The 144,179-nt window shown below is 36.7% G+C and overlaps 1 protein-coding gene across 2 annotated transcripts; it reads left to right on the plus strand.

Annotated features, from left to right (window-relative positions):
- Nucleotides 1-27,048: 27,048 nt before the first annotated feature.
- On the plus strand, nt 27,049-56,624 carry TMX3 (thioredoxin related transmembrane protein 3). Of its 2 annotated transcripts, XM_065628139.1 has the most exons (16): nt 27,049-27,113; nt 27,414-27,468; nt 31,903-31,942; nt 33,206-33,329; nt 36,250-36,295; nt 37,401-37,481; nt 38,865-38,964; nt 39,221-39,298; nt 41,031-41,097; nt 43,708-43,806; nt 45,791-45,848; nt 46,717-46,770; nt 47,113-47,169; nt 50,257-50,386; nt 52,605-52,673; nt 53,750-56,624. In XM_065628139.1, exons 1-16 carry the CDS (start codon nt 27,068-27,070, stop codon nt 54,014-54,016), a joined length of 1,371 nt encoding a protein of 456 aa, XP_065484211.1. In that variant the 5' UTR covers nt 27,049-27,067; the 3' UTR covers nt 54,017-56,624. The 2 variants fall into 2 exon arrangements, with proteins under 2 accessions (XP_065484211.1, XP_065484212.1); XM_065628140.1 differs by lacking the exons at nt 27,049-27,113; nt 27,414-27,468; nt 31,903-31,942 and adding an exon at nt 33,694-33,886 and having other exon boundaries at nt 33,301-33,329.
- Nucleotides 56,625-144,179: the final 87,555 nt, after the last annotated feature.

Consider the following 144,179-nt stretch of genomic DNA (forward strand, 5'->3'; position numbering starts at 1 on the left):
TGCTTTATTCAGTTGTACTGTTGTAGTGACTTCTTCATTTATTAGCAAATGGTATAAGTATTTGATATAGAATAAAAGCAAAAAAAGTAGAAAGCAGTATTTAAATAATACACACTTAATTGTAAGAATATTTTATAGGCTACAAAAATACAGCTAGCTAAATTAAAATTTGCGGTGGTAGTTTTTCTTGACAGAATATTCCTTTAAATGTCCATATGTTCTTGCCAATTATACTTCAGAGGAAAAGGGCAAAATAAAACTTCTTTGATAAAAGTGGTAGCAGACCTGTTTTTTTTATTCTGAATGCTTTGTGAAAAGTGATTTGGAACATAAAACGGTATTTTTCTGTTTGTTAAATTTAGCAGATTCTAATGGAATAATGGTTATCAATATGGAATTACTGTTTTAGGTAACATTTGCTCGTCTTAGAAGAGTCAACTAGTAGAATATCAAATTTGTACACTTTAAATGATTCCAAGATCTACTCCTCTTGGTGTTGAAGTCAATGACAGTGTTCTAAGTCTGTTCATTACCAACTGCTTTAGAGAATTCATTTTCTAACAATTTATTTCTCAGGTCTGCCTGATTTTAACAGCAATACTTTAAGGTGAAGGAGTGGCCTCAATTCAAAACTGATTACATACAAATACATAAAAATGACAGACGTCTACATTTTTCACTAGCCTCCCCTTCTCTGGGAGGTTTCACGACAAAGTGATATGACTAGTTTTATTAGTGATACCTAATATATCACAGAAATCCTTTTAATTTCATTATATTATGCAAAGACTTGCATTCAGAAACTCAAAAAAAAGTAAATTTACTAACATAGGTAATCTAAAACAAAAGCTAAGCTTCTAGCAGTAGGATTGTTTATAGCAGACTTTGCTTCACAGAATGGTTGTAAGTATCAGTGAGAACTAAGACAGAGAAAAAGCAGTTATCTGGATAGTCAGTAGGAAGTCTGTTAGTACTATTTTTCATATATACTTATTAAACTCATCAACATTATTTTTGAAATCTGACTCTTAATTCTCTTTGGCGATGGATCATCCATACAGTCTCATGCCATCTGGGGTATTTGCCTTTCAAATAATGACAAACTCTTTGTCCAGCATTGAGAAATCATAGTATGAATTAATTATATTTCATTGCATTAGAGTAATATCATATATTATGATATATCATAGAAGTATAAAACAGTATATCATAAAAGAACACACTTTTTTCTTATCCTAGGATCAGATATTTTCTGAAGTTAAGATTTTACAACCCATCGGTGGAGTTTATGAAACTAGAAACACTGAAAACACTGCTTGCTAACAGAACAAAGCAAGATGCACTGCTACCAACTCATAACAGTATTCTCATGACACTTATGTTCATAACACTGACACTGATTAAGTTACCAAAGCTTTACTGATTTATCCAATTGCAGATGCATTTCACATTATAGTGATTTTAAAAGGTTTGCAGTACTGAAAAAGTATAATCCTTGAACTTCCTGTATTTATACTAATTTCTAAATAAAAGATAAGAAATAACTATATAACAAACTGCCACTTTGAAAATTTTGAAAACTTACCTGGTTATGGTAAGTAAGGATCCTCCTACATCTGAAAACCAAGCTATGTTTAATGGGGTGTTAGAATCAATACTACCCGATAGCAGCAAAAAGGACAGAAGAGAAAAATTCAGCTGGATATAACTTAGCCACATACTTCAAATACTATGTGTTTTCTGATCCTCAATACTTTTGCTAGGTATTTCAGATTGTTTTCCTCCTTACCATCAGCATGATAGTAACCTATACTATGTCCCTGAAGAGAAATATAAAAATTAAACAGTAAACCCACAAGCTTAAGACCCCTTACCCTCTGGGTTTGCTGAGCTCCTCTTGCTTCTCAATGCTACAGACACATGTATAAACAACAGAATTTCCTGCATCCTTTTCTCATCTGCACTTCTCTGGGACTTGGCCAACAGGGTTATTTACAGCATTAAGGCCACTCCACAGTGACTTGAAAAAGTTTCTCATTGGTCAGGCTTCATCAAAAATAAAACTATATTTTTTTTAAAGTACAAGTCATTTATCCAAAATAAAACTTTTCTGCCACACTGTTCTTCACTAAGTATTGCTTTATTCAGTTTTTATTTCTCCCTCTCTTTCTAAACTGAACACTGTCATCCCAGTCCCCCAAATTTTATGTATAAGCTTAAATTAATTATTCTAATCACACTAGTTATGCACAGGCACTCATCTTTTCCAGGTTGTGTGGATTCTTATGCCACTACTTGCTCTTAGTATACTTCCAGATTTTCAAATATCCCATAATAAGACTAGTTTTTCCCTCTGCATGACTGTATATCATCTAGCTAATACATGCATTTTCATAATTGATTCAGTAATTACCCAGATGCTGTTGGACATTATTATGAATAGTGGTAGTATTTTAGATTTTCAGAAGTATGAAAAGAACATGGTGAAGAAAGGTAAAAAAAAATATGGATTTTGGAAAGAACATTTCTGAATTTTTGCATTAAAGTTTAAAGTTATTATATTAAAATAGTAAGTAAGAAATATTTCTTTAACTAATATAAGCTCAAACACTTTTTGTAAGTGACATGTGACAAAGCATGACACTCTTGTTCCAAGACTGATATCCCAGGCCACCGAACTGGTAGGTCCTTGAGACATAAAACTGATATAGTTAGATACAGCTGGAATGATTTGCCATAGCTCTGAAAAGCTGAAGAATTCTAATTAAAAAAACCTCATAATGTACAGAATACTGACAATTACTATGTCATGATCTCAGACTGAAAAGCCAGATTTCCTTACTCATAGCTTTAAGGAACATACCTCTACTTCCTCACTAGCATCGCACCAACCTTTATCAGCAGTATAGCAGGTAGTCTTTTCATCATGAATAGTAACTATGGCTGCAGGATTCTTCACTTAAATAAGGACATTGTCTGATACTAGGATTTTTTTTTTTTTAAATTTATTTTAAGGAAATGAACAAGCAGAAGCTTACACTCCCATCAATTACATGGGTATTACGTGACTTCCGTGACTCTCAAAACATATTGCAGTGCCAGGAGACAAAAGACATTCAGTAAAAAAGCTGAAAAAAACTCTAGACATTTCTATAAAAGAAAACAAACCTCACAAACAAAAAAACCACAACCAAAACAAAGAAAAAAACCTAAACAAACAAAAAAGAAAACCGAGCCACACAAAACAATTCCAAACTAAATTAAAAAACCAAACAAACATAAACAAATCCCAAGTTTATATTAAATTAAAAGCAACAAAAAATCCCAACAAACCCCAAATCTAAACAATAAAAGAATAAGCTACTTTATGCATCTTCCATGGTTTATTGAAAAACTATGTATATCTCATCTCCCACTAGAATACTATCTGGCTACATTCCATTATCCCTACTGTAGGAAATCAATTCATATTTTAAAAATCAAGTTATGTACATATCATAAGTTACATGGTATGGTATTGCTTTGTAACTAATCACATTTCATCTCATCATGAGATATATAACTCACTTTCTACCATTGTTTGCTCATTGCAGTCTCTCAATGCATCCAAGAAGCCTGTTCCCTTGCCCATACTCAAACAAATTCCTAGTTTCTAAAGAAACTGATGTACATTCATTTTATCTGATAGGCAGCTAAGTAAATTTGATCATAACTGAAAACATCTTCACAAGTGAAGGTCTGTAACAGAGAAGGTAACATTATTTTTTTTTTTTTTTAAAAAGTGTCAGTACACCATATGAAGGAAGTATTACTGTTGGAAGCACTGCTAAGTATATGTTGAATTCTTTGCCATGGGTATCTTAAAAATTCCCAAATCCTCTTTTTAAGTTCTTTTCTCCTGGACATTAATTTTTTTTAAAAAAGGACCACTGCTATTAACTACTTTTTGGGAAGGAAAACCATACTTTTCAGGGAAAAAGGCACAAAACAGAATTATGCATAAAAGACCAACAGTAAAGCTATAACCAAAACCCTATTTGGTTCTGTTCCGTTACGCTCCTTAGTAATGGTGAATTCTTGAAGGAATCTTAATTTTATACCATTAACAATGCATTCACATTTAATTAAAAAAATATATTGTAAATTTGGGAAGTTACCATGTAAAATTGTATGGTCCAAACTATGTGGACGACATGTTTTATAAACTTCTATGAAATATATCATCAACTATGATAAGAGAATCAAATCTAAAGCCAAAACAAGAAACCCCAAGAAAACCAAAAATGTTTTGTACTAAATGAGCTGGTGAATTGCAAGTCTTCATGATGTTAAGGAACTACGAGGGAAAGTACTACAAGTTACTGTTAGGGAAAGGTAGCAAGGAACCTGACAAGTCTATAGTGCTAGATATGATAAGCAACTTTAAATGTTTATTGAAATAAATAAGTGGAATTGTTAGGTATCTTTATATTTTTACTTGCAAATATAATCTTCCTTTTCAGTCTCATTTGACCTTGATGTTAGGCATAGCACTAACAGAACAGATGTTGCCAACATGCAAGCTTGCTAACATTCACATAAGGAACTAAATTGTCTTCCTGGAGATCTTCAGGTACATAAAGAATTCTTACTAAGTTCATACTAAGAACATTCATACGTTCATCAGGAAAATGATTTTTGTAAGAAAATTGTACTGAGAAAATATGATAAAGACTGTAGGCAGCATCAATAATCAAGAACGTATCTTTCAATACATGGTGTTAGCTGTCAACTGGACTTTGCAGCCCTGACTAGTGTGGGATAGATTCCCTTCACTTTGAGTACGTTTGAACTTTGGCAGCATGCCTGACCCACTTTTTCAAGATTCACAGAGAAGTATTAACAACATGAAAGCCAAATTTTGAATTTTTTAACGTCAAGACCTATCCCTTTGAGATCACAAAGGAAAAGACTCAATCTTTTCATGATTACTGAGCCAAAAAGGATTATTTAAATTTGGCTCAGAGGAGAAAGTCAGAGCAAGTCTTTTTTCAAAACACACAAGTTAACAATATTTACTGTATTGATGCAATTTCCTCAGCAGATATAAGAAATCATGTCAGATTACTGTTCAAGCCAAAAACAATAAAGCACTTCAAGCACAAATAACAATAAATCAGAACATCCCTATTAACTAAATTGGAAAATAGGGAGGGTACAAAGCACTGAAATTGTAACCTTTGAAATGGGGTTTCCTCAAGTATTCTCGAAAAACACATAAATATGCTAGATTGTATGTGTTGATGAAATTCATTTTTAATCATATTATCATTTCATATTACTCCACACAATTTCACAAAAGTAAAGTAATGAACATAACAATGCATTTGAAAATCTAAGGATAGAAGGTCATGCTTTATTGTAGCTTAAACCCAGACACACTCCCTTAAAAGATGAAAATAAATAGTAGATGATTGACAGCAGAAGGTACTTTCGAGGCATGAGGAGAAGATCATAGGGGTAAAAAGTCATATCATTTTTAATCTTGTCTCTGCAGCAGCAGCAAAGCCCAAACTTACATTAAAATAAAGCAAGCAAACCTGTGAAGGTATGGTAAGTCAGTAATCAAAACCACCAAAAATGAGACACCACCAAACCTTATACATAGACTAGTCAGCATGGAAAAACTTGGTGTAGTCCTGTTTCTTTAATACATAGACTAGGAAGAAGGCACAATTGGTGTAATTCTTTCCTAAAAATCACTCTCTAAAATTAGAAATTCAAAAGAGGAATAACATTTTCACCCTTATTTTCTTCTAAATTCTAGCATATACTAAACAAGCAATTGTAATAAAATTTTGTTTCTATAGCTTTTCAATTCAGTAGTATTAATTTGACATTATCCATTAACAATACTAACCTTTAAACTTAAGTAATGATCTCTGAAGAAAATAATAATCCCTTAAGACAGATATTTGACATAAAATAAGTTACACACAGGCATAACAGGATTACATGAAAAAAACCACTTACACATTTAACATCTGCCTCCTACCTGAGTAACTTTAAAACAGAATTCAAAACTTACAAGCAACATCAAACACCAATGTATTGAGAAAACTTCTTACTTTTGTTCTTTCACAGTCATAAAGTATAACAGGAATAAGTTTATCCAGAAAGAGATAATACTTTGCTCAGATTGTTAGTCCCATTCTGGTTACATCTCTGCAAGTTAAATTACAGTTACAGCAGATAAATGTAGACAATTTATCTTGTACAGGTCTGTGCTGCTGATTGAAGTTCCTTGCTTATCAGAAGTGAAACAGGAAAAAACTACGTATTACATTTGACTGATGTTGGGCTATTCAATATTTCACAGCACATCTAGAAAAGTTGTATTAAAGTTACTTTTGTTCTTAAAGATTCACTGTAAATATAAGCTTCACTCTCTGTTGTTCATTACACTTTTTAGTGCAAATTAACACATAACACCTGGAACTGGATTGCTCATTACGGATAAGTGTACTCAACAGGTCTCAGCTTGGTAGAGCTACCACTGTTTCCCAATAACCAGAAATCTAAACACAACAGGTTACAAAATAGTCTCTAAATCTGAAGATTCCTGTGCACTGTGACCTATTCCTACAGAGCAGTATAATATGAGTGTTTTAGAGGTTTTTTTTTTTGTTTTGTAGGGTTGTTTGTGTTTGTTGTTTTTTTGTTGTTGATTGGTTGGTTTTTTGTTTGTGGCATTTTTAATCACGAGAAGCAAGCTCAGTTATTTCAACTACTTCTCATTTTATTCCAGGGGTCTCCTGACTGGTTGATGCTTATTTTTAAAAGAAGTTATGGCATTTGCAAGAGGATAACACTACAGCAATTTTAATATGAGAAATAGAAGTAAAAATGCAGGAATTGTTTGCCTTTTATGGTATTCATATTATTTTCTACTGAATGACTACACAAACATTTCCCCTTTCCATACATTATAAATAAATCACCATAATAGTTTCCAAATGAAGTCTCAACAAAAATATCATTAAAATTTTCTGGTACATCTGATGCAGAAAATACTAATATAACTTCATAATTTATATTTGTGACTACAGTTTACTGTTGAAAGAATGTAATGTTGAAAAAGCAGCAACACACTTTACAAGAATTTTAAATGGAATCAAATTAAGAATATATTAAGCAGTTTCTTTTTATGAAGGAAAAAATATTGTTTCTAGCTTGATATCTCAATATGAAAAACTAAAAAGAGTTGAATCAAAAAGATATGGTTCTTTTTGCTCTTCAGTGTAACCAGAGTGTACAGAGAGGCCACCTTGCCAAACCTTGCATTCACTGCACACAGGTGTGATGCTGCTGTGAATTCTAGATTTGTTCACTAATGTGCTGATTGGAAAGATATACACATGTAGGTACAAAGAAGACAGAGACGTAGCAGAATTTTTCATTTCATGACCTTCAATCAAACACAAAAATCTGACTTAGAATGAATCAGTACTAATAAACACATTCCTATAAAAGAAATCAAGTAATCTCTATGTATATTCTCATGAAGAATGTGACATGTCCCACACTATAATAAAAATTATGAAGCCTCACATTTTTAGGGAAAATATATTTCTTCATGAATCATTCATATGCTCAGATATCTCAGTTTGTTTTCCTCAGATATCAGTTATAAAATAAATGTATTTTTTTCAAAAAAGATTGACAGATACTGTAATGAAGTGTACAGCAAATATGTGTATCTTCCAAGATCACACTGGGAAGACCACAGGATGAGATGCTACTTTGTATCCTTAGGATCTGACTCCTACTAAAAAGTGAAGCCTTAGAAAAAACCTTTTCTTTCTCCTGCTCCTATAACCTAAGAATAAGATAGTATCTTCCAAAAGAATACCTTTGTTCTATACGGAGGATTGTAACAGCAATGCAATGTGAATGGTGTTTCATCAGACCATACCTAAAGCAGGGGAGATGTCTAAATTCATATCATAAACACCACCTGTCCCATTCTGAAAAAAACCCCACATTTTTTCACAGTAAATGAAAACTCAATTTTTTCTTTTTGATCTAAAAGTAGTTATTTCTTTCACTAGGATAGCATTACTGCAGGTACTGCACATTCAAACAGCAACAGTGACTGCCACAAAAATTTTAATCACTGTAAATGCTGTTACCGAGTTAAAAAAGTTATGGTTTATTCACTTTTACAAACAACCGTGTCTGGCTGTAGATTTGCCATTCTCAACAATGAAAACATCTTGTGTCTTCAGCATTGTAAATGCAAAATTTGGCAAGATTGAAGGTTCTATGTTATTAATAAAAAGAATGTTTTCATTTAGGTTTCTTCATATTTGGAGACTTAATCCGTTACTATTTCGGAAAAGAAGCTATCATAATTAGGTCTTTAAATCAGCAGATCATAAATAACACCCAAGTGAAGATGCGTTCCTGACGTTTTCCTGTAGTCCAAAATGAAGATGAACATCAGCTGCATACAGACATAAGACAGGTAGTGTCTCAGCACTCCTTACAGGTCAACAGTAGTTAGAAACCATAAAAAGTATGAATGTATCTAAGAACTTGCTCCACACTCCTGTGATGACTTTGATTAGGTGAGTTCTCCTTAACCAGGACTACATAAAAATTAGAACCCAGATCACATTTATGTTTAGAAAGCCAAATATGAGTCTGTTTTTTTGGTTTTTGATAGGATCGATGTTTATTTTTTTTCTCATTTTTCATACATAAATAATAACTACAGCAATAGAATACTTTTATCCTTCCGCAGTTTTCTTTACTCAAGGCACCACCGAAGCATGACCAAAAATGTACTTCTTTTGGATAATTCAATAACCAATTTTAATTAATAAGTAACTTCTCAGCAGCCTAATGAGAAACACAGGAATCTTTTCTTGCAAGCCTTTACTCTATCGTTTGTTAACCTACCTGTTATTGTTGTAAAAATTAATCACAGCTTCAAAACAAACATTGTTAATCACCCATTATGTACAGCATAAGACAGTACCACAAAGAGATATGCAAACTACTTCCAAGAGTATTACTGGAGAGCATTAAAAACAAACAAAAAAAATGCATTGATCTGGGCAGAGTGTCAGACAAATGTCTTGAATTAAAGTTGTGGTGTAAATCACTTTTCAGTTACGACAGCAGAAACAGTATTTGTGGATGTACTTGTATGTTACTAATAAGCTGCAAAGTACTACACTGTACCATGTACTAGAAGTCGTTGTGAAACAGAGCTGGTATTAATCTAAACACATGAATCTTTATTGTAGCATAAAAATACTCTCTCATTAAAAGTACTAAGCACAATTTATCTGGCTCTTTCCATGTGGTCTCACAGCCATTTCTATTATAAACATTTCAAAGTTTACCTTTCAGCAATAGTCTGAACAGGTGAATACCCACTAAGACAGCATGACACACCTAGGGGTCAAGATTGTTGTGAATGTCTTGCATCTAAGATAAACCACAGCTCTTGATGCATGCCTTTTTTACAAAAACTCTTCCACATAATCCCTCAGGAATGAGGAGCCCTTAGTAAAATAAGCCATTCTAACTGGACACTTGAGAGTCCTGTAACAAATATGAAGGTGGCTGCTATGGATTAGCCTGAGAAGTACATCCATTTCCCACTATTGAGATTAGTACTGAGTTGACTGAATTTTATTTTGAATGCTGACGTTCAATGGGAGCATAGCAATAGGAATCCTAAATCCAGTTTAAAATTTATTTTCCGTATTCATGAGACTAGAGCTTTGGCCATCTTGTTTTATGACTTTTTTACGGAAGTGGAAAAGGACACTGCTTATTACCTGCATTCTGGTCTTGTCAGGGACTTAGGTGTCGTCGTTTCTAAAGGAGTACTGCAGACTCGTGTATACATTAAAAATATTTATTCTCTCATTTAACACGTCCATTTAGATTTTAACTTCTTCAACTTTTTAAATAGCAAACTGCTCAGCACAATCTTGTACAGTTTCAGAGTATCCTCTTACTAATATATTATGCTTAATCTAATTGTTTCTTTCTATTCTTAGTGGCTTTCCATCATACTTAAGTACAGGAATACCAAGCAGAAATGAAAGGATGAACCTTTCCAATATCCAAGATCCTATCAAAGATAAACAAAAGAAATACATTCTGGACTGTTTAACTTGACCCAAGTTGATGGCTAGTATTTCTTATGAACAAGAAGAAAAGGACAGGAAAGCAAGAGAGAAACAGAATAAAAATTGTTTTTCTGGGAACTTTGCTTATTAATGCAGCTACAAGGATCATTTTCAAAAATCTAAAGAGTTAGTAACTTATTCCTTCATTCTCATATTTGGGATAGTTAAGGTGGGAATAGCATATGGAAAGGTGGGGGGGAAGGAAAGAAAACCAACCAAATTTAAGTATAAGTAAGGATCCCTTCACCCTTGCAGCAGCATCTTTATTTGTATTCTAAAAAAAAAAATTGTTTCTACAGTGCAAGCATCCATTCAGAAAGTATTCTTTAGTGAGACTTTTCCAGTTCTTGTTCTGCTAAATCTCAACTCCATTCCTTGCCTAAAGAAAATCAGTGCTGCAATTGAGAGACATCACTTTCTAACACAAAAGGAGTCCTGTTCTCCAGCCCTCATAATTTAGCTATGAAGACTCAGCTTTAATAATCACTAAAAACTGTGCTGTTATAAATCAAAAACATGCTGTAAAAACATGGATTTGGAATGAGAAGAAATATGTGGGCAAATTCAAATATCAGAATTAGAAACAGAAACCATCAATAAACTAATTTAGTAACTGTCATGGTTTAACCCCAGCTGGCAACCAAGCCCCATACAACCTCTTTCTTACTCCTCACCCTGGTGGGATGGGGGAGAGAATCAAAAGAGTAGAAGTGAGAAAACTCGTGGGTTGAGGTAAATACAGTTTAATAAGTAAAGCAAAAGCCACACACCCAAGCAAAGCAAAACGAAGGATTCATTCACTATGTCCCACAGGAGGCAGGTGTTCAGCCATCTCCAAGACAGCAGGGCTCCGGTATGTGTAACACTTACCTGGGAAAACAAACATCGTAACTCCAAACATGCCTCCCTTCCTTTTTCTTCTACCAAAATATATACTGAGCATGCTATCATATGGTATTGAATATCCCTTTGGCCGGTTTGGGTCAGCTGTCCTGTCTGTGCTCCCTCCTAGGTTCCTGTGCACCTGGCAAGGCGTGAGAAGCTGAAAAGCCCTTGACTGCTTAGCAACAACTAAAATATCAGTGTATTATCAACACTATTCTCACTCTAAATCCAAAATACAGCACTGTACCAGCTACTAGGAAAAAACCTAACTCTATCCCAGCCAAAACCAGGACAGTAACTCAAGCATACTTAGATTACTGATAAATTTATATTTAATATGAGTGGTGGTTACCATAAGCTTGTCACAGTGATTAGCCTTAAATCTTTTAGTGCCTGATGAGTTCTACTGATCTGCAAGCAGGGACTGAGAACTCCTGTCCCTGCACATGACAACCCCACAGGTCACACCATGTGTCTGAGGATGTTGTCCAGTCTTGAACACTGTCAGGCTTGGGGCTGTGACACCTCCCTGGAGAGCATGTTCCAGTGCTCCACCACCCTCTGGGTGAAGAACCTTTTCCTAATGCCCAACCTAAACCTCCCCTGGCACATCTTCCTGACATTCCCTCAGGTTCTGTCATCGGTCTCTAAAGAGAAGAGTTCAGCGCCTGCCCCTCCTCCTCCCCTTGTGTAGTTGTAGCTGTAGCCATGATGAGGTCTCCTCTTAGTCTCCAGGCTGAACAAACCAAGTGACTTTAGCTGCTCCTCGTACAGCTTCCTCTCCAAACTCTTCACCAACTTCATAGCCCTCTTCTGGACACTCTCCAGTAGCTTAATATCTTTTTTATACTCTGGCACCCAGAACTGCACACAGTACTTCACTTTGGCTTTAGCAAAAGTTACATCCTAAGAGGACGCACATGACATCAGGTTATTTAACATCAACCACATTATTTTGGTTTTAAACTGGTCTTCTTTATGTGTACCAAGGTCTGGCTAATAATCCATGAATTCTGTTTTATGTATCTAAATGAGATTGTAATTTGACCTGTTAGTCCTTAGTTATTATTTTTTCCAGTTTCAAAATCACATCTAGTTAGAACATGTCTTACATGTGTACAGGTGGCTTGTGGCCTACAGTGCCAAGTTATACTATTTCTGCATTAAGGATGGGATATTAAAGATCGGATACCACTTTCAGAGCATGCTTACCTTACTTTATCTCATTTAAAAGATTATTATCTTCCAAAGTTTGAGCAAATTCTGAGCAATATGTGGAAATGCGTTTATGAGATTTAATTAGCAAGAAGAAGGATAGAGAAACTGGAAAAACTGCTTTCGGCAGATTATAATCTTGATATCTGATTTTCATGATGAATGACAACACCTGCTTTGGTATTTGCTTTTACTGCATTTCCTGCTGTGGTTGTCCCTGAGCAGCTGTGTGGGGACACAGGCAATGTCTGACACAAAATGTTAATCACCTGTGCAAATCTTGTCTTTAGTACTCAATGTTTATGCATTTATGTATTTTATAATTCTCCTAATATATCTATGTGTCAATTGTCATACTAACATAACTAAAATCACAAACAAATTGAGGTGGGTAAAAGTCAACAAAATACAGAATAGGTTATTTACTATTAGATGGGACAAGGTTACAGTCGGGCTTTCTCTGTGTGCTCCTTCAGGTGGACTACAACTAAATTTAGAAGTTATTCTGGTGTCTCATTTTTTTCCTTGTAAGCACCTAACCACAGTTATCTCCAAATTTTTTTCTGCTAATAATATTAATATAATAGAATAGGAGAAATGGAGAATTTTAATAGAAACAGCAAATAACGCAGTTTAAAGAGGATTTATGTTATCTATACAAAACCATGCTGAAATTAAGAAAATCTTTGCTTAAATAAAATCTGCATTTATTATGACACAAATAATTTGCAAGCTTGCAAAACTGAACTGTATTGAGTTATGGAAACAACTAGAATTTTTGAGAATATTTTTGTATTTATATTCTTTTATATAATATTTAAAATAACTATTTTCCCATCTAGTTACCTTTATTTGTTTGTTCTGATAGTGACCAAACTTTCTATAGGAAATACTTAATTTTGGCACAATAATTGTGCTGCAGAAGTCATTGTTTATAAATCTAATAAGGTATGAAACCACAGATACAGATTCTGACAAAGAAACCTTAGCTATAGTTACAGTAAAATGATGGCTCTTGTCACCATGGCAAAATACAAAGAGAAAAAATGTTGCAAATGGAAAATTTTTTAACTTCCCAATGAAACTGACTCAGCAGCAAAAATGTTCTGGGACAACACTCAGCACATGTGCTATCATTTCCAAACATGAAAACCATCAGTTCTGCCACCTTTTTAAGATTGGACATACATGTATCAGTATTTTCAGATGGTTTTTGCTCAATTATTTGTCTGCTTTCTGGGAGAGATACATGTTTCCAGGTAGTTAGAAAGATACCCTGTTTCGTCTTGACTCCATGCGGCTACTGCATAGGAAAAGATTAAATCAGCTCCTATATCAGTTTTATCAAAACTTTTTATGGCTTAGGTAAGAGAGACCTGATTGGAGCTGACTAGTGAAGCTGAGACAAAGGTACAGGCACTTGGGCTTAAGAATAACCTGTTTCAAATGGAGGGTATCAAGGAAATATTGATAAACATTTAAGAAACCTTGTAAATTATTTATCATAATGATGTCAACAAGACTTAAAAATTAGTAAGAATGTTTTGCTGTTCTGTGGAACACTATGTACTATGCACTGAGAGTCAGACTACAGTATGAAACCTCAGCATTACTATACGATCATACAAAACATTAGTACTGCCAAAATAAGCTTAAAAAATCAAATAACATATAACGAATAAGCCAGAATTCTTGCCTGGTTTGCAGAAATGAACAGCGTGGGCAGACACTGAAGACCAAAGATGAACAGTCTTAGCCATCAAATTCTACCCAGCCCAAACCTGCCATGAGACTGAGAGAATACAGAGGTATTTGAATAATAATTCAACCCATGTGTTGTAAAGCACAATAGTTATGGGAACTGTTTCAGCAGATTTTGGCTGAGGTGTATTATGCATGCTTAAGAAATAGTAGATCTTAGTTCTTTGTCCACAGGTCTTAGCAAGAAAACTCATATCTCTACAAAGCAGATTTCAACAAAAGCAAAAGTACCATTATTCTCATCTTTCCATAGAGAAAAAAGGTGGAAAGTGTTTGACTTTTTCATACTTAGTTAGCTAAAGTATGAAAGTTACTTGACTTTATCATATTTTAGCATCCGAGCCACAGAACCATGAAAAAAAAATGTCCTGAGCATCACTGCAGTAGCACTAATCAGTTTATATTACCTCCTCATGGTTAAATTTCACCTGCTCTTTGAACTGATACTAATTTTATTCATTATGAGACTGTAACATTTCTTTTGGACATCCTGTGCCTTGATGTGTGTAGGACTTTATACCACTAATCTTTGAATACAGTTTTGTGCAGGGCATCAGGACACCACAGGGGCCAGGAGGGTGGTGGGGGCTCCGCAGGGGTCCCATCAAGGCAGGGAGTGGCAGCCAGGGCCCTGTCCCAGCCAGGAGCAGGGCAGCAGGGGGCATGAGTGCAGCCCCAATCCCAGGCATGGGGCACCTCTCTGAGGATGGGCTGAGGCTGGGATGTGGACCTGGCTCTGGGGTCCCATGGCCAGGCAGAGCAGGGCTGTGGGGGGCTGGAGACTGGCCTGGCTGGGGTGTTACTGGGACACGGGCTGGTGGGCCCAGGGGGCTGCAGTGGTGTCCTGGGCTGTGGGCAGGGTGGGGGGGCCCTGGAGGTGGGCTGGGACAGGCAGGGCTGGTGGTGCCTGAGGGCTATAACACAGGGCATCCGATGATGTCTTTTTTCCCCGTTCAGTCAGTATTGGGTATTTTAAAACAAATCAATATAAAACAAAAATGTATTACAGAAGTCAACTCAATTACATCTATGAATCGGAAAGATACAATTAGCTTTGATAGTTATCTTTCATCATTGTACCTTGATTCTTTGCCGTGACTTCACACCTTCATTTAGGGACATAAAATTCAAAGCTAGACTTTGAATAGATCATACTCATACTGAATCCAGTATCTTAAAGCATTTACGCTATGCTCCTTTGCCCATTTTTCCCATACCTGACTTTGAGGGGTTTTTTTCCACTGCCTTCTTGGCTTCTGTACCAGCACTTTTCTCAGTAATTTCTTTCATTAATTGCTGTATGATCCTCTGCTGTGGGGTTCAGCCATCTGAGATCCACAGCCCTAGTTTGCACAGCCTTTCTACTCACCCTTGGCTCCAGTTCACTTAAAAACCCTCTTGTTTAGGTCTGAGAAAGCAGGCGAGCCAAAATTAGGCAAGATAAGGAAAGTAAAAACAGATGGAAGTGCAACCATTGAAGCGAGAACAGTTAACAGCTCCAGGACTCAGAGGGAAAAGTACTGACGTAAAACTGTGAGACCTTTCCCTCCTGCCAGCTCCAGGGAGCTGGAAGACAGTAACTCAGCAGCAGACCATGTCAGCCCGTTCGGAGGAGCCTGGCCCTTCCCCAGCCGACCAACAGCTTGTCTGGCCTGTGAGGACTCAGCCACTCGCAAAAGGGTGATGAGCACATTAATATCAAACCCAGGAGCTTGCTAGTCCTCGCCTGCTATCACATGTATTATCCCTCTGTACCCTTCAGTAGCATGTATCTTGCTACAGAGTCTCTGCTTGTGGTGAGAGCTGCCCAAACAAAGTGAAGGAAGAGGACAGTTTACAGGTTCTAAGAAAGGGCGCTGTGTCCATCGTACAGCTAGCAAAACATTTCCCTGTCCTATGAGAATTTAGAAAAAAAAATATTATCTAGAAATTTCTAACAATCAACTGGAAAAAACATAGAGGGAAAATTTAGAAAGGATAAAATGAGAGCACTTAGTGGCTTTATGCATTCATCTCAAAATTAAGAATTAGTGACTGAAAAATTAAAGCTATATATTTTCAAAGTAGTGCCATTTTTAGAATTTAAGCCCCCCTTTTCATGCACCTATGAGATGTTAATTGAAGACAACACTTTTGCATCAACAGTTTTGCTGTTGATAAGCATTTTCAGTGCAAAACATTCTGTGGAAAACTCCTACCTAGTCCTTTGTATTTGGATTTGCTGCGGGTCTTCCATTAAAATAAAGCAGGCTAAGGCAGCCAGGCAGGCTAAAGCAGGCTATGGTCTAGAAAACTGAAGTTTTTTAGAAACCATGTACTCATCTAACAACACTACGGAAGAATCCGTACAGAAACCAATTTTTCAGTTAATGGTACCCGTGTTCTCAACATAAGCAGCTAATAAAAGTACATCCAAACCTGCATGAAGTGACACAAACTATTTTGATGAAATTTTGTTAGTAAGTTTCTGCAGGTATCTAGAAACAAGATTCTCACTATATCTAAATTATTGCAAATATATGTTAGCACACAATTTACCTTCCTTGAAGCTAAGACACTGAGACACATTGATTGTGATTTCTCAGAAAGAAAGTCTCTGGCATAGCAGGTTATTCAATTCTGTCCTTTAAATCCTACATTGGATTTTACCTGTGCCTCCTGCCTCTCATATTTTCCTTGATGTTCACGGATATTTCAAATTCGCCCATATTGTATTGTGAAGTTTAATGATAAAACTATTCTTATAAAGACAGATGATACTACAAATACAAAAAATAATGTTAAACTATACTTTATAAGCAATTGTGTCAGGGGAAATTATCTGGGATAAAGGACTGACAGAAATTACAAAAGCTATAATATTTCATGTAATGTATCAGCTTCTCCCATGTTCTCTTTTCACTGTATAAAAACTTGAAACTACATAATACTTTTTTTTTTTTTCCCATATTGGTATTGGTATAACGCAGGGAATATCTATGAATCATAGGTAACATTGACTTATTTAACTTGAAGTCAAAGTAAATCTTCCTGTAGTGAAATTTTTAATCATATGTGTAGTTTAGATGTTTATGTTATTCAGAGCTAATATTCTGAACAATATGAATTTTCTCTCATGAGACTTCTGAATGGAAGTGATTAGAGTGTGCTTTACAAATATTAGATCCCACAACACCCTTATGATAATAATATTTTTATGCATCTTTGCAGATGAAGTAAATGCATACCATGTATGTCACACAGGAAGTAAATAACACAGATGACATGGAATTCAGACTCCTAGACTCTGTCAGATTAGAATCTTTAAAAAAAATGTGCACAAACTCAATTCTTAGATAAGGAGAAAAAGAGAGTGCCAAAACAAGCAAATAAATTTGAAAGAGTATAAATAAAAATGTGGGGAGTTATTTTTTTTTAAATTCAAATAAGATTGCAGATTGTCTACCAGAACATAATGTTTTCAGATCAATAAGAGCAGAATAATTTCTCACATGGATGGAGGAATCAGAATGGAATAACAGCAAACCCCCAAAATATTTTTACCAGGTATCTCAGTCCCTTATTATGTTAGCTCTTCCAGTTTCTGCTGCTGCTAATAATCACAGGATGCTGACATGTGTACAGCTAGTTCCTACCAGTCCCAGCAAACTGTAGTGAGCATGCTGTAATTTACAGTCCCAAGATGTTGACAGACTGGTTCACAAGCCAACAAAACATTACTTTCTTTTGCAGCTTCAGAGCCTGAAAGGAGGACATAGAGTTCTGTGAAAATCAGTGGGATGCTGGAAAGCTAAGGCACAAGCTTAGCTGTTTGTTACAAAGATGCTGGCCATCATTCCAAGGGAGATATCACAGATCTGACTTCAATGAAGCATCTGGCAACACAGTTGTTCTCTACACAGGCTGTAAAAAATAGGCTGAGAAAGTTTTCTTAGGGGCCTCAGCCTGGCATCCAGCTGTGTATCATTTTTGTGCACTAACAGTTATTTTAAAAAGTTACATTTTATTCATATTTGAATTAATATTGTATTATGTATCTAATTCTGTACCTTGTGCAGGTATTTTTCTGATGAGTGTGTCCTTTGGAAATTTTGGTATTTCGGGACAGCATTTAGAAAATTGGTCTGTCATTATACTTCTGTCAATTACATGAGGCTGGAATCCTGAAAATCTCTCTAGTTGCTGTTGAAACCCTTGTCTGGCAAATATTCAATTTTTGCATGTGCAATTGTGTTTCAAAATCAAAAAAGGAAGGATAATATGTTAATACTTTCAGATTAAAGAATAATAAATGTTACTTTTGAACCATGTGAAAATATTAGCCTTAGACAATAGGAGATGATAAAGTTAGGACAGAGCAAAGGTAATCACAGTGCAGCACTGGATGTCTAGTGATAGAAAATGTCTGGCTCTAAAAGAAAATTTGTAGCATTGTTATTTTCACTTGGATGTTTAAAATACCAAGAATGATCTTTGTAGGTTCTGCTGTATCCTTCTACTCAAACAGAACAATCCCACTTGCACTCTGCAGCTGTCAGCCTCTGCCCCAGTGACACCCCAGCAGGGCTGGTCTCCAGATCCCACAGCCCTGCCCCGGCCACCCATGGGCCCAGGGAGGTGCCCAATGCCTGAGGTTGCCGCCTACTCCCCGGCTACCCTGCTTCTGGCTGGGGGATGGGATGAGCTCTGGCTGCCAGACCCTGCCCTGAAAGACCCTCATGGGGAGTCCCTGCTGCCATCCCTGCCCCCCAGGGCCACCAGCCCTGGCAGCGGCCCTGAAGGTTTCTCCCTTCATGTTGTGCAGTCTCAGAGGCTCGGGATGCTGATGGACGCCCTGGTGGTGCCGTCTTCAGGTCTTCTGCAACCACCTACAGACATCCTGAACGAAAGATTGTGAAGTGTTACATTTACATTTAAGTTCTGCATAACATACTTCAGTGACTCTCTTCCAAAAGAAGACAACTTTTCTTATGCGGAAACTATACAGATACAATACGGAAATCGTAATAGTTACCGACTAGAGAGTTTGGTTTTCTTTAATATGGTGTCTGTTTTTAATCACAGCTATTACATTGGCACCACACAATCTGCTTGCATCCTGTTGGCTCTACAAATAGAGCTCTGCAGATGTTTGCTATTATCTATAATTTAGAAACTATTTCACCAAAGAAAAAAGCCCTGGGAATTAATCACCCTCTTTGTCAAAGGGCCCTTGAAGAAGCAAAAATGTCAGAATCATTGCAAACAAATAAAAATGTGCTTGCTTGTCCATTTAAAACAATATAACATTGTTCTTACTAACCAAAAGTTAAATTCTTTTTCTTTTTTTTTTTTTTTCTCCACAAATGCGTATTACAGCCCATGCTACACTACATCTATAAAAACCCTCCATTAGAAGGAGGAGAAAGAAAATCCTTAGGTGATATATGGACATGTGCAGACCAACAGTAACAAATTAACTTATTCAAATTCAAGGAGGGTAGTGGTCATCATATGCATAGTGACACATAACTTGCATAAACTAAATGGGATTATTCTTGCGTGGTTAATGAGATACTAAATTTACAGCGATTGGCATTAAGAAGTTATTTTACATTTATTCTGATATGGCGCCTTAACCTGAAATTGCAAAGTAATTTTCTATTTTAACTGTAGAAAATTTTAACCATGGAGTTTCCAGAGAAAGAATAAAGAAGCTACAGAACAATTTATAACTCTGTTTAGTCCCAATTCCTCCTGCAGATGTTACATAGTGTCTCGTTGACAATATATTTTCCACATATGTGAAATACGGCCTAGTGACAGGCAAAATCAGATTTTTCACAGTATCAGGGTAATAACTTATAGTACACCATTTAAATAAAATATTTTTTTTTCTTTTTTTGCTTTTGTGTACGATTGTTTCCTTCAAAGTATTTTAGCCCATTTATCCTTTACATAACTGGAAAATTATATCTACGCAATTTCTAGTCTGCATTCTGAGCATACAGTTAACTGTGAATAGTAACGGACTGCTTTAGCTGGTAAAGTAAAAGTAATTTCTTCAGATGAAAATGATGTAAAATAACATTATTGACTGGACATTTCACAAGTGAAATGTCCTTGTTACAGAGTAGTTGCAGTAAGAGTGAAGCCATATATAGCAAACTGTAGTATTTCAAACTAGAAAATGGAGTCTTTGTGCTTCAAATGTGTTTGTCACTAGCCATAGCTCTTGGGAACATCTCTATGGGTTCCACAGACTTAGTGTCTGGTGTGCCAGCTACTGGAAGGACCAGTCAAGGCAGGCAGGGCCACCAACTGGAGTCAGACTGAGGGTGCAGGCACCTCTGGCATGTGGTGTCAGCAGTTGGAATGAATGGGGGTCTCTGCTCAAGCCACTGGGACTGGTGGGTGTGTCAGGTGCAGCTACTGGGGTGACTGCAGAGACCAAAGCAAGTGAGAAGCTCAGTGACAAAAGCTGGAGCAGAATTGTGGGTCACAGTTTGTGTACCTGTTGGTGGCTGCTGGGGGTTGCTGGAGTATTTTGTACCTAACCCAAACCCGATGTGCATGGGAGTGTGCCTGGGTAATTCACTGGCAAACCTCTAGCTGGACCGGCCAGTGAGTAGGAGGCCCCAGGTTTGGACAGAGGGTCTGTGTTGGTATTTGGAGAGGACCCACAAGTGTGGAGTGTCTGTGAGATGCCTCTGTGAGTGCATGCATGTTTGCTAGTAAGCGTAGAGCTGGACTTCCTGGCAAGTAGGAGACCTCCGGAGTAAGAGGACCTGGGATCCAGGCAGTGGTATCGGGCAAACTGAGGGGCTGTGCTGATACTTCAGGGACCTGTGACTCTACATGTGCTTCTGAATCTAGAGTGGTGTGTCCTCTCATTAATGAACTTCTATCTCCACCCGCCAAAGAGGAGGAAGGAGACTCGGCCATCTATACTCATGTTTTATGTGAGTCCTGTATGTAGGTGCTGTCCAAGGCAGCACTTTGCTTTGTGGCAGTTTGTGTATCTGGCCACATTAGTGTCCTTTGTGCACCTGTGTGTGTTCGTGTGACCCACATTCAGTTTTGCTGCTGGTTGAACATGCAAACAGGAATGCAGCGGCTACATTCATTGGCCTGAGATGGAGATCCCTGGCTGTCTGGGCACACTGGGCTGGGCTCCGGTGGCCAGGCTCAGGAACCCCTGCGCCCAGAGCTGATTGAGGTGATGGTCACTTATAACATCACTTAACAACTGGACCTTCTCCAAGACCCTGCAACTGCAGGAGTCTGAACCTTCAACAGTAATGAAGGGGGTGCAGGTAGAGCCTGTGCTTATCAGGTTGGAAAATTGAGCCTCCCATGAACGTGAAGGCTAGAAGGTGACTTCTGGCGCTCAGAGGATGGCTCCTGCTCTACCTGCAGACTTGCAACTATTTTCATATGCGTTATACTTACAGGACACTACCCAAACATTGTTTATCAAAACATTGTTTATCAGCAAGGAACCATTGAGTTAGTAACTCTATTATGTCAAACACTGACAGAAAGAAAAGCCTGGAAATGGAAAAGATTACTTACTAGCAGTAAGAAAGAATTTTGTTTTTATTTTTTTAACTGATAAAACCTAACGGGAAAGTGTATTCTAGTTTAAATCTCTTGTGAGTGTGTGGGATATTGTCAGCGCCAATATGGAAACTTGCTCTTAGATTCTGGATTCTGCACAGTTCCATCAAGTTAAAGAATAAATTCTTGCCCAACAAGTATGTAGAAATTCCAAAAGCATTATTTCTTTGGGTACAACTGTCCTTCTCTGTTAAACAAAACTTGCAAATACAGGCATTCAGTTTTCTAGACCATCGGAAAGTCATGAAGATTTACAAGTAATCTTTTAGTTCCTCTGAATCGTGTCCTTAAGAATTCACTAATACCTTTGCCCATGTGTCATTTCAACTTTCTGCCTGTCTCCTGACTCAAACTACAAGGTTCCTATTTGCCAGACAGCATCTGCTGCACATCAAGAATACTTCTAAATTTATCTGACCATGCTATTACTAATATGTTTTGACTTAAATCACCAGCCATGTTAACTAACATTAATTTAAAATATATTTTCTTTTGTTTTCTTGTTCTTTCCTCCTATATGCTGAATAGTTTTGCTAGAAAATGATGTGGCTAAGTTGGGAAGAAAATACTGTGGAACAACTCTTTACCTTTCCTCTAGATCTCCCAAAAATACCACAAATCTGCTCTCATTCCTATAGCCAGAGTGATGGGCAAGTTTTCTGGCAGCCAGCAGAAGAGTAAAAATTAAAACACAATAAAGCTAGATACAAACATTGCATAGGAGAACTCCACAGAGTTTCATACATTTCTTTTGCATGAATTAGTCTCTTGGAATTTTAAACTATATCAAATCAGTGTTGTGACGTACAGAAAAAGACTGCACTAACAAAAATTCAGATGTTAAAACATCCCAAATTTGGATACAAATGTTCCTAAGTTACTTGTATTCCTTGATGTGAATAGTGTCCATTTTAGCTGCAAAAACTCAGTTTGACTCCCACTCCCACCCTGACTAAAATATAGATACCTAGCATTTAAAACTTACTTAGCAGTACTTGCCCATGTGGAAAGAGTGAATAGGGATGGTTTTGCCTAAAAGCCAAACCTAGTTGCTTGTTAAGAAGGCCATGGCTGGGTGACAGCACCTATCCACCTGCCTGCAGCTGCTTATGGCCGTGCCCAGCTGTATTCTGAGGAGGTGATGAATAAACAGGTCCCTGCTGTAGGTGGGTGTCAAGAGCTGCTGTGGCAGGAGGGCTACAGGGGTGGGAATTGGAAGAAGCTGCTGCAAGACCAGAGGCGTCATTCCATGATCTGATTAACTCTGCCTGACAGTCTGAGTGTGGTGTGAGAAGAGATCTAATGTTACTAACCCCTGTAATTACCTATTATGCTGCGTAATTAGCTGTAATTGCCTATTATTTATAAAATGCTATATACATGGAGTATTATTAACTTTTCTATGGTAGCATAGTGCTGCTCTTGTTAGTGTTTCCAGTGTAGAAAGCACTTCGTTATGTACTAACATGTCTATCTGGACATTAAACTGGTTCTGATGTAACTTTTTGGTCATCGTGTCAATCTCTTATAACAGACAAACCTGAAACAAAACACACAAACTGAATGCTGAAAACATGAAAACTGAATACTGACTACTCTAACATCAAATTTTGGAAGAAATATATTTTTACTCTACTTAGCCTATAATATGCCCAAATCCCTCCTCCACATAGCTCTGACAGGGAAGACGTAAGAAAAATACCCATGATCAACCATGGGAATCAATATTCAGTACACACTGGATAATATGTAAATGTTCTCAAATTAATTTTCAAATTATATAGTACCATAATACAGGATGTTCTAAATATTATAAACTATAAAGCAAACTTTAAAGTAAACCTAGACAAAAAAAGGAAAATGTTATTTTTATAAATACACTCAAAGACCACCAGATGTCTCTGTAATAAAAGGAATGTAAAAATGTAATGCTAAAAAAAAATCAATCTCCAATACCTCCCCCAAAAAACCCCATAAAAATAACAACAACCCCCCCCCCCCCGGCAAGGATCAGTTCAACCTGCTCTAAAAAACTAAAGTTATACAGAAAGGTGAAATGTTAATACAGGATGAGCAAAATTCTACTCCCAGTGTCAACATTATTAATGCCATCACAATTATGTTTTTTATTCAGATTCTACTTTATGTTGTGCCTTTCAAAAACTGCAAGCATTCTCATGCAAAGCATACATAAAAATCCTCAAAGTGTACCAGAACATGTGTAATTATTTCTTCTTCTAATTAAACATGATATTATTTCATTGCAAGTTTATCACTACTTTGAATTTAACTTTGATTAATGACAACTGTATTACTGGTTTAATCCATTTTATGAAACAGATTTAGGCTATTTCTAAAGGGGAGTACTGACACAGGTAAAGTGGTACAAACCCACTATCATAGATGCAGTCACTATGGGAAGATACTATGTATCTATACAGCTTATTCCTGTAATGGAAAAGAAATAATCCACACTAATATAAACTATTTACAGCAGCATAACTTTGCGTATTGTCTATTATGAAATTCAGTACTGAATGATACAGTTACTGATATTCTTGTTTATAATAGTTACACTACACATTAAGACAAACACTTCTGCAGCTGGCATGTAGTTATAAGAGTGCATACATGTGTTTTGGAAAAATGTAACACCACAAGAAGCATTTGTTCACAAATGTGCACATATTGCTTTCAAATTCCCTTTACTTTGTTGCTACAGTCTACCTGGTTTATGTGAAAAGCTACTTGAGTAGTATTTCTTTAGATTTTTGTTTTGCTTAAAACACGTCTTTGACAGCAGTTCTTAATTGTGAGCACTGTAATCTTAACTGTTTGATAAAAAGGTCATTATCAAGGAGGTGAGTATTCTTAAAGAACAGAACTTCTATACCTTATTAAGTAATAAGAAACACATTTGAAATTACTAAGTTCATTCTGGGACTACTTCTATTAAAATTGAAGTATACATTTTTCCAAAAACTCTCAGATTTCACATAAGAGCAAGGAAAACATGAATCGCTGGAAACCATTTTGTATAAAAACTTTGTGTAAATGTTCAGAAACAGCACTTTTTTCATACCTTCTGCTCAGTTCATTTACCAGTCATCCCTTTTCTTCCCTAATTATCGTTGTTACACTAAACTCCAGTGACTTTAGTAATGTATTAATCCCATACTTTTTTCAAATGAACTGTTCACAGTAGAAATCAAACTCAAAACCCCCTTGAGATTTCTCTAGACCACATCTATCACTATTTATTTCTTTTGCATGTCACATTATTTTCCCACAATACTTTGTTACTTGGCTTCAGTGCAAGAGCTTATATATGCATATCACAAATGGCTTTATTCAAATCTACACAAAACTATGTAAAATGTTCCTTGGACTTTAAAAGTTATTTAATGCCAACCATCAACTAAGTCAGAGAACAGGATTATACTAATTTAACAGTTAGTTGGCTATTCCCATTTTCCACTGTATGGATTTTCCCCTAAAGGATTGATGGGGTAAATTGTTTTCATTATCTCAGTCTAGACAGCAGCTAGATTAGGATCAAAACAGATGCCAGCTCTCATTTGGTCAGGCATACAGACACCACTTAGCTAACTGTGGTATACAGAAAGTGAAATGCTGTGGAACAGAAATGATATGTATTTAGTGAATAATTTTCATAGTTTATCCAATACCTATTGATGGGGGCAGGGGAAGAAGAAGAAGAAAAAAAGTGAAATAGTCTTATCAAGATGTGTGATGTTGCATAATCTTTCAGCGAAATGCAAGTAAGAAAAAGATTGCATCTGCCATAGGACAGTCATATACTTTTGAATTCTAATGTGAGCTACGGCATACACTCTCAGGTCTTGACCTATTTCTCAACCAATAAACCTAAGCTATGGTATTCAGCTTTTCCAAAGGGTTGGACAACTCTGCAGATAACTTGATGAATCCAGCATATCCAGAAAGCACTAAATGAAGGGGAGGTCCTCTCCAGGGCAGGCATGGCCTAGTGATGAAGGTAATGAGTAGCCAGTTCATTTTCATGCTAGAGAAGGAGAACACGTATCTACATACATGTAGATACCTGCAAATGTACATACACACAGAGCAGCCCCAAAGTGAGGCAACTGCGATGTTAGCTTGTAGACTCTACCATTAAAAGAAGAGACTTTAACACTTAAGTCAGAGGAGCTGAATTGTCATTGGAACAACCTATCCTTCTCCAACAAAGATCTCAAACATCTGCAGGTACAGCTCAGGAAAGTAACTTCAGTATAGGAGAAAAGGGTGTGTCTAAGAACTTATACTGAAGGAGTCAACACTGAAGAGGAAGAGGTCGAGGAATCACAGAGTGGTTGAGGTTGGAAAGGACTTCTGGAGGTCATCTGGTCCAAGCCACCTGCTTGAGCAGGGTCACCTAGAGCTGTTCAAGACCACGTCCAGGAAGCTTTTGAATATCTGCAAAGTAGGAGACTGGTGGACAGTGCCCAGTCACCCTCACAGTCAAAAAGTGTTTTCAACACTCTCACAGTGTTTCCCGGTGTTCAGAGAGAACCTCCTGTGTTTCAGGTTGTGCCCATTACTTCTGGTCCTGTCACTGTGCATCACTGCAAAGAGCCTGGCTCTGTCCTCTTTGCACCCTCCCTTCAGGGTACCTAAAAGCCATTGATAAAATCCCCCTGAGCATTCTCTTCTCCAGGCTGAATAGTTTCAACCTGCTTTAAGTGAAGAGGTGTTTTGGCTGGATTAATTGCCCTTCCAGGACCTGCAGATCTGTACTGGAAAAGATAAGCTAGTTGAAGACTGAGAAGACTGTAACAGGTTTAAAGGAATGAGGAGAGCTAAAGAGAATGATACGGTCATTAAGCAGCAGGTAGCAAGCCCGTGTTTTTCACAGACGTGCTGCAGCAGGGTTGCTGACACAGCAGCAAGTGGAACGGGATGCGCTCTACCCATCAAAGACAGCTGGCAACACGACAGGCAGAACGCGCTTTTCTGCTGAAACTCGCTTTCCAAGGAATCAGAGCATTGATTCTACTTAACGAATCTGGTGGGCCCCAACTCTGCAAAACCCTGGGGAGATGACAACGTCCACCCACGCCGCGACCCGGCACCGCGCCAGGGTGTCACGATCGCTCCCCCCGCCCCCGAACGGCGCCTTTCGGCGGCGCGGAGGCCCAGGAGTCGGTGGGGGAGACGTGGCCCGCGGGCCGGGCCGCCGCTGCCGTTAGTCCCCTCCGGCGAAACCGCCGCCCCGCGCACACCCCGCGCCAGCTCGCGCCAAACGGCCGGCAACGCTCACCCGACCCCCGCCCCGCGCAGCCCCCGGCGCCCTCCGCGCCTGCGCAGTGAGTAGGAAAAGGTCGCCGCCGCCGCGCGCCGCTTCCCCTTCCGGCCGCGCCGGAGCTCCTGTCAACATGGCAGCGGCGGGAGGGCGGCGGCAGTGGCTGGTCTGGGTGGCAGGTACAACCCGGGCAGCTGCTCCGGGCTGGGGGCTCTGGTCTGGCAGGAGGAGGAGGGGGGAAAGCGGTGGGCTCCGGAGGCGGAGGAAGGGCCGAGGGGAGCGGCGAGCAGTGCTGCGGCGAGCAGTGCTGCGGCGGCGGGGCGGGCGAACAGCGCGGAAGGCTGGGGCTGTGGGAAAGCGCTGGAGGCGTGAGGGGAGAGGAGGGAGGGAGCACAGAGGTAAGCCTGTCAGCTGGCGCGGACGGGTACCCTCAGTTTGGTTCGGAGATCACTCACGGTACGCTTTTCCTTTCCTCGCAGTGGTTGCACATGTGGTGGCATCAGGTGCGGGGTTTGTGGAGGATCTAGATGAGTCGTAAGTACTGGAGTGTCTTGCTTTGCTATTTAGATGTCGTTTGCCTTTTTGTGGGGGTGGGAGGTGACCTCAGACTGACAGCTGTGTGTGGAGTGTGGTTGTCAAGAAAGCTACACTGAAAAAGTTTGTACTTAACGAGAATAGCTGAAAGATTGTGACCTGTATTAACTAGATGCAATTCGTGAAGCTGAAGAATGCTTTAGTTTTGCAATGGTATCTAAAGCTGTCATCATTAGTGCTGTTACCAAAAACGTTCTCAGGCTTCCTTGCTCGTTCCTTCTTTTTGGTAGAGTAGATGTATTGGTGGATTGATGCCTGCCCCAAATAAAAGCTGGTTGTGTTTAACCACATTCTTCATTAGAGTTTCCTGCGTAGCTGCCATAGGGAGTTGAGAGAATAAGTAGAAGTGCATTCATGCATGGCCAGAAACAGTAGAGAAAGGGAGGCCTGCAGGACTAGTTCATGGCTGCTGGGTCTCCCAATTATATTCCAGTGTGAAAATGTGCTTTTACAACAGATTTAGCCCTGAGCCCGTGGAGGCATTGAAATGGGTAGTCCTGCCCTTAACTTGGTTGCATACTGTCATTGTTCGTGTACTGCTTTGCTTTAGCAGTTTGATGGCCATGTACTTGCTGTTCCCAATAAAACTAGCTTTCCAAAAATTACAGTAATTTTTTTTTTTTGTCAGATCAGCAGGTTGATCTGAAGTGCTACAGAGCAGCATGATTATTAGAATTGAAATAGAAGGTATAGAAAATACTAGCTGGTAGAAGAAGAGAAGGTGGCATTAAATGGCTGTTTATCATAAATTTAAGCCAGTCAAAGGTGATATTTTTGTGAGGGTTCAATCCATGATAAATTGCATCATAGAGCTAAACAGTCAGAAAACCGTTCGCCTTTTTACCATATTACTTATTCAGCTAGAGCAGATAATCATAGGATCAAATAAGATTCAGTGAAATTATGGGGGAGAGAATGGGAACATATGGAAGGGGTACAGGAGAGAGAGACATTAGCATTTTTGACTGGTGTATAAAGTGTTGTTAAAAAGCAACTGAAGCACAGCAACTGCTTGGACTTGATTTTCAAAGCTTGTTTTTGAAACGTGCCTTATATTTTCAAGAACTTAAGATAAAGAGACTGAGTGAATAAAATAGCATCTATCTGTGCTCCTGCATCATGTTTCCACACCGTGTTTCTACAGATATAAATTTAAATGCAATTGCTGTTTTGGAATGAAGAAGTGTAATTCTGTAGTCACATAACTTTTTTTGAAGTAGCTGATAAAAGAAAATTTTATTCTAGAACACTTGGATTTTTTTAACTACAAAACTGTATAGATGCTTATATTTGCAATTGAGAATACGAATCAAATGATGAGTTGTTCAGGACAGGTTTGTTATTTATGTTTCTTTTTATTTTTTTTTTACTTTTTAACTAATTGACAAATGGTGTAAAAGGTCAGGAAAACAATTACTTTTGAAAAAAAAATTGGGAGCGGTGACTGGTTAAAGTTTCAAGTTTTTCATTTTATAGATATATAAACGTTATGGAGCTTTTGCTGTCACTGAAAACTTTGAGTTTTATTTGAATTTTAGTAGTAGCAAGCAATGCCTTCTAGCACAAGGTGCAGGTGCCTTTCCCAAGCTTGCAGGATGCAGGAAAACAAGTAGCAGAGAAGAACTAACAGAAGTGCAAATTACACAGCATCACCCAACTGGGCTGTGGACGGATGCAAAATAAGAGCTGTGGTTCCTATTGGCTTACACTGATCTGAGTGCTGCCTGCCTCAGATCGGTGCTCATTCTGCCATATTTGCTGAGTTGTTTCCAATGTGGTAATGAAGCAGATAAGTAACCTGACTGAAAAAGCAAATATTTTTCTGTCTGTAAGGGCGCATTGGTGGCTCAGCCCAGGATCAGAAACGGTGCAAGGGAGGAGAAGGGAGACAGGGAGGAATAGAAGCTGAGTTGGTTCAAGGCCCTTGGAATTCTGGCCTTATTCTTCAGTTTTGCTTTATGCTGGTGTCTTTTAACCATTAATGATTACATAGGGTGCATGGATTAAGTGGAGGTTGGGGCAGCACTTGATCATGTAGTGCCAAATGTTGTGCAGTTGTATGTATTTGAGACAAATAATTTTGATTTGAGGATGTGCAATGCTTGTGTCATCTTTCTACCAGTATGATTGTGCTTGTGTCAGCTGACAGAAGGAGGATTGCATAGGACAGTTAATAAGAGAAACTGAAGTTTTACACTTGGAAATGTATTTACAGGGCCTAGAAACAGCACCTTCAGAAAATGCTTAAAAACTCATTTATACAGAGAATTCTGTTTTTCTTCAGCAGTATGTTGAACTTCCTTAATATTGTCAAATAATTTAATAATTGACATTACCAAAACTAGAATAAGTTTAGATAGTTGATTTTTGTCACACTTCAGATTTTAGTTTCTATTGAAGTTGATCTTTTAATTAAATAGGTGCTTGTAAATGAGTGGTACAACTTGAAATTTATTATTGTAGAAACTACAGTATTTTTTTATAATATCTTAGGCCAAAGTTATTAAATTACACTACAATGTTCTGCTTCCAGAGGTTTCCTTTCTTTCCCGCTTTTCCTTGCTGTCTACTGGATTTATAAGATTTCAGTTTACCTTTCTCAGTGCTTTAATGGTCTTTGCAATCTCCCATAACAGTCATACTGTGGCAGGAGGAAGAGAGCATTTCATTGTAAGTTCTTCTTTAACAAACCAAAAGTGATATTCTAAATTGAAGCATGGCCCAGGATCTGATGATTCAGTAGCTGCTTTCTGCCTCTTGCATCATAACCAATTATTTGACTTTGTAATTGGAAGTTAGCTGGAGCTTCATTAGAGTTCTCAAGAGATGCTAGATGCTAACTAGTTCTTTCATTAGCTCTGTAGCACTTAAGGTGGTGAAGTAAATTTTTAGTGAGGTGGTCAGCTAAGCAATTTTCTGACTTAAAAATGCTGCTTTCCTGGAGCTGTTCTATATTGGTCACTGCAATCATTACAAACTTAGTATGCTATCAAGAAAACAAAAAAGGCTCAAATTTGCCAGTGAAATGATGCAATTCTAAGTTTCAAACACTCAGTGCTGTAATTAGATTATAGTCATGATTTCTGATTTTTTATTTTTTTTGTCAAGCAGTAGTCTGGCATCAGCATTAATATTTCTTCAAGACCATTATGGACTGCTACAAATCTATTCAGCTTTAAATATCACATAACAAATCTTCTCTGATTCTGCTTACTTCCTCTGAGCCAGTTATAGGAATGCTGCATATTGGCAACTGATGAGTTGGGCTATAACTTCTATTAATTGGATGTTAACTTGCAGTGTAGATCTCACTTGATAATTACATAGATATTTATATGCTTTCACAATAAGAGTGCAACAGTAAGAATTTTGTATAATGTATTTTATAGCATGTGACAGTAGTCCCAGTTCTAGTCACTTTTACAAAGTCTTTTACAAAAATAAACCTTACATTAAAATTCTGTATTATTTAATTCTCAATGTAGAAATATTTAAATAATCTGATAATTTCTATGATCTTATAGTGACAATAGTTCAGTGAAATGTGTAAGCAACATTTCAAGAAGTACCAAGGAACTTTGGTGTATCATGTTCTAGTTTTGTTTTAGATGTTTTAGCATTTAATGACAGATTTACATTTAATAAAACTAGTCAGTTTATTAAGATACCATTGCTTTAGCATTAAGAGTATTCAATAGTACCTATATATCTCTGGTTTTTATCAGTAACTTGAATGTTTTTGTTCCAATAAGTTGGTTTCTTGTGTGCAACTTCGATGAAAACATAAACTGACACACCTGTAGTGGAATGTTGAAGGAGGTTGAACTAAAATTGCTTTGCATATTAACTTTGAAGATAATTTAGTTAGTCTACATTAAGTAAAGCTAAGATTAACAGTGTAAATCAATGCACCAAGAGTCTGTATTGATCTGTAAAAATCAACATTTTCATAACAGTCAACAACAGTATTTTATATAACTAGAACAGCTGCAAAATACTTCTTCCCCTTATATTACATATCCTAATCAAACATCTTTTGTGTGTTTTAGTCTGTTTTCTGATTTCTTACTGTTTTTCTTGTTTGTTCGGGGTTTTCTGTTGTGTGTGGTTAGTTGGTTTGTTTTTGTATTGGCAAGTGGCTGTAGAAACCTAATTGATACGACTGTGTATGTAATATTACGTGCAAGGGCAATCTTAATATGGAAAAATAACTCTTTCCTCCTTCCCTCCACACACAAATGAAGAAACAAAACAGAATTCTTGTGTTTATAGATTTATACCAACTTAATTTTAGACTTTGCCTGTTTCACACATGCACTTCACTTATTTATTTTCAGATATTTTATATATTGATTTCATTTTTTCTCCTCCTAGGTTTAAAGAAAACCGTAAAGATGATATTTGGCTTGTTGATGTAAGTATATGAGAAAAATGGGACGACCTGCTAGTGGAAATCAAAACAATGCTACACTCTGTAGTAAAGCTGCTTGGTCATTCAGAAAATTTGTTTGTACATGGTGCAGAAAAAATGACAGTAATTCTTCTGACAGGATGGTTAAGCAATTTGTCTGTATTGTTCAGAATGAACCAGGATTTAGACTGAGTACTGGATACAGACAGACTTCATCCTATATTTTACAGTCCTTACAGAAGGAAAGCAGATTACCTAACACAGTTAGGAGGTGATAACCTCTGTTCTGAATTTTTACAGTTCAATTCTCTAGTTATACCAGTTAATTTGAGTTCAAGACATTTAGCACTACATCATTGAATATATGAGAGGCCGCTTTTATTTTTTTAACATACTTGGAAAGATTCAGTGCTCCTTATTTCAGAGGCAATGAACTGTTAAAGAGATTGAGCTTGTTTGGGAGTGAGAGAAAATTCTTTTTAGCTTACCCAAATATGAACTGCAATTCCAAAATTCTATAATTCAGATTTGTGATTTTTTTGAGTGAGGAAAACTATGTATACTGCTTCAGAATTGATCAGTAATGTATAGGAAAACAAAATCCAACTTTGTCAAGTTGTGTTCTGATATTGTTATACCAAAACATTGATATCTTCCCTATTAAGTTCACTGAGGTGTTGCAGCAAGACATAGGCAGAAATATGAAATAAAGTCTCTCAGCTCTGCTTGACCCTGAGAAAATGGGATCAAATTTACAGTGTACATGTAGAAAAGTAGTTGCTGAAGAACCAACATCAAGACTGCAGCTTGGGGAAGTATACATATATGTATATTGCCCTTAGTTTTCAATAATAGTGTTCCCCTATTGGCGAATAAATTTATATTCCTGGATAGATTGATTACATGATCTTTTACTTTCAAAAAAAAGAAAATATTCCAAAAGAGAGTTGTTGGTTTTGTTTTATTTTATTTTTAATGTTAGCACACAGTCACTTTTAAAATAAGAAATCATATAATAGTACAGCAATTGAATATATTCTTTTCAAACTTGTCCTTTCATATTAAAAGTAGCATCAAGTCATAAAAGCACCGTTTGTCACTCCAGCTTTGTAATCAGCTTGCAGTTTTATTAAGACTTAAAGAACACCATGACGGGAAAATAAGCCTTGCTAATGTATTTGAGGATTAGTAATAGAATCAACTTCTCTTAATTATTTCTTGTCGTTAACTTCTCTTTTTTCTTAATCAAATGTATTTGCTTCTCAGTTTTATGCACCTTGGTGTGGCCACTGTAAGAAACTCGAGCCCGTGTGGAATGAAGTGGGTATAGAAATGAGAAACATGGGCTCTCCAGTAAAAGTTGGGAAGATGGATGCAACTTCCTTTTCTAGTAAGTATGGTTTGGTTACAGGTAATTTCATGACAACTTCTGTTTTGAAACTTTTTAATTTTTTTTCATTAGTCATTCTTTTGTATCATAGCAAATGTATACATAGTCATTGGAGAACAATTTCCTGATCTTTTTATTTCTAGAAGTAACAGCATGTGTTTTTTTATCACACTGTTTTCTGCTTGTGTAGGGAATTCTTCCTGACAAATGGAAAGTAAAAGCTTTTCAAACATGTGCTTTTGATATACTTCTTAGAGTACCATTATACAAGCATCTTTGTGTATGTCTCTTGACAGCATCCTGGTTTAAGTTCCTTGTATTACTGTTGGACAAGTTCTTGTGTTCTTGCTGTTACTCTTTTCAGGTAATCAGTCCTTAAGATGTTACACCAAAAGCCTGCTGAAATCACTGAAGTCATTACATCAGTGTTGGACCAATTTCTTTTCAGGTTTCTCTGTAAATGTCTTCTTGAAGAACCAATTTCAGCTATTTTAACACTTGCGTTTTTGATGATGACTTTATGTGGTGATATTTTCAGAGAAAACCCAAAACTTCAGGTATTCAGAGAAGTGGTTTGGGCAGGCATTAGAGGATTGTTGCATGCTTAACAGTATTTTCTTAGTTCTAGTGTGCTTGTTTATTGTCATTTCGCTTAGATCTATTTTGAACCAGGAGGATATTTAAGAGGGAAGGCATAGGGAGAATTAGGGCCCAAGTGAGATCTGTATGTGACAAAACTCTGTTATACATGTAATGTTTTTAGTTAATATCCATTAAACACAATTATTCAGGATTCTTAAATTTGTGTAAAATATTATGCGGAATACTTTTTTCACTGATATTCCAGTTTTTTCTGTATTTACATATAGTAGAGTTTGGTCTTTTGAAATTAAAATGATCTTGTCTCAAACACCAATTTATTGTATGTAGCTTTTCCTGTAAAACCACATAAATTTGGCCTTATGTTTCATCTTAAAAGTAATTATTTGCTAAAGAAAAATAAGTCTGGAGAATTAAGTTTCAAGATCATCTAACCAGATAACTTCAAAATTGGGGATAGATTTGGTGGCTCTCTAACATTCCAGTCACGTATATCACATTCTAAATCATATAAATTGTATAAAGTCTTACCCTGAAATATTTGCGTCTCTGATTCTGATACGAAATTTTTGTATTTGATATGTAGAACAGAATTGGCACTTTGTTCTAGAATTCAGGTTTGCATATTTAAAAATTACTAAAAGATTCAAGGGTTCCTTTGTGCCCTGAAAATGTTTTTCTTGTCAGATTCGTTACCAGTTTTATGAAGAATAAAGGTCAAAAATATTTTGAAATAGTTTCATGCTTTTATTTTAAAAGTGGAAATTTGACAACATTGGGTATGAAAAGCTCAGTCCACTCTACTTAATGTCTTCCCAATCTAGAGATTCTCTGAAATCCAAGTAATTCAGTCTTGAGAATACCAGAAGGAAATGCAGCTGGGCACACACGTGTGACTGGGGAGGAACATAAATGGCTGGTTCTGCATAGTTTGCGTTTCTAATAGCAATGTGAAGCAGTGTGAAAAATCTGAACTTTAGGTTGTTGTCATCAGAGAGTTGAGACCACAGCTGAACATATAAAGCATCCAGTAGTGTTGCCTGTGGTAGGTGTGTGGAATGAGGATACAGCAGTTATATCAACAGAACAGTCACCTGGTGGTGCTTGGTATCAGTTGAATTTTCATGGATGTTAGCCTCAGAAGTCCACTGAATGTGATAAAAGTAGAAATATGTTGCACCTGGGTATAGCATAGTTGCTGCTGTTTGCCTATCATGCATTCTTCATATCAACCAGTGGAGGTGATGATGTAAATACGTAAGTCACTTCCATGATGTTCAGAGGGTTTTGATAATCTCCGTGGCTGGGATGTTTGAAAAAATATATTAAATAATGTTTTGATCCTGCCAAACAACCTTAGGATCACCATTTCCAAACTGTTATTCAGAGCCCTGCACACAAGTCCTCTCACATCTGCTGCTCTGCCATGTAGTTGGTAGCTTCCAACTGTTAAAAGTATTGCATCTGGGTGCATTTTGAGTGCGAGAGTTGTTTCTCAGAAGGGAATTGCACAAGCATTGTCGGAATTTTAGACTTATTGTTGCCTTTTTTGAAGAGTACTCAACTTAACTTTTGGAAAATGCTAAATTGGCTGCAAAGTGTAGTTTAAGGTGGCAATTGTTATGTTCACAACTGGAAGGGCAGTTGGAAATTGTACTCCTCTCATTGATGGGAGCAAGTTTTTAAACAAACGTGATGTGGGGGGAAAAAGTTTGCAATTGTCTTATTTCTTACCACTTTAGTAAACAGTAGTTAAGTAACTGATTGCTTAAGAAGTGTGTATTTCTGGTGAAGTCGATGACTGTAGACATTTACCTCTGCAGAATATGCTTTATAAACTGACTTTTTCGTAAATACTACATTGTGATACTGCACTTTTGTTGTTACACATTACTGTAGCACAAGAAGTTTAATTGTCTTTTGTATTTCTTTTAAGCAATAGTATTTACGACTCTACATCCATGATGCTTGATTCTCGCCTCTGGTATTTCCAGCCAATTGTATGTGCATATTAAATGCATACTACCCTTCGGTGAAAACTGACCAAGCGTGTCTATTTATGTCTCACGCCATTTGACTTGTGTCAAATGAATTGAGAGCCTGTGCTGGGACTTTTGCAGTACCCCAGAAAGAGGTCAAAAATTTAATGATGTAACTTCATAACAGCAACTTCTTTAAAGCAAGTAAAATAATTCATACTGAACTAAGTGGTAGGTTTTTCATTTATTTTGTGCGATCTGAATAGTCAACTATATTTAAAGATTAAGGTAGGAGAGCGAGAAGGTCTTGGTTCACTTTGGCATTAACAAATTTCTTTCAGGTATTGCATCTGAATTTGGAGTGCGAGGCTATCCAACGATTAAGCTGTAAGTTGATGCTTCCCATTGAATTTTTAACAGTTATCTGACCAACCACTGGTTTCATGACAGTAAAAAAAATTAGTGCTCTCCACTTAAAAATCCTGAACAAAAAATCAAACAAAAATACTCCACCATTTCATTTCGACATTATATTTGATTTCTACTGAACTGTTTTGCTTTGAAATTCAGTAATATCAAGGTTCTTGTTTAGAAATGGAACTCTTAGAGGCAAGTTAACAAGTTTGGAATTCATTTAATTGCTATTTTCTGTGCAACTTTGTAAAAGTGTGTGTATATAAATACATACTTCAAATATATATACGTATTGCATTATTATTATTAAAAGGAATTTCATGTACCAATTGACTGGACAGCTTAAGAGGGATTCAGTCAGTAGTTGTGTGCCTGAGTCTTCTTGTTAACTTTTCTGAGTTGCTGATTGCATTTTCTTACTTTTAATTACCACTCTATTAACTATACCTGAAAATCTTATGTAAATGACAGTGGTGGTTCCTATATAGGGTGAAGTGTGAGAGCAGTTATTTGACTAGAGAAGTATATGTAGATGATTTTTTTTTTCATGTAATTAAAAAAAAATACAGTGGAGGACAACATATATAGAAAAATACCGGTCCATAATAGTATACATAGTAGACATAGTAATTTCGAGTATTTTTTACTATGAAGGTGTGGGGTTTGTTAGCAGATTATTGTTTAAGCAAATAGTATTCATAATACACAATAGATCTTGTCAAGTCAGTTTTCTCATAAAGGCAGCAGAGATGTTTAGCTTATTAATCTTTAAGAGTGAAAAACTTTATTGGTGTATAGAGGCATAGAAAATTGGGTCTATGATTAGTTTTTTTTCCTGTGAGTTTCCTAAACCTATATGGATTCAAAGAAACCTGTTAAAATTAGTAAAACTTACTTGAATACTCTTATAATCTCTAAACAGTATAAATGCTGAATATGTAGGTTTTTTTGTGTGGTGATAAGGTGGTAAATGTTGACTGTAATAAACATGTGAAGATTGAGTAATTCTACATGTGCAGATATAGTTTAGTTGATTTAAGTTCTGTTCTTTTTTTTTTTCTCTTTCCTGTTGATCTAGCTTAAAAGGTGACTTGGCATACAACTATAGAGGACCTAGAACTAAAGATGATATAATTGAATTTGCTAATAGAGTAGCAGGGTAAGTATACTATTCTGTGAGACTGGTTCTGGTGACTTAAAACTTCTGCAGGATTTTGAGGTGGGCCAAAAATTAAATCTATTTTAAAAAGAACAAGACATTGACATGAAGTTAATAACTGTATGTACTATACATGTGGTTGCATGTGAGACTGGAGGTGAGTGTGATGGAGAAGGTACGTAGAGAGTGGCTGGTCACAATCCATTCTTTACAGTGCAAGAACTCAGGGCTTTTCAAAGTAGTGGAAACTCTGAGCAGATGAAACTCATGGAAGCAGGAAACAAGAATACTGACCTAAATGTTGTCTGATAGATAGACATCATTACCAAGGCAGAATCTGTTTAATACTCAAAAGTTATCCTAAAAATGTCAGTTTAATATATGCATATGCATCTGAAAGGTTCTGGGAATTGGCAACATAAGGAAGTTGCTTTTACAGAATTGTTCATAACAGCTTCTGTTGGCTTTTTCTTTCTTCCCTACAGTGACTTGTTACCTCAAAGTGTTATACAGAGTTATCTTTGGGGAGGAAAAAATAATCGTATTTCTTTCCTTCATTCTTAGATATAACTAAGAAGCATTCATCTAGGTACATAATATTAATTATTGTTCAGAATTTTGTGGTTTAGGAATATCAATGGTCTCTATTAATTTGCCAGAATTTTGTAAGAGTATTTCTAAGCCTACATTTTTAACTGCTCTGCTTACATTCAGAATTATCTCTTAAATGATTGAGACTTTATCGTGGCTGTGGAGATGTTGTGGCCTTTCACTATATGAAGAGGGCTTGTAAAAAAGACAGAGAGAGACTTTTTGTCAGGGTCTGTACTGACAGGATAAGGGGCAACGGTTTTAAACCCAAAGAGAGTAGAATCAGCTTGTATATAAGGAAGAGATTTTTTGTTAGTAAGGGTGGCGAGACACTGGAATAGGTTGCCCACAGAAGTGGATGCACCATCCCTGGAAATGTCCAAGACCAGGTTGGATGGGGCTTTGAGTAACCTGATCTAGTGGCATAGGGGGCTGGAACTGGATGGGCTTTAAGGTCCCTTCCAATGCAACCCAGTCGGTAATCCTGTGTCCAGTAAATGGCATGTGTCTTTACATCATAGCAGCATTTTGTACTAAGATATTAATTTCAAGTGTTCTATTAGAGAAACATAAGTTTATTTGGGGGGGATTTTTAGTGGTTTTGCTTTTAGTTGAAACTGAAATAAATTGAAAAATTAAATGAATTTGCATTGGGGAATTTAGGTTTAAAACAAACAAACAACAACAAAAAAACCCCCTGTATGGCATTTTCTTGGGGATTTTTATTTGTTTGAGTTTTGCTGCTTGCAGAAACTGAGATTTTTCTTTCTTTTTTTTTCTCCTTTCTCCCAGACCTCTTATCAGGCCACTTCCTAGCCAGCATATGTTCGAGCATGTGCAAAAGAGGCATCGTGTACTTTTTGTGTATGTTGGTGGTGAATCTCCTTTAAAGGTTTGAAGCTTGATTAAATAAAGTTACTTCTTTCAGCTATTCATGGACATAATTTAAAATATCTTCTATAAAGTCCAAAGACTCAGATGCATGCTTGTAATAAATTCCCATCTTTTAGTTTATTAAAGTGGTCTTACAATCTTGTGTCATAGCCATATTTTCTAACTACTCTTTGAAGATAAGGTATGTCACAAAACTTTCATTTGAAGCATACTAAAAGTTCAGAAATTAAAAACCATTGTTTTTATTTTTGCAGGAAAAATACATCGAAGTTGCTTCAGAACTAATAGTTTATACATACTTTTTTTCTGCCTCAGAAGATGTGCTGCCCGAGGTAAGCTGTTTCAGTTCCGACTATCTCTTCAGAAATGGTATAGTTCTCATATAGGCAATTTTGCTGTTTTGGTGGCACAGAGATGGCTTCTTACAATATATTTGGCTTTGATAATTTTTCAAACTGATTACACTCAAACATTTAATTTTTGAGTCTGGTTAAAGAGTAAAAACGAAGTTTGGGCCTGTCATTGCTTTGTATTGGCCAAATTACTTGTTCAGTCATGTTAATAAAATTAAACAGAAGATATGCAGAACTCAATGTGGACCATACAACCTGCTCAAAAAGGTAGATACTTTGATTTTTAGCCGATGCAGAGCTCTCGTTGCTTCTGACAGCCATTTCACCAGCCACTTTTGTATTTAGTTTTTGGGTCTGTGGCATGGAGTACCACTGGTACCCTAATAATCAGAGAAATGAAAAGGTAAGTTATTTTCACCTTGTGCAACACAGCTGATGAAAACATTAGTCTGCTCAGGGATCAACTGATCCAGTCTCCTGTCTGCAGAATTCTCATGTGTCTCTTTGGAGGATGCTCTAACAAGGAAATAATTTACAGTTAGTCACAACAGTGGAAAAAATTACTACTACTGTTCTTAGTCTAACCATTGTTCCTTATGTGTTGAAACAAAATCAAGAGGCTTTTTAATTTCTTGTTATCTCCAAGTGGGACCTATGTCTACTCCAAGCCTGATAACGCATGACTTTGAAATTAGTTTGGGATTAGCAAACTGAGAACTAGCATAATTTATTTTTTTTACTCACTCGCATTTTGCAATATTTTATCTCTTTATAAATAGTATATTATTAGATTTCCAGAAGCCTTGTATCAAAAACTACCTCAATTAGAATATTCCTATTTGCATGTCAGCCCTATCTAAGCGAAAAAAGTACTGTTCACTCGTGCAGTGGAAAGAATGTAAAAGGCTGGAACTCTCTGAGATTCTGTGGTCACAGTGATTGATCTAAACAGTGAGCTGTTTTCCCCACCAAATGTAATTTCTCACAAATGTGTTGTAAACTGAAGTAATTATGGTACGCAATGATCTCTGGAGAGAAGTAAAAATGTTATCAAATCGCTGGTTGCTAGTTGTAATGAGCTTTTGCATGACAGTATTCACTGTTAGGCTTTGTTTTGTCACCTTAGGTGATGTTGTTCCAAGCTTCAGGCATCTTTTGCTAGCAGTAAGCTGTAGGTAGGCTGATTGACCCTTTAAAGATGCTAAACTATGTTTTGGGCAAGTAAGTGAATAAAACATCATCTAGAATTACCTTTGTCTTACTCATTCATATGAGCTGTTACATTATAAACCTACTGCTGTTACATTATAAACCCATTGCTTTTATATTTATTTCCAAGAAAGATAATGCAGAATGATTACAGAAGGACTGTCGTTTGGAAAAGCACTCGTGATGCTGTTCTGGTGTTTCTCAAACATATTGGTAAACTAGACAATTCAGCTAACATCATCATCAGAACTAAGCCTGTGATACAGTCGTTGGTTCATTTACATTTTGAGAGCTATATCTCAAAAATATGTTTATGTCGTGTTACTTTTTCACATGCAGAATTTGATAAACCTATTTTAGTAAAAGTAGACAGGAAACATTTAAATGTACTTTGAGACATTTTCCTCATGGACTACGTTTCCACACTTTAAGATTTTTTTGTTTGTTTGTTTAAAAATCTTTCGATCTTCCATGGATTAATTGAAAACCACCTCTCTTTCAGTATGTGACATTACCTGAATTGCCTGCTGTTGTGGTCTTCAAAGATGGAACTTACTTTGTTTATGATGGTAGGTAAAAGTGCACCGTACCTTAGGGCAAGATATTTAATGTACATAAGGAGAAAGTGAAACAGTTGGAATTTTTTTGAAGGTTATGTTGGGGTGCTGGGAAATTCCCCAGTTTTATGATAAATAACAGCTCCTTCATGAAGAAGAGAAAAACTAACTAGTTCTTATGGAACAAAATGCATTTGAGAAGGAATTAGTTTTAGCAAATACTGAAGTAGAAGTGATGACATTTGCTCTCTGCTATTAGTAAGATGTAGCTTCTAATATTGCTTTACTGTCATTAATGCACTTAGAAAAGTTATCTCCTCACTCACTGTCCAAAATATATGCAAAATAGAAGAAAACTCTTACTGAAGCGGAATCACACATAAGATGAATTTACAGTTCCAGACAGTTAACCAGATTTTCTCTTTTTGTGCTCTTTTTGACAGTCGTATCTCTCTCTGTCTTAAACTTAATGTGACTTTTTTTTCAGATGTGTACTCTGCTCAGAGATTACTTAGAGTCCAGTTTGAGCTTTTTGTACCTTGGCAATACATTCTGTATATTTTTCTTAGTACAGCAAGCTTTCCTTCAAACATTGTAGAGGAAGTAGAAGCTGATTTTGCCTTTATTCCCAATATTAAAGTTTGGAGGGCCTTAACTGATAGATAGCTTTGAGCACATTTGTATTACTTGGATATTGGTAGTGGGAAAGGATCAGACAGCATTAACCTCTCCCTATATAACTGACAGAGTGTACTGTGCATACATAGAACAGTTGACCATTTAGTCTGTTTTTCCCTTCCTGAATGTGTCCCTCACAAAAGCAGGTTAAGGAAACATGGACTGTTGACACTGGAGCAGTTGATAAGCAATTCTAGGCTGGATAAACTACTTTGACTGGCTTATTCAGTGTGTAGACTGGCCACCTGAGACTGGTAGTGTTTCATACCACCACTGGCAGCAGGACACCTGCCATTTATATTAAAAAATGTATATCCATATGTATGGATATCCGTATATAAAAAGTGTGTATCTGTATGTATGGATATCCGTATATAAGTGTGGCATTAGACTGTACCATAAAACAAATGCTTTACAGTCTGTATGATGCGTGCACACACACACTTAAATTGCGTCTTGTGGGTTGACTTGGAGGTACATTGCTTCTTTACAAATACATCTATTCTTGATGTAGATTGTTTTAAATGCAAGTTTTTACTTTAAGTTGAAAGTGCATCACTCAGATTATTCTGCTGTTTTAATTTCTGAGGATCAGTAGTACCACAGCAAAATACTCCAGACGGGCTGTCAAGGATATTCTTTGTGATTTCATAGAATGGCTCTAGTGGTCTTCCTCTTAAGTCTGTTGCCTTACCAATCATCTTCCAGAGAAAAAGTCACTCTACAACCTCTTTGATTTGTGTTTGATTTTTTTTTTTTTTTTTTTTTTAATGGGCCTGGAGAATGAAAACTTGTCAAAGAGAAACACTTCTGAATTGCTTTTTGCTATGTGATGTGCTTGCTTTTTCCACACTTTTCAAAACAAACACAAAACTAGCAATGATCTAGACTTCTAAATTACTTCGTAAAAATTTTACTCTTTATATAATGTACTAGCAACATTGTAAATCAGGTTATGAAGATGCAGTGTGAGCGACTGGGTAAGGTTATATGTGCAACTGTTATGATTAGGCAGAAATTTGAAGAGCTCACTATAAGAAAAAGGTTGAACAAAATCAATTTCAATACTCTGGCCTTTTCTGGCACTTTTTTTTTTTTCTTCCACATAGTAAGGGAATGGGATGCATATCTGTAGTAAGCTTTATGCTTGGAACTGCTTGCTAGAGTCTCGTGACAGTTAATTGTTAAGCTGAAGCTATTGATAATTCACTCTATACAAAAGGATTTAACACCAATCTATTTAATGTTCATTTATATGTGTGTGTGTGTATATATATATGCATCATATATATGTTTATATACATTATTCTTTTTTACTTGTGTTTAAGATATAAATATAGTGTTGCTGGTATGTGTTAGAATTTGATTCTTTACAGGTTAAAATATCTAGCATCTGAACCTTTCTTTCAGTATGATTGATTCTGAATCATGTAAATATTTGTTCATTTACATTCACAATGCTGCTAATGCATCTACTTTTTCTTGATTTCTGTCTATTTCTTTTAAGGACTCTCACAAATACTGCTTGCTTTGTTTTTGTATCTCTTGACTTTGTTTGAAGCTTGAATGTCCTCCCCCACCATTAAGAACAGGGACTGAAACTGTTCCTTTCTGCACTGGGTCACAGTTATCTTCTAGAATAGTATTGTTAATCCTTGATTTAGGAACAAATAATAATCAGTTCAACTTTTCATACTTTGCTATGATACACTTACTTTTTGTTCAACTTTTGAAAATAGCTTTAGAAGTTTTAAAACTGAAGAGAAGTGTCCAGAAATCTGTGAGATCTTGTCAAACAACAATAAAAGGAAAACAGGGAAAAAAATAGTGTTTGTCTCTGTAGTACTGAAATAAATAAATCTGATTACCTACCTTACCAAATGAAAAAAGAAGATATTTTAATGCATGATGTGTGCTTAACTTTCAGCATTTTTTTTTTCCTAGAGTATGAAGATGGTGATTTGTCATCCTGGATAAATAGAGAAAGATTTCAAGGTTATCTTAATGTAGATGGCTTTATGCTGTATGAACTTGGAGATACAGGTGAGATGCTGCTGCCACTGAACTCTTTGACATCTCTTGTACTTAACACTAAGAAAAAAAGTAAAAAGTACTAAGAATGTGTTTTTTAAATCTCAAAAACAAATTAATCTCAGAGTTAGTGTTGATAGTGCCAATCTTTTTTTGATGTTGATGAGACCACCTTCTATTGACTAGAGGCTTCATGCAAAGCCTGCACTAGTCCTTTCCTCACAACATGAAAATTAGAATGTCTAATCCTGTATTAGTCACAAAAAATTAGTAGGACTTTTATTTTAAGAGCACCTTAGGTTTTACATAAATTACACATTCACTCTTGGAACACTTACAAGGAATTTTATGACTGATTTAGAAGTATCAAATCTGGATATGTTTAGATATATCTTACATCTGATGGATTCAGATATCTTTAAAGGTGATAAAATAGGTAAGGAAAGGAGGAGAGCATGTAGCAAAGTGGGCCTGTCCTGCAATACTTCGGCTTTTCTCTACTAAAATTTTTTGCAAGCCAAATGAAAACTTTGCAGCCAGCTGACTTCTTGAATAGACAAATGACTTGTAGTGCTCTTACGGTGTATGTACTCTGAAGTAGCAGAAGAAATTCTCTAAGTGTTGATTTTTCTGGGCCAGAATACCTTATAATCTACATTCGATTTCAAAAAAAAGTTTATATTCAATGCAACATTGAGTTCTTTCAGGTTTTAAAGATCATGAAACATCTAGGTTCTTACATGTTTGTGAAACTAATATTGTTACACCTACATTTTAAAAGGTAATTTACAGAATTGCTATTACAAATTGTTTGAATGTAGCATGTTTCTTTGTTACATTTTTGTTTAACAATTCCTCAAGTTACGAAGAAGCCATCATTTATTTTATGCTTTATGTATAAATGCAAAGTACCTGGAATTTATCTCCATCTTCTTTTTTTGGTCAAAAAAGTAGTTGTCTCATAGTGTATTTACTAACTAGTGTCTTGGGGTGTGGAAAGAAGTGGGAAGTGTGAGGAATGAGGTATGGGAGAAGCTGTTACTGTTTCACAAGAAACCCTGGGAATGAGTCATTGTACTTGCTCTCAAAGCTCCTCAATATTACTTGAACAAGAGTGAGTTTCTTTTTTTGAGGAGAATGTTTTCTGCAGTGTGATGATAGGTGGGAATTGAGCAATAGATTGACTTGGTGAGGATGGTTTTTGAGTGAATCACAGCGTCTAGAGAGACTTTAACTGTTCTTCTGTGCTCTAGAAGCTTTAGTTAATCCAGCTGATGTCTACACTCTTAACAGCTCTGGTTCCCTGTCAGGAACTGCTTGATCTGAAGAACCTTTGACCAGCTTTTTAAACATATTTTGATCTTGTTCACCCTAGGAGGCTTTGTTTTTTTTTCTTTTAAGCAGAAAAACTGCACAAAAGTGAATCTGGAAAAGATCACTATATTCTGGTGTTTGGTCTTTAACCTCTTCTGACAGAGGTCTATGAACTAAGTTTTGGGGTTTTTTTGATATAATGAATTCTCAGCTCTGCCAGTAAATTTTCCATGTTTTTTTTTCTGTAAGGACAATCCTCAACACTTTGAATAATATGAAAAAAGTCAGCACTGAATCCATACTATAGTGATTCAATCACTTAGAATCAGCTTGTAATTGCAATTATGTAATAAAGTTTTTCATAGCCTCTTACTTAGGTATATGCAAATATGCAGCTTAAGAAGGGAATTAATTTTTATTGGTGTTTTTTCCCTTTTCAACTTCTTTCTTTAGATAGGCTTTTCATAGAAGGTTAGTGATGTGGCATTAAGCCACATCTTAATTTATTTACAGTAGCTTTAAGAAAACCACAGTTTCATCAGCTACAAGAGGCTATTTGGCATTGAAGTTGCTTTATACCTAAAATTAATTCCTGTCCCTGATCTTCTAGGTTGCAGTATTTTCCATCTAAGAATGAGTGTTTCATTCTAAATGGTTTCAAGTATTTTATTCCTTATTTTAGGAAAACTTGTGGCTATTGCAGTCATTGATGATAAAAACTCTTCAGTGGAACATACCAGGTACAAAATTTAGTATTGGTGACACTATGGGAGAAATGTGCTGGTATGACATAGAGAACTTTGAAAGTTTCTTAAATATTCAGAAATGCTAGGTTACATTAATGGTTTTAACTTGTGTATGTTCTCTAATTTATGACTTTAGTCTACTGAATTTACTTAATTTATGGCTCTGTTGAAGCACGTGTGTGTTTGATGAGATGATGGGAGTTCCTCTATCACTCTTCTGCCGCTTGCAATGAAATCACAGGAGCCAGCAGTGATCGCATAGCTTTTTAAAGCTGTTGTGTCACCTTTTAGACATAAATGAGAGTACTTGAGTTCAGATGACTTTGAGATGAACTTAGTAAGTTTAAACAAATGACTGTTCTTCAGGTCAGTTACATTAAAAATGAATTTACTAATGCTTGTATATTAGTTGTCTGTGGAACGTGTACTAAGAAGGGACATTTTCAATTGGGTTGGAATTTACTGAAGAGACTGAGAGGAACAAGACCTTCCCCTTCTCTTTCTGATTGCATGCATAATTAGACTAAGAAAATACTGTTCAAGTACTGTGTATACTATTTTCCCAGACCTCTTTGGGTTTTCTTCAGAGGCACAGTGCTGCATATTCAGAAGGCAGTAGTAGGTGGAGTGAAGCAGCCTGAGTGTCTGTGTTTTTCTCATGTTGAGCCGATGTGGTAGATAGCCTTTCAACCCTCAGAAACCAAGCAAGATGAACAAGGTGGTTTTTGCTAATGGAATAGGGAATCCTTGTTGCTGATGCAGTACTATTTGCTGCTTACTGGGGGAGATCTTTGTATTTATTGTTTTGTATTTTAACAGAATATATCCTGGATTATCAGTGTCACTTTTTTTTCCCTTGCAGACTAAAATCTATTATTCAGGAAGTTGCTAGAGATTATCGGGATCACTTTCACAGGTAGACACACATGGTACAACAATATCTTAAATGAACTTCTGCATTAACCTTTCTAAGACAGCAGTCATTTTTTTTTTTTCTACATGAAAAATGTTGTAGTATCTGCTTCTATATTCATATACTGATAGGACCAATCCATTAACTGAGTGTGTTTTGGGAGGCTAACTGTCCTGTAGAACATCGATTTTTCTTTTTTTCTTTTTTTTTTTTTTTTTAAATTATATTGCTCAGTGTGTGCTGTCATCTTCAGTTATAGAAAACGTATTTAAGGGAGAACTTTTCCTGAAACCCATTATTCTGTGTTCTTTTACGTCATTCTGCTTTTCACTGTTTCTCTTACAGGGATTTCCAGTTTGGCCATATGGATGGAAATGATTACATTAATAGTTTACTAATGGAGTAAGTAAATTCTTATATGAATATTCTTTCTTTTATTGTATTTGTTGCTAAGTTTATTTAATTGAAAACAGCATTCTGAAGAATTCTTGCCTTTCATGGGTTAAAAAAAAAAGTTGCTCTTCTCAGAATTCAGCATGTAACACAGTATCAGTTGCTTGTTAAATTAAATTGCATAATTTGATGTCAGAAAGCTTGGCTTACTGATAATGCTAACTGACAAAGCTTATCTTTTAGGTCTACTTGGTTAAATTAATTACCCTATTAGAACTGTAGGGTTTTTTTTTCCTTCATTTAATTTACAGGACACTAGACAAAAGTTATGTCAATTTGTAACAGGAAATGTAAATAATGGTTATACATTATCTATGGTTTTTATTTCTGGAAAGGCACATTTCATTCTTGATGCACTTTTAAGACAGCTGCATAGAAATATGCTTCTGCAGAGAAGTATAAAATGCACAGAAGATGCTGTCTGCACTTGATATGTACATAATACATTTTGAAACATGTAAGTAGATGCTTGACATTTGCCCTTATTATGTTTCTTATCTAAAAATGCATAATTAGAGAGTTAAGTTTCTTGGTATTTACAGTTAACTACTTGTTTTCTGGCCTCTTGAGTGAAAAAAGGGAAAAACAGAGGTCAATATGCCAGATTTGTAAGTTTTCCAAGCCCCTTTTGTGGGGATCAAAGCATGACCAAGCACATGCTTGTGCACCTCAAGTTTCTAGGAGCTTCCTGGGGATTCAGGAGGCACAAGATCTGTATTTCTATGAAATGTCTGTAGATTAACACCTGAATACAATTAATTTAAAAAGAGCTGTCTCTCAATTCAAGTTAAGTGATGTGATTGATCTTTTCTTTTTAGTTCCCAAAAGTAAGACCTTCCTCACTTTATTAGTTCCTTCTGTGCAGGCTCTTATATCTGACTGACTGCTGAGCTGTTTCAACCTGTTTGTCTGGCAGAAAAGTGTTTGCTTTTTTGGCCAGGCGAGTAGGCGAGTTATTTTGCTGATGCAGCAAAACCCTTTAATGTCTTTCCATGTATTCTGCTGAGTAACAGAACTGATGTGCAAAGAAGCGGGGGAGGGAGATGAGGTCCCTGGGAGGAAGAAGACAAAGAACTGCCACTTACAGCAGTACTGATCTAGTAGCAAGTTCTGTTCAGCTGGATTGTCTAACTTAATCTGCAAAATGCCTGATTTTATAATTGGTAGTATATGAGAAATTGCTGTTGAAGTAATCATAGGCTTTTGTTTTCTGCACAGAGTGTGTACATTTCCAGCATAAGTGGGAAGCAGCAAAAGAATGTAGCAAAATGTGTTCAGTGTTTTAAGTAGCTTCCCTTCATGTGGCTACTTAAAACCGTATTGCAAATGCTTCACTTTGTCTCTAGGTGGCAGCAAGTGGAAATAGAAAAAGCCTCGTGAATAGTGAGAGCTCTGTAGCAGAACACTTTTCTGCTGCGCCAGGTGCACATAGGAACAAATTCTGTTTCTTCACAAAGGACAAAATATTGTATGATTTGTGGGGACAGAAGTAGTAGTCCTTGACAGAGATAGACTTATGAACTTGGCTTTAACTCCATTAGTAGACGTTATAATTTATCTGTCTCTTCACCACTGGATGAACGTGCTTTTGCTGGATTAAAAATGCTATTGTTAAAACCGTGCACAAAAGAAGAAACAGCCTTATGTGTTGTACTGAATGCAAAGATACATCTTCGTGTAAGCTAAGGCAGATGGCATCATTGGAATGTCAATTGTAGATGTATATTGAGTATTACTTCTGCAGCTCTTGGAAGAAAGATATTAAACATGTTTTTATGAATCTCTGTATAGTATATAAAGTTTGTATATGGAGTTTATTGTTCAACTGTGCTACAACCAACTCCATGAACTTCAGTTACCAGACTGTTAAATGCAATAGAAGCACCTTTTTTTTTTTCTTTTTTTTGGAGGGGGGAACTGGGGAGTGTATCTTTTCTGTGTTCAAGTAATAAAACTTGTTCTGTTTTGGCTGGGGTGAGGTATTTTGGCAGAGGTTGATAACTTGTTACCAGGCTCTTGCAAGAATAACTGACTTGGTTTGATTGCCTCCTGCTTATTTCTTATGTTTTCTTAGTAAATAGAGAATAAAAATGTCAAAGGAAAAAGTGTATTTAGAGAATCTTATGTTACAGGTGTTGACAAAGTTTTGTTGTTTGTTTGTAAAGTTCCTTTTGAAAGGATGAAATTATTTTGTTATCTCTGTAGTTGGCCTTATATTTTGTGAAGTGTTACTATGCTTTCAACTTGAATACTGGGAATGTGAGATTTCTCACGTTACTTATTTAATCTATTTTAAATCTTTCTTTTTGAACAATGTACTTGTGCAGTATTAAATTTTCCTAAACCTGATCTAATTTTGAATTTATGGCTACTTTGAACATTAGATTATACCAGTTTATCTCCAGAGATAATTTCTAACCTTTTTTTTTTTCCCCCTGTTCTTTCTTTCTGATTCTGTGATATTAAACAATACTTATGCAGGTGAATGTCACCTGCTGAGTAAGAATTGTTTAAAAACTCTGTAGCTCATCTGCCATATCTAAAAGAGATGTGGAAAAGCTTTGGTTGGTATGGCTTATTCTTTTGACTTAACGAGTAGAGGTTGATTGATAGAGCTAATCAGTTGGGCCTTTGCTGTATGGATTTGAATTTTTGGAATTATACTTCAGCTATTTTGCACTGAAACATTTAATGTGTTCTGCTAATAGTGCATTTCAAAAACACGGCTGCTATCTGTGATCTCTTACTAATTGGTAAGTCATAAGGTACCTGATTTGCAGTCACTATGGGTATGTAGAATTCAATAAGCCTCAATAGTGTCACTGACACAGATGTGAAAGAAAAAATATTAAGAGAAACATGTTTGTATTATTCAGGTGGTTGTCTTCTCCCTTCCCTCTTGCCTTTAAGCAACCGTTATAAGGAACATACAGGAAGATTAATTATACCCTTTTAAATGATATAGTAATTATTTGAATTGTGGTGTTTTGCTTAGTAGTTCTTTAAATGTATAAACAATCTGTTTTATGTTTCCAGTGATGTGACAATCCCTACTATTGTTGTACTGAATACCTCCAATCAGCAGTATTTTCTACCAGATAGACACATTGAGAACACAGAAGACATGGTTCAGTTTATTAACAATATCTTGGATGGTACAGCTGAAGTAAGTCTTCATTGTGACTTGGAATATGTTGGTTAGTGTAAGTAAGGAAAAAATTTGGTTACTCTGATATGCCATGTGTTTTCAGCTTCCTGTCCTGTCTGTCTTTCTGTTTTGGGTGCTGTCAGTGAATACGTGATTCTGAATTCTTGAGGTATGCTGTGGCTGACTGTTCTGACTGTAGAATCTCTTGTAGAAAGCAAGCTTTTTTTTTTTTGTTTGTAGCATGATGTCGGCTGACTTCTCTTGATATTCCTTTTACTGGTAAATTTAGAGCTTTTTATTCATCTCTTGGTTTGCTTTAAATGGGTTCGTTTAAAATTTTCTTTTTAGTGCATAATTCAATTCTACCTTTTCTTTTGGTCAGTAAACTAATAAATCCAATATCTTGATGAATGTTAGATACACATTCAAAAATCAGTGGTATACTTGCTTTGCGTATTAGAGAGACACAAGCTCACCTGTCTGTGCTCTAAAACTAAAAATGAGCTGTCTTTTGTGAAAACAAGAAAATTAATAAATCCCTTTGGAATTGATGGCTCGGACTTTTGTTTTTTAATGTTGGCAAAACAAACTCAGGTTTGCTTATTCCCTCAGTGTACTGTAAGTTAGACAGAAGGCTATGTTGTGTGGATGAGGAAAGAGATCATGGATCAGAGGTTTCATTTGTGTTTATGCAGCAAGAAGGCTTTGCCATGAGGGGAACATTGCTAAGAAATCATTCGGCTGCCTCCTGGGAGAAACCTGTGTTGGTTTAAGCCCCATTTCACTGCACTTTGCTTATTGTGTTAGCTGAATCCCACTTCATGTTATGCCGACAGTTTTAGGTCATTGGGTGGTAATGGCAAGTAATGGTGTAGGTTGTTTCAGTCATATGGAGTACTTTGGTTTATTTAATCTGACAAATTGATGTAGCAACATAATGTAGGTGGATTTGTTTGCCATTCATGACTTTACTGGCCATGCTTCCAGTTGCAAGGTGAGGGAAATTCCTGTACCTTATTTGGTAGTTATTTGTTTTTCATTTCTCACTTTTTAAATGCTTTATTAGTTGCACTGAATTATGTTATCAAGAACTATTTGACTCTCTTTAAATATATCCTTGAGGTTGAAACAGCAATTGAAAATGGTTTCTGTCTGGTTTTTAACTTTGAGGAAATTCATTTGTGATGCTTTGTGTTTTTTGCCATAGTGTCACTTAGATTTTTTTTTTTGTTTTTTTTGCGCTATTTCAGCAAAAATGATTAAAGGTCTGTCTAAATTCACATCTCTATATGAGAGTGCTAATATAAGACAAATAATACGGGATGTGACTTCGTGACTTCATAAGCTAAATGGTGTCTGTAGACACAGCTTTGGCTATGTTCAGGCCCAAGAAATTGTGCAGCTGTTGAGGGATGACAATATTTAAAGTATGCTGGTAAACAACTAATAGGATGCAGACTTTCTGAACCACAGTGACATTTCTGAGAAGTATAACATTCCTGCCCTCTCCCTTGGGAAGCGTTGGATTATTCACCTTACTTTCTTGTTACTTTCTGTAAGGCCCTATAGATAGCCTTGGGTGACTCTGTTTCATCTTTATGGACTTTTTTGTAATTTGAGGGGTTATGGTCAGTGTCAAGTGCTGATCAGCTGACTTCCAAAATGTAGGTTTTCTTCCCATTTGTTTCTCTGGCAACTCCGGACAGGTGAAAACTGGTCCTGTTCAACAGGCAAATTGCCTTTGGATTAATGTGGTCATTTTGAAGATGCTAAATTAGATGGCAATGTAGGTTTAGTATGTTATTGCTTGACACAAGTTTTCTTTATTACACCTTTGTACCTTCTTGTTACTTAGCTCTAACTGCTTCTGTCATAATCCATAAATAGTTATCTGTCAGATGCAGGAAAGTTTAAAAGATCTCTGCAATTTTATAATTGTTAGATGAAGACAGTTGCTAATTTCTATTAGTGTTCCTCTGTGGTAGGAGAGTGGAGTACAGTCCACTGCTAAAGTTTGCACTGATTGTTTAAAACAATTGTGAGAGTTTTCATGAGTCTATTGACATGTTTATCCATGCTTGAGAAGTTGGAGTGTCTGGGCCTCATAAGATGCAAGAATAATTACTTTTCATTTCCTTCTAAAGGGACTTAAGATTGCAAGGTCTGAAGAATGAACTTTTGGAATCATAACTGAAAAGTGTCAGCAGTTTTGACATGGTTCCATTTGAAATTTCAGGCACAGGGTGGTGATGGACTTCTGCAACGAATCAAGAGAATAATCTATGATGCCAAGTCTACCGTAGTGGTAAGTTTTGTTTTTCATTGAATTAGATAGTACTCTTGTCAATCAAGATGCAAATCTTTTCAGAGGGTTTAGAAATATTTTTATATAGGTTTGTTTATATTATATGTCTTGTGTATATATTATAGGTGTATATACATTAGGCTTAAGCCAAATGAACTTCTTGATTAAAGTTTTTAATAGTGCTTTCTGGTGTGCAAATATTCAACATACATTAGTTTCTTCATTTTTTCACTCCTTTTCTGTATTGGTCTGGCATGTATTTTAAGGAACAGAACAGGGAGAATTGAAAATCTTTTCCTTGACCCTTTTGACATCCTTTCACTGAGATTGATAGCACTTTCACATTCTGAGAAATGTTGTGGTTTCAGCCTGATTAATTGGGGCATAAGGGGATTAAATACTACACTTGGTGTAGTTTTAAAACAAATACATTTATCATCTTATAGGTTAATTACGCTTAACAGGATTTTGTTGGGAAGATGTACACAAATCCATTTCTTATCCTACGCAAGCAAAAAACCTGTGCTGTGAATTTAAATTGAAACTCACATGTTTATGTACGAGTGGCTTCCAGACTTCAGTGAATGTGCAATTTTTAGCTGTCAGTTTCTGAAACCAAAAGTCCTTCCTCCTCTGCCATTAAATTACTCTTCAGTAGGAAGCTGGCTAATAACAAAATGTTTCTGCAGATCCCTCAGTCTCAATTTGATCTCTGAGAATGAGACACAAGTAAGTGATGAAAGTGTTTGCTTCAAGTGTTAACACTATTAGAACAATTGTTTCTCAAGCTTCAGTTAACAGGATGTACAGTTGACATGTTAACATTAGCCATCCCAATGCAACATTGCAATATTTGACGTTCTAAGACTTTTTAAATTAACTTCTAGTAGGAGTGGTTAAAATGAGGACTCTTCCTCCTTTCTGGTCAAAACAAAACAATACAAAGAAACAAAAAAAAAAGGAACAAAACAAAACACTTTGGATGTCTCTGAATAAATAGAGTAATAAGAGAAATAAGGCAGTAATTTGTATATTCACTGAAAGTATTTTTTTACCTCAAATTTGTGTTTCAACAGTCTGTGTTCAAGAGTTCACCACTGCTGGGATGCTTTCTCTTTGGGTTGCCCCTGGGGGTCATCAGCATTATGTGCTATGGAATCTGCACAGCGGATGCAGATGGAGGGGTAGATGAACATGAGGCAGCTGAAAAGGAAAACGGTGATCGGGAGCTCACGGATGAAGGCAGTGAGGAGGAACAAGAGGACGAAAAGAATGGAAAATATACAGAACTTTCAGATGGAGAGCTTAAACAGAAAGACATAATGGAAAAGAAAAAAGACTAACTTGTTTAGCAAAATTATTCTCTAGAATTTCCAAATAGACTTATATTTATTGAAGGTAGTCATTTACTGATGATCTTCATGAAAGAGGACCATTTTGTCTGCATTATGGTAGTTTTGACTTGCATGTATTCAAATTTTCTCAGAAATTGACAGGAAAAAAATATGGATGTTCTCTAAATTGTCTTTAATAGATTAACAAAGACCAATTTAAACTGAAGGAATTTGCAGGTACAATTCTACACCATTTTTTTTGAAGAGTTTTGAATTTCCAGAACAGTGAGATAATGTTGCTTGGCCTTATTGTATATGCTCCTAATATAGTCCAGCTAAACACTCATTCACATAAAATTAAGGCTGAAAACCTAGAATGATTGAGATCTGTAATGTCTTGCAGAGCTTGATAGCTAAAGACAATTTAGAGGTTTCTGGGAAGTCATGTTTTCTACCTGTTGCACATTATTTTGGAAAAAAGAACCCCAAACTTTTCTATTTTCTTAAGTTAAAAGTGAATTTTTAGGAATTAGAGAACTGTTGTACCATGTAATAATATAATTATTGGCAGTCAGGAATGTTTACTTGATATAAGATGTGGGAGTTATATACTAAAATAAGTTTTTATTAGTGCTTTGGCAGCTAAAAAATGCTGGAAAACTGTATTAGAAAAACTTTTAGAACATGATTGCCTGTTTAATTTTTTTTTGTATGAATGCTTACACAAACTAATAGTGCAAATGATGTTTTAAGTTTTCTGAATCCACACTTCAACTTGATAAAGGAAGACTTAAATGAAAACAGCCCCTGACTATTTTGCATAACCTTCTAATGACAAACTTTTTGAATGGTGTAAATTTGGTTTACAGTGTTTAATTCAGATTGTTATATATCTTTGAAGCAGTTGATGTTGATAGTTTTGTTTGAGACTGTTACATACGCTCATTAACTCCCTCCTTCAGAGTAATATTAACATTCGTAGAGATTGGTCAGGATAATGCATTTTAGTTAAGTATTTAATCATAAAAGTCAGTTTTAATACAACCCTGCGACTGTGAAAAGGACTAATTTCTGTCCAGGGTTAAAGTCTTCAAGGATAAGCTATAAAACAGCCTTTGGCATTGTCATGGAGAGTACCAGAGAAACAAAACTTATATTACTCTTCCTCTTAGTATTCATGCTGGGTTTTTGGTGGTTTTTTATGTGTTTTTTTTTTTTTTAAGGCTATATTACTGTATAATATGGATTATAATGTCCTCCTTATAAGAGAGCTTAATCACTTAAGAAGTTACTATGCTATAGCACTAAATTAAGGAATTTAAATAAAAAACATGGGTTGGCTTAAATAGGCACGTTCCATGTTTGAGTAAACCTGATGATGATATAAATCATAAGCAGGGAAAACGAATTGCATCCTTTTTCCTTGTAGGAAAGAAACTTGTTTCTTCTGTTTAAGTAGCTTGATAACGGCTGGCTTCATGTTGCAGTGCAGAGTACAGTGAGTAAATGCCTGACTTCAAAGATCGTTGTTACCAAATCATATAAATGATGTCTAAGGAGATTAGGAAGTTTTTTCCAGGAAAGTTTCCATGTCTGATTTTGAGTCCAACCTTTTTCAGGAGGACAAGAAAAAAAGAAGAATTCATAGAATGCTGAGTAGCAGGTGTCTCATACTTTTTTTTTGTATCCTCTTTTTGTGTTTTTTTTTTTTCCTTCTATGAATTGCCTTTTTTTCATTTTTCGTAATTATAGCCAGTTGTAAATGGTGACTTGAGTTTTCTTGCTTTTTACCTTTTTTTTTTTTTTTTTTTTGGCAGAATCTTTGGAGTGTAGTTTTAGCATATGTTTGAAGAGTGAGATGCTTAACAATGTGCTTAGATAAAATTTTTAACATGGTGTAGAGCTCGTAAGTTGTATTAAAAAAAATTAATCACTTAATGACAAGCCTGTAAATTTCTTTGGACATAGTCAAAATGTAGGACTCTTAAGGCAGTAATGTTTTCTTGATTTATTTCTTAAGATTTAAAATACAGATCAATTACATATTTAATTTTGGCTCAGGCTGGAAACCTGCAACTTTTGACTTAATAAAAGAACTGAAGTGGTCACTGGAATTCTTTCAACTATGAGCTTTCATTTTTTTAATTTTTTTGTTTATAATCAGAAGTAGCCAAGTAAGTTACTGAGAAATCTGAGATACGGACCTTAATGTGATCAATACTGTGTAAAAAAACAAGTGGAACTAGGATCTGCTAAAACTAACATTTCACTGCTCGAGTTAGGAGGAAAGCATGTGTCTCAGTCACTTCTGAACTGTGATATCAATCAGATGTGTACTGAACGATTGAAAATTAAACTTGAAATATACTGCCATTTTCACCAAATCCTTCTCCCAGCTGTATTCAACAAGACACAGGGAGAAGAAAAACATACAAGTCATATACGGGGTGTCAGAAGTGATGTGAAATTAAGGCGTTTGCTGTGGTCGTGCAAGTAAATCTAGAATGCTGTCTGAGAGGGGATCTGGCATTTTATTATTTTCTTCAGTCTCTAAAGGTTTCTTAAAGCAACTTCGCTGTAATAACTTTGAATTCACAAAATAACGCTGCTTTTTTAAGTCAAGTGTAAGCCTTTTGTTTTTCTGTAATAAAAACATTTAAAAGAGCTTGTTTCCTTTGCTTGCTTTACACTGTTAAGCTTAGATAGTACACGTTGTGTAGGAGGCCGTGTTTCCTGGGACAATAATTGCAAGCATACTTTTGGACCTCAGTAACGCAGTACTGGTAGTTTTTAAAACGACAAATGAGTTAATCCTGTCTGATAACTTCTCTTTGGTATTTTGAAAATATTCTCTAGATGTAGGAGTTAATATTTATGTGTCTTTTATTTAGTGAACATCCTAGAAGTATAAAACAAATGCATTTCTGAAAAAGAAAATATAAAATACCAGTTCATTCCATTAGCACACTCTCAGATTCTTACAAGAGTTTCAGTAGCAAAGGGAAGCCTAAGGGTGACTGTCTTAGTATACATCTCCTTCTGGAAGGATTTAATTTTGAGTAGCCTTGACACTGGGACCTGCAGAATCTCTTACTGCTTTGTTATTTACTTAGGCTGCTTGAACTAATACTGTCCACACTGTGGTGCTCACTGCATAAAGGATGGAACGATGGCACTCTGGTAGATCTGATGTGTTGAAGGCAGCACAGGTGCGATTAATTTTCATGAAGCGTTTAAGTGAAAGGTTTAGCTTGCTCTGTTCTGGCCCAGAACTAATTTACCTGTTCTTTTTTTTGTCAGCGTGTTTGAAGGAGTGGTTGCACTTGGAGGGGTGGGAGGGTGGAGACTTGTTCTGATGACAGACAAAAGCTCAAGTCGATGAAAAGGGTACAAAACCAGTATGTACTTTCCTTAAGCTGGTAAAACCTCATGAGACTACAGGTGTCTCAGGTTGTATTATACTGTGACAGAGTGGTTCTGGCTCTCAGATCTCAGGGAGCAAAGCAGCTTCCTGCTGTTTTGTTCTCATGGCTGACTACATTGCTAACAGATTGAATCATAGGAAGCTGTTGCATGTTATATTGCTGTAACCAAGAAAGACAATTTTGACAATGTTGTTTTGAATGCTTTGTTGACCTCTTTAGCTCAGAAGGTTTTCATAGTCTGCCTAGGCAGTGTAGGGCATTCCCAAAATATTTTTTTTTATCTGGTTTCTGAAGTTTTAAGCATTTTAAAGGATTACTGCTAGTCACCTGTATTTCAATCTACTGACGTAAAGCACCATTTAGCAGCTGATGTGAACTTCCCTGTTGCTAGCAAGTTTCCTTCTGATTATATACCAAGGAGCATAGAAATGTTTGAAGTTGTTTAGCAAGGATGAACTGGCTATAAGTATTTTACATCATTTTTGAATGGAGTATTGTGGTTTTTAACAATAAAACCTGTAAGATCTAGAAGGTTCTTTGAAGAAGAGCAAGGAAACCTTTAAGGCAATTCTGAAAGGAATAGTATTGCTTTGTAGCTCAGTTTCCCTATAAGTTTAGATTGGAGAAGAGAGAAAATGTCACTAAACGAGTGTATAACTAGACAGCTTATTTGTGCTGAAGATGGTGTTGCTTTTCTCTTGTACGCTTCTGTCACTTCCCTTGCACTGCATCGCTTCTAGTACTCAGCAGCCCCTGTTGCTAGGTTGGCTTAGTCTTCAGCTGGCTTAATGACTGTCCTGACTAAAATGATGGGTGATTTTAGGCTGTCTTGAGTTCAAAGGTTGAAATTTTGGTAAGCACTAAGGCTGATGCACAAAGGGAATGAAAATGCATAGACAGGAGAGATGGGAATGGGAGAAAGGAATGGAGCAGGGCCATGTGTTCTCATCTGTGTCTTACCTTTTGATATTGATAAGCTACATTTACCATATATGCATAGCTGGTGGGAGTTTAAGTCCTTCCAAAAGAAATCGTTCATCTATTTACTTTACAGAGAGAGCCTTTGGCTGGGTAACTTTGCCTGACACAGGCAGTAGCATTACTAACCAATCAAGATTACTTATAGATACTTTTGCTGTTTCTCAGCAGAAACATAAGACTCCAGGTCACTCAAAATAAAATACTTTAATGATCATCATTTGTTTGAAACAAAAACCAAAAGCCAACTTGCTTTCTGCTTAGGTTGCTACACCGCTACTTTAAAGGAATGATAACTTAGAATATATTTAAAGGTGGCAACTTGTAGTCTTAATGTTTTCAGGAATTTGAGATCTAATCGATAATGTAGGATTTGTATTTTCATCTTAAAAAAGTTGGTTTTTTGGTTGTTGTGGGGTTTTTTTTTTAATAAGGAAAAAAATGCAACAGTCACTTCAATTTCATTCTTTTTACCTGAACTGACTTTTAATTCAAAGCAGTGTACTGCGAATAGACTGTAAAAAAAAAAAAAAAACAACAAAAAACCAAAAAAACCAACAAAACTTTAAGTGACTTAGTATTAAAACAAAAATACCAGTACCGAAGTTTTTAATCCCCTCCCAAAGTATTTTTTTTTTCTTTTATCATCGAGTCATTTTTACTTAGAACTGGCTGTAACTTTTTAGCTGATCTTTTTTTTTTTCTTAGTATGCTTCTCTAAAAGAATTTCTGTCTATCCTGACAGTACATTGTACATTAAAATTTGAAATGCAGACTGGTGTTTTGGGTGGCCACTGGCTAATTTTGTTTATTTCTTCTTTGCTTTTGTAAAATGTCCTTTTTGATCTTACCTTTGCACATGGAGCCAGGTGAGCTGCTTCTGCTTAGCACTTCTTGCAGGATCACACAAGTCACTATTATCCTCGGGTCTATGTTAAAATTTATTGAATAACATTTTCTAAAAGCAGACTCTGAAAAAAAAGGATATCCGTTAGAAGCTACCAAAATATCAGAGCGTTTTTGTAAGAGATTTTTGGAGATTCTTTTTGTCAACAAACATTTACATCTTCAAGTATCAGGATAACTTTTCTGTCTCTAAGCATTTGTTAGAGGAGGAATTATAGAAAAAAGGTGTTCCTATGGTAGACTGCATCTCAAGTAGGGGAAGGCATGTAGGTGGTCGTATAGAAATTTGAATTTTCTAGGAACATAATTCCTCTTTAAAGTAAGATATCTCCTTTTACATAGAGTGGAAGAAAACTAAGGCTTCCTTCTTCTCAGTCATTATGAAAATTAAATTTGAGGATATTTCCTAGTATACAGAAAATGGGAGAAATACTTTTTGGGCCAGACAAGACCTTGGCAATGGATTAGTTGCTCTGCAGCCGAAGAAATAGATTGATTGCCTTCACCAGATTTATCATTTAATAGCTGTGTTTGAGTCTCAGTGGAGAAAATAAATTACGCTGTGCCTTCATGTAAAATTATGCTTTATGCAAATAAAGGCGCTTGAGAATTGAGTTAAGCCTTGAGATGGTAATACTGTGGTACATATCTTCCCCCTTTCCCTTGCCCGTCTTTTAAAAATATACTTAAAAAAATGCAGAAGGAATGCATATATTTTTATTCTTCATGGCTTATTTATGAAATCCCAAGATGCTTCAATCACATCCCAAATGCTTGAGATGCAAGAGGTTGAGGTTGCAAGAGATGATTCACTATATTGTGATGTTAACTTTTTAAGATTTACTTGATCCTACAGTGAAGTAGGAAGTGTAAAAAGGCTTTCAAGCTAAGTTGAAGGAGAAGAGGCAGTATTTTCGAAAAGGTAAATAGAAGTATTGTTCTGTGTTGAGTGCCTCTGACAGACAGATGTAACACAAAATGAAAAATACTCTTTGGAACAGATCTTTAAGTAGCTGGGAGCTTCTTGTATCACATTGTCATGATTTAAAATAGAAGAATTTCTAGTGCTTTGCATCATGTGTTGTTATAATTTAAGTGGTCTGTCTTTAAGCAGAAAGCTGTCAGTGCGTTCCTGTGAATCTTGAGTTTTAGTTTCTGGAGAGTACCTGGAATTCAAGCATAATGCAGAAGCCTGGGGTTCTTTCACTGGGCTGTAACTCTGTGTCAGCTTCAGTTGTCAGAAAGCTAAATGCTAAGACATGTTAGAAATAGGGCCTTGAGTTTCTTGCTTAGCTTTGCAAAGGCTCAAGCTGTGTATGGAAAATTAATCAAAGGCAGGTGTTGCGTGTTAGCTAATGGAGAGCGATTATCTATGGCTTAAACAAAGACGTTGCAGGCCTTTTAGTTTTGTAAATAATGGTTATGAGGTGGAAGGAATTTTTCATACTGACATCCTTACCTGTTGCATCCAAAAGGTGCAAGCTTGGCTAGAAACGTGCAGCAAGGCTCGTAGGGGAATGAGGTTCTCAATGAGGGCTAAAGACATGATGATCTTCAAGTAAGACTGTTGCTCATGTTGAGGTGCAGTGGAGGCTTGGAAAGAGTTATAATGGAAGTAGATCATAAAATAACAAAGCTTGTAATGCTCTCATTCAAATAACATACTATTCTATCATCCCAGTTGTTTTAAAAGAGTGTTTGTAGGCTTGAGGTTTTGTCACAATATGATGCACTATGCTGGTAAGAAGAAATGAAAAGTTTTCATAGCACTGGCAGTTGTTCTAACTTCTTCCCTTTAGAAAAGAAGAATGCCTCAGTGCAGACCCTTGGTGTGAACTAGTGCGGCTGAGCTCCAACACCAGTTTCGTTTCCCAAGTCGTTTCCCAGAAGCAGGAGCTCAATTGCACAGAGCAGTGTCTCTGGTGGGCGGTGGCTTTGAGAGCCTCTGTCACTCACGGCCGGGTTAGCCCCAGGCGTTTTCAGAAAGAGCTGGAAGGTGACCACAATGAACATGAGGCTGAGAAGTGGCAGTAGCACAGACTTCAGGAGCCTTAGCTTCGACATGCAGTACGTGTGCTTCTGTGGATAGCTTTAATGACCATTTGAAGACATAACGAAGATAATTCACTTTAAACACTTCAAAAAGTCATCATTGCATCACTGTGATGATGTATCATAAGGCAAGAAAGAATACATGAGGTATGACATTTAGCAGACACAAAAGCCTGTGGGTTATTTCCTCTGCTCAGGCCTGTACAAGCTCGTTTGAAGCCAGGACAAGGCCACTCCGCTTTGGGGACAGTGAGTTGATGATCACAGATGTAGGTTGGCCTGTGCTTGTCCTTGGACAGTGAATTTGCCCTGTCATGTTTAAATTAGAGTGTAGACATGCAATGGAGCATTAAGTTCAGTTTCTGGCCATCTTCCTTTGACGCGGAGTGCAGTTTTAGGCAAGTTACTTAGGCCATAGTTTGATTACACTGCAACTTTAATGACAGTGCCAGCTTAAGGAATTTCTGTCCTCATGCCTTTGTATGCTGCCCTTCAAATTATGGCCACACAAGCTGTTGGAAAAGCAGTGCTGCAAGTGGATAAATGAACTGGTCCAGGCGAATGCAGCTCTTCAGACAGAACAGCATGCCAGAGCATGAGACAGCAACGAGGATTTGGAGGCAGCTGCAGAGTGGGAAACTTTTTAAGGATATTTAATGATAAACTGGCTGTGCTGGCTTAGGTATTTATTTCATCCTTTGCTTGCTTGCTCCCGAAAACAAAGGTGATTTGGCTGAGTCCTTACCGTAAAGAAACTGTGGGTTGCTATCCCATGATTCCTCTTTCAGTAATATTATTTGTAATGTATTTTAACCTCTCCTTGCTAGGAGACAGTTAACATGGAAGGGGAAAAATCTTGTGTCTTGTCACATTAGGCAAAATGCATCGACTAGGTGAGAGTGGGCAGGATGCGCTTCTCAGAGTATAACTGTGGGCAATCACTGTCATAGTGATAGGGTGACTCACCAGGTTATACATTTGTAGATAAATTTGGCTTTACAGTTCTGCATGCACATTTAAAACCACTGAGTCCAGACTCAGCAATCCTTTTCATTTGTGTGTGACTACCTGTGTAAATAACTATAATAAGAGGAACAGGAGCTACATATACAGGAACAGGGTTTTCAGGCTTGCATTTTAAGAGAGAAATTTATTTCATGTATAGAGAAAGATAACTACATGAATTTTAAACTGATCTGTCTGGTGTGTAGCAATTGCAATATTTTTTTTGGTAGAATTTTCTGTATCGGAATCTAAGAGCTTTGTGAGGTGGATAGATTTAAGAACTCTTGCAAGAGAAGGTCAAATGAAAATCTCAAATGTCTGCAATGCTTTTATTTTGGAAGCACTTTTCCCAAGTTAGATGAGAACATTGTGGTTGTAGCCTTGGAGAAACAGATGAAGTACCAAATACTATATATAATGATCATAGTAACTTGACAGAAAAACAAAAGGCACCTTTAACCAGCAGTGGCCAGAGATGTATGCTGATGACTTGGTGACACCCTTGACCACTCCACTTGGCTGAAAAGTCTGCTTTCTTCAACCAGTTGGTCTCTTGCCTATTACATCTGTTAATTTATTCTGGTTTGGTTTTGTTTTTCCCATCTTTCGCCCTTTTCTCTAATTTTCATTGTCTCTCTTCTTTTGCATTGTACCATTTAACTCTTACCATCTCAGTTTCTCCTGCCCTTTTCCAACCTTTTTTTGATTCTCCTTTCTCTCCCTATATTTTAGCATCCAGAAATACACAGAAAATATCACATAGTGATAAAACAATCTGTAGTTAAAAATCTTTATTCAGGCTACTATATGACCTCTCAGGCTGTTTTGTAATTATGTTGTTAGTTGCCTAACATGCTCAGTATTCTGATGTCTTACTGTAGATACAAACCTATCTGCTACTCCTGTTGTTCATATAGTTAATCTTTGGATGAGCAACTGACGTCCAGTTAATTAAAATATAGATGCAAAGCATATCTTTTTCGGATTGAAAAAAAAAAATTATTTTTCAGAGGGTTTCTTCTTTTCTCCTTGGCTCCTATTGTGACAGTTTTGATTGAAATCTAGAGAAAGCAGATAATAGTGTGACCTAGAAAGTAGTCATTTTAATGCAATGGCACAATGTTTGTGGAAAACACAATTGTTACTGTTGAAGAACAGTTGATATGTTTGTTCTCTTGACAAAACTATTTTAATTGAGCATAACAATTGCTCTTTGTTTTTCCAGAATGCCATAATGGTGCTCTGATTCTTTTCCAGCCAAGGTGTATTCATGAAGAAGGCTTTCTCTTTTTCCTTCTTTGTTAATGTAAACATAGAAACAAACTACTGGGACCTGTGCAACTGATTGGCTGTGTGGGTAGTTCTCATAATGAAAATAACTCATTTTGCTCGTTTTAGATGTAACCAGTGCTTCTGCAATATTCACAAGAATAATTCCCAATTAGTCCAAATAATATGTTTGAGCAGAACTATAAGATGTATATGGTTCCTTCAAATCTTTCTTCTACTGCAGTTTATTATCTTTTTGCAAGGTAATTTTTTCATGAATTGCTTGTTTGTCAATAACATTATGTTAGCAAACTTCTAGTTGTGCAAGTTCTAAATTCCTGTGTAGCCTACGGAAATGGAACAGGAAAAACGATGATTCAGTGAACTCTCTCTCTTGTACAATACAACTCCAAACGTTACAAATTAAATGTTAATTTGCCTGTGATTATTAAAGCTTAGGCATTAAGACTGCTAGTTAGTGTAATTTCTGATATCTTTGTCTGCTGCAGTGGGCTGAAATATTTGATTTTTATATGATGCTGTTTAGGCTATGCCACAGTTTAGGTCTCTCAGGAAAAAAAAAAAAGCATTAGTCTGATCCTGCAGCACCATAGTTGAGATCTGGCAAACTGGTTCATTGAAATATTTGAACCATGGTTGTCTCTGGGTATGAAAAGCTAAAGTAATACTTAACTTTAACATAAGTTGATGTGCAGATTGTACGAAGAAAAATAACCTTTCCCTGTCAACTCTCTGAAACACAGCTGTAAGAAACAGAATTTTAATGTAATTTGCTTCCGTCTGAATGGTTTTGCATCCCATTGACTAACAGGCTGTTCAGCACCTTTATGCTGTTCTAGAATAACTTGCTGTGTGGTGGTAAATAATCTAAATTTATAATTTTATAGGCTCCATGTATCTACACAGTTGCTATGAAACATCTTTAAATGTGGACAGTGTGAGTATAGAAACAATTGAACTGTCTTTAAAACTGAGAATCTCAATGAGAGACAATAAAGTACTTCAAAATAAATATATCACTAATACAATAAACTATCACACCTAGATCACATAGGTTTTACTAGATTACACAGGTAACAATGATAATATTCTTATTTAAATTAATATTTACATCTTTTCCATTTCATATATTCACACAAGAGCAATATTAAAGGATTGTTTAACTATCCATTCTTTAAGTCTTTGGAGATTCAGAAAAAACACTGAATAAGGAGGAAAAAATATTATATCTGTCAATCATTTGTATAATTCAATTTTTTAACAGCATGTGACTCTGTTACTGGAGACATTAATAGAGAAAATGCAGATTGTCTTCCTTGAAAAATAGACTTGCAATCCCATGGGTTGTCTGTTCCACAGAAAATTAAAAGAACATCTCTGTAGTTAACACTATGCATTTTTCAGCAAAAATTAAGACGGTTCTGGGCAGCTGCTTGTGAAAACAGACCAGGGAATTTAATTGGGATTTCAAATCTTAATCTTTCAGCAGTGACTCTCTGTTAATATGGTAATATTAGTAAATGCCAAGTCTCTAAATCTAACTCTGTGTTAATGTGGGATCTTAATAATTAACAGCCTAATCCAGTCCTCCTAATAGAAGGCCACTGAAAGTCTCTGAAATGTAATTACATATTTAGAAATAATTCAATGGGAAAAAAGCACAATGTAAAGTGTTTTTCAAAAGAATTTGCAAAAAATAATGTTTTCAAGTCTCTTCCTTTAATGTTTTCTCTTTACAAATGTTTTAACATGTTCCTCCCTTCATCCCCACCACTCAGAAAGCACTTTTTGACTCATCAGTTACAAATGACTAATAAAACCCAGAAGTGGATTTTAATGCTTTAGGTTTGAAAATAATTGATCGACACAGTTTAAAATTCTAGCATATACATCTGAAAGATGATTGTCAGTCAAAACTCCCTACTTATCAAAAGAGAGACTACATTGCTAGAATGAATCATGGGTTTTGTTCAGCTCTAAAATAGTTCAGTACATTCTGTGTTAAACTGTTAGAAGTTTAAGTTAAAATTGTAATATTAGGTGTAGAGCTAAGTTATCTGCTACAAACCATTTGTTTGATTTTTATGAACAATTTTTCTAAATTGGTCTGGTTACCACCTTGAGCTGTTTTTTCAGTAATCCAAGGTAGTACCTTACTGAGACAGCTAATAAATGCGTGCACCTAAAACAGTGAATATTTTTGAAATTGACTTTGCTGTGCTGTTCCAAGTGGGCTTACAGAATGTTGAGCATGATGCCGCTTCCAAACTAAAAAAAGAAACCCCAAACCAAGCCTTTTTTTTTTTTTTTTTTTTCCTTTCTGGAGCATTTGACTACTGTAACACAATGCATTTGTTCTTAATCTTGTGGCCCATCCATGAATATGCTATCTTTCTCCATGCTGGGATACTCTTCAGTTGTCTGTCTTTAGGACAGAGGCAGCAAACCAAAGTAGATTATATTTAGATGTCTACTAGTTTCAGTATCTTTTTCCTCATACTATTCTATTCAACTGTAGGTTGTGAATGTGCTAGTATGAAGATACTCTATTCTGTTCTAGAAACATTTCTAATGTAATCCATTATCAAATAGTCACATAACTGAATTTCTGGGACTCTTACATCATATTTTCTACTAAAATGCAACTTTCAGAGCTGTCTTCTAACTTTATATACATATATTTCGAGACGATAGAGTGTGAGCTACTTTTTACCTGGTTTTCCAACAGTATTTTAAAATTCCTGTTTTAAGAACTCAATAGAGCAAGGTCTTTAAGCCAGTTATCTTCACCAAAGAAGGTGGAGCTGATCAAAGGAAGCTAAGTAACAGTCTCAGCTGCTTAGGTGCTTGAATACTGTTCATACAACACATTTTATGTTTGTATCATGTTTATAATACATAAATGTTAGATACTTCAGCAGTCTGTCCATGAGCTGTATATGATTCTCCTGTAGGAACTACTGGAAAGATAATAGAAACATTTACAGTAGGTCTTCTTCCCCTCTCCCCCTCCTCCCCAATATTTTCTATTTTTAATGCTTATTTTCTTTGCCAGTTTCAGCATTAGGAAAAAGAAAAGAAAAAAAACTCCAGAGGTTTGATAGTGCGCTTGCTCAATTATGATTACTCTTTGCCTATTTCTTTTGAAATTAATAGTAAATTAACTAATTAATGGTGGAAAAATAAATCACCAAAAGATTCTACAATGTTCCATATAAACCTTACTTGGCTACAGTTTTGCACTTCTGATTATAACAAATACTTTTTTTTAAAAAAAAAGTATTTTCCTCCAGTTTTGTTTAAATTACTTTTTAAACCCATTGTTTTATAGTGAGTATTAGTAAAAAATGAGGAGATAGACTTAGAATCTAACTTGAAGTACAGTTAACAGTAATTTTTTTGATAATTATTAAAGTCATGTGCTTTTTTTTTTCTGTTTAATGGAAGAGCTTTTATTTTTAAAAAATTGGCCACTTTATCTGTTTAAGTTTCTCTTTTCCTAAGTGTGGGAAGGAAAAGTCACAGGTTAATAACAAGTCTGGTAAGGAATAATGCTATTTTCCTGTTATGTTCTGTCATTTTTAATTACTCTTATTACTCCAAGAATTTCTGAATACATTTAAAAAATATATTCATTTTTTAAAATGCATTCAGTTTTTTTAAATGAACTTGAAAGTGTGTGAGCTGAACGTTCCAGAAAGCTAAGTGTTTAACATGCTAGATATAGCCAAACTTCTGCAAGTTTTATATTGTACTGGTGGATTGTCACAATAGATGCTTTCCAAAGGTCAGTACAGTAGCAGAATATAGATTTTAATACAGATTTTTTTCATGGTAGAAGCAAGGTTTGATATATAAGCAAGTTTGATTTGTATCAATAAACACTGAGTCACAAGAAAGCATGATCTAATTTTCAGCAGATTGTAAATAACTCCAAAGCGAATGATTCTGGTTCATAACTTCATCGTTCTTTCCTCCAAATCATAAATATGAATTGAAAGTGTATAGTGAAAATCATGTGAAGAATTTATTTTTGTCAGGGATATAGTCAGAATTTAAAGGATGTGTTGAATTCAGTTGAAGATCTAATAAATCTTTGGTCTGCAATATGGAAAACGTATTGCAACTTTTTTACACAAATGGGGAAAAGAGGGAGGTGAGGGACTTAGGCATACATTCAGTATTAGAAAAGACTGATAAATTGTTATATGTCAGTATAACATGTACTATTTAATGTATGATACATATTTGTCCATTAAAAAAAAGAAAAATTTTTAAAGAAAGATACTGTCATAATGACTAACCAGTTCTTAGACCCAGATCTGCCCTGGTGTTTTCCTACATTGAAAGCTCTTTGATGTCATAATGAAGGCCGTGGAATTTCATTACAAACGTATAACCTGTTCTGCAAGAATGATTTGTTAACCATGGTAAATGAGAAATGTTACCTAGACATTCTCTTTGAGCTGCTGCTGGGCCTGTTCTTTCTGTGCGTGAAGCTTTTATAAAGTGTTCACTATTACTTACGCACAGCTAAATGGGAACATCCCTATAATTAAACTTCGTATGTCAAATATCATCTGTTTAAAAAATAAATAAATAGCTCTGGTTATTTTGTTGGGATTAAATCATGAGCTGTGTGTTATTAGCTTGCTTGTAGTACTTTATCCAGGTTGTAACTAAGGTGTTTGTAAATCTTGCATAATGCCCTAACATGTTATTGTTCTAGTCTTGTGTCCTATCTTTTAGAATATTTTACTGAGTTTTTGTTTAAATTATATAGTTGTGCAGCATTATCAGTTTTAAAACTTTTTATTTCCTGAGCATGAGTAGCAGCAATCACACCTTTGGAATTTCTTCAAAGTGAGCAATAACAAGCTGCAGGAATATGTACAAACCTGCTTCATAAGTGAGGTTGACGAAATATAATGTGTTGCTTTGTGTCTTAACATGCCTGTGGTTTGCATGCAGTATATTGGTTAACAAATGCAAAACCTGAAATATATTATTGCTTGGAGGAAGAAAAATAACTACTTGGAAGGGGAATAATTTTAATAGACTTGGTGTTATCTACTAGTTCTCAAAAAAATTGTCAAAGTATTTGGAAAAGAGGGGGGGACTTTTTTAAGCCAACAATGGTGTCTCGGTCCTGCTTTGCTTTCTCTTTCTTCACAATTTTTATCAGGCATTCTTTCAGTGCTGATGTATGCTAGGACCTAAAAATATTTTTCTGAACAAGTTCAAAATTAAGAGTAGATAAACAAAAAAACAGTTTTCATTGGAATGTGCTTACTCATTGAGATGGAAATTCACAGAAATGTGCTGTACTTGAGGTTAAAAAAAAAAAAAAAAGGGAGGGGGAAGAAAGGAAAAAAAAGAGGTGCTTATTTAATTAACACTATGATTTTTCCCCTAGTGGTGGAGAGCAGTAAACTTTGCCATAAGGGCTTTAGGATTAGATCGCATACAATTTGGGAGATAATAGTTAAAGTCACACCTATGCTGTTTGGTTTGAAGAAACTTCTCCTGTATCTCCGAAGCTGGTTCTCCTAAGTCTTAAGAAAATGTTATTGATATTGGTTCGTTTTCATATAACAGTTTGGCATGCATCACTCAAAAAACAGCAAAAGCTACCAGTTACGTTTTTAGTGTTAATTGAAAAATAATAAAACCAATACTAAGAGTTGGTAGTAATTACTCTATTTAACTGTTTGTTTCACATTGAGACATTAAATAAAAAGAGCTTCAGTTTCTTGTTCGTTAGGTACTTGTTACCCACGTATGTAACAGAAATGATTCATGTTTCCAGAGCAATGAAGCAGTGATAAAGCATGGGAGATTTTTTTCATTCCTTGTGGCAATCAGTCCCCCCTCAGTATGTGAGAATCAAAAATGGGTTTGATTAGAAATAAGAAAGCTGCTGATGATTCTAAGGTTTCAAACAAAGAGGTACTTACATGCCTATACTCTTAGGTGTCAATTTGAATTAGGATAACAATCATAGATACAGGACTATTTTTGTATTAAATGATCTTTGACTCTCTTTGCCCCACAGTCTAATATAAAGCTGTTTTCCCAGATCAACAGAGAGAAACTTGTGAGATTTCTCTTTAAGTAGTACCAATGATGAACAACAAGATGAATTACCTGTATTTGTTTTCTTCTCCAAAAGAACACGAAGAATGTAATCTTTTGCATCATCATACTTTCTCTTCCAAGGGAAGATTACAGAGTTTGGAGCTGGTGCACAAGGCTGGCAGCCACTATCCACACCCTTTGCCATTTTCCTTTTAATGATTTACTATTTGAATGATGGTTAGCTGGAAAGAAAAAATGTTTCCATAAGCATAAAAGACATCCAGGCTCATATCCCTAATTACTGTTCTTCAGAAAGATGACAGCACATTTCAATGTAATTATATTCAGCTGGATGTGTGCTTATGAAAAAAGAACTCATTTCAGATTATTGTATAGGATGTTAGGATGGCATTCTCGAATGTGTGGTGTTCAAAACCAGCAAAGAATAGACTTGATATTGTCATGGATTTCTAAGGATATCATTTTTTTTTGCAATAGATCTCATGAATATTCAGTTTCTTTGCACAGAATCTGAGAAACTTAATGTTAAAAGAAGTTTTAAAGCATAATTGAAAGCAGGGTTAGACAAAGACATTACTGAAGACAACTGGATTAGTTTAAAAGACAGCAAACCAAGGTTATGGTTACTGTAACTTCAGCACACAGAGAATCCGTGTTTGTACGTAGTAAACTTGCCCTAAGCATTTTAGTATGTCCTTAAAATATAGTCCTACTTAAAAGCTGACTAGAAAAACTGGAAGGTGCTGCTTGAAATATATGATACCTGGGTGTGTAGCTGTCTCCCTGCTTATTTTCATGACATAAATAAATTGTCCTTCCACTATTTTTTTTCCCCTGGGTTAAGGAAGTGTTTTTCACTGTTCTGATAGTGGAGTGCCAAGAGGAAAGGTGTGAGGTGGATTTTCTTTCTGCGTATCAGCTGAAATTTGGAAGGTTTTTGCACTTATGAATGTATTAAAACAACTATAAAAGTAACTGAAAGCAGAATCTTACTCTGGATTCTCTATTGAAAATAAGCAAAAAATTCAGCACCATAAGTTTTTGCTCAGATGTGTTAGGTGAAGAAGTTGCCAATGTATAATTGGGAACAGTACTTAGCCAATCATATCTGAATTACTGATAATCTTTGTATAAAAGGATGCGTATACAGTCCTATGCTATTTTTTTCTATAAAGTGTGAGGGAATTTCATTAAGAGTTGCGAAAATAAGTTGTCTATGCCAGTTTTCAGGACAAAACAAAGCATGGCTAGATGGAAGTAGCACCTTACACTTGTCTTAACTTAGAGTCTTAACTTTCTTAAAATTCAGTCCAGTGGGCATAATGACATTATGTGCTGCAACCTGCTAAAAACAAAAGAGCAAAACAACCGAAACAGCCATCTTCTTTTGAGCTCTCTAATATCTTTTGGTAGCATAAATTGATGCTGAATCTCAAATAACTACATAATGTTTTGACAAAATGTTTGGACTGTGTATACTAAAGCTTTTCTGTCTCATGCTTACTTGAATAAAAGCCGTATATTGAATCTAAATTAAGCTAAGGTGGTTCCTTTTGTTATGGTATCTTTTAGTTTTGAAGATGGTAGCACCTATATAGCTTTTCTAGGATATGTTAATGGGTATTTTGCTTAATATAAAAGCTTAATAAATATAAACTGAACTGTGTATCAGAAACCATTGCAGAAAATATAAAATATGATTAAATGGTCTTGCTAAAAATCTGATCATGGCCACTATATATTAAGGTGCTAAATGACACATCGGAGATCATCTTGCCAAAAGACAAAGATGTCAAAGCAAGCCAAGAATGTTTATTGAAGTAAAGAAAGCTTACTGACTCAGGAACTTTTAATAAATGGAGACCAGGGCCTTCAAATAAAGGTGTCAGTATTTATACCTGTGTTTGTACAGCTGTGTTTGTAAAAGAGTTGGAAGAATTTGCTGCATCATTCTGAGATTATGTTTGTACACCATGATTATACAGGAGCTGGAAATACTTACTGCTTCATATTGAGCGACATCAACTCTCTTTGTGCTAGTCCTGGCTTTTGTTTCGACCTCCTTTCACACATTCCCATTAGTGTTTGAGTTGAGCTGCCTGTCCCTTCTGATACAGTAATGAACTAGAGATAAAAATCTATTGAAGGAACAGAGTTTGAGTTGGATGAGCAATCAGAAGTTGAATGGAGCCTATTACACATCCAAAACCAACGCAACAGTAGCTATCATTTTGACTTGCACTACTCTACAAGTCGCTAAAACAGCGCTTCCAGGTCCCTATCCCTCTTTAACACCTTTCATTCTCTGCCTTGTTTTGTATTTGTACTGCTGAATTTAGAGCTCCATGTTTCAGTAAAATCAATTGCTAATCCTCTGCTATTGGGAAGGCTCTGAAAGCTGAGGAAAATGTGATTAGAGCATTGCTATTGCCTAATGTTCCAGCAAATGTGCTAGTTTGGCCAAACCTGTAGTTTAATCATTCCTGAATGAGCAGAGAAATCACCAGCTGTCAGTTTTGATAGTCTAAAAAAAATAAAAAAATAAAAGTTTGCAAATGAGTTGAAATGCATTTGGCTCTTTCGCCCTCCAAAAATCTTTAAGACAGTGGAGCCTACGGATGAGTTACTATGCTGTTTCTCACTGAAGAAAGACTGTGTCTGTATATTAAGAAAGAATAAAAAATAGGGTTTGCATCTCTGAAATGAAGACCTCATGTATTTCTTTGTGCACAATACTACCTTCTATATATATACAGTGTTTTGTATATGTGTGAGATATCCACTACAGAGATCTGAAACAGCCAAGAATTGTAAGAATCTGTCCCTACTACATGTTTTTAAACTTCAAAATAAGCCATGCTCAGGAAATTTTAGAAATCTTGGAAAAAGTTACCTCAGGCAGGTGTTGAAATCAGTTTGTCAGAACCAAAATATTTCCTTGTCTCTGTTTTTAACATTTGATAGTTCCCAGGTAAAAGCAAGAGCACTTTTTATTGTAAGTGTTACTGCTCAATACTCTTACCTTTTTGCTGCAATGGAGATTTCTATTTTAGCCCTGTGCCTCAAGATGCTGAGGTCTGCTCTTCTACAAAGAAATTTTAAATGAACAGCTACAAAAAATCATTAGAAGACAAGTTTTTTGGTTTGGTTTGGGTTTTTTTTTCTTATTTTTTTAAGCAACAAGCAGGCTTCAATAAAAGTTGAAGCTCTAAATAAAGGAACAGGGTAGGAGCCAACTCGCATTCTTCCAGACAGCCTCAAACCTCCTGTAGTCCAACTCAGTAAATGTCTCTCCTTTTTTAACTCTTCAACTCGCGTCGCTCAGACTGAACCTCTCCAATTAGCATTGCCTGTGCAGTTAAAGATCCGTGTTGCCTACTCCATTGCTTGGGCTGTTAGACTGGTGGGTTATGGTCACAGGCCTGGTGATTTATGGCTTTCTCTGGGAAAGTCACTGCTCAGTGATCTGAGGTTTGACTTTTCAGTACTGCTCACTTATTCCACTTCTGGTTTTAAATACTGTTGTGAACAAGCTCATTTGAAAGTGAACTTAAAGTACACAGAGTAGGTTACCTGGAAAATTACTCAGCTATAAATTGTAGGTTCATTTTGTGAAAAGGGGTTAGGTTTTGTTGTTGTTTTTGTTTGCTTGTTTTTGTTGTTGTGGTGTTTTTTAGACAAATAAAATTTTTCTTTTTATTGAAACTTATTGATTGCAATTTATGCAATATTTAGAGTTTTATTCTATTAACTTAACCCGGTGATCATTGATACTATTATTAAAGTATGTGAAAAAAGAGCCAATTAAAAAAAATACTGTGGAAGTGCTACAGGGCAAAGGTGAGGTACAGAAGTACAGCCTACAGTATGACTCAGGTTAGCATTTTGCCTGGATTATGTTCTAAATATGATGACAACATGCCTTAAGTACAAATGATGTTGTTGCTTGCTCTTATGAGGTACATATCCTATAATTGACCTTTCTGCATTCTGCATACAGTGTAACATTATAGGTCTGTGTGTCTTTCTCATTGGTACTGTGGATATTGGGAAAAAATCATCCTATTAATTGGAGGAAAAAAAGTGAATTACACAGTGAATGTAAACCCAGTAAAAGGCTCAGAGACAAGAGAGCAAGTAGCTCTATCAGAACACAGAGCAAGTCCTATGGGCCCACTTGAATGGGAGCTGCCTTGGAGAAGTTTTTGGTTTCTTTGTATTAAGACTGGTGGTTTTGTTGCATCAGAAACCACCTATAATTATTTAATGCTACTAATTTCCTCCACCTTCTAGAAAGACAAACCTGCAATGTACTACTTAAAACACACAGGCTTCTCCTTTAAGATTTCATTCGAAGCATTTCTTTGTCCTAATTCTTCTGTAAATAGAGTGTTATAATACTTGCTTACACTCAACAGAGTATCTACCTGTACTTTAAAGTTCTTTAATGAAAGGCACCCTCACTGCAAATTGATTTATGAATTTTAAGAAACTTCTGGGTGTGATGTGTGACAGAGTTCATGTTAGTTTGCCAGCCTATTGCCCTTGTAATATGAAGCTTGTAAATGCTGGATGTGGATTCCTAACAAACATGTGCTTATTTTAGAGCTAACCTATGGCATCCATTTTTTTCTCTTCTCTATCACCTTTCCTTGTTAGACATGAATATCCTTGAACTCTTGGGATCAGACAGTGATGCCAGTTAATGACTAAAATTATCCTGACTTGACAGGTAACTTTCTACTCCATCACTCATTTCTATTTCTATAAAATTGTAAGTTCATTAATAAGGTAAACTACAGGTACAGTGATCAAAGGAATACAATAATATGACCAAATGCTTTAATCACTTTAATCACAATTCTCATATTTTCTGATTCTTTCTTTTATGGCCTGTTGTGCTGTCATTTTGTGTTTCTTTTTCTTGAAAGAATTCCTTGGATGCTTGATTACTGTGACTTCTCTATTGTTCCTGAATATATTAGTGATGCTGTGGAACTGCATCTGAGCCATTCACAGGTGTTCCTTCTGTGATTGCAATGCCCTGTTCTTCAATCCTTGCCCTTTCCTAGCAGCATAATGGGCAATTGAAAGCTATGAAGGTTTCAGAGCCCTAGCAGGCACACCATTTGACTTCGTCAATGCTCATCATGTGTTAGTCTATTGTAATGCAAGTAATATTACAAAAAAATCAAAACCAAAAGCCTGTTGTAAAAAGTAAATGTAGTCTGTACAGTTGTAAGTACCAATTAATCACTCCAGAAACTAAAAATTCCTCTCTAACTACTGTTGCATAGATGCTTGTGCAGTAAGGGCCAAAGTCAAGGTCCTTGAGGAAACTCAATATAATAACCTAAATGGCTTACATTCTGGAAGTGCCTAAATCCTCATAAATGTGATATTCTGCAGAATTTTCAGGCCTGCATCAGACATATCAACTTCTTTGTACATTTCAGGGACTGTTGGATACGTAAGATACCACAGTAATGTGGAGAGGAAGGCTTGGGTGATCGATGAGTCAAGTGTTAGGGAAAAAGATGGAGACGTAGAGGAAAAGCAACCCCAGCTGGCACCAACAGACTGTCAGCCTCAGCTTGGAGTACCTTGATGTCAGGCAGGTTTCAATCCATGGGGAGACTTCTTGGACAGAGGGCAGCAACCTGCCTTGGAGGTCAGCAATCAGGACACATCAGGCCATAGGCTGAGAGGCAAAACCTTTCTTTTAACCATATCTGATTTTAGCCTGGAGAAAAGGAGACAGAGAGGAGACCTTATTGCCCTCTACAACTATCTGAAAGGAGGTTGTAGCATAGAGAGTGTTGGTCTCTTCTCCCAAGTATCAAGTCCTAAGACGAGAGGAAATGGCCTCAAGTTGTGCCAGGGAAGGTTCAGATTGGATATTAGGAAACATTTCTTCACAGAAAGGGTTGCGAAGCAGTGGAACAGGCTGGCCAGGAAAGTGATGGAGTCACCGTCCCTAGAGGAGTTTAAAAGACATGTGGATGAGGCTCTTAGGGACATAGTTTAGTGCAAGATTTAGGTTATAGTTGGACTCAATGATCTTGAGGGTCTCTTCCAACCAAAATGATTCTATGATTCTATCTCTATTTCCTGTTTGTGCTCTGATGCACGTTTCTTGAGGGTGGTGGCCCTGTTGCATGGACTACCTGAGTCCAACTCATCTGACACAGGACTTGGAAGGCAAGAGGGATAAGAATAGACTGAGTGCACCTAGAGAGCTAGCATGCTATGATTTTCTACCTTGTTAAAGATTCTTACTCTAGGCACTTGGGATTGAGTGAGAGGACCAACCAGTCTGATAGCTATGAGGTGGCAACAGCAAGGTTGGCTTTGCAGACACTGATAGGCAGGAACTTGGGAATCTGGGAGACTTTGCTTTGGGCCTGGGTATATAAATAGTGACCCTGCAGAGACAGATGGGCACCAAAGCAGCTTCAAGGATCTAAGCAAGCATACTTACTGATGTCAGTGACTCATCCATGCAGAAAGTGTTCCACTCCTGATTCAGACCCTTATTATTTTAAACTCTCAATTAAGCTGCTTTGAAGCCACAGGTACAGCCGCTTACTGATGCTTATTTATTTTCTTTTATTTGTCACAGGTTTTCATTTACTAAAATATTTTAGGCAGGTGATTGAACTAGAGGTGTTTGAGGGTATTTTATTCTATTATTGGAAACTGTGACCAACTTTGGTACTTTTCTGTTCTGTTCTCTGGACATTAGTATGGGTATATGTTTATAGACAAGTCTCCAATGGGTGACCAGACCACCACTATTCACATTTTACAGGTTGATTTAAAGTTGATTATGTGTTTATGGCTGCTAAATTATTCCTTATGGAATAGTTTGGGTTTTAATTTTTCATTTTTCAATGAGCTGAAGTTTTATAGTCAAATGACAAATATTACGAAAAAGAAAGTTTTCAGGTATATGAGAAATGAGTGAAATATTTAGGATTCACGTATTTTTTCATGTCTGCCTACTGACTAGCCAAATATTTACACATTTCAAATATGAAAACATTGACTATTATGTTCACTTTCATATGCATCAGTCATAAAATTATTTTAACCACTCTTCCAAACCTACTGTTGATGTGCTGATTTTTTTGTTTGCTTTAATTTCTGTGAAGTTATTTCACAATACCCAAGTTGTTAAGTTATGCTTACTAAGTTATTTCACTGTTAGTTAAGCTGTTTCATTTTATGATAGCATAAAAGCATGAAAGCACTGTCTAGAATCCAGAGAGTTTTGCAAATCACTGAACTTCAGTCATTGTGTTCTTTCTATATGATTTTTTTTTAGTTTTGGGTTTGTTTGGTTTGGGTTTTTTTTACCTTTAGGGTTTGGGTTGGTTTGTTTGTTTGAGGTTTTTTGCCCCCCTGCCACCCCTCTCCCCCCCTTTTTGAATCCTAAATAGAAGAACTTGGAGGGATTCAAAAGATATCTTTTGAAGTAAAGCCTGGCTTAGAGCCATGAGAATGATAGAAAGCAACAGTAGCAAATATTCATTCCAGTTTTGGCAAAGGAAATCTCAGTCCACCTCTCCTATTTGCAGGCTGATGTCCTCATCACTGAGTGTGCAGAGAGAACACGGTTGCAGTTGTTTTGTTTTATTTTATTAAAAATGCCTGGAACCCAAATAAAATAATACATTTTTGTGTCAAAATGTTTAAATGTTTTCTGTTTTCAGAAATTATTGGAAAAATCTTATTTTGGGGGAAGGAAGGTGGAGTAAACTAAGAAACTGAAAAACTAGTTGTGTGCTAGAACATAAATGCACATGAACTATAAATGAATTCTGTAATTTTTAGATCAGATTTTACTGTCAACTTCAACAACATTTAATGCATCTCCTCTGTTTATTTTATAATTTAGCTGGGAAAGTTTCTGACTGTTCATTTTATTCTGACCTCCACTTGGAAAGAGTGCCATGCAGACTTTCTGAAAGCTGGGATTTCTGCTTATATTATAATAAAAATGCCTATTACTGATCATATTCATTGAGTCTAAATTCAGTCTACTGGTTTTTATTGTTTTTCTATAGGTGACTGGAGATGTCTAGACAGAAAGGGATGGTAGCTGCTGGAATTTATGGGAACTTCAAATGGCTAAAAATAATGGCTTATGATAAAATACATTTAGATTTTTCCTGGTCTTAAAATATTGTTGAGACATGGCAAGTTGTGGGACGTTGAGAGTACTATGCAATAGGTGAGGTACCAAGATCTCTCCCTCCCTTCAGCCGCAGGACTCTCCTTAATAATGCTGGAAGTTAAAATGAATCATGTATGAGCATCAGTAGACACATGGGTGGGGCCTCTTTGTAAACTGGTATTTTGTTGATGCAATATGTGTGACAGCCTTTTGGTTCTGAATATAAATGTTACTGAGAGGAAATTAGGCTGGTTCTTTGAGGAGATCAGCCAGACCTTGCAGTGAAACTCACTGAGGAGCAGATACCTCCACCAGCACTGTGCTTCAGATACTAGTACATGTAGAAGAAAAATGGAAGGTGAGTGTCTTGAAACTTTACTATTATTTGACTCAGTACTGGAAGCAGAAATAATTAAATGGTCAGGTGTAAGGACAAAAAAAAATTGCATGTATTGCTGTGTGGAATCAAGTCTGGGGATTACTTCTATATTTTAGATTTTATTTGTGGACTTAGTGACAAAGAAAAAAAAAAACTTTTGAAAAAATCTTTTCCTTTTATAAAGGAAAAAGAAAGCTACCGAGAAGAACTGGTGAAACAACAGTCAATCCTGAAAATAAGAAAGGGCATGGAAAAGAATATTTATTTCCTGCATAAACTACGAAGTACTGGTTTTCAGTATTCTCATGTTAGAAGCAATTATTTCATAATAGATATCTGAAGTAGTCTCTCTGCAATGAAGGCAATATGTGAGTTGATAGAGAAAAGCTATTGGCTGGTATTGGAGGTTGGGTTTCTACCAGAGAAAGAAAACCAGTAAGAGATGTGGAATTGATTAGACTTTAGGATGTTCCCTGAGCTACCTTTACTTAAGAAGGCAATTGTTAGACCCTTTGTGATCCAGCTATGATAATTAACTTTGATAAGCAAACTGTTGGCTGACTTTTGAGAACTTCCTTAGCAAACATGTAATATCTCAACTCCCTGATGTTCCGGTTCAGCTGGATTCATGAGTGGATGAAGTGTAGTTGTCTTGGTTTATAAAAGCCTCCAGAGGATGGGCGAGGATCTATCAGGTTCTTTCAGTCTTCTTGACCACAGGAATTTGTCATGTGTGCTATAAACTCTTCTAGTCCTTTCTGTTCAACCAGAACACTTCGCGTTATGGTTGACAACTCTCATTAAGTTATGAGATTTTCAGTTCAATTCTGTTATTCTTTCTTGTCAGCAAGTATGATGCATTCATGAGCAATAATGATGTAATGCACTGCTGTATTTTTTGGGTTTTCCTGATAGTGTACATGTTTATAACATGTATAACGCCCGGATCTGATTTATCTGCTGATCTTTACTGAAGAGCTGAAGGACCAGTTCATTACCAAATTTAAATGGTGAAATGAAAAATGAAATTATTTGGGTTCAAGGAAACGTATCAGAAAAAGCTGCCTTTTTCTTTTTTTTTTAATTTTCCCTCCCCTCTTCTCCCCCCACCTCTCCCCTTCCCCTCCGAATTCATTTCAATTCTGATTTACCTCAGGATGTTATCCTGGGAAACTTCACTGGTTTGTGTTAAAAGTGTCCCAGTGCCATGGGCTTAGTTATGAGTCTGCTTTTATGTGGATACACCCTTGGTTCTGGATGGGAAAGATTAGTTTCTCCTAAATACCAACTCTGTATTCAACTTAGTGCCAATATTGTTAGAGAAGTTGCATTATTTGGTTGTTCTGCAGGTTTAGCAGGACAAAACTTAACCCTTTAGAATTAAAATAATATACAAGACGTTGTAGTTCAGTAAGCTCAATTTCCAAAACTGCTGAGACTCCGTGGCTCCCATTGTCTTCAATTAGAATGAAGCACTTTTGAAAATAAAAAGTTGTATGCAAATAAGTAAAAATGAGTGTTGCCACCCATCCTTCTGGCACCAGAATCATAATTACCCCTATGAAATGGCTGATATCCAGGCAGGATGCCTAAGGGAGGATCAGCCAAGATTTTTGTCAAGCTAATCATAGCACTTGGGATAGATTGTCAGCATTTTTTTTAATGTCACAATTTGCGAATATTTCCTTCTGCATTAAGTTCCTCAAAGATGTCTGAAAACCTTTTATGACTTTGGGAAGTGCAAATTGAGATATTTGCATGCATATTTAAGAGTATTTACAATTTTTGGAGAGATATTTATTCGTATCTGTTCTTTTCGTAACTCATTTGGAATGCCACAGAAGCTCTCAGATACCTACATTTGCTATCAAATCTTATATTTATTTGATTTACTTTATTATTTTATTACTTACATAAAAAACCCCTCTCAACTCATAGCATGTGCAAAGCGTTTGCTGTCTAGCTTGTGGTTGAAAAGTAACCATCTGTAGACAGTGTGTTGTAACGTGGAGAGAATATTCTAATGCTAAATCAATTTTTCAAGTAGAAATACTAATATCATCCCTCCAAATCAGGTATTTATAAAGCAAGACAGCACTATATAAAAGATGTGAAATATGTAGCATAGCTTTATAAATCAAAGTGTTATGCAAGTTTCCACCTGCAAGCTAGGGAAGTGCTGAACTTGTAAGGATACTTTTATGGATGTATGTCTCAGTCTCAGTGTTGCTGAATTTTGAACAAACTCTTGAATGAATTTTTTCTAAACAATTATCTCTGCCTTTCATCATTATCTCTTCTTTCATTTAATCTTGACCTCAGCCAATGATGAGGACTCAATTATCTATTTTTTTCCTGTGTATTCCATCTTACAGTCATTGAACTGGGAGAAGTTGACCTGAACTGTCCTTCCAACTGCCAAATTCATAATACCCATTTCTTCGGAACTGACAGACAGATAATAAGGAGAGGCCAAGCCTTCAGCTTCTGTGCTCACTTCCAGAATCGAGAATGGGATGACTCTGTGGACCAGGTCGTTTTCACTGTGGAGACAGGTAGTCACTCCCAAACTCTGTGTAGTCTTTCCCAGTCCTTTGCTGATAAGTAATGTTTCCCACAGTCATCAGTGGCAAATAGTATCTACTTATTCATCTTCTGTATGAAGAGACTACCTTCCCCTAGCTCAGGCAGTTCTGCTAATAGGTAAAGTTTTCTCACTCTGCTAAAGAAATGACAAGTGAAAAAAAAATCCACCCATGGGAGCTTTGCATTGCAAATGATGGCTAAACAAATTACTTGCCTTTTACATGTGCTTCATTTAGTCTGATTGAAGTTGTATTTATTTTCCTGAAAAGGTCTCAGACCCTGTGAATCAAATGAGACAAAATGTACCTTCCCAATGGGCAGATGTCTAGATCAAACCTGCTGGAGTGCTTCCTACAAAGTTCATCAGCCAAAATGCATCAATATCAGCATGTTTCCTCCCTCCAGTGCCTGCATTGGCCGTTATATTCTCAATATGCAAATCACGTCTTGTGGTCACACATATCAGCGATGTCTTGGAGATTTTTATGTCCTTTTTAACCCATGGTGTGCAGGTAAGAACTCTGGTGATGATCAGACAGTTTTAAGAAAAATGCTAGTGATGAGTGAAAATGTTGAGCTTATTTATTACTTACCTGGTAAATAAAGGATGGAGTCACAGAAATAATGAGAAACAGGGAGGGATTTAGTTTTATTATATTTTTTTTTCTGCAAGTTCAAGACTGTCTCAAGCCAATGTTTTGGTTTGGTTTCTTAATGGTAGTAGAGATGTAGTGTAATTTTTCCCTTCCACTTTTACAATGGCTTGACAGGACAAGAAGTAACAGACACAAACTGAAATACAGGAGGTTTCCTTTGAACATCAGGAAATACTTTTTTTACCATGAGGGTGACTGAGCACTGGCAAAGGTAGCCCACAGAATCTGTGGAGTCTCCCTTCTTGGAGATATTCAAAAGCCATCTGGACATGGTCTTGTGCAGCTGGCTCCTTGTGTCCCTGCTTGAGCAGGGTGGTTGGACCAGATGACCTCCAGAGGTCCCTTCCAACCTCAACCATTCTATGATTCTATGAATTCTGTGGTATCACTATGAAGTAATGTAGTACAAATATAAACGAAATTCTGTAGATCTGGTTCTGGTAGTAAGCAATTCTGGAATCTGTAGGAACTTGCCAAAATCATTACCTGGCAAATATTCACATTGCTTGTGCTTTTGATTTGATCGAAATCAGATACCCAACTCTAAGTGCACAGTGTTTGACTACTAGAACAACTTAGTGTGGAGATAAATTGCAAGGTCTGTAATTCAGACAATAGCAATAGCAGGGAGAGACTTAATAAAACTAATATCTAGCTGTAAGTAGAAATGGATTGTCTGTGAATGTTTAAAGAGTCCGCATCCTTGAACATGTTTACAAACATAAATCAAAAACTGGTAGGAAAAGGAAGGGATACAGTGAAGTAGAAGATACAGAAGTGCTAGAAATGTACGTATTGTCTGACTGATAGCTCTGCATCTTTTCCAGATGACCCTGTATATATGGACAATCAGGCCCATAGAGAAGAATATGTTCTGAATGAACATGGGATACTGTATGAAGGAGTTCACAAGCACATTACCTGTCGACCATGGCACTTTGGACAGGTACTTTTTGAAAACATGCTCAGAAGCAGATGTCATCCATACACAGATAAATGAAGTCTTTTCCATATATTTTCAGAAATGCATGTTACGTTATAGAGTGCAAAAGGTGTTTAGGACCAGTCCAGACAATGCATGCACAAAACAAAATATTTGAGAATCTCAGTGTAGCCCAAACAACTGGAAGGAAGTTTTCTGTTGTAAAATTAAGGAAACTGCAGAATGTTGTAGAAAATGGTGAAACAGAATATTGTGCTTTTGAAAGAATATTATTCTATTGGTCAAACATAAACAAAAATGGCATGTTTTTTTCCTTTGATGTTCCTTTAGGCAGGTAGACAAAGCCATGCAGACCACTAGGAGCTGTGCTTGATTAAAAAAAAAAAAAAAAAGAAAAAAAGGCAGGGGAGGAGAGAGAGTACCTCATATACATTAATATGACTGGACTGTCGACAAGAAAGGAACTTTATCAATATCAGAATACCATGATACCTGTGTTAACTTCTCTTTCCTCAGTTTGAAGAAGGGATTTTGGATATCTGCTTGAAAATCCTAGACATGGGTGCGAGTTACCATCAAGGCTCTGATCGTGACCACTGTTGGCGCAATGATCCTGTGCATGTCAGCATGGTGGTAAACCACATGGTAAGACCTCTAATGGTGTATGACCTCTGAAGAGATGGGGTCACACTTCATTGTGTTATAGAAGGACAAATTACACTGCAATCTAACACAGTACGAATAGCAGGGAAAATCCTTTTTGTGCTCAAATATAGAGGATAAATTAACTTGTAATTCTGATTTTGTAATATACTTAGGATGTAAAGACATGGTTAGCTATTTGAAAAAGTTGTTTTTCTTTTCTCTTTCTAGATATGCAGCCATACCACTAACAGTATCATGAAGCTTCCAGAAAACAATGATTACCTGAAAGGAACAAAACCATTTTCCTGGAATGGAAGTGTTCCTATTCTTCAGCAGTGGTACAAAGGCAGATGCAGACCAGTCAGATATGGGTACTGTGGGCCTCTTGCTTCCGTAATGTGCACAGGTATAATATTTCAGTCTGTCCTTGCCTAGTTATCCAAAGGAAGAGAGAAAACCAGGATCAAAAACCTTCAACCCTTACAGCTACTGGAAGCATATTACTTATATACATTTTATTAGAAAATAAATGGAATATTTTTGTCTTGTTATAGTATAACTTACAGTGTTTTTTATCAACCTATTGCTTTCCTACATAGCATGAAAAGCAGGAAGAAAAGCAGTACTGTCTTTTCTGTGGCCTTTATACCATGCAGCTGTCAATATTGCAGCTTTTATTAAAACACAGACCAACTGCAGCATTATGGAGCCAAAATTTATATTTTGGCTGAGGTTTGAAGAAGGAGACAAACCACTAAGTTATGAACAGGAAGAAGACCTCTAGCAATGTCTCCTCCAAATCATAAAAGCAGCAGGCTATATTATTTTACTGCAAAGGATAACAGTGAAATAACCTCTACAGACAAAAAAAAATTGAGTTCCAACTTTATGCCATTTATTAACTGAACCTAATTCTGCATTGAAGAAAATTAAACTGATATTCTGTAGATGAATTTATATGTACTACACCCTGTATTTTTTTAAAGAAAAAAGAAAGATGTTTTATTAATACAGGATCGATACTATTATTTCTGAATTTAAACTAGATGTGGTTTGGGTTTTGTTTGTTTGTTTTTTAAGCTGAAAGAATCAAAAAAACATTCCTTTCTGTTAGGCTCTTTTCAGACTACTTTTCAACCACTAAAAAGAAGTTTTGAAGAAGGAATCACTGCATCCCAAATATTGACTCCTGTCCTTTGTGTTTATATAGTTGAAACGTAGAATATAGGAGAAATAATTATAAAATAAGCGAAAGATTTGCTTGATTATTTACCATTTGCAATAACTCATGAATATTTCTTTCCTTACAGTGATGAGGTGTCTGGGAATTCCAAGCCGTGTTGTCACAAACTTCTGTTTTCCATGCTCAGTTGAGAATCCTCTTGGTATCAATGAGATTTTTGACTGTACTGGAAAAAACCTGTGTGGTAAAGACAAACTATGGTAAGTAAGCAATAAACAAGCTCTTTGCTTTTCACCAAAAATCAAGTGATAGAAAAACTAGTGTAAATCTAGCAGGTCAGTGTATCTCTTTCATTGGTGTGACAAGGCTTTTCAGTTTTTCGAAAACATGAAATTGCTGAAGAGGCAGTCTGCTCAATCTACATTTTTAAACAAGGAAAAAAAAACACCACCCTTTTGAAAATTGATCCTACTTGCTTATCCTTCTCAGTTGAAAGAATAAGGCCATCAATCTTAGCAGCTGTGAAAATATTAAGTAGATCATGAAATGCAAGCAAAAATTTATAACAAATTGGGACTATTATCTTCAGTCATAATCATTTGGTTGATAATCATGTTGTCTTTTTGACTTTCCTTATCATGGACCGCTTTATTCTTGTAAACCCTTCAATTCATGTTCATATAACTATGACATTATCAGTCGTCACAGCAGAATTTTATATTTTCATCCTTGGCCTGTACATTTATAGTTTCACTGCACCAGATATTTTTTGTATCCAAGTCTCATCTGTGAGAGATTTTAATGAATTTTCTGCACTTTCACATGCCAGAAAGGTGAGGTCAAACTGAAATACTAAGGGAATGAGGATCTTATTTTAGCACAAAAGACTTAAGGATTTATTCTTTGTTAAGCCATTAAAAGGAAGACTAAGACAGTATGTGATTTTCTTCTAAAGAACAGGAGAAAAATGTTAGGAAAATAAAATACTTATGCAAAATAACTGTGTTGGTACATTGTGAACTAAAAAAAAAAAGAAAAGGTCTGTAAGAAGAATGTTTTGCAATCAGATCTGCAGGGGGCTGGAACAAATTTCCACTCTGAGTGATATAAAGGAAACCAAACAACTCCTGTCCAGAAAATCTTTAACAGTATTAAAACATAGAGAGTCTTCAGTTGATTAAAAGGTTATCTCTGACATGTTTTTCCTAAAGGTAAGGCATTGAACTTGATGATCCAAGAGATGTCTTTAATCCTATATTCCTGCATCCTACAGGCGATATCACTGCTGGAATGAATCTTGGATGGCTCGCAGAGACCTAAATCAATGCTGTGGTGATTGGCAGTGTCTGGATCCAACACCTTTAGAAACGGGCAGAGGTAAGTGTTCGCTGTAACTGTAATTATTTTCCTCAGCTTATGTTGTTGAGTTTCTCTACTACTCATGTTACAACCTATTACGAATTTTTTGTTATCTGGCTTAGGTTCAGCTTGCAGTGGTCCTACGTGGGTTCGAAGCATCAGAGAAGGGGAGCTGGACTTGGACTATGATGGTCATCATATGTTTTCTCGAGTAAATTCAAACTATGTTGGCTGGCTTTCCCAAAACAATGGCAAAAGAACAAAATTTTTCTGCGATGCTTGGCCATGTGGACAACGTCTAATCACCAAGAGTGTTGGCAGTGAGCTGTTTGAAGATATCACTGGGGCTTACAAGTATGAACTAGGTATGATGAAAAGTCATTAAATGGGTTAGAGGAAATCTTAAATGCTAATCATATAAAATTATCAATGTAATCTGTTCTGAGTTAAAATGAGAAAGAGGAAGATGCCTTTCTGTTCAAATATCTTGATTCTTAAACTTCTAAACTTATTTAGATGATTCAAGCAAAACACACAGTAATTACATCCAGATGGATAGGAGAGGAGAGGATAGGATATATCAGATGGAAGGGACCTACAACAACCCTCCACTCCAACTGCCTGACCATTTCAGGGCTGATCAAAAGTTAGAGTATATTATCAAGGGCATTGTCCAAATGCCTCTTAAACACTGACAGATTTGGGGCATCGACCACCTCTCTAGGAAACCTGTTTCAGTGTTTCACCACCCTCTCGGTAAATAAATGCTTCCTAATGGCAAATCCAAACCTCCCTTTGCACAGCTTTGAGCCAGTCTCACATGTTGTATCATTGGATATCAGAGAGAAGGGATCAGCATGCCCCTCCTCCCCATGTTCCCTCCTCAGAAAGCTGTAGAGAGCAATGATATTGCTCCTCAGCCTCCTTTCCTCTAAACTAGACAAACCCAAAGACCTTACCTGTTCCTCATAGGACATGACTTCCAGCACTTTTAATACCACTGTTCATAGGTACATGCTTTGGTCTCATCTACACAGTAGTTTAAAATCTTAGCAGTCTTTAGATAATCTAAGAAATCCTAAATTCTTTTAAACCCAGGATTAACTTCTTACTTGTTGCTTCTTGTACCAGGTCTGTCAGAAAATATGCTTGCTTGCTAAATTCATGCATCATTAGGATATTCTGCTGTTCCTGGTCTGGGCTACTAATTTCCATCTTCCAGTAGTGGAGAGAAGTTCAACAAGCAAAATTGCCTAAAGGAACAAAGAGTGGATCATAGCTGATTATAAAATTGCAAGTTCTGTTGCGAGTTCTGGTGTATTCTTTTTTTTTTTTTTTTTTAAGCAGGAACAACAACAAAAATAACTTCTTTGTCTGAATGGTGTATTTTGCCTTTTGAGAAACATGGTAACATTTCATATTCACCCAAAGCCTTATAAAGAGTTATATTTTGAGTTTTGCACTAACTATACATTTTGAGATTTACTTGGCCATTTTTGAATTTAACTATTAAAAGTAATTTTTTTAATGCTTTTCTTGAAATATTTATTTACTTCTGTGCATTCAGACTGCTGTGTTTTGTTATCTAGTGGGTTTGTTCTACACCAAGCCACTACAATAGGTTTCAGGAAGGAGGAGGAAGAAATTTAATTATCTTTATTATTTAGGTAGATGTGACTTCTCTTGCCTCCACCAAATTCATTATCACGTGTCTTCTTCAACAGGCTCTGTGAAAAATAAAGAAGCCTATTATCGGGCCTACAGAAGAATTCACCCAGGGTACTGCAATGCTTCCAACTGTCACATTGACAGAGAGTTATCATCTCTGCAAAACCCATTTTTGAGTGATTCTGGTATTAACATGAGGCTCAAGATGGCTAACTGCCCAATGTATGGTGAAGATGTCCAACTGCACTGGCTGCTTGAAAATTTGCGTAGTGAAAACAAAAATCTGAAGTTCAATTTGAGTGCACAAATAGTAACCTACAGTGGTTGCCCAATGGATCAATTTTGGAAAGACACTGTGACTGTCACATTGGGTCCAAGAGAAGGTAAGAGGGTGAATTTTTCTAAGGCTCTTCTCTCCACTCTTCTCATAAGATAATTCACTTTTTAGGATTAGTGGAGGCTTCCTAACAGTGGTAGGAAGTGAAATGAATACAGTGTTAAGTATTGACAGCTGAATTCACTTTAGGGTGAACACTCAAAAATCAGCACAATGTTAATACCACATATATAGTGACAGGGCAATTCATAGTCTTTGCTTAATTTTCATGGCTCAGAGACTCTGAGGATCATTTAAAAACTTGTTTCCATTAAAAATTCAATTCTGGATTCTATATTCAATACAAAGATAAAGTTAGAGCTGTTTATCAGACAAGCAATTTATTTCCTTTGGCCAGCAGATATTAGCCAGGGTAAAACACTGATTTTGAGCACTAAAGTAACTATTTCCAGATATACTATGTGCTGGGAAGTGCAAAGGTGTATCAGAGCATAAACACTTGTTTTGAGGGTTAATATCTTTTCCTGGAAGAAAAATCGTCCCTTTAATTAGAACACATCATTATAAAAAAAAAAATCAGATTTGATACTAACATTCTGGTTTACCAAGTTTTAATCTGCCTGAATTTGATTATTATTACTTTAAGAATTATGTTGGAACGAAAGTTTCTAAATTACTATTAATAATAATAATAATAAAACAACCAACCTCCCTGTAAATGCACTGGTGTAGTTATATTAACTGAAAAGTATAAAGCTGGTTGTTGAAGGTAGCAATGCATCACTCTGAGCTGGGAAAAATCGTATCTGTTTTCAAAGGTGCTGTGATAACTTAATATTTCATTAAGACATTGTAAGCACCAGTTAAACTTTATGACAAAGGAAAGTGGAAATATAAGCCAAAATATCAGAAAAAATAATTAAAATAAATTTATTTTACAGTGAAAAAAATTCCACTGTGTATATCCTATAGCCAATATGGACCTCATCTCTGTGATCACAACATTATGAAAGTAGTTGCTGTCTCAGACCCAGAATGTGGAGAAGTTCTGATGGTGAGCAGGGATATCGTGGTCAACAGGCCACCTGTTATTGTGAAGGTAAAGAACTTTAATTATGGGATTTGTGATCTAAGGAACAGACTAAGGGACTGTTATTGGCCACTTCCTAGGTACAATGCCAGTAAACCTGAAATTCTTGTCTTTTATTATATTTTTTATTTTAGCAAGATCAGTGTGATTTTAAATGTATAACAGATACTTAGATTGATGTATAGAGATCAGAGAAGTAAATCAGGAAGAAACGTGTATGAATAATCCCTTTTTTCTTTTTTTTTCTTCTTACATTTATTTACTTCACTGTTAATTTTCTAAGAGTTACAAAACATAAAATTTGTTTGTTTATTTCCTGACTAGCTACTGAGCCAGCCCAGGCTGAAAGTACCATGTACTGCAGAGATCTCCTTCTGCAATCCTCTTCAGGAAGATATGAAGAACTGCGTAATGACATTAGAAGGCTGTGGTTTATTCAAAGAGCCGATGACCATTGAGTAAGATCATGAATTATTTAAATGGGGGTAATATTAGGGGTTGAGTAAAGTGTTGCTAGATCAGAGCAGGTATTCAGGAAGACAATAGTTCTGATATTTTGGGTGTTTAGGACCTGAACCCTTTATTACTTTGAGACTCCATTAAAAGCCTCGGTCCTCTTGCAACTGATGGATCATTTATAGCTGGCAAGAAATGCTACTGCTTCATTTTTCTCAAGGTTTAATTTAAGTGCATGTTTCACATTTCTGTCTGAAAGGGCATGCACTTTTTCTTTACAAGAAATCCTAGCTGGGTCCCCCATCCCTTGTAATTCTATTGAGTTTATAATTGAATTCCTCTAAATATTCATGAACTGGCACCACATACTTGAACAATTAGGAAAGGATGGTGCAAAATAGCAATATGCATTCTAAACTCACAAGACGTTAATCACAGAAAGCTGGAAATGTCCAGGATGCTATAACATCCTAGGAAAAGTAGCTGTTCATTAATATGCATTGCTTGTCTTCATGACAAGGAGAACTGACAGAAGTATGACTAGTTTTGAGGGGAAGCAATTAGAAATTGTTCTCACTGAATAATAATGAACTCGATTCCACAAAGCTGCCTGATCCACCTTAGACTACTGGAAATGGAAGCAGTAAATACATCTTTGAGGCAGAAGGGTACTACATTTCTTAAGCTGTCATAAGGGTTTGTCTCTGAAAACGTGTTGTAGCAAATCAAACCTAATTGTGTGTGCTCACTTTGTAGTGCTTCAGGTCTCTGAGCACCCAGGGTCCTAATTCTTTTCCTTCTCTCGATCCAGTTTGGGAATGCTGGCATCCAACCAACAAGCACGAACCATTGTGGAGTTCACACCTTACAGGCTTGGCAGCCACCGGCTCCTGGCCAATCTTGGATGCCACAAGTTTTCCTATTGCAAGGGATGCGCTAAGGCCGAAGTGTGTAGTCCTGTGGGCCAGAACGGCGCCCCGCCTGCCAGCCAGAATGGGTCGCTCCCGGTGTGTGAGAATGGCTCTGTCCCCACGAACAGCTCTGGGCCTGCCCCTGTGGTGGACCCTGGGTTCAACTCCATGTGTGAATATATATGCATCCCAGTGTGCAACCCCAACTGCAGTGCAGGGGGCCAGCCTGTATATGACTTTGTGTACCTCCCTGTGGGCCATCCCTTATGCAACTCCATCTGCAACCAAGGCTTCAATCCAAGTGTCAATCCTGGTTTTGAAGTAGGAGGTGATCCTGGCTTCCATGTCATATGCGAGACCGTGCCTCCAGCTACATGTGCCCCAATGCCTTCATCTGCGTATGGCTCCATGCCTGCCCCAACATCCAACCCTGCGTCTGCCCCCATGCCTCATGTGGTCTTCGAGACGGGTTCTGCTCCTGCACAGCAGGCTGGAGGTGGAGCGGGGCCGATGTCCTACTCTGTCTCTGTCCCTGCAAATAATGCGGTGAGTGCCCTGCTGTCCCACTTCATGGTTGGCTCCAGTCCCGCTGTGGCAACTCAGGCAGTCCCTACCCATGTGGCTGCTCCGTCATCCCACCCTGTGTGTGCTCCAGTAGTCCACACTGTTGGCAGTCCCATGACACCACCGGCTGCCATTGCAGTGCCTGGTGCCTCCATCTCGCACGTTGTCCTCGGCTCTGCACCCTCTCCCACTGCCCAGCCTCCACGTGGTCTGACGGCAAACCTGCCCTCCCAACCCCTGGGTGCCCCAGCACCTCACGGCATGGGCTCCCCAGCCCCCCGTCCCGTGGGACCCCCAGCAGCCCACTCACTGTGCTCTCCGTCCCCCCGCCCAGTGGGACCCCCCGCGTCTCATTCGCTGTGTTCCCCCACCTCGGTCTCCCTGGGTGCTACAGGGTCCCGCCCCAACAGCCCACCCGCTGCTTGCCCCAAGGACTCTTCGGCAGCCTGCCTCCCATGCCCCCCGGCCCAGTGCCCCCCGGCCCCACGCCCCCTGACAGCTGCCACAGCCCGCTCCCTCTGCACTCCCGTCTCTCGCTCTCTCTCCATGGTCGTGGGCACCTCGGGGTCTCGCTCAGTGTGTGGCCCTCAGTGGGGGCCTTCCCGTGACACCACAACTCGCTTGGGCTCCCAGTCCACATGGACAAGCACCTCCCGGTCAGCATGGAGCCCCACGGGGCGCTTGAGCTACTCCCCCTTGTCCCGCACTGCCTATGGCACACTCACGCGTCCTCCATACAGCTCCTTGTCCCGCTCCTCCTACACCTTGTCCCGCTCTGCCTACAACACGCTGCCCCGCTCCACCTCTCCTTCTCCCTATGCCACCCTGCCCCGCTCTGGGTCACGTCCCACCAGCAGCAGCACTCTGTCCCGCACCGGGTCCCACACGCCCTGGAGCCCCAGCAGGAGCACTCTCACCTACTTCAAACGCAAATACCTGTAGTGGAGAGTAACCTGGGGAAAAGCCAAAGCCAGTGAATTAAAGCCCGTGCGCAGACCCTTTGAAAGAGGTTAGAAATAGGGTGATGGAAAGCAGCACATGTAGTCCTGAGTATTTATCCACGTATTTGAGATGTGCCAGAAAGCAGGCTGCTAGCCGACCACTGAGGGATGCATTTGATGTAATACTCATAGGTCTTGAGACATGGTACAGTGGAAGTGACAAATGAACGTGCTCCCCATGGAGCTGTAGTGACAATAGTTGCATAGTGCAGGTAATCAGACTTACTTGCTCGGTCAAGCTGTTTTATAAATGATGTGGTTTCACTCTCTCCATTTCTTGGAATGCGTATTTCTCAGATCTCCTTGGGCTGCAGTACTTGTGCCAAATCTTTCTCCCTGCATGAAATGTGCTGTCCTTGGGATGCTGCAAAGAGATGGCAGCAGACCTGCCTCACATCTCACCTAATAGACGTTGGGGCCCTGAGCCTCCAGTATTGTTGTGGCTTGGGTTGGTTCTGCATGCACTCATATTCCCTTAGTTACGAGGTAATGAAAACTGGTCATGGAGTAACTAAAGCATTATCGATCAACTGAAGATTCTTTTTTCCTTTTTCTTTTTTCTTTTTTTTTTGTAATTTAAAAAAAATGTAATAAATTTAGTATTACTACTCTTGATGTATTGCAGTTCCAGTATCAGGAATCCAAAGGTCAGATTAGAAAGTCTGCAAACTTGATGAACAATTAATACTACTTTTTTGGCTTTCATAGTTGAATGTTGTTCATGTAGCGCATTCCAAAGATTTTCTCATCTATTTTGCATGCATTTAGATTCATGGGAAAATCTCTAATTCCAAGTCTGTGCCCTTTTGATTCAATATAGCTATGAAACTTCTGTCATTAGACCTGATGACAGTATCCTTTCTTTCCAACATCAAGCCCTCCCAACTGAAAGGTTAAGAAGATGAATGAAAATGTATTACACCTTCTTGAGATAATTGGTACCATTTTGATGCCAACCTTCTCCTAGTGTTTTAGGAATCGAAATCGTACATTGTCATAATAGAACTGTCCCTGAATTTTGGATTTTCTCACAAGAATTTTGGATTTGCTGACAACACCTCCTGTTATTTTCCTCTAGTACTCTGTTATTTTTAGTAGCAAGTGTTAGTGGGGTTTTGTGGTAGGATGATTTTGGTGGTGCTGCAGAATTTTCAGTCATGTAGCAATCGTATTACAGTAATATCACTGTAGTTCACACCCCTTTGCATTGTGATGAGATTGAGTAACCTTCTGGGGATTTTGAAAAGGTGTGGTGTCAGGTGGTAGCTATGAATATGTCATCACTATCAACTACGTAGCAATTCTGAGTATGGTAGAATAAATATTTGCCTGGATATTGTAGAAGAGTGGTCATAACTCAGTGACTTGTTTTTTATGCAGTTTCAATAGTCTCTGTTAGGTATTTGCTAAGAATTTATTTGCCTGAGTGACAATAAAAATAGAAATTTAAAGAACATCTGCATTTCTGTTGTCTTGGTTTCTTTTATTTTTTTGTTTGGTTGGTTGGTTGGTTTTGGTAATATCCCTTCAAAAGTGGAGAATAAATCTCTCCAGATGCAGCAGAATGTGAAATCTTCCACTACTCTTTGTTTCCTGATAGTCTGAAACCAAGACTTCAAAATCAGATCTGAAGTTAGGAGAAATCTATAGATTTCTGACTATACCTGAAATACTCAATTTTGGTATTAGAGGAAAAATACAGCCACCCTCCTTGCTCACAATAAAGCTTTCCATTTGCAGATGCTGTATGAGATTGTATTTTTCTTTCATGGTCTGTAAAACTCATGATTCACAGAAATGCCAAAATGAACAAATCTTTGGGTGTAAATGGATGAACTACAAAAGATACCGAAGCTATCTACTTAAGAAAAAATAGTGATTTTTTTTTTTTTTTTTTGAGAAATTGTTAATAGTACATGGCACCTACCAAAAACATTTCAGATTTGTTTTCCCAGCAGTGGTTTGACTTCCCTTATTTTCCTCATTTCTGAGAGCCCGATTCTATATTTCAGAAATTGGAAAGATTTGGTCCTAACCTATTACTGTCACTGGAGTTGTTGAGAGTGTGTCCAGACTTTACTCCCCACTCTTCTTGTCATTTACGCTGAATACACATTGCTTTTGAAAACTGTTGCAAGTTAGTTATAATTGGAGCTGTAGAAGTTAACAGAAATCCTTTGAAGTTCAAAATGATTCTAATACTAAAGAAATTATCTTGAGTGTGGTGTTGTCACATGCATCCTAGTAATAACAAAAGGTAGGTTGTAGTCTTCTAGCAAAGTCCATTTTACAGCCTTATATTCTTTTGGGGGGCTGGGGAAAACCATAAACAACAACAAGCAACAAAACCCAAACCAATAATGACAAAAAACTCCCACCACACAATAGGATTTAAATTATCTCCTTAGATGTTTTTGAGTGAAAGGCTCAAATCTATGTTTTATAAGGTTTTTCCTACCACAAGAGGCATGATTTAAAACTTAACAAACTTTCTGTTCCATTTTGTTTTGTTGTGAGTTGGTTTGTTTGTTTCTTAATTTTATTTTATTTTTCAAATACCAATATGTTTCATTTTCTCAAATGTGCTTTCTTGAAGTAGAACCCACAAGAAACTTTTTTTTTTTTGCCTAGTGTATTTGACATACTGAAGATTAAGAGTCTTCTGTGAAGTGGTGCAATACATAATGAAAGTCTGTTATAGAAAATGGGTGGCCATCTCAAGAATGACAGTCATCAGATAGTGAATACAGTACTATTCTATTTATTTGTTCAGGATTATATTTCTAATTTTAATCTCAGTTCAGACATGTATTTTATTTAAGTGAGGGAAATATATTCACTTGTTTCTAGCCAGTGAAGGTGATTAAAGGCAATTTGTCATGCATGTTTATAGTTATCGTTTCTATGATTTAACATGATAGATGGGAGTTTAAGAATTTTTTTTTGTATGAAACTAAAATAAAATTGTATTTCTGTTAAAGACAAGGAAGAATCTAGTATTTTATAATTTTCAGTTCTCATTCCCATGTCATGCTTGCCGCAGAGCAGTGTTTAGATCACTTAAAAGAAAGTGCAACTTAACAGGGCTCAATGGCGAGGTTCACTCTATTACTTACTGCATGGAACAATTACATCAAGAAGAGTTGGGTGAGCGTTGTTTTAGAGTGATTTATACAGGGACAGGAGATGCAAAAGAGTGGAGGGAGGCCCTCTCATTGAGTCATGAGGTTCAGAATGGATCTCCTTGCCTTCTAAACACCTTCTCAGAGAGGAGTCTAGGTGCGGCTGGATCCAAACTTAGTCCCAGACCTGGTCAATGGTTTATGCTGAAGAGACATAAAGGGTAAGTGAAAACAGGTAAGGGATTATATGTGTTTATGGTCAAAGGTTTATATGCGAATACCCAATTCTTTACGTTGCCTGTCTAGGATTTCAAAGTTTCATCCTGCTGCATCTCAACCTGTTTTCCTCCCATTCAGGGGCCTGATGTCAGGTTGCTCCCCAGTCTGGATCCTGGATCTCTAAAAGCAAGCTCTCAGACATCCAAGTGCATGGATATAAATAATTTAATAGAGTAGTACAAGAGCAAGGTTGGCTCAAGGCCCTTATCTTCTTTAGTTGCAGACATTGTTGATGGTTTACAGCTGTTTTGTGCTGGCCTTGAAGGTGTTATTTGGCTCATTGGATCCTGTTTTGCTCAATAAGGTACAAAGCAGGCCTTATCTTGCAGGTGCTGTTGGTGGTTTATAGCTGATTTATTTGGCTCAAGTAGATGCAAATTTGGTAAGTATGCGCAGAACTTTACAACATATGGTTTAAGATTTCAGCAAATATAGCTTACTAAAGTAATGCTAAATTGACAGTATATTAAAAATCATATGCCCTTATAGTTCTAAGTGATTCATTCTATTTAAAACATATTTATTTAAGCTAAATGATTAACAAAACTTAATTTTTTATTTTTTTGGCTCCTCCAGTGATTTGTGATTAGTAAAAGATCATCGGCATACAGCCAGACTTGTTTAGCAGGGAAAGCTCAAAGGAGGCTCATCCAGGCTGTCATATTTATGGAATAAAGTGGTTGGCTCATGATCAAATTGCATACAGTGGGAAACAGAACCCACAATTTATAGGTGTTCAGTGTGCTGTTCTGCTCCTTTGTGGGTTTCCTAAAAGGAGTTCTCGGCCTGTCTCTAGTTCAGGCCTTTACCTCCTTTGGAGCCTGTACCAATCTGCTGCTGGTTTGATTACGGGGAGTCATGTGCATCCGTCACACCCTGAAAGTTCATGAGACCTTTAAAAATCTTTTTTTTTTTAAGATGAGAAGATTTAGCTGCAAGGTTACATTAAATGCTTGAAGTTTGTGCTTCTTTGGACATTTGCTGGTGACATGCCATAAAATGCCTGAGTGAAATGTGATTTATTTTTATATATTTCATTACCCGCAAGAAAAATATCAAAGCGTATAACTCAATGAACCAATTTCCTACCAAGCATTAGTTATAGAGGTAAATTAGATTTGATATATTATATCAGACAAGAAGATTAAATTAAGGAAACACTATATTCATTTTACTTAGTGTTAAAAACAAACAAACACATATTTGAAGTGTATAAAAATAAATAAAATAAATAAGTTGACCAGGAAAATGTGAAAATATTCAAAATGCAAAAGACAACAAGGATTTAGTTTTTTGTTATGCAGCAATTTTATGTCATCTGTTGTGTATTTCCATTATATCTCAGTTTTCAAAACTTGAGTTTTTCATACTGTGTTTGCAGAAGTGTATTTGTAAAGGAAGGTCTTTATTTGTAGAAGGAAATCCTACTCAAATATTTTACAGGTATCCCAGCTATTTCTCTCTTTTGATGTCTTAGATTGGAGGAATTTCTTCCACGCCTTTATATATTCTTCCTGGATGATCTTGTTCAAGCTTTAAATTCTTTGTCTCTGAATGGCAAGGCATGTTATGTAATGTGCACATTTACTCATTTGTATTGGGTAATTTTCTGACTCTCTGACTAACAGTGGAATAAAAGTTTTATGCAGGAGACCAATGCAGGACTGTAAACAGAAACTGTTCCCAGCCCAAGGATCAAATACAGCATACGTGCACAGCTGAGCCCTCGTTACTATTCTGTCACTTGTTTATAGTAATAATTAAGTCTGCCACCACATTAATTTGGATTTTAAAACTATTTGTTTCAGATATACTAACTGGCCACACCTGTCCAACTTTTCAATTAACCATAATTCTTTCCTGTTCTGTCCTGACAAAAATTGCCATTAACAGGGCTCAGTAGACTGCATTAACTATTTGAGCAACCTGTACTTTTTTGTAAGTTCACTTGCAGCCATCGTACATCTGAACAACATGTGTTTTCTCCATAAGGCATGTTTAGTGCAGGCTATCTATCAGAGCTACAGGGTTTGAACAAAGAACATTCATTGGTAGATATGAATCAGTTTCATAAAATGAAATCATATCTAGAAAGCCAGGAGTTATATGTAAAGAACGGAAAATCCTTACAGTGTAAAGAAATGTCACCACAATACACCATTTCCTTTTAGAAAATCTTTTCTGGTATTTGGTGTTCTCCGATTCTTCTTTCTGAATATCAAACCTCACATTTTATTGAAGCTATGACAGTATGTCAAGTTAGTTATAGATTAATTAGAAAAAGAAAATGTTGATGTTTGAGATAAATACTAGCAGAAATACTTGCTGCCTCAATATATTCAATATACCAGTAAACCTAATCCATCATCTGCAGCAGTTTCTGGGTCTAGAGCTCAGATATTGGAATATTAACTCTGACCTAAAAATACTTTATAATTCTGGCTGAGATAAATGTAGCATCTTGATCTTCCAGTTTTTGCATATCTTTTAATTTCATTTTGACCTTTTTTTTGGCCTTCATCTCTTTTCCAAGCAGGTGGAACAAATAGAATAGCTAGAGACTGCCCAAATGCAAATAACATCAAAATTCCTACAACAGCCTTCAATAGACATTTCAGACTGTCTAACAGGGAATTCTGTCTTCGGACAGACAGAACACTGAGGTTTTTGTCATGATCTTGTTTCTTTCCTTTAGGTGATCTCAGTCAATTATATAATAACACGAGTCGTTAGGGGTCCCAACTGCACATTAGCTGAATACTAATATGCATGCTTTTCTGCATCACTGACTGAGGCCATTTGCCAAGGTCAATATCAATGCAGAAGGAATGATAAAGAGGATTCATTGAGATCTGGTCTTCAACAAACTCACAGTGAAATTTCATATGCTTCTATAAGACGAGGTATGAAGTTTATTCAAAGACTACAGATCAAATAGAAATAAGATGTAGAAGGGTTATCTGATACAGAAGACAATAAATGTCTAAAATTAAAATTCTGATTTTTTTTTTTTTTTGTGGTATATACTGCTTAATCATGGCAACTTCCAAACCCTACAGGAGTCATACTGTTTCTTTTGGAATTATTGAGGTGACTAGATTTGTGCCCCAATATGTACATTTTTTTATCCTGGTGTGTTCCTTGCTACTTTTAAGTCAAATCAAGGTCCAGAAGGTAGGTGCCTCCAGCCTGATGCCCTTAGTGGTCTAATCCTTCAGGTGGTCAGAATATATATAACATAAGCTTATCTATAGAATTTAGAAATGGCCTTCGTCACTCATGTTTTATTTATTGTTTAATGTTAGTCTATAGTTTAATGCAAAATGTAAGCACAGTTCTAAGGTATACCTAAAATCTAGTAATTATATACAAAGTTAAGTGCCTTATCAACATGCCAAATGACTTGCCTTCTGTTTTTCCACATGAAATCTTTTTTTTTTTTTTTTTTTTTCCCCAACTTTAGCAGAAGCATGCTGTCTTTCTCTTCCCCATTACAGAATAGATAATCAGACTAAGCGTAAATTTTTCTACCTGTCTTGGGAGGGCATTTCTGGGGACAGATGACACACTGAATTCCAGTAAGGCAAGAATCAAATAGAAAATTGCTTCTTGATGTAGATGTTCCAGGCACTTGATTGTGGTTGTAATTTAAAGTTTAGCTTTGTTCTGCTGGTTTCCAGGGAGATGGATGTGGCTGTTGCTCTGAGTGAGGTGCATAGTCCCCACAGCATAAAGTTTCTCCACGTGCTTGTTTGTTAAAGGTTTCTTGTTGGCTGTCTCTAGAGAGATGAAAACAAACTGCTCTGGCTACCTGCCAGCATTTGCTGGCTCCTGGTCTGGGTAGTAACACTCTCACCATCCATCTAACACCATATTTTTGTTTTATTTTACAGGTAAATGAGTGATTGAGGGGGAAAACTCCAGAACATATAGTTGCTACAGTGATTATGTAGACAAGGCTTTACCCGCTCAGTAGAAATTTTCTGTTAATTCTCCCCATACTTACTGGATTTGAAATTTCTTTCCTTAATTGAGGAAAATGCATTCTCCAGAAGGGAAAAAAGTAAGTTCGGATGATTTTTTTTGTTGTTTGAAAAAGAGAGAGGTCAGTTTTTTGTTGATCCAAGCCCTGTAGTATAAGATAACACAGCTATTGACAGTCTACCACTTTGGTGTCTGAAAGGGATTTTATGTCAATGAAGTATGAAAGGAGAGAGGACTTTCAAGCAAATGCGAGTGTTCATGCAAATACAAATAATGAATATAAATAAGCGTAAATGGTCTTTTGTCATAAATACCTTCATCTCTGTTGCTTTCATTCAAAGCTTGGCCTGTATGCTACTTTTTAGCAAGATCCTGTCTGTGAGAAGATTTAGTTTGTAAAGATGTAAATTCTTTGAGTTGCTTTTAAATGTAATATTTAATTTCTCTCTCTTGGCTGACAGACGTCTAGAAACCTGAAAAGGAAAATTATAATAAAAAACTTCTGCCTGGTACTGTCTTTCAGGATTAAATAATTTTATAGTAAAATATATATATATTTCCATCTGCATGAGATGTAAAATTCAGTAGAAAAATGTTAAGTGTGTATAAAACAAGGTCAAGTGGTGAAAGTATTAGATAGTTTATATTCATGTTATTTCAGTTATATAGAAAAGCTAAGTAGCTTTAACTTATTTCTCTTAGTTTTCGGTTGGTGGGGATTTTTTTTTTGGTTGTTTGTTTGTTGTTTAGTTTTTGTGTTTTTTTTTTTTTCAGCAGAACAATTAGCAGTACTAAGAGTACTAGTAAATACTAATAGTATTAATAAAAGTAAGGTAAAATGACTGAATGTGTAGATTCTAATTTTCTGTTAATTTCAAAGCTTGTGATTTATTGACCAAATTTTTGTTAAAAAGTTTAGTTCTACTCAGTTTGGCCTTGAGTTTGAAAATAAACTACAGCAGGGCTAAGGCACTGAGGACCTTCCTTTCACAAGTATAGACACACACATATATTGGTATATTTGAGCTAAAATCTCTTACATGTACATATTTAAATCTTAAATCTTAGAAGATCTGTTGTAATGTGGGGAATTATTTGACATCTCTATGGTGGAGTATTGCCTCAACATTTAATCTCTTTAAAATTGTAGGGGGTATTTTAAATTTCCAAATTATGTGGTGGTGGGTTTTGGTTTTGTTTGTTTGTTTTGGTTTGGTTTGGTTTGTGGTGTTTGTTTGTTTGTTTGTTTTTGGTGAATCAGCAAACATTTGAAAATAAGAATGAAAAAAATCAAATATTTTTATTATAATATAAAAACAGAAAGGAGAGTGTGCTTCTGTTTTATTCTACTATTTTTTTTATTGGTTCATTTTAAAGCACTTCAAAGCTAAGAACATGGAAATTTCCAGCAATACAGATTTGATACAGTGCAAATTGTTTGTCATCTTAGGACTCAGGTAGGAATAAGACAAAATTTGACAGCCTATACTTAACACAGCTAGACTTTTCTGTATTAATAAAAACATTGAAGAGGTGAACTTAATTTGGATTGTAAATTTTAAGATGCTTTTGCTAAGCTTTCATGTGAGCACAATAGTTTTCTCAGAAACTATTAAAGTGTAAATTGTAGCTGATAAACCCCTAATATTATTATTATTCTGAAAAAAGAAAAAAAGGATCTCTGCCTTCTGAGAGGTCTGAACACTGCCTCATTGTTTGGCACAAAGTTAGCTTGATTAGGAGATAATGACATTAGGTGAATCGCTATTTGGATTTGAGTCGTTGTTACAAATCAAGATACATGTCTTATAAATCTATGTTAAGTGCACTTACATAAGATATTGTTTAAGTAACATAGTAAGCATTATTTTAGTCTGTTTCACTGGGAGTGAAAAGTGTATTTAAAATGCAGCAACTGCTTAATTATTTGGCTGACACCTACAAGATGTAATGCTAGTGTTCACCACATGGCTTATTATATCCCTATTAAATAAAATGTGAATGCTATATCTGAAAAATAATGGAGACCGTGAAGTAAGAGCATTTTAATTCTAAAACATATGCCTCAGATATTAAGAATAAAATTAGTAAGTGGTTTGTGATATTGGATTGGAAGAAAATAATAGTTTGATTTTCTTCAAATGCAATATAGTTTGTTACAAAAATGATCTGTATTGAGAATTTTTATTGCATAAAGGCTGATTGAAATAACCACTAAAGAGAAAAAGGGTAACCTAAGCACTTGTGTATTTTTACTGTGCACTAACTGGAAAACATCCATTGCATTGATTCAGAAGTCCAAGGGACTTGGGAGGCGGGACTAAGATGTGTGATTTTGAGGGATAGCACTACAATATTAAAGTATTCGGAGCTTGAATGTGAAAGACCTGAAAATTAGCCTGATCAAAACATTGAAATAAGCTATTAGAGAGGATATAATTGAAATCCTGTTGTGGAGATGCTTAGTTTCCAAGATCAGAATATAATGAAACTTAAATAACCTCTTAAAATGAAGAAATTTTGACATCTACTTTTCAGTGGCTGGTAGATTGGACATACTCTTGCAAGAGTAAAGATTTGGATTGAAAATATTTGATTTACCTTTAAGAAAAATCTGCTTGAACTTGAATGCAGAACCTGTAATCTAATTTTTGACCTCAGCTAACATATGGTGATATTAAAATCTGAGGTTTTAAGTTTGCTAGATTAAGGATTCTGCATTAAAATTGAGTCATACTTTATTTTATGTTATTTATTTCCAAGATTATTGAACCATCAAACTCTCCCTTTGACAGATGTTTACTGGGAATATTTCTCCTTTTAAAGATTTTAAGACATTTTAATTTGTGTAACATTTGAGTGAAGATGTTAGTTGTGTGGCCTTTTGTAATTGCTTTGGTCTCTCACTCTGGAAATGTTGTCTTGTAGTTTGACTAAAACCCTTAGAAGCAATAGCACAGTATTTTGAAGCCTTCCTTGTGCGCTGATCTTTCCCCACCCACACACAAACACACTTGTAGGGGCTCGGGCTGGTGTGCAGCCTGATGCAGCTGCATAGCCATGGAGCAGAGATCTCACCCTTATTCTCTCCTGAGCTAAATGGCAGGTCCCTGAGCCTCCTACCTCCCCATACCTGGTGCTGGCCACCACGCATGGGGCTGATGTCCCAGCCTGGCTTCAGCCTACCCCAGTCCCCACATCCCTGCCAGACTATCCTGGGGATGTGACCCCTACTCTGGCCCTGCTCTGTCCTCCTTGCTCAAGAGCTCTGGGAAAAGATCCCCTGCTGGTGAGGTCCCTGCCCTGCTGGCAATCCTGCCACATTTGGCTCTTGGCTCTTGGCTCGCCTCCCTTGCAGCTCCCTGACAAGCATGCTGATCTCCATATAGAATTTTAATTTGTCCCATTTTCTCCTAGAACTGAATTTGCCAAATATTCCTTGGACAATCTGCTTTTCTTTCAGACCTGGCATCATGTGGAACAACCTGCTGACACGTAAAATCACATTAGATGTCCTTCTTCCTCAACTAATTTGCAGCTTGATGTGGCTCCTACAGACGTCAGTGTCCAAAGTCCCATTGGATTCAATGGAGCAGGAAGAACCCTGTGGAACTGTAGACAATGAACTCGATGTGTATGAAGGGGATGTGGAATTTAATAATAATGTTTGAGCACCTGAAAATTTTATTCTAAGTTTAATATTCATTACCTATATTTCAGCAAGGCATTCACAATACATTTTTTTTTTTTTTCATTACCATCTTCTTCATTAGTAATATATCATGTGCATAGTAAGTATTTATTACAGTCTCTCTCTGGGCTGAGGTTGTCTTTCAGAATGAAAATACACATTATTTATTGACATAGGAATATACTAATTACTGACAAAATCCCTGGAAAATTAGGATAACATAGAGCTTTGACAATGAGATGTTAGCATCCCTAGCTCCCATAATTTTCAACCCTGGTGTGTGGTTGTGAATAATAAATATCAGTCACGGCTTTACTCATAATAAATATTGAGAAAATAAATGTGCCTCAAATGAAAAATATAAGTAGTAGAACATTTGAAAGAATAAATTTGAGATAAAATAATAAACTGACTTTTTAGTCGAACAGATCTATAGTTGTATAACAAATTTTTTCTGTTGAAAAATGATTCTCTGCTTGAAAGGCAGAAGTTCTTAAAGAAATCTTTTTTACTCTCCCTCCAGAACTTTATTCTATTATAATGATTAGGCTGCTAAATTATGAATCTGTTACTACTTTTATTAATATTGCTATAATAATACTTATTATTTATTACTAATTATAGTAATTAGTATGGTTTGGCAGTTTAGACTCCCTGACGTACAGTATACATAGTTTACAGAAACCAGCAATAAGGACAGAACCTTCCCAAGTAGACAGACTGCCTCAGTGTTGACTTTCTAATGATCTAATTCCCCAAATGGAACCAAACACTTGAAACAACATAAGTTTACACACAATGAACAGTAGAAATCACTTGTCTCAAAATTATTGCACGAAACTCAGCGTACCAAATGACTCAGGAACTATCTGGTAGGAAATATTGAGTAGAAGAACAAATTATGGGGGGCTATAGGTGACTCAGCTTGAGATACGCTATGATATTTCAGTGTAAAGTTTCAGGTGGAGGAGATATCTGGTCCTCAGCACTATCTCTATATTTTACCCAGTCGTCGCTGAAGTATATAAAAAAAGGAAAATCAGAAGATGATTTTGGAGTGGGGACAGGAAAACAGGGATTCTCTGTTCCCAGGCTAATGTCCTAGCCATTTGATTACTGAGACATACTCATTGCCACTTTATAGCTCAGAAATTTCATAGCTCTCACATTTCTTTTGGTTCAGTAGTAGAGTTTCAAATTGAGAAGTGAAAAGGTATGCCACACTAAATAGCCTCTCATGTAGTGCTATATCATTCTGTTAGTTAAGGATCCTTCCCCAATAGTCCATAGAATAAAAGAGATAACATCATCTCTTCTCCCTTATAGGTAAAAAGCAGCTGCACTTTATAGGAAGATCAACCCTATCAGTGACAACTGTGCTAAAGAACGTTTAGCTTGTGGATCTTGGCCTGGTTTTGGCACAAGCCAGCTGCTTATGCCGCTCAGTGAGCAAGAGCGGGATGTGCCTAGAAATGTGACTTCAAGTTTTGGTGAACATAATGGGACAAACTAAGCACGTACAGAACTACAGTGCCTTCAAGATAAAGTCCATGGAACTTTGCATGTAGGTGCCTACATTTGTCAATGTCTCACTTTAAGAGCCTAAACCCACTGTGAAATTCACCTTCATTTCAGGAAAAAATAACCAATGCTAAGAATAATTCCTATGATAGAAGATACCCAACTGTATTTCTTTACTTATGTAGGAGACAGAAGCTGGGTTGCAAAATCACACAGCTAATTTGCTTTTTCTTATATGAAATCTTTACAGATTTCCAACTGCTTTACTGTTTTTTTAAAAAAAATAATAGATATATATGCTGGCATTGCATTTTACCACTTTTATATGGCAAGAAATCTATGTAATACATTTTTTTGATTTCAGGTTTTATTGGTTTACTTTAAGCCAGGTTATTTTTCTCTTTGTGAGTAGTATTGTATTCATTTTAGTCAACAGCTCTTTGGAGTGCACAGAACTGATTGAATGATGATGTCATTGTTTTATGTTAATTCAAGTCTGCATAAAGTGGCACTATTACCTGAAATTCTTGGCAACTTTTTTTTGCCTCAAATGTTTTTCCTTGTGCTGTCAAAAAAAGAAAAAAAAAAAAGAAAAAAAAAGAAAAAAATAAGAAAAGAAAAAAGGAAAAAAGAAAAAAAGAAAAAAAGTCAGACAGCTAAAGAGGGTTGCTTGAAAAAACACGCAATTGGGAGAGGAAGATTTAAATGTCTTTGGCGGTGGTGGTGTTTTTTTCCCCAGCTTAATTGTCTCAGATGACTTCCCTGAGCGAGCCCGTTGCACGGCTGTATGACTGCATGTGCCTGCAGTTATGGGTGGAGAAATAAGCCCCCAGGAATAAGGGGGTGGTGGGACGACTTCTTGATTGTTGAGCTGGCTTATGTCATATTAAACTGGTTATGAAACTGTAGTGTATAGCTACTCTATTTAAACATGGGATCTGTTTCTAGAATTTATAGAATTCTATAAATTCTATAATTTACGCAACAACAATGAGCAAATCCAGGAATAGCAGAGGAATGCAGGTAGGTAGACAGAATTGCCACTAAAATGATCCTGGTATTATTTCTTTCTGGATGGACTTTGGTCAATAAACACATATACCTGAAAAGATGCATGAAATGAAGCTCAGCAGATAAATAACTGTACTCTTCTTAGAATATTCGTGACTTTAATAGAACTTCTCATTCAGACTTCAAGCTTCAATTAATTTCCAAGCAGGATAAATATGGAGTTAGAAATTGTCCCTCTTCATGAAGATCTTTTCATGAGTATCACTTGCTTTGTGCTTTGGAGAGTTTAATAATGGTGTTTACCACTATAACGTCTATTTGAACATTCCCCTTAGTTTGAGTCATGTTCTTGGCTTTTACCTGAATAGCACAGGAGATTTCTTTATGAAAAATAAGAAAGACAAAGCCCTACTCTCCCTCAAGGAGGTACAAGCTAGAGTTTTGGTTGCAAATACGAGCATGTCATTGTAAACTTATATGCCTTTTTTACTGTGTAGAATATATAAAAATATCAAAGAATGTTCCTCGGAAATGTTTAGGTTTTTTGTGTGCAGGCAAGTAGTCAGAAGAATCTGAATACTTTCTCTAATAAAATGTGTAGGGCAAGTGAGAGCAGGAAGTATTTGCAAATGTTTATTCAAATAAGTGTGTCTGAATCACTTGGATAACATTTGCAACATTTTTTGTTAAACAAATACAGAAAAACACAACCATACAAGCATTTTTAATCCTCAGAATATCTAAGAAAAGATTTGTTTGTGGAAACCTGTGCCATTAAGAACTTAATCCAGATGTTTGTGTGTCCATCTTTGAACCTTTCCAGCGTCCTTCCTCTGCTTGTAAAAATTGCACTTATCCAGTACAGGAAAAATGCTGTTTAGTTAAGACAAATGAGGATTAAGTTTAACAGTAAGTTAAAAATGACTTAAAATGAACTATTCTACTGAAACATGTTCATGCAATTTTGAATTAAAAAAAAAAAAAGTGGTATATAGCAACTGATGCTTTGTGTTCTTCCTATTCCAGGTATACCTGTACCGGGCTACCAGGAAATAGGAGCTGCCTTCTTGGAAGTACATTAACCTCCCGTGGTGCTGAAGAAGCTTCACTAGGTATGGTCTATATGGATCGTTGTTTGTACCCACTAACTTTCCCTTTGGCTCTAAAAAGTATGTCTACGTAGCAATAAAAGTAAATAGATGTGAATTTGTAAAGCAGAACGGTTGATGCTAAGGATTCAATATCCTGAGAATATGTGCTTCAAGAGAGCACAGAAGTGGGTGGAGCTGATCTTCCAGGTCAGCTCACCCAAAAGAAATGTTGTTCGTGTGTGTTCTAAGATGACTTTGAAATATAAACCAAAGCTCATAATTGGCATTGAAGAGATTAGCTTTAAAATCACATCTCTGTCCCATAATTCTAGTGTAAGTGCACCCAAAATGCTATAAACACGTGTATGTATTACACAGAGATTTTACACTACTGAGTACAGTATTCCCTAAGGCCTCTGCCTGTAGTCAGCTGGGCAGTTCTTTGTCCATATCTGGTTTCACTGCCACCTTCGTGTCGTGTTAAAATATTAGGTGAATGAAATATGTCTTTCCATGAATGCTTTCTAGGTTCTTGCTCTGACTGGGATTGCAGAAGAAATTGTTTCTGGCTGCTTGAATAGGCATGGTTTTTCCTTATCAATTCTTCACATAATAGACTATGTCATGCTGCATCCTGTCAGCGTATCATTGAGAAATGCTACAAACATATTCATTCAGCAGCTGGAAACACTGCATATGCCGTACATTGAACTCATGCTCCAGTAAGAGAAGATGATTTCAGTCAAGGTAAGGACCTATCAGTCACAATAACTGCTTCGTAAGAGAAAGCACCTGAAATAACCAAATTATTTAATATATACACCATTTTGATACAAAATTGAAAAAATAAACAAAACCAAAACAAGAACAACTATAAAAACACACAAACCCTCAAGAAACATTAGGCTTACATTTTTGAACCATTTAAACCTGCACAATTAGGTCAAGAGACTATTAAGTGTCAAAACCAGATATCTAAGCCACTGAGAACTCCCTGACGACCCATAAAAAGCCATGCAAAAATTCCCTCCCTGCATAGCTGAGGTTAACATTACTTTCCCAGGCAATTTACAAGCATCAGGAAGTACAGGGTGTAGCATCACCCTAAATATTTCCATTTTATGGACAAGACATATATTAAGTCTATTTTGGAATGTAAATACCACTGAGAAGAGACTGGTAGATGAGTTGAGTCATCAAACAGATCAACAACAGCTGCAGAGAAACTGAACCTGCTGCATGTCCTGTTTTGAGTGGGATGTACTGCCCAGAGAAGGTGAAGGTGTAAGTGTGACAGAAAGAAAACAAGGTGGTAAACAAGCTATTATTTCATTTTTTTGCCTCTCCATGTATATGGGCAAAATCTATGTCCTAAACTTTCAAAATTATCTCCATATTTTGTCATCTCATCCCTGATCTTCTATATATTTCAGCCTAAGAACAATATAGATTCTAAAGCACATTTACACACACGTTTTGCACAGATGAGAAACTTTACGAAAATATATTTTACAGTTGATGGAGTAAAGTGGATTTGAAACACTTAAAAAATTATGTAATTTACTGTAGTCTTTATCTTCCAGTAAAAACATTATTTCTCCATGAAATCAGTTACAGAGTAAAAAGATGTGGAGAAAACAAATGGTTATTAATCCCAGTGCACCCACCGAAACTGAACAGGGATTGCCATAATGGTTATTAAGCTACAAAGGAAGGCAGAGCATCTCTTTAACCTAGTTGCAGCCAACGTGCTTCGCAGAGCATGGAGAGAGGGTGATAGGAGAGCAATGAAACATAAAGCACCAGGGAAGAAAGCAGACAGGATGACATGACAGCAGGTAATGACTGGGAAGGAGAAGGAAAACAATGTGTTCAAAGCATAAAATGAAGACAGGCTATGTTTCACATTCCCTGCTCGGGGACAATCAGAGTTTTGTTAGGATACCCGGTATTTATCAGAGAGAGACTGGGGAGCCCAGAGAGAGGGTCTGAGTCAGCAGGGAGGCTGCTAACAAGGTCACCTGAGAGGCTGGGGACCAGCTGGGACCTCTGGAATTGGCTTCTCTCTTGCAGTGCATGAGAAATGAGGTTTATGTACCATGCAGTGCACGAGCCACACGCAGTCTGTATGTGTCCATTTTGTGGTGCTATAGATTGATTTCACCTAAAGCATATATGGTAATAATGAAAAGCAAGTCCATCTAGTAAAACCACAGAACTTAATCTTTCGGTTAACCCTATAATGAAAAAGTGTAAATCTGATTTTAACATGAGGTTAGCCGAGTCTGTTAGCTTAGATCAAAAAGGCTTACTGAGTTCTGTAACTGACAGATGCTTCCAAATGTCAGCGTATAAATATATAGCTTTTAACTATGGAAACTTACCACACTCCCTTCTATAATTTTGCTCCTTAAAATTTCTTTTTTCTCTGAGGAAAGAACAGATCAAACTTGCTTCTGCAGCCCTTTTCTTATGTACACTTTATCTTGCCATGCTGACAAGTCTTGATGTGTGCACAGAAAGGAAAAGAGCGCTTGAGCTGGGAAAAGGAGTAGGTAAGGCATCAGGACAGATGTTTGCCAACCACCTGTACCATCTTCCTATGTCTAACGGCTGAACAGGGTGGGAAGACACGCTCCTCTTGACACTAGGCAGGAACTTTGTGTTGCATATTGGCTTACATTAGACACCTAGCTTGGGTCAGGCGATATGACATCACCCTTTCCTTTATAACGACCATATGTTTCCTATCCTGCAGGGTTAGTAGTAGATTTTTTTTTTTTTTTTTTCATTTTTTGAGCCACAGCTACCATGCCATTCTTGGCCAAAAAATGCATAACTGGCCAAATGTACAAATTGTTGCAGATAGGGAAAATAAAAAGGATTCTGGGTTTGTATTCTGGAAACATTTAATTAAGACAAAAAAAAAATCCTGCAGAAGGTCTTCAGGGAATCTGCTCTGGTACCCCAATTCTGATAGCAGATTTGCAGTGTTGTTCAGGTTCTGATTGCTGTAGCTCATGCCAGCTAGCAGCTTCTGCAAGGGATTCATTCACCAGCTAGAGATAGTCTGAATCCAGTGCTTGCGTTCTTTGATACACTTGCAGTATCACCCATGCGTCTGTTTTAATGAGAAGGTCAGATGGGTTATTCTGCATCTGTTAAGATTCCCCCTCTTGCTGGAGGCACTCAAAGCAGTCTTAATCAGCTGATTTCTAGCCCCATGCAGCTTCAGACCAGTGAAATATTGCTGAATAAACATGAACATCTGTTTGGTTGTTTATTCAATGTTAGTTAAGTTTTTCAAAGAATGATAACCCCAGTGTTCACTCTGTCGGGATTTCTGCACATTCAATGTGAGTGGGGTGTTTTGGTGGAACACTATAGCTATGAACCAAATTGAAGTGGTTGATTTAGCATATGTGACACATGGTGGTTTTATGATACTGTGTTCATGGAAGTCTTCATAGATCCTGCAAGTTAGAATTTCTGACTCTGTTGACTATATAATGTAGTATGGCAGGTAAGAGTTTTTGTTTTGTACAGAATAATACTATTGTTCAAGCTACTGTTATGTTTGATACAGAATCCTGAATTTGGAATATTTAATCATTTGCCAGTTTGTCTTTTCTGTGTACTTCAGTATTCAGCTTAAGTTGGGTGGGGAAGTTAAGTCACAGCTAAGAGAATAACTGAAATTCAAAGTTAACTGCATTTTCAAAACTTGTAAGGTGTTCAGATATTTTTTTTAAGAAGCACAACATTCAAGAATATATTCCTTTAATAGTGGTGTATTAAAGGTGGAGATGGGCATCACCCTAAACACATTTTAAGCTGATCTGAAAATCTTAACTTCTGTTCACGTAACACTTAATATATTAATTAAAAAAAGTATATATACATCCCACTGCATATGACTTGTAGGAAACTGTTATTTAGGCTACTTGAGTTTTTTCCTGAGAGATGGGCAATAACACTCAGTTATAACATATGGTTGAGTCTGTAGTGTCCCTGTTGATGCCAGTGTGTCCCCATGTGGTAAAGGAGTGAGAAAGGAGTTGAAGCTTTTCCTCAGTAAATCTTGGGTGTTGCTCTTGGAGACTGGAATTGCCGCGTGGTGTACCCTGCAAATGGGGAACTACAAAGATGGTGTCTGACTTTTGCAGTTGATGAGACTTGGACATCTAGGACTGCAGAAGGTAAACTTGCTTTTCTTTTATTTTAATAACAGCTTTTGAACACCAGAATGCTAAAAAACTACAGAAATACCCTTGAGGAATAGATATAATCCAAATAAACTTATGCTGTATTTCAAATTTAAAATTAGGGCTTCTAAACAGCAGGGGAGCATAGTTATGTGTATTTTTTTTTCTTTTTTCTTTCCCCCCCCGCCCCCCAGGAAGAAAAGAATAAGATAACTAGTTTACATTATTCCTCTGTGTAACTAGCTGCTCCAATTTATCTATTATGCCACTCTGTGTTTCTTAAATGGTTCTGTCAGTAGAAGCTCGTTCCAGAAAATGTGTCTGTGTCCACACTGCATCATCTTAAATATCCTAACAGCATCCACCCTAGAGATGGTGTCACCTGGCACCTGGCTGTACAGAAACATATTTGTGTCACCAAAGTTCTCACAGCAATCAGTTCTTCCCAAGTTGTCTGTGCTGTGCACACCTCATGACTTCCACCTTCACACTTTCTTGTAAATATATAAGATACTACCTAAACTGTCAGGGTTCTGGAGGAAGCAACAAGCTCTAATTACTCTGTAATGTCCTTTTTTTGCTTTGAAATCCCCAGCTCTGCAAGCTCCTCCCCACCCCCTAGGAGGTTTGCAGCCTATGCGCAAGCTCTGCTCAGAGATGCTGCAGCTATAACCGTGGAGCATCAGATTGCCGTGAAAACATCCAATTTGGGAGAAAGAGCTGTGGTGAGGAAACCTCATCTGGTGCCTCTATGATTGAGATCCCCTGTCCTGCAGCCCTGCAGTCACCCTTGACTCCCTTTTCACCTTCCCTTGCAGAGCCACCTCTCCGTGCTGCTTGCTGACACTACCACTCAGCAAAGCAACCTTTCTTCTCCAGATTCCTGTTTGTCAGGTTGGGGAGCTGGAAACCTATAGTACTTCTAGGAGGGACAAATGGTATTTAGGCCTCAGGAGCATTCCCATGCCCTATTTGTTTTTGTGAAGTAAATGTCCCAGAGAGTTGTCCTGGAGCCCAGCCTAAGCCCGTCTATGCCAAGATGAGGTGATTGCTGTTGTGCACTTGTGCTGTTTTCCCACTCATCAAATCCTTTCCATGAAGATGGGTCAGATTTGGAAAGGCAGTACTTATTTATCTTCATCCAGGTCGACCTATAGCCTGTGGGAATAATGGGAAAAATAGCAGCTGCTCAGCTCCACACGGGGACCAGCTACCCTCTTTCTGACTGTGGGTTTCTCCTGTGAGCAAGAGGGCTCCATTTCGGGTCTGTCTTGGCTGGTTTGTACTTGGAGGTGACCTCTTACAGTGCCTGGCTGGTGGTCCTTGCCAAGCAGTGGTGCTCTCCTGGCTAATGTAGGCTCTTTGTTTCCCTGTCATTAATTCGTGATGATAAAAGTTCACAGCTCTGACTATGTCACTGTCATTCACTGCCAACACATTCCAGGTGTGAGACTGAGAGACTTTCTTCTCCTTCTTCACCAGGGTCTTCTCAGACAAAATTTGGACAGTATCTTTAGCTTGTGCATACAAATACTGTGTGTAAAAATATGGTATTATGTAAAAATCTTCCAAACAGCAGTTGCTAGGAGTCCAGCCTTTCACACCAGAACAAGCGCATTGGGAAGCAGATTACAGCAAACATCGTAATAATATGTTGAGTAGTATAGAAATATTATTTTAAATGTAACACCTATCTAATGACATAAAGACTTGAGGGTCTTATAGATGCATAGAAATGTCTGCAGCCAGTCGCAATGTTCTCAGGACCCATCGTGGTTTCTCTCATGTTTTCTTTCTTCCTTGGTACAGTCACTGAATTCACTTCCTGCTGAAATGTGAAAATACCGAAAAAAAGCTTTGTGCAGAAAGAAAATTTTTATTTACTGCAGTTGGTGTTCTTGCTGTGTTTTGAAATCACACATTTTCTTTCAGCTATTTACAAGAAAGGTATTAGCAGAAGCCTCAGTATAGTAGTCATCATCTTTGTACAGTGATAGCAAAACTCTCAAAGATATTCAACTTTTCAGGAGTCAGAACTCATCTATGTAAAAAAAAAATTAAAATTCTGAATGCAATTAAAAGTCTATGCTCCAAATATATTGAACAAACTGAACAAGCTGGCACTGGCCTCAGCAAATGACCATATTGTATTTGTATATCTGACCATGTAATTCGGACTGCAATTCTCAAGTGCTTAGGTTCATGCCAATGACTTCATGAGTCAAAGTAAATCAGCATATATTTCACAACTCTAGCAATGAATCCAAGTCATATAATTGTTATGGTGATAACTCCTCTCAAGTCTGGAGGCCTTCCTCACTTGTTTTCCCTACTTGTATGCCAAACTCTTTCCTGAATTTTACTTTATTTTATCATATCGTTTGCTTCTCAGTGTTGCCCTTGCTGGTGTAATTCACTACATTTTTTCAAGCTTTCTGCTTTTAGGAAAGGATAAGAATTGCTGGCTCCTTTCACCTGATCTGTAATTCATTATATTTTCTTTACAGCTTTTCAAAGGTGGAAAGAAAACTTTCAGAGTGGTAGCACAAGTAGGTGGCAGTAGAGACACACATATAATGACATAGATTGCAGAGAGCTTAACAATACTATTAAAGTAGTAAGGGTGCATATTTAAGCATCATGGAATGACTTTTGATGAATCAATATGTACATCAGCAAAAGCCCCACCACTTACAGACGCAAAACACTGTTAGTTTTTGGTTAGTATTAAATATGACTGCATAGCTCAATTTTCAGCTATTAATATTTAGTTTGAATATTGAGGTAGAATAGCACAGACTTGTCCCATCACTAGAGTCGGTCTTAGCTGTTCCTTCCTTGGAAGAGGTAGAACTTTATTATGAAGCTTTGAATTTGAAATCCGTACCCAATATTTTCTTCTTCATAGTGAGTGGCAAGGTCTGAGCTGTTTGCTCAGGAGCGTCAACAACAGAAGTATCAGATATGTAGTATTTTCACTCTAAAATGCTGGACAAAAGCAAGCTCATTGGTTTAGTGTTTTTATTGGTAGCTACGAACAAGCACATTCTTAAAAATATCTTTTTAAAAAATTATTATGAGTGTTTGAAAACTTAGAAGTTTGTAAGTTTTCCCCGTTTTAGAGCTTGCCTTGTGCTTCCCAGATATAAACTTATCGTGAGGTAGAGTGTGAACTATGTGTAAGAAGACACGCATGTCACTTCTGCTTAAAAAAAATCAACAGGTTGTCCGAATTCAGAATTTATTGTCTACACATAAGTAAATGCATACTACATGGAGGAGTTCACTGTAATTGCAACACAGTTGCAGAAACAAAACAATTTTTAAATTTTATTTTATTCTTCTTTTAGTTAAAGTGTTTATTTAAAAGTAATGAAATATTTGTATAGAACAGAACAGTTACATGAACAGTGGCTACTTTTCTAGGATGAAGTTGTATCAAGGAAAAAACCTGAGAATATGGCACTAAAAGGAATAGTAGGAGAAACAAATGTGAGACCATCTGCCAGCTGAGTTTGCCAAAGTGCCAGATGCTGCCTCTAGTAGACTGTGTTCCATTGTTTTGGCATCTGCATGGTCTTTGCAATGAGGCAAAATGTTGACAGTTACTGAATTTTGTGAATGTATTATCTGTGTGCTTGGTTTGACTCTGATGTTTTTTCGCACAAATCAAGCTTCAGCAGAAGCCACCACATGCAAAGTAGGTAGGTACAAACCTTTGAAAAAATATAATACCATCAGATAACAAAAGTATTTTGTATACATCATTTGTAGTTCCCTTGAGAAGGAGGTTTGTGTAGTTTCTGTCTCTTTATAGGAAGTCTCTATGGAAGATATATGTAAACTGGTGTTCTTTAAAAAAACCTGTGTTAAGATAAAACACAGCATACCTTTAAGCAGGCATGCAGAGAACAAAATTAAAGAAAATTTCTTATTCTATTTATATGATTTATAGAATAAATAAGAAGAAAATAGTTTGAGAAACAATTAAAATGTTCTGCCTGGTTAAATAAGAAAAGCCTTAGAAAAATAAGCCATATAAAAATACATAAATAGTTTCACTCTTAGAGTATTTTTAAAAGCTAAACAACAAACAGTACGCTCAGCAGAGTCATTTTACTTTGAAAAAGGGAGAAAGGTCTATGTTCCATGACTTCTTCTCAGAACTCCATTCTTTCTGTCAATATATGGGCTTAGAGGATATTCATACCATAATAACAGACAGTATTCCACCATATTTGAATATAAAGTTATATTAGAACCAAAAAATAGTGCTGAATTCTAATATCATGTGTAATACCATACAAAATTTTGGAGCTTACATTTTTACAAGCCCATCTGCAGCTCCAAATAGTTGACGACCCACCTTTAAACAGCTTTGGGGAACTCTTCTTAAGCCAGAAATGTAAAAATATCTTTCCTGATTCTTAAGTTGGTAATCTTAAATCAGAGGCATTAGTCGCTTGAAAATCTACATTTCAGGGTTTATCGCAAGTGTGAATGTGCCAAATCTTCCTGCCATGAATTGTGCTTGTGCACAAAATCAGAGCTGAAAAAAAACCTGAGTGTTTAAAATGTTCTCCAATACCCTTTGGAAGTAATATAATCACTTTAAACTTTGTCAGAATTGAGCACAATGGACTGAAGGCAACTCAGTGGGCAGACCTAGAAGACCTTTGTGTAGTGTTGGGATTTTTTGACTGTTGAAATTTCAAAAATATGCCACACTTTGTGAAAGCCAGGCATGCAGGTGCTCAGGAAGCCTGAGAAGAGAGTTATGAATTTCCCTACTGCCATAAGGATGAGGAATCAAAGCCTAGATTGTTGTTGTTGTCTCCGGAAATGCTTACAAATCCTCTCTGAAAATAGCATTGCAGACTTTGAAAGCCTTTCCACTTTCATTTTGCAAGACCTTCTATGACAAATAAAAAGAAACTCTATTATTTCTTCCTCACAATGACTCAAGATGGACAGTCAATGTTATGCATTAAAAAAAGCTGGGGGCAATGGGTGGAGACAGCATGCAGTTGTTATTAAAACTGGGTGTGATTACATGTGTGTGTGCGTGCATGTGATGTTTTGTATCTGTTTTCAGTTTTGTTGTTCATCAGTTTTTGGGTAATAAACAGCTGGCACAGAATGTATCTACCCACAAAAAAAACCCCCAAAACCAAAAAAACCAACAACGAACCACAAACAAACAAGAATTTATATGCAAGAGAAACTCTTCTGCTTTGTCTACTTTTTGTCCTGCTTACCAACACTGAAGAATATATATTTAGCTTTGTTAATCATATCCTAAGTAGAAAGGGGAGGCTTTAACTCATGCAGAAGTGGACATATTATCATAGATAAGTTGTTACATACGAATATGCAGAACTTGAACTCATTTTAAGGTAGTCAAAGTGACTGTTAATGGAGAATTGGAGGACTGAAACAAACTGTAAGAATGAGGAAATCAATGAAGGCTGTGATAAATTTCACTTCTGGGTGGCTGCAGATGTTCAAGCAAGGTAATATTAACTTGCATATCTCTCAGGAGATGGAGTATACATTTCTGGAATGAATCTGTAGTATAGAGTAACCAAGAGGAAGGACACTTAAGAAATTTGTAATTAAAACATCTGCAATTTGTGTCAAGACAATTAAAGGGCAACAGTGGCATGACAGGCTTTAAAGTAAAATTGTAACTGATTCCATCACCTGGTCATTCAGCAAATAACACGGTCTTTTAACAAGTAAGGATGATTTGCAATGTTTTTCAGCAGGACATCATGAACCTTTTAAAGTAATTCTTTTTTTTTAAAACTCTATGTTCTGTCCGTGGCTAAATGTACCTTTTTTTTCAAAACAGTACATCAAGGAATAACTTGGGTGCTGAAAAGGCTACTAATGTTAGAAGCTATGTACCAAGAGACAATAGTAATATGGTTCTATAACCAAGGTTATGTTTTATGTTGGTTATATCTGGAGAATTTCTGGCTCTGCTTTTGATGGCAAATGTACTTCAGTCAGTTCTTTCACATTCAGTGTGTGATGTTGTGAGCGAACTGGTTGAACAGCAATAGTGTGGCAAACAGGAATTTAAGTGCATCTATATGGTGTTTTAACTTAAAAGCCATCTACAAGAAGGGTCAGGAGGAGGATCCAGGGAACTACAGGCCTGTCATTCTGACCTCAGCGCCAGGGAAGGTCATGGCACAGATCATCCTGAGTGCCATCATGTGGCACATACAGGACAACCAGGCAATCAGGCCCAGTCAGCATGGGTTTATGAAAGGCAGGTCCTGCTTGACCAACCTCATCTCCTTCTCTAGCAAGATGATCCACTTAGTGGATGAGGGAACGGCTGTGGATGTTGTTTACCTAGAATTTAGTAAAGCCTTTGACACTTCCACAGAATTCTTCCAGAGAAACTGGCTGCTCATGGCCGGGACAGTCGTACTCTTCACTGGGTAAAAAAATGGCTGGATGACCAGGTCCATAGAGTTGTGGTGAATGGAGTTAAATCCAGTTGATGGCCAGTCACAAGTGGTGTTCCCCAGGGCTCAGTATTGGGGCCAGTTCTCTTCAGTATCTTTATCGATTATCTAGGTGTGGGGGTTGAGTGCACCATCAGTAAGTGTGCAGACAACACCAAGTTGAGCAGGAGTGTTGATGTGCTAAAGGGTAGGAAGGGTCTACAGAAGGATCTGGACTGGCTGGATTGATGGGCTGAAGCCAATTGTATGAGGTTCCACAAGGCCAAGTGCCGGATCCTGCACTTGGGTCAGAACAGTGTTACAGGCTCCATGAAGAGTGGCTGGAAACCTTCCCGGCAGAAAAGGACCTGGGGTTGTTGGTCGATAGCCAGCTGAACTCGAGTCAGCAGTGTGTCCAGGTGACCAAGAAGGCCAACAGGATCTTGGCTTGTATCAGAAATAGTGTGACCAGCAGGACTAGGGAAGTGATCATTCCCCTGTACTTGGCACAGTTGAGGCCGTACCTCGAATATTGTGTTCAGTTTTGGGCCCCTCATTACAAGAAAGACGTTGAGGTGCTGGAATTTGTCCAAAGAAGAGCTATGAAGCTGGTGAAGTGTCTGAAGCACAAGTCTTATGAGGAGTGGCTGAAGGAACTGGGGCTGTTTAGCCTGGAGAAAAGGAGGCTGAGGGGAGACCTTGTCACTCTCTACAACTACATGAAAAGAGGTTGCAGTGAGGTAGGTGTTGGTCTCTTTTCCCGTATAACAAGCGATGGGACAAGAAGAAATGGGTTCAAGTTGCACCAGGGGAGGTTTGGGAAAAACATCTACATGGAAAGGGTTGTCAGGCATTGGAAGAGGCTGCCCAGGGAGGTGGTTGAGTCACCAGTCACCATCCCTGGACGTGTTTAAGAGATGCACAGATGTAATGTTTAGGGACACAGTTCAGAGGTGGACTTGGCAGTGCTAGGTTAACAGTTGGATTTGATGATCTTAAAGGACTTTTCCAATCTGTGATTCTCTTCTATGATTCTATGACTCACACCTTGTCCCTTTAAGGCTGAAATGTTGGTACAATAATGTTTCTCTCTTAAATAGCCCAAAGCCAATTCAGTAAGGGGTAACTTGCTTCAGACAACCAAAGGATAAGACACAGCCCTGAAGTTACACTCAGTTCTGATATTCCTTCTCCTTCACCTCCTTTGCTCTGGTTTCTGTATGATTCCTTCCCTCTTGGATCAGATGTTTGTTTCCAAGGAAGCTCATCAACATTTTTTGTGAAGAAATCTATTTCTTCCAAACCTACCCTATGGCAGCAGGATATAGGTTTATTTCTTGTTTTTCTATTTGTTTGTTTGGGGGTTTTTTGTGTGTTTTTTTTTTTTTTTTATTTTGTGTGTGTGTTTTTTTGTTTGGTTGGTTTTTTTCCTACTTTTGTATTACTATTCAAATGCCTCTTATTTTCCTGGATAAGAAAACAAGCAAGTACACTACACCGAACTGCATTGCACAGCATAAATGATTAAATTTAAAAAATATTTCCTTCAGAAATGAGTTTTGCACAGCACGCTCTTCCCTTTCACCTCTACTCCCTCTTGGTATATATGAACCCCTATGGAAAATAATTCAGAAAGTAAGGAGAGAAAAGTTAAAATAATCCAGTGAAATGCAACATTCTATATGAAATTTGGACAGCACATCACCTGAACCTCTACTTACGTGAGCTGTCCTGTGGTCCTGTGGTTGAGACTGGTTTGAAAGCAGTGTGTCACCTACTAGGGGAATATTTTGTTCCTTTAAAGGCTTTCATGCTCCTGTATACTATCAATACTCTCTCTTTATTTCTTCTCAGGGGAAATGCTCTCATGGGCATAGCCTCTCCTCTTTAATTATTTAGTAAGTGTATAAATTAAAGTCAGTAGTTTGGACATTTGTTTCTTAAGTATGTCTTAGATAAATGTCTGTTTTCTCATTACTTCAGTAACTGGTCCTAAAACTCTGAGAATTAAATGCTGAAGTGAGAGATCTAAACTATCTTTGAGGGTGTTTGTGTCAAGTGGAGTTTAATGGTGGTGTCTTAATCCCCCAAAACAACACCTCTAATGTGGACCTATATGGGCAAAAGTACAGTGTTATGTTTGAAAAAATGGCACTGGGAATCCCCGTCAGTGTCAAGACAGATACAGTTAAGCAAACAGGGAAATATTTTTGAGCATACAGGGAAGGTTATTCACTAAGGACCATAGAGTAGAAGGATTAATTCTAGTTGTAGAGAAAAGATAGGTGCTGAAATCAATCATAATTATTGTAGTTAATTGGCAGGTTAAACATAGGACAGAGGTAGGTTGAGACTGCAACAATGTGTATTTACTGTTTATGCAGCAAAACCTGCAATTTAGTCTTCATTTCATGTTGAAATGAATGAGTCTTTTCATTGATAACAATTTTAGACCTGTAATTAACAGCAGACTGTGTATACGAATATAAAAGTCTCCTTGATTTCAAACTTGATTGTGAAAAGTAAGTATTTTTGTAATGACTACTGCTTTTGGGGGCCTCAGTTAGTTATCCTCCTTTGATTTTATTCCCCATTAATATGGGCTCTTGTTTATAAACATCTTTGGAGATAGCTGAGTTATATGTTAATGACTCTTAATGCTCAGAAAGGTCTGTCCTTGACTGAATATCCTTGTTACTCTGTGCACTGCTCTGTGCCAGTCTTGTGCTGGAGACACCTGGCAGGGTTTGGGCAGGGGGCTAGAGGTGTCCTGTATGGGAGGGCATGATCCACACGTGCCATTCATGAACGGCCCCAACCGGCTCCCATATCAAGAGGAACAGCCCTGCAGCCCATTGGGGGATCCCTGACCCTGGAGTATTATATTTAAGAAAGAGCCACAGACACTATGAGGAGGTGACTATGAGGAAACAGGTGAGGAGAAATGGATGGGTCATTGCTGGGGTAATGGCTGGGGTCATGGCTGGAGACACAGCTGGAGACACACTCTGGGAAGGGTGTGCTCCCTGCCAGAGGAGTGACCATTTTTGGACCACAGCTGTGGGCAACCCACACTGTGGAGAGGACACTCCTGAGGGACTGCAACCACAGGCAACCTAAACTGGGGGAGAGGGAAACAAGGAAGAAGCCATGAGCAGTGAAGGAAAATGAAGCAAAGAGTGGCAGAAAGAAACCATGTCACCCACAGCCCCAAACTCCTGCTTTGGCCCTTGCCTCACCAAAGGGATTGAGAGAGACTGAGTGTAACAAGTAGTAAAAGCAGTGAGAACATGGAGGGGAGAGGAGAGATGTTGGACCATAGTTAGCCCGGGGAAGCTGGACAGAGGGTGGTTCCCTAAGTGTCTGTTTAATTGTTTATGGTGGTTTTCTTGTTTTGTTTTGTTTGTTTGGTGTGGGGTTTTTTTGGTTGTGTTTTTGTTTGTTTGTTTTTGTTGTTGTTTTTTGGTTTTGTTTTGGGGTTGGTTTGCCTTTTTTTTTTTTTTTTTTGTTTGGTTACTTTTGGTGTTTCGTTTTTCTCAATACCCAAATCAGTCATCAAAACTTTGTTTTAACTGTCAGTAAAACAAATTAAGTAAAATTCCCGGAGCTGGTACTGGTTGGCCATGATGCCAACATCCTACCAAAAAAAAAAAAAAAAAAAAAAAGAAGGCAGGGTCCGAAGAAAGCGGAGCACAAAAGATGCAATAATCTCCCCATAAAACCAGCATAGTTAATTTGTGCACTCAGTTTCATCTGTCCCCACGCAATGAAGCAGGATCTAGTGTGCTTTGTAGAAGTACTGCACCTTGACCCTTACCAGCCTCTTTTGTGTCACTACAGACCCCATGAACCCAGCCCAGCACCTCTGACAGGATAGGGTGTGTGCGGCCACTGATGCTCTGATTACTGCAGCTGGTGTTTTCTTCTCCAGTAAAGGCATGTTGTGCCATAATCCTCCAATTTTACTACTCCTTTCTCATCTTTTGCTGCTTAGCTTATTTCTACTGGCACTTCTTACTATCCATAGTTTTTATCCTCAATTCTCTTCTCTACTTGCAGATTTCTTCCCCTTGATCTATACCACCTATGACCCTTCCATTCCCTGCTTTCTCAACTCTTGCACCAGTTCCTCTCTTATCTGCAGAAATGATGCTATTTTTTTTTTGTTGTTAAATTACCTTCATTCTCAATCCTTTCATCTTAGACACCTCAAATAGTCCTTAGCGGAAAATGGGACAGCTACATCTCATCATGAGCCATTCGAAAGGGATACAGTGATTACTGAACCTGCTCTTAATAATTTTTCTTGCTTCTTACTCCCTCTTCTTTCTCCTTCTTTTTCTATGTCCAGAGGAAACTCTGGGATTTCTAAAGAAATAGAGGCAGAAATCACACTCTTTCACCTTTATTACCTACCTGGGAGTTGACTAGAGGAGTCTTAATATGTAAAATAGCTGTCAACCTGTGGCATCAGATGGAAGGAGGACGTGCAATACAGATTCACAGGAGGTTCCACTGTCTACCTGGGGAAATAAACATTTTGCCCTTGATTAGTTACTTGGCATGAATGCATGTTTTCTTGGCTGAACTTTTGCTGTGGTTAGTTCCTGGGCCTTGCTCAGTTGCCTCAAGCAGGGGAAGAGCATAAAGCCCAACACTGTCCAACCAGCAGAACCTGGTTGCTGTCTGCCCACTAATTACCTAGCTGCATCTGCAGAGTTTCATTTTGTATTTCCTCAATGGTCAGATTTCAACTTCCTGGTTTTCCCTTCTTCTGAGAAGGAATAAGTGCTGTAAGTATTTTTTTAATGGAATGACATGATTTTTATCTGTCCTTATTGTATTTTTTTTCTGATGAGACATATTCAACAATAAGATCTTGGATTTTCCCAACCTGAATTATCCATACATTGTAAATGGAAAGAAAAAAACCCACAGAAATATGGCACTGCTGTCATTGGAAGTAATTGTTTCCAGAGTCAGTAAAAACTGTAAAAGTCTCAGTGCACTGTGTGCTAGTAAAGCAAATTAAGCCAGAGGAGCGTGTTTCCACACAAAAAACAATGATGTCAGTGAGAGAGAAACAGGTGAAAATAGGAGTCATCTGTGAGGCAGCTCTCATAAAGCAGCTGCTAAAAAAACTGATTAAGCACTGGGATATAAGTCTTACTTTCCACCAAGTCAGTATGAGGTTTTTGGCGTGAGCTGACACCTGACACTGATTTAAAGAGACAGGCGATTATCCACAAAGTGAAAAATAACGTGGCATTATTCCCTGAGGTATAAATTCCAATAGCAATCAGAAGAGAGAGAGAGAATAGGAGGCTTCTGTATAATGGAGAGAGCACAGTGCTGACAGTGGTAGAGATGAAGTTGACAGGAGTTTCATTTTGGAGTTGGCTGCACTGATGTGGTTTGGGTAGTTCTCAGTCCACATCTCAGTTGTCACTACCACCAGTTGGTCCTGAGCCTGTCTCCCACCTCCACCCTTTCCTCTGCCTCAACCCCCAACTTACAATTCATACTTTAAATAAGTCTGTTAATACCTACTATGTCTTATTTCAAAATGTGAGCAAATGGGCTACAAGAATGGTCACTATTTCATGGCCATGTTATTTCCATTGGCTTAAGAAGAATGTCTGTTTTATTGCAGGCTACCATTCAGTTTTCTGTATTTCTCATCTCTCCCTCTCTTCTCTTCCTCTTCTCTTTCTCTCTGTATCTTTCACTGTCAACGCTTCATAAATTATGAGCAACATTCCTGTTGCAAGAAAGCTAGTTACTGCTTATCTTCTGGGCTGGCATAGCTAAAACTTATACAAGGAAATGGATGCGAAGGAAAGAAAAACTGAAGATGAAGTCCTATTAGAAAAAGAGGAAGATGCAAAAACCAAGTACCTTAAAAATATTTCTATCTATCTCTGCCCTCCTCCTTACCTCCACTCTGTTACAAATATACTATCAGGTGCTTCACTAATCAGTAAATTTTTCTGACATACTCCGGACACAACAGGAATTTTTAAAATGAGTCTTCAATACAGTTATATTTAACAACAGACCTTTGCATCCATATCTTAATTAAAAAATTACTCAGTAATTCCATGACATTCTGTCACCTCTAGTGACCTCACATCTTGTCATTACCGCAGTCATTAACATACATACGTATCGGTCTTTCCTTTTGTCAGCAAAAAAATGACCACTCTTTTACACATAAAAGGAAATTTAAATAGAGAAAGATTATTCTTCTTACCTTTGTGTATCACCATAATTGCAGGTTTTAAAACAGATGCACGTAAAGTGGAGGTCTTACGGATTAATTTTGTAGATTTGTGCTCTCCAGTATATGTGAAATTATTAATATTCCGCTTATTTCATATGTCATTCCTATAGTCAGGAACTACAGTGCTAAAAAGAAGCAGTTTTCTTATTGTCCTGCTAGAAAACACACATTTTATTGTAACTGTATTACATGAGATGCTTATTATTTTTTGACCAGGTCAAGGTAAGTATAGAGTAAACTGACTTAAAAAGGGGGGCCACAAGCACATGTGATTCTGATGAGGCTGGAGCTACTGCCTGCCTCAAAGCTTTATGTAGACAATTTATACATTTTCTCTTTTTATTTTGGAGTTGTCTAGCCTGCAAATTTCATCCAATTATACAGCTGAGTTAATGGTCTTGCGTATTGTCTGCTATCAGTCATAAAGGAGTATTACACAAAGGCTAATACCTTTAAAGAGTTCGTATTTTCCCTTGGCATTCTTAGTGCTAGAGTTATGATGAAACAATATGCAACAAAGCATTATTGTTATTAGCAGCTATAACTTATGTTGCCTTGATTTTGTGTATTTGCTAGGAAAACTTTTCTCAACCAATGTTGCCAAGGAGTGAATTTGACCGGTTTCACAGTCTTTTCACTCACTATAGACAGAATTCTCATTAAGTACCAGATATTTTTATTCCTGAAGCATCTTGATGTTGCTAGAAGCATACAAATTGATAACAGAACACCTTTAAAATAAATTCAGTATTAAATAAACACCTGTAATGCTCTCTATGCAGTTCGGTAGCAGATGCTGATGATGATAATGACACAGACTGACAGGCAATTTAGATACTAATGGACTGTACTACTGACGAATCTGGATGTTCTAGAAGATTACATGTCAAAATAAACTCTGTATCTCTCAGAAATAAAACAAACTCTATCTACAAGGAGGACTGAAAAATCATTTTTGGTTTAAAACAATGTTAAGATCCAAAGAGTTATCTGACATTTGACACAGACTGCATTCTTCAAGGATTCTGGCTTTTCTTGACCCTTTTACTTTCAGATGTGTAGTCTTGCATAAAAGGATTTCTGGTCAAGGGAAATGAAATTTCAGAAGCATGGGTAGGAAATGGAGTTTCTTGTGATAATACTGAGCTGTCTAGATAAACCAAGAGATGCTGTTAGTCTTTTGGAAAAGGTTGACATATCAAGACAGATAAGTTTATACAAATGCCTAAAGTGAACCCAGAATCAATCTTTTTTTTTCTATGGACCCAGGAGTAGCTTGAAAGTCATAGCAAGGGTGAGTAAAACTAAATTTTTCCACCTAAGAATTAGGCCTTAGTGCTTGGCCACATTGCCAAAAAAATCTATACTGTGACAAATAGAATAGAGTAGACTAGACTAGACTAGACTAGACTAGACTAGACTAGAATAGAATATTTCAGTTGGAAGGGACCTACAAAGATCATCTAGTCCAACTACTAGTGTGATCTCTAAGAGGAGACTGTGAATCAGGAGAAAGCTCAGAGCAGATTCAGGCTTTCATTTGTATCCCTGACATAAAGGAAACTGCCACTGGGAGACAACTCCACTTGCTTCTACCTCAATACAGCTTCTGCTCTGCAGCTCTTACTCCCTCAGTAGCCTGTAACAGCAGCAGTCACCCGCTTTGCTTCAAGGTTTTTGCCATTAATAAGAATGAGTCTGTTGACAAACACAGTTCCTTGCTTCAACTATGTCTATAGCCAGCCCTGAAAGTATCTTAAATGCCAACAAATCTGCTTCTGTGTCCAGTCTTAAGACTGGATTAATCTTAAGAAATAAGATAAAGCAATTAAATGTTGTCTCACAGGGTGCCACTAACAGCTAAGAACCAAAGCTTCTTGGAATGAATGAGAGGTACTTACAAGGATAAATAATAGCATAAAAACCTGTAAAACAGGCATAGGAATAGATGTTCATTTTCCAACAGAGTTTTGCACTGAATCTGTACTTTTCAGCATATTCAGTTATCATTTGGGAAATGATAAGAGAAGTAAGGTGGAAAAGTGTCCTAACAATGTAAAGTGTTCAAAGTAAGAAAAAACATGTGAGAAACTGTGAAAGGGCTGCCTGGGTCAGCTGGGGACAAAATGGCAGAAGAAAGTCAACGTAGATGAATGTGAAATGATGTACAGAGAATTCCCATCCCAAAATGTAACTTTACCTATGAAGATATGTATCTTTACCAGGGATTCAGGAATAAGATCTTGAAGTTGTAGTAAATTGTGTGGGAAAAAATTATATGAACTCCATGCCCAGTAGCAGCTGGAAGCAGACAGGGTATTAGAAATCATTAGGAAGAGAAGCATTATAGAAATACCCCTGTCTTCGTTTAAAATCATAGTGTACTAACACCTGTTATAGTCTGCTCTATTCTTGTTTTTTTCTCTTCAACAGTATTACGCCTTCAAAGTGTCCAGGGAAGGGCAGTAAGAATGATCAAAGGTATGAAATAGCTTCAAGTGAGTGAAGAACCAGTACTCTCCTATAATTATACCCTTCCCAAGGCATTACCTATGGGCTCCTGTTGGGGTCAGGATGTTGGGCTATGTGGCCCTTTGATGTGGCCTAGTGTGGCAGAGCTTTGGCTCTGCTGTGTCTGCCGTGGAGGGAGGAGTATGGCACCAGGACAAACGGACATAATTAAATTGCAGTGAAACAGAGTATCCACCACAGAGTTCCTTTGAAGAAGTGCTGCTCTCCTTTTATAAGGAAGGTGTAAGAGTGCATGAGGCTGTAAAAGAATTCAAATTAAGCACTGCCTCATCCTGAGAAGTTCGAACACACACCTTCCATCTCTAAGGGAATTTCCTCCCTAACAGGCTGGAATCAAACCTATTCTCCAAATAAATATTTAATCTGAATTTTGAGTTGCATTTGGATACGTCTTCATTAGCAAGCAGGGCAGCAGAACAGGAGCAGATCTGTAGAGTGAGGCGAAAAGAACGTAGTTCATGTGCCAGAGATGTCTCCAGCACATGAACCACAGTGTGGTGAGGGTGACAGGGGAGGGTTTCACTGCACAGCTGTAACCCTGATAAAATGCTTCATGCTAATATGGACATATTCTGCCAGAATCTAGTTCTCAGCCCTTTGAGTGAACAGATCAGACATTAATAGGAGATTGACAACCTCATGCTTCTTTTTTCCAATACAATAACGCTTCAGATTGATTTTTTTTTTTTGTAGCATAGTAAAATTTAAACAGAAGGAGGGATACAGAATCATCTGTAACCAAGTGTCTAGAACAGTAGGACCAAGAGCCATTTCAGCTTCCAGCAGCTGAAACATTATCCTATTACGTTTTCTTCACTGACTTGAATTTTCTAGTGAGATGTTAACCTAAACCCGTTTTCACTCCGGTGAAAATGTAATTCTTTCTTCTATTATTATTTTTGCAATATTTATACTGTAGTTTAAAGACTCATTTGAGGTTAAGCCGTTATTGCCTTTAGAGGCTGGACAAATACTGCTGAACAATAACCCCTGCCATATATACAGATGTTTACAGATGTTGGTGCTGTCTAAATTGGTAGCCATTTCCTGACAAGGATACTGAGCTCCTTTTTTTTTTTTTTTTTTTTGGGGTGTTGCAGTTTTGGTCTTTTGTTAGTTTTTGGGGTTTTTTTGGTGTGTGGTGGTTGTGGTGTGGGTTTTTTTTGGTGGTTTGGGATGGGTTTTTTTGAAAAAAAAACTCACAGCAATTTTCAGATTATTTTTCACGGCACTGTTCATTAACTAGCTTCTTTAAAAAGATCGCTTGAGAGTAGTATAAAACATCTTTTCGGATTAGTTGCTTTGCTTCCAGGAAGTAAGATGGTGAAGTGCAGCGAGAGCACGCCCGAAGTTCCCAACTGATCCACAGGAGTAATGAAGGCTTGGGACACAACACAATGCTCATTGCACTAAGTGAGGAAAGCCTCTAAACTTTTATGAAGGCTTCCCATGGTAAGCAGCCATCTAACCTGTGTTATTATCTGCTTTTTACCTGCTACTAATTTTTACTTTGGGAGAGGAAGCTGTCTGGCTGACAAAATAGTGCAGTCCTCTCAGTTTGGATTTCAGTGGAGAAACGAGCTGGCTAATATATTTTTCCTTTAATATGCACTTAAAATAACTCAAAGAATTTGCTTTTAATTGCTCCTTAATAATAGTTTTGTATGACCTGTAGCTGAAAACAGTTTTCTGTCATATTTCTCCTTAATTGCAGTGTTAGCTTTTTCCTCGCAGTGTAATCACATGAAACAAAGACAAATGCTGGATTCTGCACCTGGAACTGTGTAATTCTGGATGCCTGGGTGTATGTATAGGCTGGGAGACAAGAGGCTGGAGTGCAGCCCTATAGAAAGAGACCCAGAGGTTTTGGTTGTTGGTAAGCTTAATATCAGCCAACAGCATGCCCTCAGAGACAAAAGGGCCAACCTTCTCCTGGGGTGCATTAAGCACAGTATAGATAACCGGTCGAAAGAAGTGATTGTCCCACTATTCCTTAGCATTGGTGCAGTGTCAACTGGAGTACTCTGTGCAGGTTTTGGACTCCATAATGCAAGCAGCATATAAAAATAAAATGTGTCTAAAGGTGGGCAACAAAGGCACTGAAAGGAGTAGAGGGCATGACTTACAAGGAGTGAGTGACAACACTGGGTTTGTTCAGCTTAGAGGAGTTTGAGGTGTGATCTCATTCCTGTCTACAGCTTCCTCATGGTGGGGAGCACAGATGGAAGTGCTGATCTCTTCTCTCTGGTGGCTGGTGATAGGACATGAAGGAATGGCTTAAAGCTGCATTGAGGAAGGCCATAGCGGGTATTAGAAAAAAAGTTTTTTACTGAGAGGATGATCAAGCACTAGAACAAGCTCCCCAGGGAAGTGATTATGACCCCAAGCCTGTCAGTGTTCAAGAAGTGTTTGAACAATACTCTTACATATATGGTTTAACACTTAGGTTACCCTAATGGGAGTATGACTCATGGGTCCCTTCCAGCTCAGGATATTCTGTGGTTCTGTGATTCAAATACCTATTATTTAAAACCTTCAAAAGGGACTTCACCCTATTCTGAATATGTTTCTTACACTTTTGTTTCATTATATAGTAAAAATACAAAGTGTAATTTGATTAAACCCTCATTAGCTACAATTCTTCAGTCTTTCTAAAAATGACAACAGTACTCAGGAAAATGTTTAATCTTAAATATATTTTATCTGCTCTTAAATCTAAGACGTATTTCACCTTTCAAAAGACATAATTTCACAGTGAAATACAACAGTAGTCTGAAGATAGCTTAACTAATATTTACAGCCTTTTGTGTATATATATTTGTTTGTTTCTAAATAATACAGTTATTGTTTTCTGCAAACTATTCTGTACAGTCTCAGGCAATATTAAAGTCTTTTTTTTCAAGAGTATGCTATCTTATGAAAAGTTACAGCAACCTCATGGACAAGTAGAAATAAGTCACTTATAGTAATTACTGAGATACCCCCGATTTACGGAATTTTGGAAATTGATATGTACATGCATACAGCAAAACCTCTGAAAATGAAAGTAAAGCAATATAGAATGTACTTTTTCAACTTCAATTTATGCGTATTTATAAGAAATACTTTTACGTTTATTACTGCTTGTAGCATTTCCACATAAACTTAATTTACAATGAAGTTTGTTCTAGTAATTAATATAAGCCTTAAAAACACTGAAGAAGAAGCTACTGCAATTCAAGCTTGGAATATAAAAACCTATATAAATGTTAGGATAAATATTTCCTAATTCATAATATATTTTGCAAATTAAATATTTTCTACAAATTTTAGTAAGAACTTTTACCTCCATCCTATTTTAAAAACATTTGTAAAATATCTAACTCCATCCTAGAAATAGATTTTTGTGAAATTTTTATTAGACATGCAGATATAGACAAAGATCTTTAAAATTTGCATAGTTTCATTGAAATCTCTATAACATTAAGCAGCTAAGAAACTGGGCCCTTGAAGTCTATAGTTAATGAAAATTAGATTGATCTAAAGCAGTTCCTGTTCAATTTCAAAAACAGCTGTTCGTATAACAAAAGGTAAGGAAGTGTGAATCCTGAAAGTTCAGTGGAAGGAAAACGCTGAGGTATATTAATATGTTTATGGATAAGACTAGTATTTACATTACAAGTCAGCATGTGAAGTCCTTTGACATTAACAAATTAAATCTTTGTAGTGTCAAAGTCAAACTACGTTTACAAAGAAAAGATACATATGTGAAAAATTTTTAATTAGATTGAAAGAATAGAGAAAGAGAGGGAAGAGTGACAAGTCAATTGTTTTTCCAAATTGCTTTAATTTAGGCAGTTGATCATGTAACCTTTAGCTGTGTCCATATTCTCTTTCAAGTGAGTCTCCAAAGGCAAGAGGAAATAAACTTTAATTTATGTAATTCATGCTTGCTTGCTGGATACAGTTTGTCACCTGTGGATATTCTTTTATAATTCTAGAGAGCCTATTTTCTTTGTTGTCAGGTTTTTCCCTCTCCATTTGCATGACTGGACTTGGATTTGGGAAGACAAAAATCTTGCTACCTTTGTGTCATCTCTTCCTCCTCACTGTTGTTAATACTTTATCTTGCTTCTGAAGATGAGATATTGTTGCAGTAATTGTGATTTTACCACTCTAGACAGTTTGTTTACTCCCCCTATGTATTTTTTAATTTATCTCTTTAAAGAAAGGTCTTTTTTTTCCCACTAATGTCAGGCAGAAGACACAGAACAGTCCTTAGCACAGAATGCTCAAGTCCTTGGTTTCAGCTAAGTATCTCAGGAAAGGCAGAATTTTATCTGTTAATTTTAGTTTGATTTAGCTTCATTGCTTTTCTAGTTATTTAATTACTACATTCACATTTAATGTAATTATGTTTTCCTTAAGGACGGTACTCTTGCCTCAGCAGCATTTTGGTACTTCAGCACTTCCCCACTACAAAAGAGATACCACTTGCTTTCAAGAGCAGTGTTTGCTTGAATAGTCAGATAAAATTGCATACAACAGAGAATTCTGAGCATAACAAATAGCTTAAAACATCTTTATTACCACTCAGCCTCAGTGACATTACTAGGAAGCAAGGTCTGCATTTTATTCTTCTTATAGTTTTCTTTCCTTATTATTTTGATTTATATTAAGCATACCTTTCACAGTAAAATTGTGACCTATAACCTACCATTTTACTAGTAATGCCTTTTTTGAAAGTCATATCCATGTATGTCATTCTAATGCAGAACAAGATGGTTTCTAGAAAGCCTAAAACTAGACTTCACTTCTGCATTACTTGTATATGCTAGATAATATGATGGTATGAAGATACTAAAACTGAGTATGGAATAAATGCTTTTGAACTCATAGGAGACTTGTAACTTTATGGGTGTGAAGTACTTCTCTATTGATATAAAAGTACTGTGTTAGATGCTTGAGAACTGAACTGTAATTTGGGAAAATACTGTATTCTACTACTTCTGGTTACAAAGTTATTAGAAGTACTTTAACAGTGGAATTCTCCCACATGGCTTGCAGTTGCAGTAATCATTCAAAATATAAAAGCATTTACTAATTAATAGAATAAATTGTATTTAAAATATTCGATCATTTGAGTTATCCCTCTCATGTAAAGATCACAGACTCCTGTAGTTAAACTCTTGGAGTTACTAAAACAAAATTAAAGTTTCAGTCAAGTTCTAGTTTTCTGAAGAAGAGTGAAGATAGCGGGTTTTTAACTTGCTGCTCCTCTGGAGACTGTGCCATTGTCGTGGTTTAACCTGAGCTAGCAATATAACCACAATAGTGACTCACTCGCTCCTCTCCGCTTTGCACCCTCCCCCTGTTCCCCCCTGCCCAGCAGGGGAGAGAATCGAAAGTGAAGGGGGAAACTTGGATTGAGATACACACAGTTTAATAAAATAACAAAATACTAATACACTACTAGTAAATATGTGTATAAAATAGAATAGAAAATAAAAGATACTTAATGCAATTCCTCACAAACACCAAGCAGCCAGTCCCAGGAAGTAGCACCTGGTCCCAACAGCCAATCCTGGAGAGAGAGAAAAGGAAAAAAGGCAGAAAAGGCCCAGAGGCCTCTGCAAAATGGCAGGATGGCCGAGGCCGATCTAAAGGTCCCAAACAGAACTCCCCCCTGCCCTGACAAAAAGAGCAAAGTGAAGAGAATGCAAAGGAGCCTGGCAGATCCTGACTCTCGTTAATTATGAAGCATGACACTAATGGGATGGAATACCCTTATTGATCAGTCTGGATGTCAGTCAAGCTCTGCTCCATCCATGCCCCAATTCCTTGATGCCTCACACCTGCCGGCAGAGCTCATACTGTCCTTGGCTCTCAGATCAGAGCAATTAAAAACATTAACTCTGTCCCAGGGTGTTATCTCTTGTTCTCAAACTAAGTCCAAATAATGACTGTGCTAGCTATGAAAAAGAAAGGTTTCTAACTGCATGAAGAAAATTAACTCATTTTTAGTCAAATGAGCACAGCAATCTTAATTTTTTTTTTACTCCTTTTTGATTCTGAATTCATGAGCAAATGCAAAAGATTAAACAAACAAACAAACCAACCACCCCCCCCCCACCCCGCCAACTACGAAGTAGTTTGAAGTATCTGTTGAAAAGATGCTCTAATTAACTTTGGTTTCAGAGGAAGTGCCCAATGAAATCAAGATTACTTCATTCTGTTTTTTAGAAAAGGCTAACTCTGTTTTACAAGCTCTGCTATAGACAAGTGATTTCTCATCTTCAATGGCACTATTCTCTGGTCCTATCTTTTCAGGGAAAACATACAGAATCCGCACAGCTCACTCTATTCATCTTCACATCAGTGGTTACAATCATATATAATTGCTTTAAGATGAACTCTTCAGAGGATGCTTATGCAAGTGCTGCCTCTATCTGCATTGTATTTGAGTGTAGGTATTACTGTTATATCTGTATATCAAGGATGGTGATGCACAGTGTTTGGGTATTTCTCTAGAGGGTTTCAGAGTTTTACTTGAGTAAAGTACAAATAGAAAACAGTAAAGAAAAATCAGTGTTGTCAGCCTACTATGAAATCCTTGTTATAGTATCCTAACTATTTAATTTGAAATTCTGTAGATAAAATGATTTTCTCGGCATATCATTTTTCCAAGACCACTTTAGTTTTTGATAGCTAGATAATTATGCATTTAGAAAAAATGAATATATTAAACATGAACTTTAATTTTATTATTTTTCCACCTGCCTCTGTGGGAAAAACAAAATAAAAACTTTTCATCTGAATGATATCCTGTGTCATAACATTTCAGTGTCTCCAATACATTTCCTGGAAACCTGGATTACCTATATGAATGTAAACAGTTTTAGAATATTTGTGTCTGATATATAATTAAGAAATTACATTTTTAACCCACATATTAGTTTAATATTGCATGTATGATTCAGATATCTAGAAATACTAGTAAATAGAATTGAATTCTTTCCCTTTCAGTGGTTCATTGCCCATCAGACTGACTTCAAATTATTTGTTTCTGATTATGAATCTAACATACATATACATAACTGCTTATTACTTGCAGCTTTAGAAGATTCCATTTTACTCCTAATTCAAAACTCTGTATGACTGAAAAACTGTTATAATCCTGTTAGAAACTAGAGTTCTACTTCTCTTCTTAGTTTGTTTTGGTTTTTCTTTTAGATTGATACTAGAATTAATAGCTACAGCAGAAAGTCGTTTACAGAACTGCAGTAGAACAGTATTGAGAAGGTAGCTTTTTCTCTTTTTCTTTGGCTGGACACCTGGTGGCCACTCACAACCACGCATTCTGATGTGTTGCTCATCTGTGCTGAGATTGCACAAAGGATTTTGCCACCTGTTTAATTCACTGTTTTAAATATATATTTAGAAGAGGAACTTTTAATACTTTTGAGTTAAACATGAAGGACATTGAATCAGAATGTGTAGTTCAGCAGGCAGAGCTTGTAAAATATATCAAATCCCACAAATTTTAATCTCATGAGGTTTCTTCAATCAAGGATTGCTTGCAGTTATTTGGAACTGCATATTTGTTTACAGACACTGAATACTGTGCTGACCAAGTCTCTGTTTCAGGAAGTATAACTGAAATTTTCCCCTCTGATGTTTGAAGGCTTGCATTTTTAGAATTGGTGAGATCCCCCACTCTGGACCTGCTATTGATTATCCACAAGGTGGTACTGATTATTCCTCATTAATCTGAGATCTTGATTACAGAGACTCTGAAGATAATGAAGGGATAAATCCACTACCAAACCTTAAGGAAATGTGGTTAGAGAGCTAATCTCTCTCTGTCATCTGTGCAGCAAAAGGAACAAGAGCAAGTCTTCTAAAACATGCTTCAGGAATTTATAGTAGAAATCTAGTCTACATAGCTCAAGTAAGGAAATGTCATCATAAATTTCAAGTATCCAGTCACATTGGTATTACATCTAAAATAATACTGAAATTTATTAAGTAGTTAATATAATATAATACTAGTAAACATTTTATGCCATCTGAAAAAAGTAACTTTATCACAGAATCACAGAATGGTTGGAGTTGGAAGGGACCTCTGGAGATCACCTAGTCCAACACACCTGCTAAGGCAGGTACACCTAGAGTGGATTGCACAGGAATGTGTCCAGGTGGGTCTTGAATGTCTCCAGAGAGGGAGACTCCACAACCTCTCTGGGCAGCTGGTTCCAGTGCTCTGGCATCCTCAAAGTAAAGAAGTTCTTAGTCCATAAGAAGTATAATTCATTAAGCTAGACCAAATTTGGTTAACTCGATCTAAAGTACAGTATCTTATTTCTTTCATCACAGACAAAAATCACCATTTATAGTTGGTTAAAACTGGAAGACAGCTATCTCAGTGCAGATCTAAAAACAGTAGAATAGTAGAATATTCTTTAACTGAAGAATGAGATAGAGACTACAAGGAATATTGGTTCAAAGTCTTCCTCTCCACTAGCAGAGGCATTTTATTTCTCTCAAGTGATTTTCACATAGCTGTTTGTGTGGCGAATTACCTACAGAATGTTAATTTTTGCCTCATATACAATCTCTTGATCAGTTTCTACCATAGAACAGACTTTCTATCTTTGTGTGGCACACAAAAAAGAATTTGTTTTCATGCTGTAACACTGTCATTCAAACAATTTTGGTAGTATACTTGTAGGGCTACTTAGATGTTTTCTCCCACTTCCTGGAACCTATGCTAAATCAGATATGGTATCCATTCCTGGGAGTGGGGGAAAAAAAGAAGTTTCTCTCATCTTGTTTAACCTTTGAAATTTTAAATGCTACTTCAAAATCATATGATTACTGCTTGGTAAAAAGATCAGTAGAATTTAAACAGTTGCCTTGCAAATATTACAGAATTTGTCCGGATGGCTGTACCACTCCCTGTTTTCATTTTCTTCCACATAATTGGAAGGAAAGAGGGGGACAGCTCGGTTCACTTCACAGAACTGCATGAGACAAAATATTTCAAATTGGTAGTCATCAAAATTTCAAAGTATTTTGAAATCTAAATCTGTTTTTAGATTTAATTTTCTCTTCTCAACAACATACAGAGAGGACTACCTATCTATTTAGCTGAGAATGCAGGGATCTCACAAGGTGTTCAAAGTTGGATCACTACATAAACAATACCCAGTTTTGCTCTTTCTGGAACAAACAAACAAAGACATATTTTTACTTGAAATAGTGCTTAATTAACTTGCAAGTTAAATGCAACATGAAGGGACAAGCTAAGACATCAAACAGTTTTCTCTGGTGATTTAATACTAGGTTATAGCAGGTTTTAATATCTGATAAAATATGATAATGAAGGCACAAGATCTTTCTTTTAAAAAGTCACTAATGACTATATGAACAATAGATATGATTTTTAATATTAAGACTTAACTAGAAGGGATATTTCAGTACATAATACTTGGACATCTTTTCCCAGAAGCTAGATTTATACCACTGTATATACAGTAACATGAATGTCATCACTCTGGAGACACAGTGTCCAGAATCTACCCTCAGTAGCAACTAATTTAATGGATAACACTGGCACTGGCATATTCTTGTCTGAGGTCACAGATTTGCCCATGATTTTAAAATCCAGGCTACTGATTTGTGTTTATTTGTACTGGAGTAATTTAATTAACTTTACCAGTCATACTGAATTAATTATTCCCTCTGTGAAAAAAATCATGACACCTGCTATTTTTTTTAATAGTTCATATTCAAATTTCTAATCTCTCCTGGACTCAGAAGGCTAAGTATGATGTAGTAGCTCATATGTTCCTTGCGATGATTTGAGCTCTGAACAAGGAAATGAATCAGTGTGGACCTCATTTGGAAAAAATATGAACTTCAGGAATGAAATCCTGCTGATTTCACTAGTTTTAACCTGGATTCCATCCAAGATCTTGTGTGTTCCCATGCAGTGAATATGGATGATAAAAGGACAGGTTGTATGTGATTGTGCTTATTATAATGCAACACTGAGTCAGCGTCCCCAGCAGTTTAGAAACAACTGCATTCTACTTAGGTGGCGGAATAACTTAATGAAAAGCTATTTCAATATATTTTGTAAATAGAAATATACTTTTGTGATAGGCAAATTTCAATTCATCTGCATGTGCAGAACCTAATTCGTTTATCACATATAAATGCACATTATCCAGGCCATGGAGTATGTTAACCAGACATGTTATGACAAACTTAATCTTATCTAAAGCCCTTTTAAATAAAGTCCACCATATCTCTTTCTGATAATACGCTAGCAATTTTTGTTTGATTTTGCTTTTTTTGCCTGTTGAAGAATTGTCTAATATTTTGTTAAAACAACACTATCAGAAAAAGTAATACAATATTTCAGATTATGCATAATGGATTTTAAACTTGTGAGACATTTGAATTATCAAGTAAACAGAAGATACATCAAGCATTATTCTGAGTTTCAGAGACATTAGCAAAGATGTAGGAACATCCATTCCCTCTCAGCAGGAGACAGGCACGTTAATTGTCCATTTGAAATTAAAGCCTGTGTAACTGAAGTAACTATAAAGCACAGCTTTAAGGACTCACATTTGGCTAAAAATTCCTTTGACTTTTCCTCAAAAATTCACATTTTAGCATTTGCTGAAAAATATTCTTAGCTGAAGAATGGAAGTTGTTCTTTTTCTGACATCAAAATTATGTTTTTCTTAAGTATCTAGCAGAAGTAATTGAAACACCAAAAGAGTTGACTCACTTGGCTATTCCTTAAGATATTAGAGGAATAATGTCATGTGCAAGGTTACTTACAAGTGCCTGAACTATTAGACTTTGTATCTCTTACACTCTCAAATAAGAGAGAAAATACTTATAAAAAATAAATAAATCTGATGTTAAAATTATTTTTAAAAGCATGTTGAGACACTCAAGGGCAGTTATTTTCTCTGAGATTATCTTTACTTTATTAAAGTACTCCTCAAAAATAGATGTTAACTTGCCAGTGCCCTTTATTTTTTTATAGTTCCTTGTACAGTAACATTCTAACCATAAAAAAAAGATAATTTTTCAAAAATGTATTTAGTTGACACAAGGTTAATTCTCACATAAGTCTAAATGCAATTAATACAATTTCCATGTGGGGCTGACTGAATTAGGTTTTCACTGCAGGTACTTAAGTGAAGTACTTAAAATACTGTGCATCCTGAATAACTTTATCAAGAACCTGGTTTGGTTTTCAAATTCCTCAGAGAATGACAGCATTTTTGTAAGACACACAGTTTTATTTGCATTTTGTAGTTGCATTGGTATTTATTTTTCCAAAGGACAACGGCAGAATCTTATTAGGTGTAAATAGTACTATCTGTAGTACGCATAGTAGTGATAGATGCATAAAATACGTGGTGAATAGGAAGAAGGACTATATGTAGGAAGTAGGGCGACTGAATATTTTCCAGAAATCCTGGATGAAATTGTCAAATGTTGGTCTTAGATTCACCTCATTTGCTCAGTTCTGGGCATTTAAAAGGCAACTTATTTAGGAACTTTATTCTGTTTTTAAAGCTAATGGGAAATCTCAAATTCATTCACTGCAGAAATCAAACACGTTGGTTGATGTTTAATATTAACTACAATGCTATATTTCAGAGTGTTTAACACCCAGTACTTCCCATGTAATTGATACAATACTCAGAAACTCAAAATGACACATGAAAGAAGAATCTGTTCTTCATCACTGATCTTTTAAAAAATTAACAGTACCTCTACAGGTGGAGAGTGTATATCAAAACCTTCTTTGGCTACATGTACTCCTCTGCCTATTCAGTTTCTGGGATGAGAGTGCCTAAAAGACAAATGCATGCTCTACCTGTTCAGAAATCAGCATGCATCTTCTTTTATTGGTTGTTGAGACTTGTTAATGACAGATACAAAGAAACATTCGATAAGAGCACAGGTTGAAGCAATTTTCAGTGCAGAAGTGTCCTGATATAGTTTTATCCACAGGGAGATTCACAACATCTACATTAAGTTTCTGATTCAAACTACCATCCCCATGGGCCACTTTCTCCATTGACAGTTTGAAAGCCTCCTTTCCTTCATAGTAGCTTGTCAATACAGCTCCCCACTCCAGGACTGTTAAATCTGGTAAACATCACCTAAAATTGTGTATGACTTTAAGAGGGGAGTTGACCTGCTGCAGAGGTTCAGGAGGAGACTGTAATTCATTCCTCATATGAAGACCAACTACCATGCTCTCATGGAATAACTAAGAGGGAAGTCTATTTCAGATTCCTGAAGTGCTATTCCTCTTCCTGTACTACCTTTCACAGGCACAGAAAGGGTTTAGAAAGTCGAAAACAGAACAGGGAGTTCTGATTACTAATCTATTTTTCCTGTGATTGCAGGGTTTTTTAAGTATAATGGATCTAGGCAAGAGAAGGGCCAGATTTTATAGGAGCTACTTTTCCTTAAACTTTCGTGACTTAAACTAGCATTTTTTTGTGGTTCTTCTTTGCAAAAGTTACTTATCACTGCAAGCTTTTCTTCTACTAAACAAATAAAATTTGTTCTGCTTTTATAACAGTACATTATCAATACCACACAGTGTCTCTGGCATTTGCTATTTTGAAAATTGGTTTAAAAATACCTGTGGTGTTTCTTAGTGAAATTGTTGTCAATAAAAGAGTTAGCAGTTAGCACTTAGCAGTTAGCACTTAGATATTTATAAAACCCACTGCCTTTCAATGAGATGAGATTGTAGTCAAAAGAAACCCCTGTGTATCAAACACAACGTGCATTTGATGTGCTAAAATGTCCCATTATTTCATAATATATTTTCTTTTAGTAGGTTTTATGTGGTAAATCTATGACTAGCTGCCAAAACATTTCATTAGCTAAATGAATTGTGATAGAAAGTAGATGACTTGCATGTATTGGTGATCATTTATGCAGTTTGAAATAAGGCATGTTCCCGAATCACCACGTTGTAACGTGACTTTTCCTTATCACTTCTGATCATTCTGAAAGCTGTTGAAAAATGCAGCACTCTTGGTAATAGCCTTGTTACTTTCAGCATGTAGGACATCAATTAGGGCTCCACTTCTATTCAGAGAGGGTGGGATAAGCATGTGGTTCTGTGGAAACGCTAGTTAGAGCATTTTATTATCTGCTCTGGAGGCTGCACTCAGAAATAAATCAACTGTGCATCTGTGAGATGTAAAGATGAAGCTCTCTAGCCCTCAGTAGACACAGTGGATAATCTACTCTATAAAAACATTTAAGCATAGCCTATTTTATTCTTCCTGAATATATGAAAGCCTAGGGCTGAGCAGGAGCAGGGGACAGGAACCCAATAACGTCACAGTCAGGGCTGCAGTAGTAACCCCAGAGAAAGAATTAACAGGAAAATATTGAATAGCAAAGGTGACAGGGCACCTACAGAACTGTATACATTAAGATTTAGCTGATACTTTACCATCTTAACCTATGGCAGTGCAAACATTTGCTAGACTTCTGTGGTCAGTGCAAAAGGGTGTTGTTCATTGATGCACCTTGTTCAGATTTGAAAGATGTCATTGCGGCCTACTTTCTTTGGTCTTACTAAATTCTCAGGTGTTGCATTAACTTCATAAAAAGTGTGTATAGACAACATTAAAGTATCACAGAAGCATTTACTTTTGCCTCGACTGATGTAAAATTCATAGTTCTAATACATGCTTAACGTGCAAAAGTTTGATAAAATTTATGATTTGCTGCTGATTGTATTTCTAACTAATGTAACAGGAATAATTTCCAGGTTGATGTTTGGTTTTTATGTGCCCATTTCTATTCTTTTTAAGTGTATGAGAGTGGTTGAAAGTCTGTATTTGAATTTTTCAGATACTTTCTATAGATATCTGTTTTCAGTTTCTTACGACTTTGTTAAAGTTTAATCAATTTAAGCAGGCACTTTCAAGAAGAGATTTTAGGCATATGCAGAACATTTCAAGAAATGGTTCAAATAAAAAAAACCTGACACTTCTGATGACTAGGTTAGGGAAAAAGTATCCTTATATCCATGTCGGAAAAAAAAAAATTCAATTTTACATTGAAAAGTGCTTTTTTTTAAAACTTAAAATTAAATAGCTTTTTAATGGCAGTAATGTGATCTACCCAGCTTCAGTCACATTATAAAAGGTACAAAAAGGCACTGGCTGGGTAGACAAGGGAAGAGCAGTGGATGTTGTCTACCTTGACTTCAGCAAGGCTTTTGACACCGTCTCTCACAACATCCTAATAGGCAAGCTCAGGAAGTGTGGCCTGGATGAATGCACGATGAGATGGGTCATGAACATGGATGGCAGAGCTCAGAGGGTTATGATCAATGGTACAAAGTCTGGTTGGAGGCCTGTAGTTAGGGGTGGTTAGCTGAGAGGGGATCTAACCAATGCATGTTAATATCTCAAGTGTGGATGTCAAGAGGACGGGACCAGATTTTTCAGTGGTGCACAATGATAGGATGAGGGGCAATGGGCACAGACTGAAGCACAGGAGGTTCCATCTGAATATGAGGAGAAACTTCTTTACCTTGAGGGTGACAGTGCACTGGAACAGGCTTCCCAGGAATGTCGTGCAGTCTCCTTCTTTGGAGACAGTCAAAACCTGCCTGGACACATTCCTGTGCAATCTACTCTAGATTTACCTGCTTTAGCAGATGGGTTGGACTAGATGATCTCCAGAGGTTCCTTCCAACCCTAACCATTTTGTGATTCTGTGATAATTCTGTTTTCTGTTTGTTTGTTTGTTTGTTTTTACAAATATCCTTGTGTAGCTCAGTATTGAACATGAAATATTTTGGGACTAAATTCAGGTATGTAATAAAAGAGGCTTTATTATGAGTTATGATCAGTTGCGGAATAAATTTATGTTGTATAACATGTTATATATTATCAAGTGTATCATATAAAACTGAAGAAACTGAAAGTCTGGTCTTATGATTAAATTTGATTAAATTTTGGTTTTGATTATTCTTTTGGTACAGGACTCCAGCAAGTGGCTGCTCAGCTCACGTGAAACAAACTTCTTGGAACTGGCCACTACTCATTTGCTGGATTTTCAACAGGAGATACCTGCACACATTTTGTGAAACTTTTACATTAAGGCAGCTGCACAGGACATAATGTACAAGTGCCAAGTTCTCTGAAATATCATGTGCTAGGTGTTTCCAACTGACTACCACAGATTCTTGGATATTTTAAATTATTTTGTTCTTCATTGCTTTTTGACTCAGCTTCTTATTTATAAAGTCAAGAATTTAATCTCACTGTTGTGCTATAAAGAGAAATATATTAATGTTGGTAAAGTGTTTAGTTCCTATGGTAAGAATACATGAGAAATATGTGTGAAGAAATTAATAACTTAACATTCAGCTCAGGGTTTAGATGCTATACTTAATTAGTCTAGAGATACATATTATTCTAGGGCAAAAGTAAGACTGAATGATAGAAGGAAAATTACAGGTGTGAAAAATAACATATCAAGCTACACTTGCAAATGATATCAAAACACATGAACATAAGAATTCTAGCCACATCAGTTTTGACAAGTCTTAACTAAGGTTTGAATTTTAAACTTTAGACTACTTTTTTTTTTTTTTTTTTTTGCTATTAGTATTACTGTAAAATACAGATTCACAGAGTATGAGATTTCTGGCTCTTGCAGTTCCTATGGCAACACACCCAGCTCACTGTTTCTGTCATTTTCTAATCTTGTCAGGAGGTCCTTTTTCTTCTTTTTCTGATTTACCTATTTCACAGTAAAATCAGTTGACATACAGATAACTGAGATTGCTTGCTTGTTAAACCTAGAACTCATAGCATCAACTAGAAATATTAAATGATGTAGCTACAACTGTTCATTTCAGTACCATGGATGTACCAAGATATCAGTATCAAACTATTCCTCTATATTAATAGAAAGTATGTTGCCTGGGTCACTTCTGACTAGTGGAGCCGTATATGCATTGACTCAATGGACATTAGGTCATTTGTTGCTTCTCTGAAAAACTGAAGCAGTGTTACTCAGTTGTTGCCAGTTGATTTCAGAGTTGAAATCTTGACTATTTTACTATTCTCAATTTGAAGCATTAGGAATAACACCTGTTGTGATAAAATGATAATTAATTAAATAACATCAGAATGACATAGTCTCTTAGCAAGAGAGAAACATATTGTCAAAAATTCTCATATATCAATGGGGCCTCTGTAATACATTTTTCCAGGGAAGGGATAGACATTGTTCACCTATAAGCTTTTTTACAGCAAAACAACATTTTCTTTGCAATAAAGATAACTTTACTGCAAAAAACTCAGATTATAGCACCCTAGCATGCAGTTTCAAAATCCCTGTCTCACTTCCTGGGTTCAAAGTCTTTTTCTATAGTGGAATAAGCTGTGTAAGATAATTAACAGATGTTGCCAGTTGATTTTGCAATAGAAATTATCATGAAAAATGTAAGTGATGCTACTCTGACTGTGCTGAATTTTTGGGAATATGAGCCAGAAGAAAGGAATAGCTCTTTGCTCGGAACACTTCTTCTACAAGAAGCAGTGACATCTCTCTCCAGATTTGTATATATTTACATCTCCTAGACATATGGATTTGCAAGCGTATACCATTTAGTAGATACAGAAGTCCTTGCACAGTCAGAACGTCAGTTTTAAGAGCTTCACCTTCTCCTTTTTTCCAGGAAAAACGCAGATTTTCCTCAAAAGCTAGTGGGACTAAAGGCCCAGTTCCAGTTAGGTCTCTCAGAGTAAAAATTTTTCTAACATACTGTATAAAGAACACTTTCTTATGAACACTGAATGGATCTAATCCTGTGGGTCACAGTCCTGGAAGCTCTATTCGGTGACAGATCATTTTCTGTATCCAGTAAGTTGCTTCAGGTCCATGAAACTTCTCTTTGCTTCCTAACCCCTCTGTGTCAGTTCCTTGCCACACTCAAACTTTTTCCCACCCTCTCACTGCTACCAACCTTTTTACCAGTCTTTTTCTTCTTTTGCACTTTTTTGTCAATTCTTCTTCCACCAGAAACTAGATGAAAACTTTTTTAAAAAATTAAAAACATAAAAAACTCAAGACTTAGATGTCTATTACCATTACCTTTTTTCTTCATTTTCTTTTGTTTTTCTGTAGTGAACATATTATAAATTTGTTTCCTTAGCTAGCTCACAAGATAACTCTTGTGTCTCATAACTAACTCGTTTTTCTTTGATACATCAAGCTTTTGCTTTCATTTTTGCTACTGAATTCTGAGTTACCTTGTCTAGGGAGAAAATGAGAACTGAGTAGATATTTCCCATCTCCTAAATGGCATAACTGTAATAGGTATTGATCTTTGGGAAAGGCTAATTACAAGTATGCATAGAAATGGAAGTTACCTTCTAATCTGAAATATCTTTTCTGTTGATGTATTAATTACGTAATACACAGTGATTCCTGACACCTAAAATGTATTATGGGAGTATCTCTATTTCTCCCTTTTAAAAATACTACAACAGTTATCATATTTTATCTTATCTAGGTCAGAGACTAGCTGTATTATTTTTTCATTTGTATGACTTTACTTTCTCTGTTACAAATTGTTTCTATGTCTGTGTTGGTTACCTGTAAGATGCTGCTACACTATTTCCCTTTAAAAAAATCTGTGAGTGTTGGTTTGGGAAAACATCTTAATGTTAGGCATCCTTATAATTTACATATCACATGTACCCTTGTATCTGTTACTGTCTCATCCTAGGTTATTATTAGGTGCTACAACTTTTGCCTTAGTCATAGAATTATAGGCTGCAAATTTGTGTTGTCACTATGTCATTTTTTGAGAAAGAAAAATATAATTTGAAACTGTTTGGGTTTACAAAATGAAAAAGAGCCACAACTAAATTTTGACTTTTTTTCTTTTCCATGTCTGTGTTAATTGAAAAGTCATTACTAACTGAAAAATTACTTTATTTGCATATATCAGGGTAATTATCCCCTGCTTTGGTGTATTCAGTTTTCCACTGTTTTAATTGAACAGTGTATAGAGGTATTCAATGTTTGCTAAAGGATACATCATAAAGGAGGCATTACATGTTCTAACATCTGTTGATATCTAAAAAGCTGATTATCTTACAGACTTCAGGGCAGTTCCATTTCACTCTTTCTAATTGTAATATAACCTGGAAATATTGTTTGACTGAGATATTTAGCTTGTTGTTTGTATTCTCTTAAATCT

The sequence above is a fragment of the Caloenas nicobarica genome, chromosome 2 (assembly GCF_036013445.1).
Source record: "Caloenas nicobarica isolate bCalNic1 chromosome 2, bCalNic1.hap1, whole genome shotgun sequence".
NCBI lineage: Eukaryota > Metazoa > Chordata > Aves > Columbiformes > Columbidae > Caloenas > Caloenas nicobarica.

Bases quoted from the DNA above. Each gene is read 5' to 3' on its own strand.
- TMX3 (XM_065628139.1), top strand. From the start codon at position 27,068: ATGGCAGCGGCGGGAGGGCGGCGGCAGTGGCTGGTCTGGGTGGCAG. The intron at 27,469-31,902 runs GTAAGTACTGGA...TTCTCCTCCTAG, and splicing joins GTGGAGGATCTAGATGAGTC to GTTTAAAGAAAACCGTAAAG. The intron at 39,299-41,030 runs GTAAGCTGTTTC...CCTCTCTTTCAG, and splicing joins CAGAAGATGTGCTGCCCGAG to TATGTGACATTACCTGAATT.